Source organism: Seriola lalandi, unplaced genomic scaffold, assembly GCF_002814215.2.
Source record: "Seriola lalandi dorsalis isolate HSWRI2012SDOR001 ecotype SW California unplaced genomic scaffold, Sedor1 jcf7180002054688, whole genome shotgun sequence".
NCBI classification, from domain to species: Eukaryota; Metazoa; Chordata; class Actinopteri; order Carangiformes; family Carangidae; genus Seriola; species Seriola lalandi.
In genome coordinates this window covers 1814439-1949768 of record NW_019525241.1, presented here as the reverse complement: position 1 = coordinate 1949768, position 135330 = coordinate 1814439, and the positions used below count along the sequence as shown (strand labels likewise).

The 135330-nt window shown below is 40.9% G+C and overlaps 2 protein-coding genes across 2 annotated transcripts; one reads left to right on the top strand and one right to left on the bottom strand.

Annotated features, from left to right (window-relative positions):
• Positions 1-15492: 15492 nt before the first annotated feature.
• lrig3 (leucine-rich repeats and immunoglobulin-like domains 3) lies at positions 15493-37100 on the bottom strand. Its single transcript, XM_023423019.2, has 19 exons — positions 36635-37100; positions 32394-32465; positions 32221-32295; positions 25208-25342; positions 24859-25002; positions 24441-24584; positions 24212-24355; positions 22388-22531; positions 20384-20464; positions 20224-20295; positions 19616-19687; positions 18753-18916; positions 18084-18419; positions 17717-17998; positions 17128-17604; positions 16870-17028; positions 16635-16775; positions 16231-16485; positions 15493-16143 (listed from the first exon to the last, which is right to left on the bottom strand). Exons 1-19 carry the CDS (start codon positions 36829-36831, stop codon positions 15899-15901), a joined length of 3339 nt encoding a protein of 1112 aa, XP_023278787.1. The 5' UTR covers positions 36832-37100; the 3' UTR covers positions 15493-15898.
• An 18330-nt stretch (positions 37101-55430) lies between these two features.
• Positions 55431-80889, top strand: LOC111667277 (monocarboxylate transporter 2). The gene is made up of 5 exons (XM_023422927.2): positions 55431-55895; positions 64938-65183; positions 72799-72942; positions 73413-74216; positions 74988-80889. Exons 2-5 carry the CDS (start codon positions 64967-64969, stop codon positions 75260-75262), a joined length of 1440 nt encoding a protein of 479 aa, XP_023278695.1. The 5' UTR covers positions 55431-55895; positions 64938-64966; the 3' UTR covers positions 75263-80889.
• The last annotated feature ends 54441 nt before the right edge of the window (positions 80890-135330 follow it).

Sequence of the window (135330 nt, the reverse complement as noted above, 5' to 3'; positions counted from 1 at the left end):
ACCCTACACCCACCCCCAGGACGACGGGTGAAAAAAAACCCCCACATCTCCAGAAACCACTTCTAATGGAAAACGCAGCTGTTTGCAAGTTTGCTCGCTGAGAGAGCATGGAAACGGCTTGTAAGGCACGCTCCGACAGTACTGTAGGCCTCCTGGCAGACTAACACAAGGGCACAGAGCTGTGGTTTCACATGGTTCAACATGCTGCATGAGTCACTGACCAGAAACATGTCTCTCCCATACAGCATGGCGAGGCTCGATGACTTACACTGTGGTGGGCGAGGGCCAAAGACAATAATCCAGGGGGCTCCATAATAACATATGTGAATGATGCCCAGCAAAAGATGCATGTCAAATCCATGCGAATGCCAAGAAAAGCCCTTTAAAGACTGTCGTGAAAGATGAAAGCCCAGATAGTGAAAGTTGAAGTGACAGATCATTAAAATTTTTCCACTCTGTGTTTTAATCTGTCTGGAAGCTCTTTCCTGCCACCCAGGAAATGATGCATTTTACAATTTCAGGTAAACAAAGCAGAAATACCTTTTCTCTTACACAATCAAACAGCTGTAAAACTGAGAATACATTTTCCTGAGTGACATAAACAAAAACAAATGACTTTGTCAGAATGTGTCACAATTTCATCCATCAGTTTAAATCCAAATTAAAGCTGCTCTAATCAATTTTTTTTTTTTATTAGCAATGGATGAAATGACCATGTATATTGTGACAGGGGTCACAAACCTGTAGCGATTCATCACCCAACTCTACAGTTCCCATCAGATTTGTTTTAGTACGTCAAGCTGTTTTTGCGTTCAGCTAATTTTTCAGATTTTATGTCCTGCAACTTTGATGTTTTGGTTCACCCTCACCTCTCTCATTAACCTCATTACCAGATGCAGCATTAAAACATTTTCAGCAAAGAAGCTCTGATAAATCCACTGTTACCCAGCCAGCACCAAACGCATTAAGTTAACAACAAGCTTGTGAACACAGAGGAGCTTTTATCAGCTAAGGTGCCAGGTATTTCCTTCAGGGGTTGGTGGAGCCCAAAACAGAGCCAAAAGAAGAGTGAATATTGGAATTATATTTGGTAAGTAGACAGAAACACAACTCTGAATGAGTGCTAATATTGCTTGGTGTCTGCTGGATGCTTTGGTGACATATTTAACATGTCAACTGAAAAAAGGTAATAATATGTAAATTATGTTCACAGCCTGTTACATACATCTGTGATAGTTAGCATGAGTAGAGAATAGCATCCCAGAAACACAACCCTCATCAACAGAAGGCATCACAATACCACCCTCCATAGTTTGGTTGAAGGTGACTCAGGGGAAGTGTAGTACAATAACAACAAAATTTACAGATGACAAGTGCTTAATAAATTAAATTGTGGTGAAGACTACAGAACAGAGCTTCTCCCCTTTGTCATCAAGACTGTTTTTATGACATCAGGGCACATTTTTCAAATTCACAGCGGGGAAGAGCACTAAAACAATATCCATGTGAGTGTGTTTTCTTGTTTTGTAAAAAAAAACAAAAAAAACAATGGGAACTGGTGGCTGACACTGTGCTTTTTCTCTGAAAATTATAGTTTTTAATATCCCACTTTTCCATTTTCAAGAATTTAGCTCCCAGCTATTTTGTGGGTGTCAAAAACAATCACGGCAGGCATTGTAAGGTGATTAAAATCCGGTGTTACTATGTGATTGATGCAGTGTGCGCCACACATATGTGCTACTTTCACGCTGGTAATTGCAACACTTTCAAAAGATGTTGAATTCGCCTTTTGATGTATGATCGCCTGCGAGGACTTTAAAGAACTCAGCAAAGAGCCATCTGGGACTGAAAAGAGAGTCATTGGTGGGAAAAAACACAAACATTTCTGTCACAATAATATCTGAAAATGGAATGCAACATTTTCTTTGGCGAGATTCAGCTGTACTCTGTACTCCCCGCGTGTACCCACAACGCTAAGGTCAGTATCCATGTACTTTGAACATTTCCTGTAACTTCAATGGATTCTCACTGCAGGGTGTGTGATGACCTTCACAAACACTTTCACAACTTATCCTATAAAGAGTGAGTCATCCAATTTTTCTTAATATTGGGTTACTATGAACTGATGACAAAATTGCCAGTACACCCAAGTTCTTTGGTCTGTTTTAAGTTAAAAGAAAAAAAAATTAAAGTTATAAATATAAAAGTTAGTGACTAGCTGGTGAACACAGGGGTGCATTTAGCAACATGTTGCAACCTTATATGTGAACAATATAGCCTAAATTTCATTTATATATTCAAGTTCATTAAAACAATATAGATATAAAAAAATCTATACGCTTATATGTTTTTTTTCTATTAATTTGTCATTAATTCTAAACTATCTTCCCATTGTGGAAAAAAAAAAAATATATATATATATATATATATATATATGAGATGGAGACCACTGTGCTCTTCGGGACCTTCAATGCTGCAGACATTTTTTTGTACCCTTCCCCAGATCTGTGCCTCGATACAATCCTGTCTCGAAGGTCTACAGACAATTCCTTTGACCTCATGGCTTGGTTTCTGCTCTGACATGCACTGTCAACAGTGGGACCTTATATAGACATGTGTGTGCCTTTCCAAATCATGTCCAATCAATTGAATTTACTACAGGTGGACTCCAATCAAGTTGTAAAAACATCTCAAGGATGATCAGTGGAAACAGGATGCACCTGAGCTCACTTTTGAGTGTCATAGCAAAGGGTGTGAATACTTATGTACATGCGATATTTCAGTTTTTTATTTGAATAAATTTGCAAGAATTTCAAAAAAATCTTTTTCGCTTTGTCATTAAAGGATATTGTGTGTAGATTGATGAGGATAAAAAAGGAATTGAATCAATTTTGGAATAAGGTTATAACATAACAAAATGTGGGGGAAGTGAAGGGGTGTGAATACTTTCCGGATGCACTGTATATATATATATATATATATATACATACATATATATATAAATATATACATACATATATGTATGTAACATATGCCAACAATATAAGCATACAGGTGGTGAGGAAGTGCAGTTATGGGATGTCTGACTTACAACTCTTGCTCTTCTTATGTGTCAAGTGAGGCTGTCCTCATTTTCTCCTCCTACTGCTTGTTGCTGAAAGCAACAAGTCCAGACATGTTCCCTGGGGGGCAGTAGAATGGCACTCTGGGAAGTGTAGGAAGAGGAGTAGAAAGTGGAGAAGGCATGTTGAGGATATTAAATGATAACACTTTATTAGAAACATGGGGAATATTGACCAGACTCCTCTACTTTTCCCAGGAAATCAATAAACTTCTTCTTCTTTCCATTATTTGACTAATTGTTAGTTTAACGAGATATCATTTACTCATGGATTAAATAAAGAAATAATCCATCACATCCTCACATCAGCAAACTAATTTGTATCAATTCCTACAAGTCGTTGTCATGAAACCGCGTAGGAATCCCAGACTTAAAGCAACATCTGGCCTTCTTTTAAGAGTCATGGACAGTTTGCCGCAGGTGGTGGTGGGCGGGGTTCATATGGGTTATATGGACCGTGGAAGTTTAAAAGGGTCAATACAAGCAGATACAACACAACTCTGGCTCATGTGGAGCTGGAGAAAAGGGAAAATGGCAGAATGTCAGGAAACATGCATTCCTTCCATATTCCCTGAAATAAAAGATCTTTATTGAATTTGTAATAGATTTCATAACCATCCTAAGCAGGCTGTGGGGATATTATTATACTACAGAGCGTGAAATGATTTTGAGACTATTTAAATTATGTCTTTGTTTTCTTTTGTGCTTAAAAATGAGACCTTCTGATCTCACTTTGGTGGATAAAATAGCCACAATCGCCACTGGTTGGATTGAGGGAGAGTTATGTCCTGTTTGAGGCCTGGATGGTGGAAATGATTATGTTCCCCTCGCTATCGTGGAAAGTAATGCTCGGCAGCAATTTGCCCACCTGCACCTCTGAACAGCGGGCTTGGTAACAATTACTGGTCCAGGAAAGAAAACATTACAAAGTCATTACAATAATGATAGTAATTCAGGCCAGCATAGATGTAGCCTCTGCAGGCCTTCTCTCCACCCTCTCCTTCTTCTAGTTCTGTCTCTCTCTCCTTTCACCACCTATACCTTCACTTTCAATCTTTCATTTTATACAATTTTACCCTTTCCCTCCTTAAGCTCCTTTGAAATCATTATTCATTTCACTTCAAGTCTCTCGTTTATACTCTGTAATCATACACACATATCAGATGACCCTTTTCATTAATGCTTTGCTGTGATTTATGTTTACAGCCTCATATATCACATATATTACCCTGGAGATACACTTTAAGTCTGGGCAGGAATATCATCTGAATATTATGGCTCTATAACACTTGGAAAGCTAAGCAGCCAAAAAACTTTAAATGCTACATTAACATCAAAACATCCACCTATTTGCAGCAGACAAAAGCATGTGAATGTCCCCTGTCCCCACCAAGGGTGGCAGTACTAGACGACAAGGGAGGAGGCCTGCTGGAGCCCCCGCCTGCCAACAGCCTTATTTATGTTTCAGAAACTGAACTGACAGTGCCAAGACATTATCCAAGACACTGATGGAGTCGCCACACAGCGGCTGCTGCCATCCAGTCTGGAAAACATTTGAAAATCTTTGTTATGAAAAGAGCACAAAAAATGCCCGTCACTCTGGGGGAAAGATGGCTCCGTTTTCCATCTGGAGCTCACTGAGTCAGTGTGGGAGGACGTGTGTACGTTTTCAGCACAACACAGCGGATGATAAAATAGCTTATGAAAAAAGAAAAATGGCTGCAGCCACTCTTCTGGGTGGGCCCGCAAGCACATGACATATTAGGCCTGTGAGGGATTATTTTTGTATTTCTCAGCAGTTATTTTGTAGAATTAGACTGATATATGAGGCCATTAAATATCCGCCATGATATACTGCTTTGATACCAGGTTTCTCTCCGCCTAAAATTTTATTATTTCTTGCACTTACTTACTTAAACAGTTTTCAGTTAAGTGAATTTAAAAAGTGTAGTGAATCCCAGAGATCAACGACCGAAAAGGTTTGTGTTTATGTGTGTGCTATTCTGTTATCGTATTTTGTTGAAGACTTAGTTTTAGACTTACAAGAATATCCTAAATAGTTTTTTTGTAATTTGGAATTATTTAGATTGAATAGAAGTGAAGACTAAGTCCTCCGTTACTCACACTGCTTCTGGTCAAACCAGGATGTGGGCACAGTTCATCCACGTGTCCTAGCAAAATAGGTGGTGCAAAACAACTGGTGATCTTGTGACTGGCAGGGCAAGTTTGCGAACCACTGTAGCTGGCAAGCTAACTGCTAACAGCTGGGAACATACTAGTGCTAGTCAGTCACAACAGTTCTCTGAGTTAGATGTTAGCTAGTTTATAACTGTCAGTTAGCAAGCTGGTTAGCTTGGTTGCTAAAGGGACAATAAGTTCAAAATGTTTAACTGAGTAGTCTGTTGTGGAGCAGTTTATACTCTGGCAGTTTGAATAAAAGAGGACTGTTAAGCTAATCAGCAACTAGCTAGCTACCTGTGTGTTGGACTCTCAAGCTCCGAATGTACAGTCAAGATGGTTTACTGTAGGAGGTCAGTGGCGAAAATTTGTGTGAGTTCATGAAATTTAAACTGACACTGTGGTGATTCCATTGAAATGAATTTATTTAGCCAGTAAATTTTACGATTTGAAATGCTGGGGTGATACAGCCTTTAAATGAAACCTGAATGTGTTTGCTGTTAATCTGAAAATGGCTGGAGAATATTTATATATAAATCAGATTTAACACTATTTCACATCTTCTAGTCGAGGGATTTACCGTCCAGTGGTGGTCTTAAAGCTGTTTCAGAGGCTTAACCATTTGGACGAAAATAATAAGACTATGAGAATGAAACTTGTAACGCACAAAATATCAACTATGAGCTGCTCCAAACCAAAAACATCAGTATAACTTTCAAAAGCCGATATTAGTCAAACAAACTTTTCGTGACTGTTGAGATTCAAAGAGAAGCTTTCTATCAACACAGTGCGCAGTCTTTCAGACAGATCTGTACGTTGATCAGGTTCAGACAGAGCTGGTCTGAGGGGAGAGTGGGAAATCCCCCCCCACCCCCAACCCCCCTCGCTGAGCTGCTCCTATGCCGTCGACTGATGTCGTAATTTCTCACTGAAACCTTAAGCAAACAATAAATATTCGACAGCTCAGTCGTTCTAAAAAGCAGAGCTGTTTGCTCAGCACTGCCTGCCAGAACACGCTGCAGAGTTCAGTGTGTGACCGTATTATTGGGTTTCTTTTATTGTCAGACACCAGGTTGGAAATGCAGAAGCCTGAAGACCTCTTCTTACCTACAGACATAAAAAAAAATCTAGCTTTCTAGTGGCTAATAAACACTCTAATTCCTTCACTTTTGTACATGACCATCTTCATTTCTCTCTCTACTCTGTGTTGGAGTTTAAATCCTCTAAATCCTGGATCCATATGAGGAAAAAGCAGAAGCCATCAAGCCAAGATAGAATTCATCACATGTGGACGGACTGGCCATATTGTACTCATTAATGACTGGCACACATGAAGAAAGTATGAGTTAATTGCTTTGACATACCAGCCAACATATAAACTGTGGCAGTCCAAACGGTCCTTTCCAGAGAGGCTTGAAAATCCAATTGAGATGTTGGCCAATAATCAGCACAAGTAGAAACTTTTGTTTGGAAGTGTTACTCCCCTTAGCGAGACTCAATGTAGCACAGCAGGTTTCACAAACACTGTTTGGCAGCTCTGGGTCTCAGTAAATAGTGAAGAGGTTAACTTATAAAAACACTCACACCCTGTTATCAGATTAGGTCTCTACAAAGAGCTCTCAGCACCAACAAAGAAGAGGAGACATTTCTTCTTCTTAAAGAAATCTCTGTGTCGTGTTGGTCTTTCTCTCCCCCCCCCCACCCCGTCCTCATTCCTTCCTTTGCTTTCATTTGTTCGAGCTGTCGACAGTGGGCTTGCCCTGAAATTAAAAACCTTTAGTGTTTGTTTGCTCGTTGTCAGCGCAAGGCTTTTCCCATCATTCCCAGGGACAGCATCTGTCACGCCTTCTGAAAACTGCTTTTGGTGGGGTGGTTGGTGGGCAGGGGGGTGGCCCCATAAAGCAAAAACATATATATGAAAACCATATCTGTTCGTATGAACCCTTATGTGAAAACTACGAAGGGTTAAGAATAACATGTCAGGCTTTTTAATAAAAACAGATTTTGTACTTTAATTGTTACACATATAAAGAAACCTGCCTAAAAGTTTTACTGCCCCTTAAAGAATCTGATCAATCTAGTGGCCCATGATGGTTCAAACGCTTTTGAAGGCTTATTTCAACCTATTTTGGGAAAGATAAATAACATTACTTCACAATATTTGCTTATCATTTTTATTGTATCAATAATGGACTTGACAAAACATTTATTGGCTGTTGGGGGTTTAAAAAGACAAACCTGTGTGTATATGTGTGTGTGCGGGGTCAAGCACACACTCAGTGCCAGTGTGTTTGACCCAGGTGTGTCTGAAGTGTTGATTCTCTAAAAGGTCAAAGGTCATGTGGAGGCTGATGACTGAGGGGGTTTAATAGCTTTATTTAGACTGTGGTAGCTTTGAAAGGTAAATTTTGAAACAGGCTCATTTTATGGACACAATTTATTCCTCGTCACACTTTTTGTTTGTATGTATTCACTTATATTGAATACTTATATTTTCCAGTGTTGGTAATGTTGTTAGTCACATTTAGAGTCTGTTTCTGTATTTGCTATGAGTGGCTGTGGTTACGTTTTCTGTATGAAATCGCTCCAACTGTTTCCTTATCTAATACAGTCTGGTGTTTACATTTCATCCAAACAGCTGTGTGATATGGACACAAGTGATCATCATGCTGAATAATGCTTAAAATGTAAATGAAATGTACATTTAAAATCATCAAACAAATAAAATGAATATATTCTTGAAACATACAGTACATGTAATTCTTGGCTAAAAGTCCAGTCCCACCTTAACACAACACTAATATATACATCAATATTGTATATATATTAGGGTGTAATAAAAATATTGGTCTGATATTTAATTCTAATTTCTCTTATTTCTACCAAATTATCAAAGAAATGCTACTACATCTATTTTCAGTTTCAATTTTTGTTAAGTTTGGTTTAATGGTGGATTATTTTGGTGAAAATTTTAGTTTTAAACTAGATAAACCATGACAGCCAATCAGTGAGCAATACAGTGAGCGCTTTGCATGGAAAATGGATATATGGTTGAATAGAAGTGCAGTGGAAGCAAGAGCCCACATGTAAATTGCTAGATGTAGATTTGAGTCACAGTATAGGCTTTGGACGTGTTGAGACGCAACACTGTGAAAACGAATGAACGTGTGAGATGAGTTTGTTGTTCACGGATATTCACCTTTGGTTTATTTCGCCCCTTAAAGTTCTTACTGCGATCTGCACTTTTGTCTTACATGTCTTTCTGTTTTTGTGCAATATATTTTCACTTACCCATCCGGACATCTTTATCTTCATCTACTTTGACAGGGCTTTCCAGACACTCTGTCAAGAGGATCAAACAGGCTCAAACTAATTGAAAAGATAATTGCAGGCTGCCAGCAACAACAGCCACCAGCCACCATGTCACAGTTCTCTTTGCATACAGTGAAGGAATGCATCGAGGCTGGAGCGTCAGATAGTGTTGAAAGGAGAAACGGAAACCACCTGGAGCTTTAACCAAACTCACAAAGTCACCTTTCCTCATTTATCTCCTCCTGTGACTTGTAAAAAAAAAAAAAAAAAAAGGGGTCAACGCTTCACCAGCCTGGACTCATCCAGACGGAGTGTTTGACTTTTGCTAACACAGCCAACAATTACCTCGTTATTGGTAATTTGTTTGAGATTATTTCTGAGGTGTTTGTGCAGATATTTGTTACTTCATCAAATTTTCAATGAAATGTTTTGTGGTTCCGCACCTTGCCAATGCACCCAGGTCTGTAATCAAAATACATCATTTTGGAAACTTTACATTGAGGAAAATTGCCTTCAGAAAAATGCATGTGTTGGCTTGGTATGTAGAATACACTGTGTATCCTGGAAATAAGTCTTTGAGAGATAATATGTAAAGTTGTAAAAGTAAAACAAAGAGTGGTTAAGTGTCCCAGGTGCAGGGAGACAGCTCAGCCTCAGGCAGTGTGTTTCAGTGTCTCGCTCATAAATCTCCACTCTCATCACTAAGCAGTCACACCTTCGCCTTACCCTTCAAAATACACGCTACAAAATATACAAAATCTCAAAACATGGCTGTGGTTTTAGCGAAGATACGTAATGAGGTCAAACAGCGTGCATACACACTAATTCATTACACCTTTAAGATTGATTTGCTGAGAGTTAAAGGAGACTGATACCACCCATGTCTGTGTTAAGAATGTAGAGCCAAGAGACGATTAGCTCCCCTTAGCATGATAACTGAAAACTGGTGGAAACTAGCTAGCCTGGCTAAGAATGAGGTAGTGCTGATGATAACGCTAAAATGCTGATGTTTAGCAGGTGATGTTGACCCACCATCAATGGCTACGTCCACACTAATATGTTTTCATTTTAGAACAGCGTTTTTTTTTAAACAAAAATGATCTCTGTCCAAACGAGCATTTTAGCGCCGTATCAGAAACGATCCTCCATATTAACACACCTGAAAACGCATACATTATACATGCCAGTACACACATACAGCCAGTGTAAACAGGAAGCAGATTGTTTACTCTGCAGTTGATTAGTTGCACAACAGCTGCTAACAAGGACAAGAAGATCAGTAACAGTTGTAATTTGTAATCCATGTTGCTTTCATCACTGGTAGTCGAGGCTGACAAGACCCAATCAGAGAGCGACCATCGGTGTCGTTGTCTGCATCATTGTTTTCAAAAGTCTCAATTTTTGCCCATCCAGACTACAACACAACCCCAGAGTTTTCGTACGTAGTAGTGTGGACGTAACCTAAGCTAAACTGTCTGACTCCAGCTTCATACCTAACAGACCGACATAAGACTGGTACTGATCTTCTCCTTGAATTCTCTGCAAGAATAAGTGTTGGACTGTTCGAACCTCTAGATGCAAATATTTTGCTGTATGTAAAGACTCCAGATTTCATCATTTCAACTGTTCTATCAGATGTTGTCACCCATCCTTATTAATTAGTATGTACACATTAAAATAACAGAAAAAGAAAATTAGAAAGCAGGATGGGTGTGAAGATTCGAGCTGTGGCTACAGACAACATCTCTCTCCAGTACCTGGGAGACTGTGATTCACAGCCCGCTCGCCGTCTCAGCCATTATGGTTGTGTCTTTTACAGGCGCTGGGGTGTCGGTTACTGCTGTCCACAAACACACAGGCAGCCTGACTGATTTAGCTCTTTAGATTTGTGTGGAATTAGTCACAGTGGAGGGCTGGCCGGGACAGCGGGGAGTTTAAGACATTGTTGGGAAAGAGAAAGCCTGGAGTAGGCGGTCTTTTTTTTTTCTTTCTGGTTTTACGACCCCTCAGGTTTCCACCTGTGCTGACATGGCTGAGAGTTTACAATAGTCCTGAAAGAGTTACAAGCAGCCGGGTAAAAATTCCAGGCCTTTTTTTTTTTCTTCCTCTTTTACCCCTTCTCTTTTTTTTCCTTTTTACTGGAAGGGTGGGGTGGGGGCTGCAGTTATTGTGGAACATTTGTCAGGCTGCCAGTTGCAGAGGCAGGGCCAACTGGTGATTTATGGCAACATCTGCAAGATGCAAAGCCCTTGTGTATGCTTTTAATCATACAAAGAGCCGTGGCTGCATTGGAGATTGAAAAGAGATGGTCTGATGGGGTCTGATGGGGTTTTATGGAGTCCGTGCTGGGATTCACACTGATGGCAACTCGTGTGAACATGTTATATGACCGTGGGATTTTATGCAGTTCAGTGTTTCCAAGCTGAATTTGGCTTCAGCTCGTGTTTGCACTAAGCAAGTGCTGTTTCTGTGATGGTCAAAAGATTCTCCCCTTGAAGATAATCTGCGAAAGATTGAAATGTTTTGTTGCATAAGAGGAAGGAAGAGCAAAAAAACATGCGTGAATGCAACACAATAAATGTTGCTGGATCTGTCTGTCAACAGTCGGGAGGTCGGAGTCAGAGTGGGTGTGATCTCACATACCGAGAGCAGGGGTCACTTAATTTTTTCAATCTGCATTTTAGCACTAACAAAGCATATCTAATTTTGAAACAAACTCAGTGGTCGTAAAAGTCAGACACAGATCCCCCAGCAGATTTCCTTAGCTTCATAACAGAGGAATAATAATTTCTGCAAGCCGCCTGTAGCTATTCAATATAATAAACATCTGTCTTCATGTCACCACATCTGGCAACAATGACGGCAAATTAGCTACAAAATTCAGAGTGTCTGGCAATGAGATAAGGCCGCGGCATGCTAAATTCATTTTCTTGGGTCAGTCTCTTGGGGTGTGGAGAGCAGAGGTAGCCTGAGGAGCTGACCCCGGATCAGTGTCTGACTGTTAACGTGAACAAAGTGGGGTCAGAAAATGGGGATCAGACACTGATCTGAGAGCAGGGGGTTGCAGACTCCATCACTCGTCTGCCAGTCATTGGTGGTCTGAAGGAATAGTCAACTTCCTGTCTCATTTCGCTGGACGCAGAATCAAAGAGGGGAAATTATTCTGCAATCTGGCCGGTGTTTTCTTTTTTCCCCCCGGCTGGAAATGTGAAGGTTGTCGCTCGCTGCAGACTCGGCAGGAGACTCCTGCATCCACAGCGTCTTTTAAAAGTTGAAAACCTTTTCTGCCTCAGTCGCTTGTTAGGCCACAAATTGTTTTTTGGTTGCAGCGATTTCAGAGACTCTCCTAAAGGAGTAAATAAACCATTCTGAGGGGAATTACATCCACCCGCTTAATTGTAACACGCATAGTTTAGTGAAGTGTAAAACCTTGCCTACAAGAAGGGATCAAGAAGGTTTGAATCCACCAGACCAGCTGCTAAACTTTGAAAGGGGAAAAAACTTTCTTCCCACAGTGGCTGTTAAGTGACCCTGAGCAAAGCGGTTCAAGGAAAAAAACCCAGATCCTCTTACACTTAACAATCTTCAATTTTGATTTTTTTTTAACACAATCCAGGAGTAATTCCATCATGTAATGTAATGTAGCACCTTATCTGCTTTCCCTCAACCTGTCAGAGTTATTTGTTCTTCAGCCAGAGATTTCCTTCATGATGTCTTCTGACAGCTCTCCTTAAAACGGGTGTGAACTTGTTGTGTTCAGTGTGTACATGGCTGTAGATGTAGAGTAAAAGCGAATCATAGTGAGTCTTTATAAGAGCAGGAGTTACTGCTCACACTCAATCAACCTATCTTGCAGCAGTGTTGCATTCTGGTTTACCGTCTGGTGTAAAGGTAGAATTTAGTCTTCCTCTTCTAAAAATTCATTTTCCCACTAAAAGACACTTTTTGGTCTTTGATTGAGTCGCTCGTTGTGACGAACCAAAGACAATTTTCATTTGTCTCTGCAGTTCCTCTCAGCTTTATTGAGCGTTTAGTGTCTTTCACTTAATTACATAATCATTAACTTAATTTATAAATGCACCAGGCAGCTGTTTTTCAGCTCTGATGAACCACACACCTGCACCAGCACAAAACAGCAGATGCAGTTAGTGACATATCCTAGTTTCTGAGCAATGTTCAGATCATATTCCTCGTAGATAACTTTGTAACATCAACGGAGTATTTCTACTGTTTAACTTGCAATTGTTGTGATGGAAGATAAGATAACTTTCCAAAGTTGTTCCAGAGTATAATAAACTGTTGTGCAGGGATTGAGTGTCAGATAAACCTTCAAACTCATGGATCTGTAAAGTAATGCAGTACCTAGTGTAATTTGAACTTGAACGTTGTATCCTCCATGTTTAGCCAGTTATAAGCAGGAACAAGAGACAAGCTAAATGCATCCTGGTTTGTAAAGGATGATCAAAGCTGTTTTATAACGATGCTAAAACATGCTATAACACTCAGAAAAACCAAATCCTGCAATGTTGGATGGTGGTTCCAGGTGGGCGGGGCTTGTGGCATGGCTAAGAGCTTTAAGTTGCCTTTTTCCTGCAACCTTCCAATGGCTCCTATGGGGCCTGAAGACTACTGCTGTAGTTCTGAGAAGTAGACCTTTCTGTTCTGGTCTGACATCTGTTTATGTAGATCTCACATGCATCACCAGCTCTTCATACATCATTTTGACCACACAAAGGTTTGAAAATTTACTTCCAAACAATACAATGTGTCAGTCCTATAAATATCACCACATTGTGTTGGACGAGAAGTGCAATCAAAATCCACTGAGTTTATCATTCATCACTTGCAGGCCCCACTTATCCATCCTGGAGGGTCAGGTTTGTTGGACACAGTTTCTACTCTGACTCAACACGACTCCACACTGAGATAAGGTCATTAAGCAGAAGTGGACTGGGCCCTTGAATGTTGCCTCAGCAGCGGCAGCAGCAGCTGTTTCCCAGGTGTTTGGATGTGTGTGGCTCCACCATCTTGTCTTAATCGCAACCTCCTCAAAGAACTGGCAAGACTTCCAACAAACCCCCTCATTCCTTTACAGTGGGGTAAAGACATACAAACCAGCACAGCATAGCCAACAGCCAGGTGTACTTTAACATTAGTCAGCCAGACGGATGGGAGAGAAATAACACATCCTAGGAAAGCAAATCTCATCATCAGCATTTCCATACACAAACTGAGAGGAGTCAGATCCAAACACAGACCTTATGCTGTACATGCTTTATAACAAAACAAAGTCCATTTTACTGCTTTTCACTCCACTTCATTTCATGTTGCCAGATTGAATGCAAGACTGAAACAAACAGCCTTCAATAGGGGATCTGACTATATCCCCTCAACCCTGCAGGCACCACCATCGTGAATCTGCCATTTCATAAACACAGCTCCTCTGTGGCAGACAGCGAGCCGCAAGACGCTTTCCAAGTGCAAGTTTCAACAGCTAGCCCGGTGCACAAGCACACCTTTTTCCCTCATGTTGAAGAGGAGAGGCCTGAAACAACAAACCGCCAGGCGAGAAGGGCTGGGGGATCAGGGAGGGGGAGGGGGGTGAGTCATCCAGCAAACAGACAGTCTAGTTTGGACTAAGGAATATTGTACCAGACTATTCCAACAGGAAGTTTGTGTTTAACTAGGTTATAAGTATCATTTAATTATTAGCATCTACATCAATAGAATCATTATTAATGACAGTGGTTGCAGCCGTAACATAGGTCGTGGCTGCAGGAGTAACATTAGTATTATTATATGAGATAGTAGTACAGGAAACAGGAATACTAGTTGTATGTTAACTGCAATAATGTTAATAGTAACAGTATGTGTAGTGGCAATAATGAAAGGATAAGTTTGGGTGTTTTATTCTGTCTAAATGCAATACTTACATCTGTAAGTACACTGTGAGGGTTAGTGGGTGCTGTAGTTGTTCATCCTGTCAGTACTGGCCCTGATTCGGCCCCTAATGAGACTCCAACAAAAGAGAAAGGGGACAAAACCTGATGCTCTTCTCCTTTTGAGCAAAACTGCAGTATAATGCTGAGCAGAAGCTAATTTTAGGCTTTAGCTATCAGAGTTCACACGAATAGGGAATGTAGTTCTAAAAAAAAAAAAAACTCAGGCCGCTAACATGTCAAAAGGACTGTGGACCTTGTAGCACATCTCTTCCACACTTTGCACTAGTAGGGGATTTCACTGCCTGTACGAATAGGACGAATGTGAGCAATGACTCTTTCGACGTACCTATCTGCAGTATTGCATTTAAGACAGCCACTATACCTACTATTACTACTTCTACTGCCAATGATGCTAATATTACTACCACTATTCCTTCTACTACTAATCTCTCAGCTACTTTTACTTCTGCTAGTAGCTAGTTGCTAGTAGTTGTGGTAGCTCCAGATATAGCGAACTACTGCAGTGAGCTAACATTAGCAGTAACAGAGACAACTGTAGGAAAAGACAGATAGTAATTAGCTATAGTAGTAGTGTTGGCAATGGTAGTAGTAGTGATAATAGTTATAGTGTTAGAACTTGTTGATTCATTAGAAATAATTGAGTCTATTATCTTTCACATAGCTAGCATACGCGTATGCACCTTGCAAATCAGGTTAGCAAGCGTCGGTACAAGACGAAGGTCTTCCAAGTGATTTTTGAATACAGAAAGAGATTCTGCAGTTTAGTAACTCCTTCCACCACCAAGGGACCACACAGGAGAAGTGTTTGGCAGTCTGTGGTTCTGCTCTACAGACCAGTGTTTGATCCCCTCCACGAGCTCCAACACATCTCCTGCATGATAAAGACGGTAACATCACTGAAGACTCGTAGCACTGAAGTGAATGTAGCAGCACACATTAAGGTGTTTTTTTATTGTTAACATATGTGCAAAATGTTGCTTCATTCAAAGCTGGAATAACTGAATAGGCAGGGCGCAAAATACTCATACACAAAAGGTAAGCAAAAATAATGGAATCTGTTTATATACAATTTACAAAATATAATAAACTTTATATAAAAAAATGTATATATTCATCTATATTATTAAACTGAAGCCATGTCTTTAAAGAACAGCTAATATAAACAGTTAATATGCTCCTTGTCATTCCTGCAGGAACATCAAATTGTCCATTACATTCACTCGTTGCACATTTGAGGAGTCCTTTATTGCAGAAGTGTCCATTCAGTGAGGTAGAAGTTTTCATTTTTGGTTGTCCAAGAGCAAACAGGAGCTCAGTCACTCGACTAAGTGCTCGTTCTACGTTGTGGCAAAGGATCAGTCCTGCTGTTGTCGAACGGCTGTTCATAAACGCTGTTGCTCTGCTCCGATGCCGAGTCCTTTGCGAGATTATTCTCCTCCTGGTCTGAATCAATGTCCGGGGCAGTGTATGGGTTCTCATGCAGGGTTATTCCGTTATGCGTCACTGACGGTGGGCCAAAGCCTGTGTACAGGTCCTGCTGAGGCCTCCAGGGAGCTTTCCCGAATGTTCCTACGTGAGACAGATACGACAAGAATTCAGACCAAAGCATGGATAAAATCTGGAAACCTTCGGAAAACCGATTAACTTCAGACCTACCCATGAAGGTGTTGCAGGGAGAAAGGCACTCATGCGGTCGGCCGTAGTCGTTCACATCTCCCTCCTCCACAGATGGTCGGTGGTCGTTCTGCTGGTGTGAGGGGACGTGATGGAGATTGGCATTGGGGAGCTGCATCAGGACTGTGGAGGAGCATAGGTCAAAAGGCTCAGACAGGAAGTAGTCCCTCCTTTTGGAGCTTGTCAGACTGCCGCTGTAGGAGTCAATGCAGACGGGCCGTTGGTCGATGGAACAGCCTGAGAGTAAAAAATGGAAACTATTAGTTCTTTAGTGCAAAAGACAAATTCTAGAGATAACACATGTACCTTATGTGGCTTTGGGCATAAAGTTCTTTATCAACAACAGATTAATGATCAAAGGAGTTGACTAAACCAGCTGTACAGACCTGTGTAGACCTCTGATGGGTCAGTGGGGTACATGTTGTCTCGGCGAAGCAGCGAGCCTATTGGACCTTGATAATGGCAGAGCATAGGATCGATGGATGCCTCCATGTCTGTTTCACTTCCTGTGTCCAGCTGACAAAGACCTGTATGCGTGAATGAACAGCGTCATGTATAAATAATGTGATGCTGCAGAAGGGTTATAATTTATGACTACAAAAGAAAGGGCAGGTGTCTTACCGTTCATGTCTTTAGGTTGCAGGTAGAAGCCGCTAATTGACGATGGCATGTACTGGTGACTGCTGCCGCTCTCTGATGGGATGTAGCCGTCCTGGCGGTCTGCCAGGGTGCCCTGGGAGGACAGATAGCTGGGAATATCGGCAGGCAGGTTGGTCTCATCTGGAGCACAAGGACATCAAGTTATATCACGCACTTTCATTAGTATAGTTCCCAGATTCCCAAAGCGAAAAAGGTCAACTCCAACCATCATGACCTCACCTGTGTTGGTGACGCTGCAGTCCTCGTTCCGTCGTCGGGTGTGGTAGATGATGACCACCCAAACCAGTGAAGTGCCCACCACGCAGCACACCACCGCTATGATAACGATTCCCACTGTGGTCCACCCATCATCGTCCGATCCCGCCCCGCCTACCATGCCAACACCCACGCCTCCCTGCACGCCAGGGTCACAGTTGGGGTTGGATATGACTGCCAGTCGAACGTTGCCCCTCTCTGTTCCCAGCGCATTGGACATCTCACAGGTGTACTTCCCTGCGTCGGCCTCGGCTGCATCAACGATGATGAGGAGCTGGTTGGCGGCTGCGAAAAAGTGTCGCTCGGTCACAACCAGGGGGCTGTCGTCTTTGGTCCAGTTCAGCCTGGGGGGAGGGCTGCCGCCGGCAATGCACTGGAGGACAGCGGTTTCACCCTTGGCCACAGTGCGATCCATGAGGGGCCGCAGGAAGGAGGGTGTTTCTGTCAGAGGGAAGGAAGCCACAAAAAATTCATTATTGGTACGAAAAACGAGATAGTAGCAGTTTATATTATATTCCTTTTGACTTTCCACCATGGCAGCGCCATTTCTCACCTAGAACAGTTAGCGTAGCATTAGCAGAGATTGCTCCAGCTGTGTTCTGAGCTGTGCAGCTGTAAACACCGATGTCCTCAGTCTTGACATCCACTATGAAAAAGACGTCATCCTCCGGCATGACGTGCATGCGGCGTTCGCGGGCGGCAGGAAAATCTGTCCCTCCGTCTTTCTGCCATGCAATCTGTGGGGAAGGGTGACCCACGGCGGCACACTCCAGCCTGGCTGTTGCTCCAGCACGGATACTCAAGTCCATGGGCATCTTGGTGAAGGAAGGGAGCACTGGAAATGGGAAAGGTTTACTTTAAAGACCTCGTATATAAAGACAGATGCCAAACAGCTGTTTTTTTTCCCATCCCATACTTACTGTTGACAGTGAGCCTGGCCTTGGTTGAATAGGACGACCCAAAGTGGTTGGAGATGACACATTGGTACTTTCCCTCACTGGAGAACTCCACGTTGCGTAGCTGCAGGGTGGTCGTATACTCAGTCACCTCCGTCTCGCCTCCTGCCCCCCCTTGCACTCGCAGGTGGGCCTGGTTGTGGATCTCTGCGTCGTTCAGGGCCTCATTGTCTTTCTTCCAGGCGAAGGTCATGGGTGAGTCGCTGGAGCTCGCCGCAGAGCAGACGAACGTCACATTGGTGCCCTTGAGGGCCGACTGGGTCTCCGGCTGAACGGTGATCTGAGGCTTTGGGAAATCATCTAGGAAAAACAAGAGTGAATGTTTAGAATATAATCTACACTGAACTGAATTATTTTCTACTTAATTCTCTCACAGTAACCAGGAAAGCTGAAAACTTCATGTGGTAAATTTCCATAACTTTCCCTACATGAGACTCTTTAGTTCGTTCGGGAGTCATTGAGGAAAATACTGAACAATCTGGGTCACTTTGTAAATGGAAAACCTGCCTTGGATAAATTCTGGAGGCATTACGGTATATGGTTTTGTGTGTGTGTGTGTGTGTGTGTGTGTGTATGTGTGTGTGTATGTGTGTGTGTATAAAGGTGTTACACCAAGTTAAACGCATCGCTCACCACACACAAACTCATCCTGGTTGACGGCAAACACGCTCCTGCCCTTCAGCATCTGCGGGTGGGCGCAGCTGGCATTGACGCAGGGCAGGAAGGTTTGTTCTGCCACCCAGACGGGAAGCCACTTCAGCTGGCAGTCGCACAGCAGGCTGGAGGTGTTCAGACGCCTGCAAGGAGGGTGGGGGGGGGAGATATCAGACACACTGAGTCCACTCTGCAGTAAAATCATTTCAAATGGTTGGTTGTCCGATTCTGTTTTCCTCTAAGGCATTTAGATGATTTAGAGAATTATATTATCACATGAATCAGCTGTGGCTAATGCAGAAAATAGACAAACTGAAGGACAAACTATTCACTTTTATTGCTTTATACGCCCTGAGAAGACTGTCTGTGTAGTAAATATGAAGCTGGAGCCAGCAGCCAGTTAGTTAAGCAGAGCACAAGAAGTGGAAACAGGGGGAAACAAGGAGCCTCCATAAGTGTGAAACAATTTATGTTTTTTCTTTGCGGGGGAACTATTTCTTGATTTTCTGTTAGCAAGAAACTGGAAACGATATTTCCTGAACTATTCTCCCTGAAAACATTACTCCCATGTAAACTGTGCTTGAAAGAGTACACCAGCAATGTGTCTGTAATTTGTCTTACACACAATCCATTAAGTCATGTAACATGTAAGACTGACTTTTGATTGACTAACCTTCAGTTGAAGGAGACAAAGGAAAACTGTGAACCTGTTATTAACATTGAAGTAAGTGCTGTTTGGTGCTGACTTTCCCAGCAGACTGTAATGAGTTTCACCTGGTGCTCTGTCCCACATCAGCACTAATTCACTAACTTAAACTGTCCTTGAACATGAGCACACTTACAGCTCCTGCAGGTTCTTCATCTGGGAGAAGGCGTTCGCTTGGATGGACATGATGGCGTTGTTACTCAAATCTCTGCGGAGCGAGGAGAAAAGAAATTAGGACGGTTACGATCCGCGGAGAAAGACGCAGCTATTTTCCTGCCAACATCAGCCGTGTGGAGAGAAGGCTACGAAAAAAAAAAAAACTTCAATGGAGAGAAGAAAAAGAAGGTCTGGGCTCCAGAACAATAAAACTCTGGGCAGCAGTTTGCTGTGTTAATCATGAGAGGCCCAAGTCTGGGCTGCTATGAGCTCTGGCAGCGGCTGGGAAAAAACTCTAATTAGAATCAAATGCAGCTGTTGTGCACACACTCACTCTCACACACACACACACACACACACACACAATCCTTTCCACTTGCCCTGGTGATCGATACAGTCTGGCACACATGTAAAGATGCTAATGGCAGAGTTTTTTCTGGATTCCACATCAAAGCCGGGGAATGGGAGAAGACAGTTTGGGTGCATGGCTCTTAACAAACAAGCCCCTGTGTCTCAGTGTGATTCATCCTGCTTTAGTTTACAGCTCGCACTTTTGGAAACAATCAGTGAAACATGAGGCCGACTCACAGGTGCTGCAGCGCATCCAGGCCAGAGAAAGACTTCTTGGTCACCGAGCGGATCTGGTTCCCCTGCAGAAATCTGGGGAAATGACAAAGCGTCTGATCAGCTTCGGACATGACTTTATCTCATCGTTTTCAAACATGACCGATTGTGGACATGAACTCACAGTTTTTTCAGCTTGTCCAAAGCAGAGAAAGGTCCATTCATGTCCTCGATCGTCCAGGAGATTTCATTATTCTGGAGATCCCTTTAAGAGGAAACAAAGACAGACCGCATTGTAAAAAAAAAAAAAAAAATCCACACCCAGAAAACAACTGTGCTTGCGATGTTAATAAAACTTTATCCGGCTTTACATTTCATAAGGGGGGAGGGGTGTTTAAGACTTTAAAACTATATTCAAGGCGGCTCCATTCCTTACAGGAAGTTCCTTCCCGGCCTTTGTGGCACTTTTTAAAGTCTGCGATGGTTTTTCTGTGTTACATAGGGGGAAAAAAAGTTTTACAAGGAAGTGCTGCGATGTAACATGTGTGCTGCATTTGAAACTCAATGTGTGGTGACAAATATATATGTGAGTTACCCTCAAAAGGGAATGTTGCCTCTGATCCAAGGTTATTATCGTTAACTAAAACTAAAGAAAAACAACGCAGACTAGATGTTAAAAACCATTTTCGTTAACTGAAAAAAAAAGAAAGAAAAGAAAGACAAAACCAACTAAAACAAAACAAAATATATTTAGAAAATATGTTTAGTTTTCGTCCTTGTCAGTTTATTTCATACATATGTTGGGCATTTTGGTGCCTTCCCAGCTGATTGGCTCTCAGTGTACGACCAGTACATGTGCAAGTGTCCAAAACATTCACTGTATTAATGATGTCAAGTATTTTGTCGTTAATTAACTACAGTGATGAGCCATAGAGCTGTTGGACAGTTGAAGCTGCATCTAATTCTAACACTCAAACTAACTAAACTAGTAGACCTGCAATGAAGTAAAAATAAAAACTAATGAAAATTAAATACCATAAATCTTTGATGAATCTGAGATATTTCAGTTTTTTGGTCTTGAACTCCACTCAAACGACCTCATTCACTGCTTCTGCTTTAGCTGCTGATTTCCCAGAATGCCTTTCAGCTGACAGCTATTTTCTGGTATGAAAGCCTGTATATCTTAGAGCCTAGTTATAATGTGTTTACCGAACAGAGATTTACACATCATTAAAATGAAACTGGTTGCACCACACTAACTAGTAACAATACGGAGGCTCTACAAACAAATCCTCTTGCTCTTTGATTTTGAGGGAATGACACCAAGCCCTGATTATAACTGTTGATGTTCACTGAACATTTTTTTGCTATTAAACTGTGGCTGCTAGAGAAAACATGGAGACATTTATCCTGCTATCCACACGAGGGAAAATACACCAAACAACTAAATACACAGTGTTAGAATCAAAAAGCCAAGAATTTCCCAGAGAAATTGCCTCCTTTGATCCTTCGGCTGCTCTAATGCTTTCAAACTGTTATTTTCCTCCTCGGCATGCCTGGTTATGGCTGATTGAGATTGAGGAAGGGTGTGTGTATGTGTGTGTATGTGGGAGGGGGGTTGGGGGGGAGGGGTTCGAAGCCCTGAAGCAATCCATGTCCACCTAGCTGCACACCTGCCCTACGGTGACCTCAGCAGCACAGCTCACATTTGGTTCCAGTTAAAGTAACCAGGGGAAACGTTACAGAGCCTCTCTGTGGGAAAGGGGGAGGGAGGAAGGGGAGGGGTGGGGGGTTGTTGAGGTCGAGGTTGTGCATTTTTTTTATGTGTGTGGACAGACCTCAACACACTTAATCTATCTCACATCCCCAAAACAAATCAGGCAGGATATTTCCAGTCACCAACAGATTCGTAGGTACATTTGATGTTATTACACAAAGCATCTGAAACCTGAAGCTTCAAACGAGTCCAAGGAATCACTCATTTTCTAGTTTTCTCTGATCCTAATTTTCAACATTTTTTACAGAATTAAAGGGAGACTTTATTTTGATATGGTTTTGTTTGGTATTGTGGTCTTTTAACTTATTGTTGGGGTATGTAGTTTATGATAAGTCACGATAATGAGGATGTGTGACCAGTGCTCTAATGAATTAGATGCCACTTTGTGTTAAAAAGCTGAGTTTAACTTACAGCATCTGCAGGTTGGAGAGGCCACGGAAAGCTCCGTCTGCAATGAAGCTCACACGGTTGTTCCCGAGATGGAGCTCGTCCAGCAGGCTGAGGCCTACAAAGCTGGATTCCTCCAGTCTGGACAGGTGGTTGGAGGAGAGGTTACTGTAGGACAGATACAGAAAAAACAACAACATGAGAATAGGTGTCCAAGAAGCCTGGAAATCACACAAATTCAAATATACACAATAATCACCATCTCAAACCTCATCCAGTATCATGCTGTTTACATGTCACACAGTTTGTCACATTTCTCACCTCTATGCCTCCAGAACAATAAACTGGTTCCAAAGTCCCTTTTAAAGGTCCCATATTGTATAAAGGTAGATGTCCATGTGTTGTTTGATAATAAAGCAGGTCTATGTTCTATATTAATACTGTGAAAGTATCAAAGCGCTCAGTCCACAGAGAAATGCACACAGCCTGTATTCAGAAACTGAGCCTTAAAAAGAGCTGTCAGGACTTCTGTAACTTTGTGATGTTACAACTATACAGTCACCGCCCTCAGCTATGCTGAGTGTCTACCTGAAATCAGCTATATTTTTATTGGATCACTCAGAAAACAGTCAGCCAATCAGAAGAGAGGCTCAGAGCCTCTTCTCTTCTGATGAGCTGACTGACCTGTTGTTACTAGAGCTCCAGAGAGAAGCCTGAGAGAGGAGATGTAAAACTATATTGAGATGGTTTTGGGTTCTTCAAACCACAAATAAATCTTCACAAAAAAAAAAAAAAAACACTAGAAAAGTGTAAAATATGGGACCTTTAAAATTCACATATTTAATCTAAAAAGTTTATACAGATAGCTGTCTCTACAAATGAGGAGGGTCCGGTTGAGGACACACAGCTTTATGCAGTCTACAGTTGTTTTGTTTCATGTTTACACATTTATGAAATCACCAAACTTAAATGTCTGGAAATAGAAAAAAAATTCCTTGACTTATCTACAGTCTGTGACTGTGATTTCATTTCATGATAACCTCTATTCTAAGTGAGTCGGAGAAGATTTAGCAAAGAAACAGAAATCGTAAACCAAACAGTTGTGAACAACGAGCTTTTTAAGTAAACTCAGATGAGAACACATCAGATAGCAGGTCACGCTCCCAGCCGACACACGGCTTGTTTACTCTCAGGTTCATGTGATAAGAGCGAGAGAAACACGGGGGGAAAAGAACAACAACCTATCTGTGAAAAAAAAAAAACGCTGCAGACACTGCAAACACAGCACTGACCGCTGCTGTAAACAACAGCCACAACAAAGGAAATCCAATCTGCTTCCTGGAAACTGTGTTGATGAGCAATCGGGAAATCATGTCTGAAGTCTGAAGGGTTACGTCACATTTCAAGAGGAAACTGGAACTAATATTTTAATCTTCAGATTTTCTGAAAGGAAAAATAAGTTTGACTTCCGGAGGCTGATGTTTTGTCTCAAGTGACAGCAGAGCAGGAAAGAGGATAAGGGGGTGTGTAATATTTTGGCAGTGCTTTCATGTTGGCACTGACTGGCAGCGCATAAGAGACACTGCTTTGTCTGTGTGTGTGTGTGTGTGTGTGTGTGTGTGTGTGTGTGTGTGTGTGTGTGTGTGTGTGTACATGGGGTTTGGCGATGGGAGGAACTGGAGTGTGAGGAAGGGCAGGCGGGAGTGCCAGAGAGGAGGAGAGGGCAACACGGAAGTGTTGGGAGTTCAGAGTGTGAATGGAAAGTGAGGAGGGGATAACGAGGGGTGGGGGTGGGGGGGACAAGGGTGGAGAGGGAGGTGGAGGAGAAAAAAAAAAAAGCGGACTCACAGCTCACTGAGTTTCTGGCAGAACTCCCAGGCGTCAGGTCGGATCCTGCTGATGGCGTTGTGGCCGAGGTGGAGCTGCTGCAGAGTCAGCAGGCCGTACAGCCAGCCCTTACTCACCTCCGTCAGGTTGTTGTAGTCCAGCTGCCTGCAGGCCCACACACACAAAATCAGACTTTATACTACATCTGGAAGAAGCAAACTTGACGCGCATCGTTTGTAAAGTTCCTTACAGGACTTCCATGTTGCTGAGGCCCCAGAAGGCTCCGTCCATCAGGCGATTGAGGCCGTTTCTCTGTATCTTGAGGGAGCGAAGAGCGTGCAGACCGTGGAACGTTAGGCCCTCCACCCTGCGGACCCTGTTCCTGCTCAACTCTCTGAAACACGCACAGCACACGCAGCGTCAGAACATAAGCAAGGACAACTCAAAATGGAGGAAAGAGAAGTGAACTGTAGAGTTTGGACTTCAGGGCCTGTCTCTAAGTACGTGAAAAAAATATTAAAACTTGTTTAATAGACAAGTTAACTGAACTTTCATTTGGGTATATTACTCATCAGTTCCCTCCCATCATTTAGAAGTGAAGTGAAGATCATGGCATAAGATGCAAAATTATGATTTGAAATGCAAACGTGCGAATGCAGCAAACTCACAGATGCTGGAGGTTGGGCAGCTGGAAGATCTTGGCGGGGATGGTGGAGAGGCGGTTGCGGTTGAGCCGGAGAACCTGCAGACTGCTGGACAGGTTGGTGAAACAGCCCGTCTCCAGCGATGAGATCCGATTGTTGTTGAGGAACCTGAGACAGAGATTTTAAGGTTGGTTTTGACATGTGAAGTCAGATGAAAAATATAGGCAGTAAAAGGCATTTTTTCATGTCGTGATAAAAGCACTGGTTTGTTGTGGGCTCCTGCACATGATTAAAGCCACTAATACAGAAATATTCTCCTTCAGATGCTTAACTAACCAATTAAAAATGCACAAACAGAATGGTGGACACTCACAGGTTCTTGAGGGGCAGAGCAGGGAAGGAGTTGGCCTTTATATCCACGATGTTGTTGTTGCTAAGGTCGAGCGTTTCCAGGGCGAGGAAGGGCCCGAGCTGCTCCACAGAGATCCTGGTGATCCTGTTGTTTGCTCTGAAAACACAGACAGCATCGCTCCAATAAATGACAAAAATACTGTGTATTTGACTAGTGGCACACACCAATTTCACATTTCCACTTATGCAAACAGTCGAGTCCCTCAATTAACCTGAGGTATTAAATAATGACAAACTCTCACGCGCTTGTGAAGCTAAAACTTACCACCCAATGTGAAACTGTCATAGTTTTTTTTCTCCTGCTGATGCTGCACATCTCACAAATCGGTCAGTGTGATCAATGCGACTGCTCCTCGCACCGAGTCCAAACAACCTTTCGCTTCAGAGATGTGTTATTTTGTTTATAAGGTAATTACTAACAAGGTATTTAAAAAAGTAACCTGCCAATTACTTGGCTGATGAATACCATTCCCTCAGTGAAAGCATGCCTCGGCAGAGGCCAGCAATTTCCTGAGCTGCACGCCTCCTAAATTGCAGTGCAGGGACTGCTTAGTTATAAACAGAGTCTATACAGTGCCCTCTTTGTGTATGAGACTCGGCAGCAGAGAGAGAGAGTTGGGGTGGGGGGCGCACAAATTCCCTCCAATGCACCAGACTACAGACCTCGTTTTCAGTATTCATGCCGATGGTTACAGTCCCCCTCCAGCTACACCTTAGTGACCAGAGAGATGTTAGTTTTTCTGACTCTTTTTCCAACAGCGCTTGAAGAAAACACTGCGGACAGTTTTATAATATGGGTTTAATTTAGGATGTGGTTTCATTAATATTTGATTGTTTGAATCTGTCAGTCAACTGAGCCTCAGTGCAGACGGCGGTGGAGGCCATGAGTCAATCAGCAAGAATTCATCGTCAGCTATTTTGATTTTCACTGATTAATTGTTTGAACTAAACATTCCCGTGTTTCAGCCTCAGTTTAGACGATTTACATCATAAACTGATAATATTTGGGTTTGATTGTTGATGATTGGAGTAAACCAGTTAATTGAAGAAATCAACTTTTCAGGCATTTCTCACAATCTTTTGATATTTTATAAACGAAACTAGAAAACTCTCTCGGGCTCTGAGCCTCTCTTCTGATTGGCTGACTGTTTTCTGAGCGATCGAATACAAATATAGCAGATTTCGGGTAAACACGAAACCAAATCCTGTAAGGTTGGATGGTGGGTCCAGGTGGGCGGGCCTTGGAGCATGACTGAGAGCAGTGACATCACAAAGTTACAGAAGTCCTGACAGCTGGTTTTAAGGCTCAGTTTCTGAATACAGGCTGTGTGCATTTCTCTGTGGACTGAGGCTTTGACACTTTCACTACATTAATATAGAACTGAGACCTGGTGTTTTTAACACGATGCATATCAGGTATGATGACCTGTCTGTTTACACCCACCTTGGCTCTCACTGACTCTGCTGTTTAGTCTGATCTCAGATTTTGTTTTCCCTCTGTCTACCTGAGGGTGAGAGACAGCGTGGCACCACACCACTGTGAAATCGAGATGTCTCACCTATTCAAAAGACTGAGTGTGATAACACTGAGACAGCTCTCACCCACTTTACACGTGTTGACTGCTGGTGCATATATCGTACATAGACGTAGGGGTTCTCCATCTTTAAAGTACAGCACGTTTAGGCAAAACCTTCTGATCCAAACATACAGAAGATCAGATCCACCAGTCAAAACAGATCCAAAATGGCTGGCAGCCTGCAGAGTTTGGCAGGACTGTGGGGCAACGCTGGAATAAAACCGGCCAGCGCATGTCTCAGTGCTGAGGGCTTGAGTCAAACTTGGTGCTGTGCCAGGGACATACGGTGGGTTGGGGGGCTGGCAGAGTGGGGGTGGGGGCAGCAGCTACAATAAGTGTCAAGCTTTCCCCAAATTACAGGAATTTGAGATTTTATGATGCACTGAACCGGCTGAATGAATTTGAATACAATCGAATCATTGCAGGATTTGGTGAACACAGTCTTCAACTTCATTTGTTTCTGCATAACTTTTCCTCTCTTCTACATTCAGAAAATATGCTTAAAACGTCACAAATATACATTGGCTCATTGTCTGCAATGAAAATGGCACAGGCAGCTCTTTTGTTTGGAGATTTGCAGAGGGCTTTCCACGCACCACAGCCCCCAGGTCCCAAACAAAAGCACTGCACACCACCTGTATCTCAGTTTTCATGTTCCCCTGACTGGTCGCTGAGAGAAGGAGGGCCTCCCGGGGAGAGAGAACCAGTCTTTCCAGTTTTTCTTAGGGGGGAGAGTGGAGCCAAGGAGAGAGGCTGCTGTTAACTTCCTGCCTGAGAACGAGGAGATGGACCCTGAAGTTTGTCTTCCAGAAACCTGGCCAAGTAATTATTCCATTATCAGCCCTCTCAGATACATTCTGCAATGAAAAATATTTTCCACAGTGCACCTTAGAAACTTAACCATGAACTAACTGTATGTAACTGCATGGCCAGACAGCTCCCTCTAATCTCAACATCTGCACTCAGTGAGTACTCCTCACACACACAAACACTTCAACTCCACACTCTTCAAATTTGTTCATCCAGTTTGCAAGCAGATAACGTGATTATGGAGTCATTACGGCTGCGGTTGCGGAGCTTTGCTGCTGTTAGTGGAAGTCAATAGAAGGCCAAGCATGTGTCAATAACAGCCCGAGGCATTGATAAAATATGTAGTCCTTCTTAAACGGAGACAAGCAGCAGACAGGTACTTAATAAATGCTGCTGAGCCAGTGATCCCAACCACAGAGAGCATGTTACCGAAAGCTTCATCCAACGTAATAAGAGCGGATACAGCCTTTTCTTTTTTATTAGTACACTGATATGATGAGGGTTTCACACAAGCACATACCTGCCAGCAACAGACCACATTCACACACTCAACAGTTTTGTTGTTATGTAGAATCCTGTGATACAGCATGAGGTTGTTGTTGTTGTTGAGCTTTTAATGGGGGAAGTTCTTTAACTGGAAAGTTGCTTTTAATAAAACTGTCTTGCTCGTGTGTGTGTGTCTGTGTGTGTGTGTGTGTGTGTGTGTGTGTGTGGTATTTCCTACTGGAAAAAGAACAAGAGTTTTGAGGAGCCATCTGATGACTCCCCCTCTCTGCTGCGGCGCCTGTAATGAAAATCAGGGCTGGGACGCCATATTAAACCCTGCACATATCTCACTGTTGATCATCCTAACACGACGGTTCGCTGTCGGAGTGGAGAGAAGCACGGATCGTATTATATGTGAACTGAAGGACCTTTATGTGCAATGAGAGAGGAGCTGTAAAACACATCAGATTATGGTGGTTATTTAAAGTACAAAAATGTATTTACATTGGAATTTTTTTTTATTTTTCTTTGTTAGTACTGGGGTGTTTCTGCACTGCAGCTCTCAGAGATCACTTGTCAATCAAACGGTGTGGGTGGGACTTGTCGTCATTTAATTTTCTCTTAATGACTACCTACCTGGTTCTTTTTCTTCACAGAACAAAAACTAAAAGCTGTCATGAGCTTGAACCTAGTGCTGAAACAATTGATCGATTAATGGATCAACTGAAAATTAGGGTTAGTTTAAGTCAATACTTGTTGGCTCAAGGTTCTAAAATGTCAAGATTTGCTGATTTTCTTTGTTATATCACTGTAAACTGAAAAACTGTGGGTTTTATACTGTTGGTTGGAAAAAAATGTTTTAACAGATTTTTTAACAGACTAAAAAATAAATTGATCAATCAAAAATAACCAGAAAATAAAAACAATATTCATCAGTTGCAGCCCGAGTTAAATCACTACTGGACACATATTTGCTCTAAAAATGTCATGGATTATTACTATAATGGCTACTGTTTTGGTTTGTAATTCTCATCTTCAACAGGATACCCATTTCCTCAGACGAAGAGGTTCGCCTCCTTATATCAGACCTGGAATCTCCAGGTCATTTGTTGAACCCCCCCTGAACACAGGCAGAGGGATTTAGCAGCGGTGGGGTTTACCCCCTCCATAAATTCCTGTGAAATTGTTCAATTAATTAAGATGATCACGACTCAATTACTACCAGCTGCAGGGTTATTGCCGTTTGTTTTTACTCGGAGCTGCGAGGTCAAAGGAGTCGGCGAGAGCTGCCGCTATGTCTGACTGGCTGTTTGAATAAGTGGTATCCGATACCCCGAGGTCTTTTTTTTTCTTTACTACCCTCCCAGCTCGGAGAAACTGAAGGAGGGAGAGAAATTCTGGAAAAATGTTCCACTGGAGGGAAAAATCACACTACGCCACTTAATCTGAAGGAAAGAGGGCAGCAGCCAACACCAGCAGTGTGAGTGAGAGCAAGTGTGGATGTCAGTTTCTGCTTCTTCTTCCACTGCTTTCTACTCATTTGAAACACAGCATGCTCCTTGACTTCACCAGTTGACACGGTTTAAAGGCAAAAAAGATTTCTGTATTCACTTCACTTTAACAGGGATGAAAAAGGCTTTACAGGAAGTTTTTCCTGTTACTCAATTCAAAACTCCAGTTATTTCACGTTACCAAGTTTTTGAATAAACACAACTTTTGAATTGCTAAACTTTGAATGGCAAATGTGAAACTTAAAATCTAAATCTAAATGTCATTCACTTTCTTTTTCATAAATGACACTGATATCAGCGTTTTTTTTCAGGAGTAGCATGTTAACAAGCTTGTAGCTATTAGCAAGAACAGCTAGTTAACACTGTGTCTGAAATCATTCTCTTACTACTTACAGCCTTTTGAAGCTAGCAGTGGCTAATGTTTGCTAACGCTATCAAAGTTTAGGTAGACAAATCTTTTCTCCTTGTGCTTTTGTTAAACTGTACTTTTATATTTATCATCATCCTACAACTATCAACTGTGGTTCAGCAAAGGTTACGTCGCTTTACATATTGTTCAATGACACCAAGCAATTCAGGGAAATCAGGTAGCTAGCATAAATTAGCATTGGCTATCACACAAACTACACACTTCCTGTCTTACTCCCTGTCCCTTTGCTTAATACATGTTGTTCATTAGCTTTGTGTGTCGTGTTATTCTGTTCTGTACTTAGTAAAAATTCAATCTGGAGTGTGTTAAGGAAGAGTTCACAATTACGGCACAACTTTCAGTAAACCAAACTGAACAACATCCTCAAATCAAATCAAGAAATTATGGTTTGGAGAAAGTCTGGAATTTAAAAGCGAATCAATGCAGGAACTCTGCACTTTATTAAAGAGTTGTTCAAGGGCACTTGGACACCACAGATAGCAGTTGAAAATTATCAAGTGACCTCTTTCTAACCATTAGGGGAACAATGCAGCCATTCACGCCAGGTGTTTTTTTTGTACGTGGAACCAATAATGAAGAAAACAATACTTTTTACTTGGTTAAATCAGATATATCATGTGTTCCAAGGTCTACCTCAAATAATAACAGTCAAATATAACAGCTGAGGCATAAAAAGCTGCTTTAAATAAAACGACCATCTTGCGAATCTTCCTCTGCTGAAACTTATAGCTCGAGGTGACACTCATGCGCTAAACGTGCAAACAAATTGTTGATGGCTGCGAGCCCTGCGGCTGCCGCACAGCGTCGTGTCAGGGCTTGATGAGGAATACGCCACATCCAGCCAGACAACAGATACATTCTTCCACAATAACTTCATGTTGCTTGGTTTTGGAGAGGCACGCCACAGAAAACAAACAAAACTGTTGAGATTTCACACACTAATATCTGAAGTTGCTCTGAAAGCAGAGTCTTCTGGTTAAAGTCTGACTGGGATGAAACATGAAAATGGTTTCGGATGGTTTGTACTGAATTTTATCTGCAGGATAGTGATCCTGAGAGAACAACAGTCAAGGATGAAATGGCGCACGGAGCACCTAAGGGGACAGGGGGGAAAAAAAAAAAACTTGTGGGGAAAAAAACTTCTTTTGAGTTTCTGGTGTGCACGTGAAAGTTTTTCTGGTCATGTAAATTCCGGTTCCAGAGTTGTCAAAGGCTCATCTCGACAGAATGGCAGCATAGGTGAATTTACATGGAGCCCCAAAGGGGACATGGGGGAAAAAAATTGTGGGGAAAAAACAATCTGAGTTTCTGGTGCGCACCAGAAAGTTTTGCGTGCGCACGTGAAAGTTACGCTTGCTCACAAGAAAGTTCCGCATGCGCATGTTAAAGTAGGCTTATATATGGGAGGCCGATTAGGGTGAAACACCATGAACGTGTGCACATACACATCAAATTAATCACATACAAAATGAAAACTTTACATACACACCAAAAACATGCATTTACACACCCCAGCATCTTAACACAGCATGATATAGGCTGCTTGCGTGTGTTAATGTACTGACTTATGGATCCATAAGGGCTCATTGCGTTGGCACTGAGCTTTCTTGTGTGCACGCGAAAGTTTCTGGTGCCTAAAAAGTTTTTTTTCCCATGTCGCCTTAGGGCCTCCGTATCTTTAAGATAGACCAAGGTGTTAAGAGAAACTGCCTTATGTCCAGATTGACCAGCGTTCCCATAACAGAACCATGTAATGGTCCTTCCAACCTCAAACACACAAATCACCAAATTTGGATTTTTGTCATTTTACATGACAGGTTTTCTTTCCTTCCAGCGTCATGTCCCTGCCTCCAGGTTAAAAATACACCACCAGAAGCAAAAGCCACCAAAAAAAACCTTTCCATTTCTGTTGATGGCATTTGTCTTCGAACACGTGACCCGTCTGGGGCCGGCTGCCATGTCTCTGACTGGCCCGTCTGGGAACCGGCTCAGCCAAAAGGGTTGCTCTCTAAAGGGAATGAAGGGTGGTGGTGGGGGGGTTTGGACCACTTCTCAGCTCACGATTTTAACCAGCAGTGACAACCCTGGCGGAGGATTACAATCCAGACACTCAGGAGAGTCCGGAGAGGTGTTAATCAGAATAAAGAAGGTGTTTACTTACAGAATTAGTGTCGTGATGTTTGAAGCATAAGGGCCCAAGTCAGGTACTGCCTCCAGTTCATTGTTGTTCAGTTTTCTGTGTGCAACAACAGTGAAAAGAAAGGTTTGTAAGATGTAAGACAGTGATGGAAGCTCTTCTCTTAGATCCTCCATGAGAACACAGGGCAAACTTACATTTCACTTAGATGTTGCAGTTTGGAAAACAAAGTGCCGTCAAGCACCTGCAATTTGTTATGGCTCAGGTCCCTGTGAGAGAAAAAAAAAAGAAAAAAGTTAGGGAAAAGTATACACCATGGACCCTATTTTTCAACTGCTGCAGTCTTCCATCTGGGTCTACACACCAAACGTAATTACATACAAATTCTCTGTGTTATTGTGTCTCAACACTGTGAACGGAGGAAGTCGATCAAAGAAAGTCACTGTAATTAAACTGCAAGGTTCAGAGAAATGTTGCAAGATTGACGGTGATGAAATTAAAAGGAAAAAATAAGCTGAGATGAGATTTATTACTGACACAAAGTCAAACAGAGAAACCTGACACTGTCACCTGAAGTCCACTGTCATTGTCTTTTTTTTTTTTTTAACAAACTCTTTGACTGGGTGTGACTTTGGTTTCAAAGTGCATTAAACTTCAGGATAAACCTTGTCAAAGTACTCTTCTCTGAGGTCTTCATGAGAGACACCAGAGCCCGTCTCAGCCTGAACTGAGTAACATCAGAAAGCAACAGAAGAACTTCCAAAACAAACTGCTTTCACATTCAAGCCCAAAAAAGGTTATTATGGGGTTTTAAGTTAAAGGTCTAGTCTTGGCTTTCCACCCCTTCCTTATAACAGAGAAGTAGGACCATGCCAAAACAGCTCACTTCATATCCAGGCCTCTGCTGAGAAGCCAAAACAGACAAGCTGATAAGTTATTGAGGGGCGAGATTCTTTTGTGCTTAAAGGAGGGAAGTCATTAAAAGTGCTGGAGTTCAGGTTTCAGTTCTCAGTCCAGACCTCATTTCTGGTGTCTGGACTTTCCCCTTATAACTTTAATATATAAAAATCTTCAAACCAAATCTAACCGAATTATAACATGCACTTTTATTTATATTTGTATATGTTATATTCATTTTCTGCCTTGCACTTAATGCATTTTGAAGTATTTCATTGAAGCACAGGACCTCTAGCTATCGATGTATTGATTAGTCATTACTTGTGCATTGATTTTGAATGGTTTATATCAGAACTCCTTTAAGATTTTGCACATCTTTAGACCTCATCCTTTGTACATTTAGAGGGATGTGTATGTCGGTTGGTTGTTGCCTGTTATAGTCTTGCGTAGTACTTGATTAGCTCTGGTTTGTGTCTTGATTTTGTCTGATCCCCCCTTTGGATCTGTGCCTGACTCAAACTTGACTGAGTCTGGTCCTGGACTCGACTGAGGCAGTCTTGGCTGCAGCTCACTGGGGGTGAGAGTCTTGTTTTTGCTCCCTGTTTTGAAAAGGAGACTGAAAACCAGCTCAAGGAGTCTGGCAAGCGGAGCCTCGTGCGCCATAAAGTGGTGGAGTTATTGATGCTGCTGCGCACGATCAACGCTGTGGTGCCAGACACTTCTCTTTTTCTTTTTTTTTTTTTACACCCCACTCACCCCCTACCCCTCCTCCCTCTCCTTACCTCCCTCATCTGGAACCCATCAAGGAGCTCCGGGAGGAGGGGAAGAACCTAACAACTGGTAATGTATTCACAATGCCGGGAAAAGCGAGAGGGACGCCTTTCATACATCTGAAACACCCCTGTCGAATTTTCTGGGGCCTGTTTTTGTTCTTTGGTGGAAAGTTTCATGAACCACTCAACCAGAGTTTTACTTGCTCCGCTAAAGCCACCAACCCCCCCTCTTCCTTCTCCTTTTCTTTCCAAGCACGCAGCTGTGTGTTGTTGTTGTGATTCCAGCGCTGGGGGCCATATGGGAAAGGTGTCCTATCATACTCCCTAGATAAACCCTGAGTAGCCCTGACACTTCCACTTCCCTCACAAAGCAGCCTCTGAGCAGAGCCAGATAACATACAGAGCTGCGTACAGGCTTCAGCCTGTATCTGCTGCTCTGGTGACTTTCTTATCAGGGACTGAAAAGTGAATGAATGAGCTTCTCTTTAGGCTGAGAGCTGTCATTAATGCTTTGGATTATGATAACAATGGGCCAGAGCAGCAGATTTTCAAATGAAGGTCCATAAATGTTTTTCAGAGGCAGGAAGAAATCTAATTGGTTGAGTTACACCACCTTCCTGGATGGAGCCAAAGATTTTTTTTTTAAAACGGCATGTGAGCTAAACAGCAAAGAGCAAAGTTTGCCAAAAGCATAAATAGAAGTGTGTACATGTCTTTTTAATTAATGATGTTTGGAAGGGAGGAATGATAAACTGAAGCTTGCTGGCTTACAGCTACTAGCTACAGTAGCTAGTTAAATCGTCTGATGTAAATTAGCATTAGCTATAAAGAACTAGAATTCCTGGTCGAAATCTACCTCTTTTTGTACTTTCTTGTCGTTTTCATTTGGCATTAATGTTAGCTGGTCAAATAATTGAAGTTCTTTAACTTGGAAAAAAAAAGTTTGTTTGTAAAACTTCAATTCTCAAGGGACACAACTGTTTATGTTCCTATTTTGAAATAAGCAAACCCCTAAAATTCAAGGCTAACCTGGAATTTAACGGTACATTAGCATTGGCTAAGATTCCTAATATCGTCTACCTCCTCTGTTACTTCCTGCCTTCTTCACTGAGCATTGATGTTACAAAATACATGCAGTTCTTTAACTATAAAAACCATCAGATTTCTCTGATAAATGTTTGTAAAACTATCAAAGGAGTCAGTATACACCCTGCTGAAAGAAACTGTTGTTACAGGTATCTCTGCGTACTTATTTTAAAACTAAGTGGCGTAGTGTTTTGATGAACATATTGTTTTTAAGATGAAACTACTTCCATGTCTCTCTCTTAAACCGTAAAAAGTGAAAAAGCATTAAATCTTTAGCCTGTTTCCCTGATAGTCATGGCTTAATCCTTCCCCTTCGTGCTCCTCTTGTTTCTCTCCTTCCCCCTTTTCTTGCTGTGAGTTTGTTTCAAACTAATCCTACACGCTCCTCCTTAATCAGGACCATCGCTGGCTCTGGAGTTGCTAATTCAGCAGAAATAATGGGGTGCTGGAAAACAAAGGGTCGGGTGGTTTAAGGGGTTTAAGATGTGCTGGAGAGCCACTCGTAAATTAGCATGCCAGAGTGAAAAGAATTTTTCCCCCCATGTGGAACTTTTTTTTTTTTTTTTCATTTTCTTTGGAGGGCCGGCCTCGGTTATGAGGCTCAGGCTGGGTCTGTTTTCTCTGGCAACGTCAAGTTTCCAGAGCAGCACATTTTAGAAAGAGAAAAACTAAACTCAACAGCTTCAACCAGGCACTGAATCAAGCTCTATCGCCTAACACAGGACAATAAAAACCAAGCACTCCATCTTAACGCAGGGCAATAAAAATCCCGTAAGAATAATTATCTGTAAAGCAGAACACACTGAGGACCAAGCCATTAAGATTGTGTTTGGTATCTCAGCTCCAGCAGGCTTCAGGCCGAGCTCAGCCCCGTTTCATCTCATGGACATATTACTTTAGGAAACTGTCCAGTGCTGCATCTGATTTATGCTTTTATGGCTTCGAAGGCCTCCAGGTCTGTGAAGCTGAAATCTGAAGACTGAACCAACACTTGAAGGCACCAACTTCAATCACTGCAACTGTGGCTGCAACCACACTGTCAAAGCAATCGAGACGTTATGGGCGACTGTGAGTGAGGAAACCTGATAGGAAACTGGGTTTACAAACCACTAATAGCGTTGTTATTACCCCTACAATTACACATACTAGCACCATTACTACTGCTACAACCAACTACAGTGATTCACAGGGAAACCTCCTTCCAGCGGAGGACCTGCACTGGAGGCCACACTTGAATAAAGAGGTTTGGAGGAGCTGACAAAAGCACATTGATGTGTAAAAACACACATTGTGCTTCCCTGCTGGTCTTCAGAGGGACCAACACACCGAAGAGACACACAACTAGATTAATGACTGGGTGTTAAGGAGGAGGTGAGGCAAAGATAAGACTTTCCTGATGCTCCTCAACTTCACCCTGTAACTTCACGTGAAGCAGGAAAGTTTTTACTGACTGAACCAAATCAAAGCAACTTAGTCAATCAAGTGTTTTCCTTCTGCAACACCAGATCCCTTATGTGGTTTACAACCCGTCCCGTTTTCACCACGACGGGAATGTAAATCATCCCATCTGAAGGAAAACAGTAAACTAAACCTCCTCAAAGGGGAGAGGTGTGAAGGGTTCGTGAAATAAAGATGGTCAATGACAGTTATAAGATAAACAAAGTCTCTTTAACTGGACTCACAGTTGAACTGTCCATTCCGGGATCGTGTCTGGAATTTGGCCCCTTTTCATCCGACTGCAATCCACCAGCTCCCCAAAACACGCGCAGGGAGGGGGGCACGTCCCCGTGTTAGCACCAGATCCAGGCTGCAGAGTCAAAACCAGCAGAAAAACCACGACAAACCCCGCAGAGCTGCGAGGCTGCGTAGGGGAGCACATTTTTTTTTTCTTCCTCCTGACCACACGAAGAGAACACCCCTGTGTAGTTCAATCTTCAATCCAAAGTGAGAAATCACCAAAATAAAAAAGAAAAATCCCAAATCTGACGGTTTATCACCACAGTCGGTCCTTATATCCAGTCCCGTGTTGTTGTGCGGGTCGTAGGTGTGAGACAGAAAAGAAAAACGCTCTTCTGAAACTCGTCCATTCCTGTGGAGAAACTTTTAGTGCCGTGCGCCTCGCTGCTGCCGCTGCTGCTGTTGGGGCAACTGGTGCGGAGCAGGATCCCCACAGCGCAGCGTGAGCACACACCAGAGGTATGTGGAGGGCGGGACCACAGGGGTGACTGGGAAATGTAGTCCTCAATGTTGCCATATTGTTAATCCCTGCAGTTTCGGGATTAGATTTGCAAAGAGTGTGTTCTGTTTGTTGCACTTACATTACACATTTTTTTTTACTTCTTTTTCTCCTGTTTGTCTGACAGATTTAGATTTCACAATAAACACTGTTGTAATCTGGAAAACATCATTTTTCGCCAGAATGTGAAATGATGTAAAAGGTGTGAGAGTTTCCCTCAGCTGAAACAGTATGTTGTATTCAGAATAAGCTTTTACCAGCTACAGTAATACTGCTTACATTTTGATTTATCAATAATTGAAAATAAATGAAAAATATTATTCCTGTACATTAACGCCTTTAATATAAGATATTAATATTTAAAGAGACGGTCATTAAGATATTCATGAAATCAAACCCTGTTTTTGATGCTATTTATGGCCATTTTGTAACAACCTTTTGATATAGTGGTTCTCATTAGTAATTAGTGATGGATCCGTCTCCTCGCTGGAGTCATTCAAAACATAGGTTTGTTAGGTTGCACTGTAAACAGATACACCAGTTGGTCGTCTGTTGTATTTCTGACAGAGGAGCTGCTCCAGATGTGTTGGCTGTAGTATTATACCAAACTTTCTGTTACCATGGTAACTGCAAATCAACCAGGACTAAAACTTAAAGTAAAATTTGAACTTTAAAGAGAAAAATTAGAACTGAACTAAAAATTCATGAGAGATTAATCAGCCAGTCGTTTTCTTGATTAACTGACTAATCGTTTGCTCTATGAAATATCTGATAACAGTGGAAAATGCCCAAAGCTCAGACTGAAATATTTAAATTATGTGTTTTGTCTCACCAACACTGTAAAAAGACATTCTGGAACAAGTCAGTCTGTTATCAAAGACTCAAAAGAAAACTAGTAATATCCACATTTAGGAGCAGGAACTTGCACATTTTGCATTTTGACTTAGAAAACATTTTGTTTATTGATCGATTTCTGCTGATTACTTTTCTGCAGAGTATTTTCTGTAGTGGTCTTGTTAGTTTTACTTCAGTAAGTTTTAGCTTTGTTCGTCTGTACTGGTTGTTGTTACAGACTGACGTTGGTTAATTAAACCGTGACCTCTAACATTTGTGTCTCAAACTTTAATAAACCCACAAATTCTTTTGAAAACAGAAACATAGTTTTTAATTTTTTTATTTACATTTTATAAAAGAATAACAGGTTAATAGTTTTTTTGAAAGTAGCTTTAGTGATTTTCTAACACCAGTATTCAGTTGCAAAATAATTCATAAATATCGAGCTAATTAGAGGAAGGCTTTCAGCTTGTTGTAGGACACAAATCAACCTCATTCACCTTAAATGTAAAGTCACTAATAGAGGCTTTAATTGACATTCTGCCCCTGAAAGCCAAAAGATATTTTCTCATTTGCAATTTAAAAGGTGTGTGCTTTTTTCATTTCCACATTAAAGGCCCCTTCATGGGATATTCATGTCCTGACAGATGTGTCAGATTCCCCTCAGGCGAAGTGTTCAACAGTTTCCTGTTGACCAAGGTCATACTCTCACTGTCCGCTGGCGCTTCCTCCTCTCAGTGAGGACACAAGCTCATTAATGTGTTGACATGCAGATGAAAGTCAGACTGATCTTGATGGTAAGTGAATGAAATAACACATGTAAATGAGTCACTTTGTATGCTATGCTTGAAAGATGCAACACACACTCTGATAAGACATAGAGTGAGTGTCAAAAACAAAAAGGGCTCAACTTATCAATAGTCAACCCTGCTTAATTTATTTCATTTCTCAACATATAGACAGGTATGTTGAGGTGTGCAGGTTGAAATTAAAAAAATGCTATGACATTTTCAAACATTTAAGGAAACATTAATCACCAATTGGATTATCCCAGGTTTAAGTTTGTGTGTACAGTCTTTCCTACGTTCTTAGTAGCAACTTCAGGAATGTCTTAGTTAGAAGAAACTTTAGTAACATGTAAACTGGTTGTAACAGATGTTACAGTCCAGCTGCCCAGTCAACAAAAAGCTCACTGCAGCATTTAGAGCTAACAGAATCGTCTAAAATGCTGTATTAAACTTAGCGACACGCTCCTCTGTGAATGGCGGTCTCCCTTTGTTTAAAGCACACATGTAGAAATGTGTGCCAGTGTTTTTAGTATCCGAGATGTTATTCATATAGTGTAGAGTTAGTTGGAAATATCTGCTAACACTAGCTGCTAGGCTAATGCATTAAAGGTTGAGGTATTTTTTAAAAGAATAATTAAATAGCATTTTATTTGAACTTTTTTTTTTTACATTCTTTACATATTTAGCTACAATTAAACTCTGCAAGAATGAGTTTGAGTGGTCGAACACATAATTTAGTGACGTGTAACTAGGCTGAATTTGAACATATGAACAGCTGCTGCACCTGAACACTGAGGTGGTTTAAGTACATCTAACATCCTGTTGAAAAAAATAAGCATTCAGAGTGTATTTCATTTTGTGGAGCAGACATACGGTTCATTATGACTACACTGTTATTTCTTTATTAAGACCTTGGCTGCAGCGCTCTGATCACAGTTTAACTGGCTCCACCATATTAATGCACATGATCATTTGATGTAGCTGTGCTCAGAATACACATCTATATAATGCTCCATCCATCAGCAGACATCAGTTTAAAGCAAATACACATGCTGTGATGCAGGTTTTTTTTATTTTACAATGCAGGTGATTGGTGATAAGCGATGCTATTGTTTTCTGAAAGGTGTCTAGTGAGAGGTTTATTGCCTCTGTAACAGCTGCCCACAGGTGTGAGACTCGTCCTTTTGTCAGGTAGCGACTCATTTCTATTCAAATAGGGCAAATGGGGCAGCTACAACAAGGAAACCCACACATGCACATTGCACACACACACAACACATTCCTACTTAGTGATAAATGTTCTAACATTCAATCCTGTTGCTGCATCCGCTCCTGTCTTAACTCATCTGTAATTAACAGTTGTCAATAAATTGGATCGTGCCAGAAAAGAAATTGGGCCGCTGAGCAGCGTATCGATTCTACACTGATGAGCAGGGTTGAACAGGAAGGAGATCTGATGTAGTTTTCCTGAAAATGAATGAAAACTTTATTTCCATTTCCTGCTGTTACAGTTTGAAATGCCTCAATCTGATAAGAGCCGTGTGGTACGATTCCAGTTGGCTCGTCGGCTGTACACTGGCTGAAACATAATGAAATTTCATTCACTCTCAGCAGCTGAATAACTAACCACAGATGAACACCTCCCACTAGACTCAGCTGATCAACTCGGTGGATAACGACTAACTTTTCTTTAAAGAAGCTGCTGTTTTTGTTTTTTTTTTACAGTGTCTTGGTTTGCGGACTTCTCAGTGGGAAAAAAAAACACAAACTCTAGGGCAGGAATGGCATGTCGGGGTGTTTTGACTGCCTGGAGTGATTGATTGCGGTGGGGGGTGGGTCCCAACAGGCCCACTCATCGATGGGCTGATTGCTTCCTCATGGCCTCCTCTGCGAAGGCCTCATGCTGCAAACCAACACCAGACGGCAACAACACCTCCCTCCGAGAAGAGTCATGAGCCTGAAAACAATAGATTCTGATCATTTCAGTTTTTTCCAGTCAACTTGTTTATCATTTTTCTTTTCATCCTTGAAAGTCAAGGACAACCTGAGACATTTCATGAAAGGGCGTAGCTGGGAATTTAAGTCAAGAACCCCCGCACCCACCCCCCCAACCTAAAGGCTGTAAGCCCCGAGAATCATCCCCACAACTGATGGCGCTGATCCCATCCCATCTTTCTTGCAGTGCGTACAACAGCCTTTGCAGCGTGCCTCAGCACTCGCATTCCTCTCCTGGTGAAATCATATTTTCTAGCCGCCGCTGATTTGTTTGGTCACAGCGGCGCCTGCATGATAGATGTTTTTCTGGCTGTGAAACATCTCCCGTACCCCTCGCCGCACCCCCCCCTCCCTCACACAGTTTGGCGGGTAGTGTGGAGGTATGCGGAGCTGCACGTCGGCCCGTCAGCCGAGTTACAGTGCCAGAACCTCTGCAGTCTCCATGAAGCACGTACAGATGTTGGCAGCGAGCTCACCGAGCTGCTAATGCTTCGCGTGGCTGGCCGCCAAACATTATACTCAGAATAGCAACGGTGCTGAAAAATGCCTACCCAGCATGCTTAGCTCCAGGTACTCCTCTCTGCCAGTAACAACATACAGTAGAAGGCCAAAGTGGCAGGGAAGGTATATCTGTATACATGTATGTTTTCAAAGGGTAAAACTTATATAAAAGAGCAGAATGATGCACAATGAAAAAAATGTTATACATCAGATTAAAACTGTTGTTTCTCAGTTCGGAGATGTTGATTGTGACATGAAGCTTTGACCTCTACTGTCAATCAAATCGTGTGGACAGGGTTGATAAAGTATTCGTTTCTGTAGTGGCTTTCTTTTTTTTGTCAGTTGAGCCACTGCTGCTCATATTAAAGCTGCACTCATCAATTTGCTTATACCAACATTTGGATAAAATTACTGTAGAACATGGAAGGGGTCACTCATAGCAACAAACCCACAAAGAATCAACACTAATCATTCAACTATTTTCAATGGAAAGCAATTAAAGCTTGATTCAAAATCATCCTGTTCCCAGATGATGTCACACACTAATTTGCATATACATTACATAAATAATATAAACCTATAAAATTAACAGACTGTGTATTTTGAAATAATAAAACTTACATAGTCAAGCTAAATCGTTCCGAGTTAAACAAAAGGAGGAGTTCACCAGACAAACGGTGGGGATCACTGATTGGTCATTCATGTGTCTGTCTGGCTTATGATTGGCCGACTGAGGCTAGGTCCACACTAATATGTTTTAGTTTTAAAACACATTGCTTTTGCTACGTTTACGCCTGGCGTCCACACTACTACAGAGTTTTCAAGTGTCTAAAATGGAGACGTGGCTGTACCCATTTTAGTTTGAAAACTCTGGGGTAATGAGGTCTGGACGGGCAGAAACTGAGACTTTTGGAAACAATGATGAAGACACCCACGGTCGCTTCCTGATTGGGTCTCATCAGGCTCGACTACCAGTGGTGAATTCAACATGGAAAATGAATTACAAGCGTCACCGACCTTGTTGTCTTTGCCTTTAGCTGTTGAGGAGTTAAATTCTGTATTTTAACACTACAAGTGTCTTTGCTGTTACTCATCTGTTGTATTTTGTGCAACTAAACAACTGCAGAGTTGACAGTCTCCTTCCTGTTTACACCGGCTCACCCATGCCAAGTGTATGTGATTGATCATGCATGTATACGTCTTCATATGTGTTAGGGAGGGACAAAGATCATCTCTGATACGGAGCTAAAGCACTTTTCTGGATGCCGATGGAAACACTGTTTTAAAACGAAAGCGTATTAGTGTGGATCTAGCCTGAATGTGGTGCTGCCCTTCCCCCCTCACTGAACACAGTCAGTCAAATGAGCCACAGCCACCTCAGAGCACATTCACTGAGAAATATTGGTGACTATCCTCGAGGAGGGCCTGTTGGGGCTTTGAAAAAAAAAAAAAAAAAAAATATATATATATATATATATATACATAAAGGGGTCTTAAAAGTCACAAAATCTAGTAAGAAAGTTGCTAAATTAGTGGCATTTTATGGTCTCTCTCTGCTTTCAGGAGCATTTTAGTGTCTTTTAGCTCATTGTTTCGGTTTTACCAAACCAATTTCATGTACACAGACCATTTAATGAGAAGGACTTTTGACTATCAATTAAAAAAAACTACAAACATAAAACTCATTACTTTCTGCACTTTCTCCACTGGACACTGATCAGCTTTCATGAACTTGAGAAGACTGAATATCAGTGTTACATTACAGCAGTCTATCATTTATTTGCATGAAAACATTATGGGTTATTATTTTAAGTCCATCATGCATCATGTCTGAAGGGTCCAGGTGTCGAGCCGTATTCAGGTTCTCACCGCCCAACACAGGAGCATTTAAACGTCAGAACAGTGTGTATGTTGTCCAGGCCGTGCCTGTGTGAGGTTGATGTTGACGGGTGGCTGAGAGGCTCCAAAGTGGCCAGTGTTAAGGTCTGCGTTGTGTGGCCGCCGCCAATTACAAGTCTCATAGCCCGAAACAAAATGTGTGCTGTGTGAACCGGTCAGTGGGGATAAACGAGGCAGTGTGTGGAGCTCAGCGAGGATGCCTGCCTCTTATAATTAATGGGACGACTGACTTGGTGTGGAGTGTGGTGGCCCAGACTGATGGCCATATGCTCCACTTCTCTGCTCAACAGTTTTGCCTTTGAGCAGGTTCCTGATCCAGGACGAGCTCGCTCTTGACACCAGTGTGAAGGGAAATTTCACTCCTAATATGGAAATCATTACTGATATCAATATCAGTTATCTAAATGTGAGAAACACCAGCAAACACAGCACAGATTCATTCAACTTGGGTTCAAGGTCAGAGTATATAGGACTTTAGCCTGAGGTTTAAGTATTGATTGTAATTATCCTTCACCCTGAGGTGGAATTGCTTCTCATTTGTAACCCAATCATCCTCTATTTGTTTGCTCTTATTAGACTTGTGTGTTTTTTATCCAATAATAACTGTGCTGCACACGGACACACCAGCCAACATGCATACAAGTTTGTTCAATATCCAATTTAACTTCCCAATCAACCTTTGGCACTTTCCCTCACTGACATTTACTTCACAACATACTCCAGTTCTTGGCTTAATTAGTGTGTATCTATGCGTGTTTTACATGTAGATACATGCACAGTGCAGCAGACAACCACAAGCAGATGGAGACGGGACACGATGAACACACTTCCATCTCTTTATTAGACCACACAATCAATCAAGAAAATATCAGGCAGATTAATCTATAACTGCAATAATCAATCATTGCGGCCCTACTTTTCTTTGTAGAGTAATAAAACACGCAGATGGCACAATGACTAGACTGTTTCTTTGACTTAGCTGCACACTTTGCCTCGAAGGAAATGTTTTTTGAATGCAGGTGTATGTGCTTTAACGGAAGTGGATCAGAGAAATATGAGAATGTTTCATTACAACGGTGAAACTCAAAATCGAGTGTTTAACCTTGTTAATATTCATATGATGTGTTGTTATATAATACAGACATATCATGAGTGAAATACTGACTGAGTGTTTCCACCTTGAACTGCAGTGAACCAATTACAGTCTCACAAAAACAGATTCAGGGTTTCATATGTCACAAACCTAAGGAACCAATCATGTCAACTTGAAGGGGCAGGGGGTGGGGCTTAATAAACCCAACATTGTCAGTACAGAGAGATAGTTAGAGTTAACAAAACCACTAACTGTGTCAGCCACTGTCAGTTTCAAGCTAACACACAACATTAACAAATAAAAGATGCTAACTACGCTAACTGTTCTAATACGTCTGCTTGTCTCTGATTCTGTGTGTGTGTGTGTGTGTGTGTGTGTGTTGTGACTCTCAAACAAGGCAGTAGTCACACCACACCAGTCCTCCTTCCTGCTGGGAGCCTCCAACTCCGGGACCCCCCACCTTCACATACTCACTTCACTTACCCCTCCCACCAGGAAGAATCCGCGGTGGGTCCACTGCAGTGATAAAGAAAGCCCAGCTGTTCAAACAGTTGGGAGCAACACAGTGGGGGTGGCTGGAGGGATACATCAGCATATTTAGTTTACATCAAGCTCCATTGTCAACAGACCAGAAAAGTAACCAAATGAATGAAGCTTTCACCTCTGTACTTGAAGGGTATATATATTCAAGTGATCTTCATTTATTGTGTATGTGTGGGTTGTTAGATTTGCATTTCAAAGAACACTCGTTAGATTAAACCATGCAGCGGTCAGCTCAGTGACTGGTTAAAGGGTCATTGCTGAAAACAATGCCCTGTTAACAGGTTAGTCATTTCGAACAGCGCAGAGGAAGTGAACACATCTTATGGGAGATGAGTGGGAGAACTCTCCCACCAGGCTGCTTATTATTTAATTTCAGGAAGGTGATGGTAGTGTTTCTAATTTTCGTAAACGTGTGTTTGAACGTCCGATTATTTATCTTCACTTTTAAAGGCTTTAATTTGGTATCTGCTGCACAGAAACATGAAGCTTTGCGTCATTTTAACTTTGAAACTTTAAAACCACAAACAATTGGTTCGGGTGATCGACCCCCCCCCCCACCTCACCCCCAACCCCCTCTCTCCCCAGGACTCAGCCCAGCCCCCTACCCAACTTTTATCCCCCACAAACCTCCTGCTGCTCCTGTCCCAAGTGGATGCCCTCCTCCTCCTCTCACCTCCTCCATCCTGGCCTATTGTTTGGTGACTGACGATGCATGGTATTCAGGCATTGTGTCTCCGGAAAGGGAGGAGATACCTGGCCAACCACCTGAAAAAACAAGAAAAAAAAAGGTCATGATGTTTTTTTTCTTTGATATTAAATATTACAATTAACTTTGAAGGCAAAGGCACATAATGGAAAGAAGGGATCCTCCTCCATAGGGCAACACAGCCCATCACTAGTCTGATCACTAACCTACAGTCTTATATATATAGCACTTCAAATATTGCCCATGTTTGTTTCTGCAGCATGTATGAACACAACCTGGCAGAATACACCAAACAAAATCAGATTTAACATGTGCACGGAGACAAACTGGAGGGACTTCAACCAACATGAAGCAATGGATTTGGCTTCAAACTCTAAAGTACAAACTTACCTCAACAAACATGTTGAAATTTTCACATGGCCTCTTTTATAGTGACTCTCAGGGACTGCGCCTAGAACTGGTTCAGCAAATAATGTCCCACATAAAACCACATGTCATTTTTACACTTTGGTTTTTGTACAAAAGAGATTTAATGTGTAAATTAATGAGCTGTAGAAGTGCTGGTAGGCAGTTTTTGTTCCCTTTGGACAGAGCCAAGCTAGCTGTTTCCCCCCATTTCCAGTCTTTATGCTAAGCTAAGCTAACCAGCTGCCCGTGGTAGCTTCATATTAATCGTACAAACATAAAAGTGGTATGGGGCTTCTTGTGTAAATAATAATAAACTAACTATTCCTTTAATTTGGATTGCTAGATGTCTCAATAAAGATAAGCTTCACACATAGGGACTTGAAGTACAGACTTATTCTACACGATAATACAATCGAAACAGCTACTGAATGGACCTTGTGGTAAGATGTTTTGTCAGCAACTGTTTACAAGGTTCAGAGTGAACTTTAAAACTTGATCTTAATCTAACATGGAAGAGAAATCCTTAATCCTGCCATAACTCTATTTTTGGTCACTTGGGGGCATCTGAAACAAGCTTTAAACACAGCTCGCACATTGTTAGCTGGTGTTAGCAGATGTTAGCAGTCAGGGATTAGTAAGTACACATCCGGCAGATAAAGAGGAACATTTCTCTTTCATTTAGAGTCACATACTGAATACAAGTTTTAATTTCACTCTGCTTTTAGCTCTGACTTTGGTCTCCACCACCTCCCAGGGGGAAATATCTGGCTCTATAGCAGCTAAATGCTCCATTATCTTTATTAGCTAGTTGCTAACATTGTTAGCCTGGTTTTCGGTGCTGGGCAGGTAGCATAGAGTTGTTTTTTAAAATTTTTTTTACATTTTTTTCCCCCAAAACGTCTGGAAACAATGGTAGCGAGTGCATCAAGACTTGCCCAAAACATTAAAGCTACAGGTCGTCAAGTCAAAACAATGAGCTGAAAGATGCTAAAAAGCTGCATAGAGCTGAAGGTAACTGCAGTCGCATCATATTCATTATTGAAATACATATAGAAGCTAGATAATTATAGCAGCTTAAAATCTGGAAAAAAAAAAGAAATTTCAGTCTTTTTCAGTTTTTTTTTTACATAAAAAACAACAATTTTAGGACCAGACCACAATGGGGCAGCAGGTGGAAGACGTCTTTGGATACAGCTATTGGATATATCTTTACCCCTCCACCCTGCCCCCACCCCAGAGGGAGGTGTTGAGGTGAGAATGCAGCCCTCCCTGCAGCTGCAGTCTCTTCCTGACCCAAACAGTCACAGTCCTTGTTGCCTTTGTGGAAACAAGCTGACAGGAAAGGTAAACATCAAGGTGTAGACAGAGCCTCTCCCTTCGTTGGTGTCATCAGTCACACTGCTTCAAACATGTGAACATGAGCCGGCAGAGAGGAGGAATAGATGGTGCGAGAGGTGATGTGGTGATGTGAGAGCACAGAGCTGCTCTTCTCCTATTGTGTGGAGGAGATTTCTGGTATATAGTGACCTCTAGGGGTCAAGATAGTGTAGAGGAATCAGCTGCCGGTCTTTATTGACTCAGAGCTTCAAATGTCTTCCATGATTCATCTGCTTCTTTTGATCTAAATCTCCTTTTTTGTTTGACCTGAGCTTATGTCATTATGGAGAGAGGCAGTTCCTCGTGAAATAAATAAATTCACAGTACAACTACTTTACTACTACTTTACTTGAGTATTTTTTTTTTTTTGGAAACTTTTGACTTTTACTCCACTATACTTAAAAGACATTTCTTTTACTTTTGACTCCACTACATTTCTATGAAGTACTCGTTACTTTTTTTTTCATTAGTGGAATTAATTTGCTTTTATTTTGAAAAATGCAATAGGCCAATCAAAGCCAATTTATACGCTGTCAGTCATGTTGTTCAAGCTCTTTATTCTCCAGGTTCTACAGTCAGTCCGTTCATCCAGTAGATTGTTTCAGAGTTATTAGGTTCTGTAAATGTGATGAAAAAAAAGTACTTTTGAATACTTTTTTAAATCAAGTACTCAAGTACTATAATATAAAGTATAAATAAAATATGAAATAAAGGAAAGCGCTTGAACTCCCTTTTCCCACTTTAAGCTACTTCAATGACATTTTTCTAAACCGCTTTACAACACCATGCATTTTTTTTATACCTGCGTGTTTCAGCACTTTGAATATACAGTGTTCTACATGTTGTAGTTTTAACAGAACATTATATTGAAAAAAAAAAGATGTTTCATGCATCTTTTATACATCTATTCTTGGTGTGTTCATCACATGTCCGTCATCCTTGAAAGAGTTTGGATCTCAAGTGGAATTTAAAACCCTGTGTTTGTTTGAACACAGAATGCACTGTAAATGTGATGTACAAATATGAACTGTGGGTCCTGGACTATCACCTGCCATGTGTATCTACTGTATGAACTTACACCCATTTAATATATCATGTATTATAGAGTTGCTGCTTAAAGCCACGTTTTTTTTATTTATTTGCCACATCAGTGCTCATAAAAGCTCGTAATATTTATGTTTGTATTTGGTGCACCTTGATTTCCCTCAGCGTCTTTTTAACTGTGAAACCCTGACAGCCTAACCCTGAGTCTGATATCCATGTTTCATCTTCAGGGGAGGAGTCCACACTGCTCGGTTGAATTAATCTCCAAACCCACTGGATAAACCTAAAGACACACGGTGGTCCAGCTGAAAAAACACCACTTGAGACAGCTGAGACATGATGAATAAATAGAAATGCTTTTAAATATAGCATTTAATGACACGTCCTCAAGCAGAATGGACGGTGAAGATGAAGGTTGCTGGATGAAGATGGACCTGAATAAATCCTCCACTCCTCACACTCCTCACCGCCTGTTCATGTGTGACCTCGTGGAGTAATTGACCACACCGCCCTCTGCTGGTGGGATATGTATGTCCACTAGTTGCTCCTTATCCATGTGTTGGAGTCTTAGCTTAGCTCCTCTGGAGTAAAGGAAAAGATATTGATGAGTTTACAGCTCTGAGAAATATAACTGACTAAGTAACTAATAACTTCATCTAAGTAGGATGAGTCTTTGTCTCTTCAGTCTTTGTCCCTTCACACTGTGTCTTCAGTCTCTGTCTCTTCACACTGTGTCTCTTCAGTCTCTGTCTCTTCACACTGTGTCTCTTCAGTCTCTGTCTCTTCACACTGTGTCTCTTCAGTCTCTGTCTCTTCACACTGTGTCTCTTCAGTCTCTGTCTCTTCACACTGTGTCTCTTCAGTCTCTGTCTCTTCACACTGTGTCTTCAGTCTCTGTCTCTTCAGTCTTTGTCTCTTCAGTCTTTGTCTCTTCAGTCTCTATCTCTTCAGTCTTTGTTTCTTCAGTCTTTGTCTCTTCAGTCTCTGTCTCTTCACGCTTTCTCTTCACGCTGTGTCTCTTCAGTCTTTGTCACACTGCATTTTTTTCTAGATTTGTTGACGTATTGTTTGTAACTGAAGGTGGTTTCCAGACTTAATTACACAGTCGTCTATGAAAATGTCTCAAACCCCTTCAGATAAAGTGAAATACGCAGAGCTTCACTTCTTTCACACATCATATTCTCCTTCCTGTTTAATCATTTATGACATCACAAACTTTCTTCCGTCTTTCATGTGTCTGATTTAGACCTGTGCAGTCTGCCGTCCTCCTCTGAGACTGCCAGAGAAGGATGACTGTGACACGCTGGTTTGGATAGAGCTTGGAGTCCGGTCAAAGTGAAGAAGAGGATGAGACGGGGATGTGATGTTTTAAGAATTTGTCTGGACAGTTTCTCTTGAAATCGGAGCTGTGGAGGACTGTGAACCTCGTGCTCCACGGGGAGACTGGTCAGGTTTTTTACCATGAACAGTTGAAGCAGCGGAGCTTGACCAGAGGTTGGTTGGTGGAGCGTGACATCCTCGCCTTCCCTGACACAGAGGGAGCGGGTGATGGAGTCTGTAGGAGAGAGACGAGGCTGCTTTGTGATGTGTTTGTTGCGTCCCCTGTATATTTTTTGGACAACACCCACTCTACACATCTGGCACTAAGAAGTCCTGAACATGACACCTGACTCTCTCTCTGTCCTCATGGCTCCCTTTGACCGTGCAGGACAAGGCACGGCTGGTGAAACTGTCTGAGTCCATCCACAGCTGTGGCATCTTGCACTGAGACTTTAAACCTAGCAAGTGAGTCCTCAACCTTACAGCAATATTTCGGATGACATCTGTCTGAGAGTCACATTCTCATCGGTTACTGTGAGGCACGTTAATTTCTTCAGATTGTGATAGTGAAGATATAAACACTGTTTAAAGCTTTCTTTTTCTTTCTTTTTAACGTGTTCGCTCTTATTTATTTATTTTTGATTTGGGAAATTAAAAGCTTGACAGTCCTGCCTAGTTATGTCTGCTAAGCTATGATTGGGGGCTTGGGGTATGGCTGAGAGCAAAGAAATAAAGGTAACAAAGTTACAGAAGTCCTGACGGCTCATGGCTTTCTAATTAAAAAACACAGAGGTGGTCAACCATAAGCATCTTCTTCAATTCATTATCTTTCTATGCATTTATCTTTCTAGCACTTGAATATTCTCCTACTATATGATTTAATTCTCCATAAAAGCTTTCACTTCTCCATTCTTTTAGATTTCGGATGTTAAATCTTTACACTCTGTTAATAATGTTTCCTCTAAAGGAATTCTGCCATTCCCCTCTGCTTGTTTTCCAGAGAGGCTTCTCTGGCCACAGGGGGGAGGTGCTGTGCCAGCTGATGTCCAGGACCTCATCACCTTTCTCCTGAAGAAGAACAGTGAGAAGCACCTGGGTACAGGTAAGTGGCAGCTTTACTAAATGATGGACACAGAGAAATAGGCCCCTTGAACTCCAGGTAGATTCCACACATGCTGCATCTGAGAGCCCTGATTTAATGCCACCACTGTGACTGTGTGTGGGCTGAGATTTGAGCCTCTTGATTGTCTACCACAACACAGGCCTGCGCTTGTAACAGAGAGGGCTTGAATACCAGGGGCACAGCATGAATCTGCCCCCTGAGGTCCCAAGATATCCAGTGTCAAAAAATACAACTTTATTCTGTCCTGGTGACCAGAGAAACAGACATTCAGTTGGCCTCAACTCTACTAGATCAGTCAGTAACAAACCTGCCTACTTAATCAAAGCACGTGTTTGTCACAGCTAGATGTCAGTGAAAAGTAAAACATGACTATAGGTCGTAATATGCTGCTTGCACAAACGACTTATGGGGTTGCTTTTTAATGGCAGGACCGACTCATTATAAAACATCCATTATTGGGGCTCTAGCTAGTTTGACTGCACTAATTGCACTTTGTCACATTTTGATTTCAAGATTTTCAAATGAGATTTTTTTTATGCTCAAATTGGAAATGCACAGAAAACATACTCATATGTAGGTTAATTTTTAATTTTGGTTAATTTATTAACCTATTATGTATGTCTGTGTGTGTAAATAAATAAATAAATACACTCCTTTGTACTGAACTGAATGAATTACTCGTTTTCCTTCTTTAACTTTCTTGTTCAGGTTCTTTCCTGCGTGACCAGTGAAACCAGTCTGCCCCTGTCTGATCCAGTGCAGCAACTGACTGGGTAATGCCTTGCTCGATGCAGAGACCCTGAACGCATCACTCTGAAAGCTCTTCTTGTTAATTTTCCACACCACCACCACCACTGTGTTTCAAACCTGTGACTCTTCTCAGTGTTCGGAGCTATGAGGGAACTGAATAAGGCTCAACCAACCAGCTGCTGATAGTTGGATATTTAAAACCAGAGAAATAATGAGATTTAATTAGAAACACAACAGGTGTTCTATCTGCATCAGAGCTGACAGCATCAAACCAACATTCAGTGATGAAATATGCAGCTGATCTTTATTTATCAGTTTTAATAATATCTACAGGTTATTCTGATTGTCCCCTCAGAGACAGAAAAACTGTGGCAAAAGTAACATGAATGTTCCTAAAACAATAGCAACATTTAGACTGCTCTCTTTTCTTGGCTTTATCTCGTGGATCATGTTCACCCTAAAGGTTCCCAGCTTTGGTCTAAGTTACACAAAAAACACCTTTTTGTCTCGGCTTCCCCTGCGGGCCTCACCTCCATCTCCACAGTGCGAGCTTGTCTGAAGTTTCTGTTTGGATTCTGGGAGCGCCATACTTCATAATCTGAGCTCCCATGTTTGTGTTTTTATCTACAACCTGAAAGCCTATTGTTTACAGTGTCACACAGTGAGGATCATGTGAATTTTCACACACTACAGCACATGATGTTGTTGAGATTAAAGTACCAACTGGAATGCAGTGCTATATAGTCCCATAATGTCTGCTCTTAATACAGAAACTCATCGCTACATCAGCTCATTCAGGCTGTGATGATCCTAAAGTTGTATTTTACTCCAGTTTGGAGTACTATTCAGTAAATTCACCTTTAATTGGATTAGAATAAAGATCCTGGAACAGGTAAATCTTCTCTGATTCCCTGTTCAAACTGTGAATTCGTATTTCAGGTAGGCTAAAACAAAATGTAACAGCCAATACTCCTGACAGTAGGAAAGAAGAGACAGCATCACCATCCGAGTTATATCCAGCATATTCAGCAACTTCACTGTTGATGCAATTTAGGAATAAAACTTTAATGATGAACTCTCGGGGAAGCTAACAGCCAGCATCTCCTGAGCTCAGACAACTGCAGTTTCCTCCTTTAGTTTGGTCCATATGAAAATGATGCAATTCGCCAAATAACAGCACACAGACCCCCAAAAGACCCAAAACGCATAGGCAATAAAGAGAGAGATGCAGTTCGAACACAAAGAGGCCAAACAGAATAAAAATGGTTTGAACTCAGCAGTTTTTATCTATTTGTCTGTAACTTGCAGAGTTCAGACACGTCCCTACTAAAGTTGCAGAAAGCAGAATACGATTAATTCTGAGTAGAAGCTGCTGAACCGAAATAAACCAATTTTAAAAATTGAGCAACATAAGAGGCGACAGATTATTCAGGATTTTTTTTCTGCTACTTTACAGTTTTTGTTCTTGACACATACAGTCGACTAACGCATTAAAACGACGACTCACACAGGGAACTGAGGAAATGACTCAGCAGCTTTGAGTGATTATCTTGCAAATCCTCCTGAAAAATGAATTAACATTGTTATCATTAACATGAGTCAGTCACCCATCAGAACCAGAATCAGTTTGACCCGCAGACAGATGACCGTGTTAGCAGCGGTGAGAAAAAAAATCCTTTAACAAGTTCAAAAAAAGCTGCACTAATCAATATTTTTACATTAAAAATGAATCAAATGATTACATTTAATATGAAAGAGGTCACTCATAGAGAATATCACCCAACTCTGCAGTTCCTCCACAGCTCTACAAAGCACTATACTGTCTTTCAGTTCATTGTTTTAGTTTTACAACCTGAAACTTTCGAACACGTCCACACTCATATGTTTTCATTTTAAAACTAAAACTATTTCTGTCTGTATCACGTGACCATTCACATGCACTTGGCATGCTCGTGCCGTTGTGAACAGGAAACAGATTATCTAATCTAAGGTTGGTTACAGAAAAAACTACCAACGAGGAACAGAAAACAGAAGTTGTAGCGTTAAAATGCAGAAATTAACTGCACAAAGGCTGCTAGCAGAGACAACAAGGTCACTAACGCTTACTTTACGCTACAACAAAAATAAAATCAGCAAAAAGCATCTGTACATGACCTGCCCAGCACCAAACAGCTGTTCATGTGTGAGTGCTGGATAGGCAACTGTTAGCTAACACCTTCAGAATATAAATAACTTGATAAGGTGATAATATGTCTGTGTTGTGTTTATAGTTTGTTGCATTTCCAAATAGTCAAATGAATACTATTCTCTATTTCTCTGTACTCTATTTAAAATCACTATAATATGGCTTCATATAGTCAACAACAGATACAGTGCCCATATTTTCACATTGAAAAGTGACAGCTGTATTTTGTAACACTACAGTTGGAGAATAATTTGTGTTTACAGCAGGAACGTGGGGAGTTAAAGTTGAAACAGCTTCAGTATAAGGCTGTGGTATTGTTAGTCTACTATTGATTTCCCATAACAGAGATACACTCTACTCTGCTTTCACCTCCTTAATTAGACTCCATCAGTTGACTAATTATTTTTCATATTATTACTTTATCTAACTCCCACTGTTGGTGTCTTTTGTTCTGACATTTCCTCTTTACATTCGCTAAGTCTCTGTCACCATATGCACAGGCTCCACTGTGACCCTTTTAAATTAATCCCATGGATTGAGCTCAAATGACCCAGATTGAGTTTGTGTGATGCCAGCAGCTTTGTGCACACAAACATTTAGGAGAACGACTCCGTCTGAATCCAGATGTATCAGATGTAGTCTCTCAGAAAAAAAATCAATCTTCAAATATTGTCATCTACATTTCAACCGCTTTCAAGTCAGTGTTTTTATGTAGCCCAACATCTGAAATCACAAAGCGTTCGTCTTTTACCATTTAAATGATAATATCAACAGCGTTTACGGTTTAAACATCAACTTACATTTCAACTGCTTTCAGCACTTTCACTTCTTTTTTTTTTTTTTTGTTAATCGCTGCTATTTGAAATAACTTAACAGCAAAATTTCAGCAGCAAGTACATGGGAATTTTCTTCTGAAAATGTTGCAAATAGAGTTGAAACTTAGTCAATTAACAGAAAAAAAACAACAATTTTAACCACCACTTCAACTGCTTATATATTTTACACTTAAACTGACATTTAACCACTTTAATTTCTCACACTTTAAGTAACAGTTCAGCTACTTTCGGTGGTGACACATCCACTAACATTTCAGCTGTGTTCAGTACTTTGGTTTTCATCCTCTTCAGCGCTGCAGTTACAATGGAAATTCACCTTCTTTCAGCTCTGTCATTTCAACACACAAAAATAATGATATTTTATTTCCTCTTCTGAGAATCACATCTTGAGTTTTTAGAGCTGAAACGGTTGATTTCTAGTAGACAGAAGATTTTTCTTTAATTATTTTAACCAACAATTGTTTTCATATCTTACACTTCAACTGCTTTCATCTTTCACTCTTTAAATAACAATGTATCTGCTTTCAGGCTTAAAGTTGAACTGAATCATCTTCGTGTTAGTAGTAGCAGTATTCAGAATAGTATGATTAATACTTTTTCTTTCTTCCTCTGTGTAAAAAACAGTTTGAGTTTCAGATCCTACTTCAGTTGACATTTGAAACCCTTTCATTTCTCTTTCCTCTTAAAATAACATTTCAACTCCGTTCAGTGCTTCCAGTTCAACTGATCGTTACTAGTGTCAGTACTAGGATTCATTCAAATGAAAATATTTCCAGCTTCTTAATTTTGATCATTTGTTGCTTTTGTCTTGTGTGATTATTTATTAAATATTTTTTGCGTTCTACCAAATTGTGATGTTCAGCTTTGCAATTTTCTGAAGATTTAAATACCAAAGGAAAAGCTGAGTGAGATCACTGGTTGGTTTTCAGTCCTCGTGTTTCCTGCTGCTGTAACAGCATTATCAGATGAATGGCAACGGTTTCATTGCCTGCGTGGGACACGCTGTGGAGGGGAAGTACTACAGTACCCAGCAGCAGGGTGGAGGATCAGGGATGTAACGAGTAACGTCGACTGGAGGACTGGGTAAATCCTCCGGAGCCGCTCGGGGTCTAAAATAGAAACGGAGGCAGCGCCGCCCTCTGCAGCCGAAGCAGCTCCACGTCAGGCAGCGGCTCGCTCAGGAAATTTAAACACAGCCGGCCACGACACGGACACACACGGGCATCTCTCTGCTCCAAGGTCACCGAGCCCGGCAGCCTGCACCGGACACACACACACACGCACACACACCTTCATCCCGCAAAGGTAAAGTAACATTTACTGCCTGTTTATCGGTGATCGGCAGGATTACCCCGAGCTTTCGGCGTGCAGAGATGAGCGTGTGCTGCATGAATGAGAAACATGTCAGGAGCGAGGCTGAGGGAGGATGTTTGAATTCATTTCATGAGGCGTTCAGGAGCCTGTGGGCAGAGGTGGAAATCCCTGCCCTGTGCTGCCATGCGGCCAGTTCGTGGAGGAAAGTCAGTTGGATAAAATCTATAATGTTAAAAACAAACTCTTCTGACTGTGAGCGGCCAGTTTAGCTCATGTAGGCCCTGGGCATTAAGACTGGCTTCATCCGGTCGCTGTCCTTACATCAGCAGCATCATATGATTAGGCTGCAGTGCTGAGGAATCACTCTGCTGTTGCATCACCCTTTCAGCTCTAGTTTTCCTAATGTAGGTCCAAGTTTTAAAGGTTTTCTCAGACTGGCACGTCACATTGAGTCTATTATTACCCAAGTGTTGTGATGAGGACTTTTTTTTCCTAAGCAGACTTGGCACAAGCTGAAGATATCTGACTCCTGGTCAGCTGGTGAGCTGTAAAAATAACTTCACATGGCACATTATGCTGGTTTCCTCTGGGAAGAGTAACACTGCTGTTGTCCGCTGAACAATTAGACACCAGTCATACCTGTTATCACGCTGTCAACCAGATACTGAAAGTGAAGTAAACCATGAGTTTACATTGGCATGCCCAACTGGTTTGCTGCAGTATGGCATCACAAAACTTAATTAATTTTCACTTCAGAGCGCCCACTGTGGCCAAAAGCAACAACAACAAGATAATATTAAATATAAAATTAGAAGGCTTTATTTCTCCTCTGACAGTCCGGTACAAGAAGTGGGATAAAAGCTTATCTTTGCTATGTTTAGCTTAGCATGAGACTGGAATCTGGGAAACAGCTAGCCTTGTGTCTAAAGGTAACACTTTCACCTGCCAGCACCTCACAAATTGAAACTCAAATAAAACTCTCAAATTAACATGTTATATCTCCTTTGTTTAATCTGTACACAAACTGAAGTGTAAAATTGACACATAGTGGTTTTATGTGTCAGAATATGGCTTGGCCCGATGAGGTCAAGTCCTGGAGCTAAGCTAACAGGCTGCTGCTAGTTTTATTATTTACAGCGATGAGGGTTGAATCAATTTTTTTTGTCTAACTCAAAAAAAAAAAAAAAAAAAAATTGGCATATTTCCCAGTGGCAGACTTGATACTACAGGATGAAAGAGTGCATCCTTGTTGTTGAGGACCCTCTTTGAAACTACAGGAAAAACAGGAAGAGCAGTGACCTGTGGCTGTTTGAACGGTTGAACTGTGATGCATTCTGGTCAAACTCACGCTGCTCATTTTGACCTCCAGTCTTTCAGTTCGTGCCTCTTGGGGAGGTGGTCTGCATTTGTTCCTGTTTTGTTTTAATCTTGTATTTCTTGTTTCACGCTGTAGGTTATCTGACCATGTCCACACTGCTTATTTCACTTCAGAGCAACCACATCCTTCAGATCCTTCAAACACACTTGTCTCATACTGGTGTGAATGGTTCACACTTTTGCTATGATATGATTTATTGTCGTTAAGGTTGCTCTCAGACACATGTATGACTCTGTTGTGCTCCAGTCTACCTTGTGGATACATGTCAGAGGGTGTTTCTTCAGGTTTGGATCAGATTTCATGACCAGGACCTCTTTCCATGTTCCATCAGGGAAGTTTGTTGTGGACACAAGTCTGCTGTGTGCAAACAACACCGCCTGATACAGGACAGGGATCCACACGGAGGACACGTTACTATCACACACACATCCAAATCACTTGTTATTCCTCATTTTAATTACCATAATGAATGGAGTCCAAGCTTGAAAACTTTGTGCTCTGTTTTTCTGGAAGAATAGTGCCCTCGTCCTGTTGTGTAAATATGTTTGCAACAGATCTCCCTCCAAATTTGACCTCATGTCTAACAAGATGAATAGATATGATAATTATATACTGAGGCTGATAGAAGCTGACATCCATGAGAACATTCATAAATCTGTCAAGCTATAAATCGTAATTTTAAGAATCAAAGTCAAATGTCATTCATTTGTCATTCATGCACTGTTTTTATAACCTATAGCTGGATTTGTGCCACTTTTTTTTTGGCATTCAGCACAATCTGAATACCCTCTCCAGTGCTGGATGTTTATTTAATTATGAAGCACATACCTATGGTTTCGCCTGAAGTCATAACAGCCACAGAGTCAACATGCACAAACACAAGATGTAAAAAGATCCCGCGTCTTTGACCTTCACGATGTGTTCGGAGGCGTGTAGCATAGCTTGAGCTTCGGATTGGGTGTTGAATGTGGTTGTTGGCCCCACATGGAAAAGTTGAAGTGGATGTGTCCACACAGGTGTGTAGCTGTGTGTAAATGACGGGTTGATTTATCCTTTCATTTCATGCTGTAATGATCCAAATGAACACAACTGATCCAGAGAACACAGTCAGGAGAAGTATATCGTGGAGGTTTTCCACCCAGTTCCAGTGGTCAGAGGTGTGTTGATGGAAATTTATGGGACCACTAATAGGTTTTTTAATCAAGGCTCATTCCCAGGAATTCCCAGCTCAAAGACTTCAATCTATATGGGCTGACAATTGAGTAGAAAGGGTATTAGAGTCCTGGGACATTTTATGGGAAGACCCCCTGCTCGGTGGCCCTTTTGATCAGAAAGCAGCTCATAGAGGGAGCCATTGTTCCTGTCGTATTTCACTCAAGACCAAGAGCAGGAGTGTTTGCAGGATCGCTGTGGTGAGATTAGATGTCCTGTTGATAAAGATTGTCTGATTGAGTTAATGATGAACTATTTCTAAAACAAAGTGAGTTGTGTTACTTAGAGGTTACCTTAGCGATAATCTTGCGTTGCCATAACCTCCCAAAGTCCCATGAGACCAAGGTGGGGTAGGGTTAGGGGGGGGCTGACTATAGAGGTCAAGTTTCCTTTTGTAGAGCTTGACAGGGCTAAACAGCACAACTTTATTTGATTGACATTTAACTGGCACTATTGAATATTTCTGCTGTTCAAGGTCTCAATAGATAGCTCCGTCAGGCTCTTGGCGCGAGGTTCCAGGACATGAGACGTAAACAAAAGCAACTGAATATGCTTGCTGTTTACTGTGAAGGCAGCTGGTGTGCTCGACAAACGTTGAAATCATTGAGTTGTAAACCAACCATTAGCTCAAAGCTACGTTCAACAATCTCGATGCATTAACTGACTCTTGTACAAAATCTGACTGACTGACTCAAACCTGAAGAGAAAGAGAAGCAGATCCAGCCGTCACATTGGAGAGGTTAATGTGAAATATCTGTTCAATAATTTAGTATGGCCCCTGAAGAATGGCCCTTGATGTGAAAAAGGTTCCTCACCCCTGCTTTAATCAGTGGGGAGTAATTCTTCTTCTTTGTCTGAGTGTAACCGTTGCTGTTCTTTTCTTCCTGCTGTAATGGGCTGACTCCATAATACAAAACTGTTCATCCTTCCATTAAAGGAATTTATAATGAAACATCATCTAAAAATAATGCTTGAATTAAACAGATATGAAGGCTTAAAGCTGCACCAGTCAATATTTTCACATTAAAGTGGACCAGATGACTGTGTAATGTAGTAATGGGTCGATTGTAGTGATGAACCCTCAGAGAATCTGCAGTTCATGGTGCATTTTAACATTTTACAGCGAATCGTTTTGATTTTGAGCCACAACTTTTACTGTTTTGGTTGAGTCTCACGGCTCTCATTAGCTTTGGTTCCAGATGCGGGCAGCTGTTTTTAAACCCACTCTACACTTTCTCACCCAAAAGACAGAGTTGGTGACTAGCTGGTGAATGTAGTGTAGCGTTTAGCTGCACTGCGAGATCCAAATATTTCCCTCAGGAGGTGAAGAACAAACGGAGCTAAACGGAAAGTAATATAAAATATTGGACTCACAGCTCTGAATCAATGCTAATGTTGCTCCGTGTAAATAGACAAGTGCTTGCTAACAAGTTTGCCAATGTCAATAATACAGGATGATATGTCAGTGTTGTGTTCAGAGCTTGTTGTGCTACCCTCAAGTAGGTCAATAGGCCACATTACATATCACACGAGAAATAATAAAATGACAGTGGCTGGATTGTGTCAATTCAGGAGATTTGATGCAGGGGGATAACATAAAAGCCAATCCTGATGACATAACACACATCTTTTTGAGTTGACACTGTTAGTGTGTGGGCCTACAAGGAAAACAGATTTGGTGGTGCTGCTGGTGTGTGGTGGTCTTTAGTCGCTGCTTGTCCCTCCTCCAGGCTCCAGGACCTGCCAACATGGTCTCAAAGTCAAATCCAAGCTTCCAATCCAATGTGTTTTGCCTCTAGCCTCTCACCTTGAGAGCCTCACCCTTCTACACATGCTTCACTGAAGTTCACCTGAAACCCAACACTGGGGTCTCAACTTGGTCCCTTTTTGAATTAAACCTGAGACCCTCTGTCTGTCCATGCTACAAAGAATGCAGTCTTTTAGGCTTCCTGCCAAGCTACAAAGTGATGTCCTTGGAGGACACACACACACACACACACACACACACACACACATACTCTGAGTTGCTCTCTGAGAGTCAAGTCCTGAGTAACTTAGTCTGATGAGCTTTTGCCAGTTGGATGATGTTATTTTTTGTGTTCTTGTTCTCTTGTCCTCCTCTTGCTGCTCACTCACTCTGCTCTGTTGTCGGGATAGATTCACCAAGGTGACGGCAACCGGTCATTTCAAGTACATGCAGAGGACACTGGACCAAAACAAAGTGTTCCCAGCCCAACAACACACAAGGATGTGTGTGTGTGTGTGTGCGTGTTTGTGTCTGTGTCTGTGTGAGCGTGCGTGTGTCCATGGTTCATGTATTTTTAACTGTGGTTCTTGTGTACCTTCACAGTTTTCCCAGCCTCCTAACTGTGAGGATACTTTGCTGTGCTTCATTTAGCAAAAACTTTGTTGGTTTAGAATTTGGAGCTTGACTTTGTATTCTGGTGACTTGTGGGTTCTGGTCATTGTTTTTGACACTTTAAATGAGCTATATGTAAGTTTTAGCTATTGCTACATATCTGTTAGCGTTTACTTGCAGAAAAAAAGTGAGCATCAAACTAGATGGGAGAGACAAGACAGGAACTGTCTCCAGTGGTGGAAAGGAACCCTCTTCTTTTGCTTCTACTCCTTTCTTTTTCTACTCAAGTTAGCGTGCTAACCAGCTAACCCCGGTCTGGCCGGCCTGCTTCATCACTTTCTGAAAGCGAGTCACTGTAGCCTCCAGTAAGGCTGCTCAGAGGCTCGGATTATAACCTCTTGTCTTGTAAATGCAACAACGGCTGAAGTTCTTGGCGAACAGTGATCACCACCGCCCGCTCCCGGAAAGAAACCCTGTTCGGTGGTAGAGAAAACTTGCATATAGCACCTTTTTATTTTGAATTGATCAAATAAATTAGTGGCAAAGTGATATGGCGCTATGGATGGGAGTGTTTGTTCATTTAATCCACCTCTTTGGTTCAGACTGAAATATCTGTAGAACTATAGAACTTTAGAAACCAGAACTTCCCGTTTCCATTTACCTATACTGAAGCTGCTGCTGCTGCTCTGCTATTGTGCTGCTTTCACTATACAGATGCTATACAGAGATAAGATGGAAAAACAGAGTCAAGGCGTAACATCTTTAATGATAATGGTAAGTAGGCCCTTAGTAATCATGGTAGGAAGTGATGCAGAGATACCCACCAGGGCTGCTGGTATTTCCAGGCACCTTGGTGTCTCCATAGTTCAGTTGACTTGGTTCTTAACTAGGTTTTTATAAACCTGCCGACCGTGAATGCAGCCTGTCAGTCATTAGTCTATCAGCTGTTCTTAGTGGCGTCAGGTGAAGGACACAGCAGAGGTGGCACATGATGAGGATGTCGGCTTTGAATCCAAGTGTTGACATTGTAGTGACTGAGTGGTGACTTTGCTTTGCTTTGACGTCTTATGTACTTATATTGGTTGATCATAAATTTGTCACACTTGTCTGAATTTTTCCCTCCACCCCACAGCTGCTCTTTTTATGGTCAGTCTTTTTGGAGCTTCCTATTCCAACCCATCAATTTAAGCTGCTTATGAGTTCCGAGGCTCCTTCGTGTATTGTCGTCACGTTCAATCAATCAAAATCAGTATCTCCATCGAGTGCTGCTGCGGACAGCCTGTAATCTGATTAGCATAGATTAGACCCACTGTATGGAACTCTGGAAAAAAAAAAAGGCATAATCTCTAACTTTGATTAAAGGGGCAACGCATGGGTGATACACAGAGGATTATATTTCCACTCAGCGGGCTGGTTTTAGCAATTAGATATGTTTTGTTCAATCCAGCTCAGTGTTCCAAAGCTGCAGTATTATAATGTATAGGTCACCACCATTACAAGATAGACCCGAGACCCAAACAAATGCATGTTCCTCTTGCTGTTATTATTCCAAAAAAATCAACTTTAGTCAGTCATATTTTATTCATCATTGTGTGTACTGTTTCAAATGTTTGTCTCATTTTGAAAAAAGACATTTTTGTAATGTGAAAGGGGTCACACAGAATTATCCCCCACCTCTGCAGTCAGCCAGATATTTCCTTCAGAAATTGGTGGGGACTAAAACAGACTTACATTTACACTTACATTTGTCAGGCAGCCTCAAACATAAATGAATGCTATGTTGCTTTGTGTTTGCTAAATGTATAAATAGACAATTGTTTGCTAACAATTATGCCATAATAACTTTACAAGATGATGCCATGTCAGTGTTGTGTTTACAGCTTGTTCTTCTTTCCCCAAGTGGCCAAAGAATAAATCAGCACTGGTTTAAATAGTCAAGTCAAAACCAACTTCAGTAGAATATTCATATGTAATTTCATTCATTTAAAATAAAAATAATCTATGGTATACTATTTAGGCAATAGAACACCGATTGCTTTGTAAGTTTAAAGACGACTCTAAGCAACATAGAAATATATAGAACACTATATAAAACTATTAAAAAGCAATCAGAATCATAAATGGAAATATGATATTTAATCATCTGAATGCAAATATGTGATGAATTATTTTTTATAGTAATCGTTTGTAATTATTTTGGCACTCTCGGGCCTCCGCTCAGGCCGTTTCCTCTACTGCTATAAAACTTCAAAACACATTTATTTATGTTTTTAACTAATAATTTCCTGTTGGCACTTGTGAGACTCATGTGTGACTCTCTACAACACATTGCAACATGATCTTGAGAGGGCGGTAACAAGAAAAGAGAACTTCATCATTTATTCAATATTGGTCGCTGATGTTCACGGGTCATTGACGGACAATCTGCGGACTGAAGTGTGCTCTCCACTTGGGAACGCCCTGTTTATCTTACATTAGGCCTGCAGCTGTAAAATGTAGCTTTTACACCAGATTCCATTCCACTGGAAATAGAGTCGCTATAATACATTGGTAAATAAACCTAAACTATTAATAGGGATGTTTGCCTCGGAGATAAAGCCCAGGGTGATTAGTGTTTAAGTATAAATCAATGATATTATGAATTTTTGGGGGGATTTATTTATTTTATCATTTATTTTTTAGGTTTGGGTAGGGGTGTTGTTTGTGTATTTCATTGGTGGGATAATGTTGTAGACAAGGCTGACCAGAGACTTGTTGGAACAGATGAATGGCAAAGGGGTGAGGTATGTATGTCTGCAGGTGATAGTGCCTAGAAAATAGTCTGGTGTGAGCATTTAACTGCCATGGAGAAGATGTTATCAGTGGGAGTGGTACCTACCAGAAGAGTAAAAGAAGTTAATATTTACCAGTGGGGAACAAGAAACTCCCTCCACAGCAGACATCATACTGTATTTATTGTATAATCATGAGGAGTAAACTGACCTTGATGTGAAAATGAGCTGCTGCAATCACTGGTGTCAATTATTTCAAACCCACATCGAGTGAACCACGTCTAGCTTTGTTAATCACAAATAATTGCTCACTTTGTGATGCAGCACAACAAACACGAGGAGACATGTTGATTCTTCCATAGGCTGTTCATTTATGTGAAACCGTCATCTCAGTGTGAACTATCAGATAATTATACAGCTGTAAATTGTTCATGGTTGATTTTAGAGGTGAAGCTAATGAGGTTAGACGGAGCTAAAACATAACAGCTGCCCTTTTTGCTCTATGATGTGTCCATGAATATGTGTGTCTGTGTGTGTGTGTCTGTGTGTGTGTGTGTGTGTGTGTGTGTGTGTGTGTGTCAGTCACAGTGAGGTGTGGCTGTGGACAATTGCCACTGTTGGTTTGTCACAGGTAATTAGGGTGTGTTTGCTATATACACAGCAGCACCTGATTCTGAACTGCCTCTATGTTTCTATCAGTTGACGCCTTGTTTCCATTACTACCTGAGGGCTTTGCGGGGGGTGGGGGTGGTGGTGGGGGGGTGTTGCTCAAGGTGAATACTGGGCGGTTCAGGTGTAGTCTTGAGTGAGTGCACGCCCTCTGGAACAGATGATTACTACTGCGTGTGCGAGTGAGTGAGTGTTTGCACACGTCATCTCCAGGATACAGACCTCTGGTATGTCCTTCTCCCTCTCATGTCACGTTACTGGCAGTTTTTTCATGTAAACGTCATATGAAGGACAAAGCTTCTGACCTCCTTTGTAATCCAACAGCCATCTGTATACTGTCAATATGAACTGCTGCTACTGGTCGTCTGATTTATCTCTATATTGTAAGTAATGATCTGTGACATTTCCCTGTAAGCAACTGGTCAGGTTCAGGTTCATTTATTTCTAACCCTTAAGTCCCTAAAGACTTTAGAGAATTGAGAAAGCCTCTGCCTAGATCTGACTAATCGATAATCAATCACAGAACAAAATGAAGTCATGCATTATGTAAGAAATAAAACACAAGGAGGGAAAAAAGCAGTTTTAAGTTTTCCATGCTGCAATTTTTAATGTCCTCTCTGTCCTTTTCTTGTCTGTCGTTGCAGTGAGTAGTTTGCGTTGAGCTGGGCCAGTGATGCCGCCCCCAGGCACAGGTGCCCCCACTGTGCCCCCACCGGACGGCGGTTGGGGTTGGGCTGTGGTGTTGGCATCTTTCATCTCCATAGGATTCTCGTACGCCTTCCCCAAGGCCATCACGGTTTTCTTCAAAGACATCCAGATCATCTTCGATGCCTCTTACAGTCAGATCGCATGGATCTCCTCCATCATGCTCGCGGTCATGTATGCTGCAGGTGAGTCATCGGTCAAGGTCAAAATTTTTCCATTAGGCTATGAACTATAATAATTTGGTTTTTAAATATTCTCCCATTTTATAAAGAACACAAGCATGTTTGGACATATTTGTGAAAACAGTGTCTCACACCTTCAAGCCTATGTCAGCAGATGACTGACATGGGAGAGCTAGCAATGCTAGTAGATGTGCTGTCAACTTCTGTGGTGCGCTGCTGACTGAACCATATGAAAATGTAGTTTATCACCATTCACACAATGTATTTTTTTCCTTTTGCAACAAGCCAACGTAGCATTTTAGCCATCAGTGACTGAAGCTATCGGTCCCTTCACATTCAACATTGAACTAGCAAGCTAGGCTAACTAGCTTCCAGTCTTTGACAAAGTGGGACCTAATTAGCCTAGCTTGCTAGCCTAAAAATGGATTCCCACTGGATATTAGCCTATTTTTTGTTCATTAAATTTGAACACAAAAGTGTTAAAGTGACAATCTCCTTTACACTCATTGTGTAACACAGCAAAGAAGGGTGGCTAGCTAGCTGTTAGCTGTCTCTCTTTCATGGCTCCAGTTATAGTGATGGCAAATGACCACACTGCCAAAACACAGAGTAATGAGCGTTGTAGCCTCAGCACTTAGATTCCACTACATATTGAGTCACCGGGTAACGTGCAGAGAGTTTAAATCACAGACGGGGCTGTTGGCAACAGCTAACAGTGTATATGCCCCAGCTGGTCAACTGCCTGTGGGCCTGTTGCAATTTAAGTGATACTGTAAACTAATTTTTCACATAACCTGTAGCAACACTGTCAGCTAGTTGCCCCTGGAGAACACTAAAAGATATATAGATATACTATACAGCAGAAAAGAAATCCAAATCTCAGTTTTTACCAAACAAGCTTCTGGTTTTTATTTCAGTCCACTCCTCAAACAGGAAGTGACTCATAAAAATTCAACCAGTTTCCTCAGAAGTATGAGGTTAGCTTATGGAGCATTTATTATAATAACAGTTATGATATTACTAACCTCAATATGGCTAAGGAAATGAATTCATGTCCTCTGTTTTAACGATCACCTTCCAAATCACAGTGTTAGGCTGTTTTTAAAGGAATCTCTTTAAGATTTCATTTATTACCCGTCGTCGTTGTTAAGGATTACATTTGTTTTAGGGGGGGAGATGTGTTCTTTCCTGGGAATGTTTTTTTGGTGCCTTTTAAGATACAGAGGCCAATAACAGCACAGAGATAGAAGTAGGTTGTGTCCTAAGATCATGACCTGAATCTGAAACCACAGTGTCACAGGATGCAGGCACAGTGTCACATGCTGGGCCTCCAGGAAACCAGAACCACACGAACAAATGACAATTCATTTGACTATGAAGGCTTCATTGACAGGCATATGATATAGATGTTGATTTTGGATAATAATTTACTAGGAGCCTGTGGATTTTTCAACGATAACAGGTGGTGTGACACAGGGCTTTAGTTCAGCATCTATTATAAAAATATTCAGCATGCAAACTAACAGAAAATGTGTATATCACATGTTTCTAAGGAGATTGAAGCTGAATTTTCCACACATTAAAAATCGAGCTGAGTCACTAATCACATTCAGACCAAAGGCAAATATTTTCTCATGTGAAATACTGACTCAGCTGGTCCTTAGTTTCTTGAATAAGGAACCTTTGGAAGGGTCAGAATTTGTTTTCAGCAGGTCGTGTTCTCCACCATATTGCTCAAGTCACCTGCTGTGTTCCTCACTTTGGCTTGGGCCCTGTACCCTTCTGCTTGGCAGTGCCACGGCCGCCATCTGTCCACGCTGTAATCCTCCTGTCACTCGATCTACTGCTGCTGTCACCATCTGCACTGCTCGTCAGCCGGCCTGGAGAGCTCCTCTCCTCCTTTGTATATCAGAGAGTCCACCAAGAATTTAGAATTTAAATGCCTTTTTTCTTCTAACTATAAATACTCAAGAATTGAATAGAGACATGTGGCACAAGCTGAGGTAAAACGCTGACTCATATTCTAAAGAATTATAATTATGTTTTGAGATGAGGGCAGTCAGAAATAATTGGAATTTCTATATCAAGTGCTGGTAAATTAAGTTAATTTACCACTTTCTGAGACTCATCTGAGACTCAGAGACATCCTCTGTTGCACCTGACACTGTTCCATCACCTGTACTAGAGTTTTGCAGGTTATCGACAAGTCATTTCAGCTCTAGTCTCTGCTGTTTTATGGTTCACTGTACCTGCTTTTATACAGTAAAACACCACTGAAAAGGGAAATGATTTTCCCTGAATATTAGTTTGACAAACATGATGTATATTCTGTTTGTGGGGGAGAAAATCTGTCTCTGCCTCATCAGAGGACTTGACCAGCTGCCGCTGTAGCTTTACAGTGACTGTGTCATTATCATGTGGTGATGGTGACGGTGTGTGCAGTTGTTAGTCATTCATTCATATTGATCGCACTCATCAGCCATTCATTCAACACCTGCTCTCTTTTTCTGTCTCTTATGCTGATGAAGAAATCACTATCTGAATGTTTAGTACCTTACTAATTCTAAGTGTGTGTGTGTGTGTGTGTGTGTGTGTGTGTGTGTGTGTGTGTGTGTGTGTGTGTGTGTGTGTGTGTTTACACAGCTCTGTCATTACTGCCTGATAACGAGCAATGGCTTCAGACAGATAGGAAAATAATAACCCAGTCAATCCAAATTACACAAATCCTTTTTAACTTTCCAACATCATCCATCTCAAACCCTGCAGTCTGCAACCTGCCGACCAGCTTCTCATGAGCCAGAAGTTAAGGAGTGTGTCATCCCCCAGTTTAAGAGATGACATAAAAAATTATCTAAAACAGAGACGCAACTCAAATCACGCAAATCAGATTCCAGGCTGAACGATCAATAATCATTTTAGTGCTTCATCAAGTAGTAAAAGTGCCACACCTGTGCTTGTTAGAGCCTCATTAATGTACAGTGTATTCTAGCAGCATGGCTGTAGTGATGGGAGTGTTGAAGCACCACTTTGGTGCAGACTTAAATATCCTGGTATAAAGTTTTGTTCAGTTATTGATTTTTGTCACTTTGTCCCACAATTTAGTTCAAGGTCTGCGAAATCAATGACAGCTGTACTTTGTCTTTGGTGCTGATACGTTTACAGTAGAGTTTTCTTTGCTGATATGTGCAATATATCATAAATAATCAGTTCATAAAAATATGGATAGATGAATCAATAATGAACTGCTAATCTGTTGTGTTTGTTTAATTTGTGCCTTGAGCCAACACAGCTGCTCAGTTTTGATATAGGACCATAAGAGGCAATGTTCTGTGAGTCCTTATCAGCTTCACCTTATCAACAGTATAATATAGTGTTTTCACAGCCTGTGAGATCTGTGAGACTGTAACTGAACTAACCAACCAGACTCCAAAACTAATGTAAAACGACATCACTCACTGTACATTTATGTCTGACTTCCTGTTGGAGAACAATGTTATCTGCAAACCTGCGCATGTTCCCACCAATGAGAGATGACAACCTTATCCCCTCTGAAGATTTACATAGTCAGGTGACTCAGCAGCCATGCAAATCAGCTGGCTAACAACGTGCTTTCCAACAAACATCCTTTTTAGGGATAAAGAGAAGAAGAAATGTTTAAAATCCATGCTAAGCGTATTTCTTTATTATATAGCCTAATATATTTTAAAGCACAATTAGTATTGTAATAAGCAAGTGCCCTGTTTGTCTGAATGAGGTATAAACTTAGAGGCATGTGTGGTTCAAAGCTGTAAATAAATTAAGTTAGTTACCATCTTTCCTATGAAAATCAAACAGGACTGAGCATGTCTCAATCTTTCATAGCATTACATCAGACAGCTGTGAAGCAAGCGTCTGCCATCCCCTCAAAACAGCGACTCTGTGACGTCAGGATCACTCAGTGCTTTAAGCCATTTCACCAGAGCTTGTCCCCGAAGAACGTCTTCTTCAACAGCACCTTAAGGTTCCCTTGATTTTGCTGCATATAAAACTGACTGAGCATTTATTCTCTGTAGTCTTTTAGTGTCAGCTGTTACAGACATGTTGTTAAGATTCTTAATTTAACCTTTTAAACACAATTTAATACAATTCAGTGTGTTTTTGTCTGTTTTATGAACAGTTGAAATGTAAGTAAACAACCAAAATCCACAGCTAGGTTTGTTTAGTCACCATCAGGTGCATTGCCACCACCTCTCCGGACTAGACTGGTGCTGATCTGCATCTAACCAGAAAAAACCAAGACAGACAGGAATCAGATATGAGATCTGGCCAACAGACACCTGGGTGTGGCCAAGTGTAAATAAGTCTTAGTATTATACTTTTTTTTTTTTTTAACTAACCCTTTTAAACACACCCTTTCAACCAGCTGTGTGTGTCATATACTACAATGCAATGTTAAGCTAGTGTATCTTAAGTGTGTAAATTCCTCATAGTACAAATAACATCTTAATTTAAAGGCCTTTTTTTCTTACCTTTCATACAACATGAGATAGATGCAGAATTATCAAGATGGAGGCCGTTTTCTACTCTTTAAAAATCTTTAATTTTTCTATTTGCATTGGATCAAAGAGGTTCTTCAGTATCTCAGTCCTGAGAAGAGAAGATATTCTCCCTCCAACCCTCTGCTCTGAAGGCTCTGCTCTCACTCAGCAAACATTGCTGACATTTGTAGAAGAAATGGAAGCCGAGAACATAACCCCACAATATTTCAGTTTCTCCTCTTTGGTAGTCGTCGACAATGACTGACTTTGATTCAGGCAGGTGGGCTGGGCTGATATTTGATACTAGATTGGATACAACTTACTGTGAAAATACTCAATTGATAGACCTTGATCAAAAACAATCTTTGTTCATACAGGGATGTTGAGAGCTCTGTCATTCAGGAACAACTTGCTCAGTTATACTCGTTCACATGTGGAAGCCGCCCAGCACAACCACAGGCTTATCTGCCGGCCTCTGAGCAGCTGCACGAGAGCAGCGGTGGTGGGAACCGTCCCCACCCGGATTTATCTTGTCAAACTGGCAACCTTCCTGTCAAGACCCTGTTTCTTAAATCCTGAGGCCACCATGTAAACATCATCCAGTTTGCTACGCAGCTCTAAACTTTACCTCAAAGCCTCATGTCAAGCCCAGAAATATGGATAAACTCTTATCAAATGAATGAAGTAGGTGTAGGCTGGTTTTACTGATCTCTTTTAAAAGCTTTTAAAAGTTTCTTTACCCTATTTGAAGTGTGATGGTTGGTCAGCATCCTCACAACATGAGCTGTACCAGCCTCTATGCTGCAGCTCACATTAAAGGGTTGTGGAAAAAACTGTTAGACACATTTCTATATGTGTCATTCCCTTTTGGGATATAGGTGGTTATATTTAGTTTGGGGTTTTGTCCACTGTGTAATGAAGTCCACGCTGTGTCTGGCCAGGGGACGATAAGCCTTTTTGCAGGGGAGGTAATGTGCAGGCTCAGGGGCTTCCTCATCTCAACCGATTCGGGTCCCACCGAGCCCCTGAGAATACTGATCACTGCTGTGGATGCAAATGAGGGGAACTTTCCTCAAGGTCGAAAAAGATTCATGCAGAGCAAATTAAGTCAGATGACTCCTTGCCCGTAGTGACTTTTTAAATTGCACAGGGCCTGGCAGAAATATGATATATCTTCTGGCTGGTAATGAGAGCATTATTTTTTTTTTTTTTTAAAGAATACATCTTTCATTACTTTTCTCTCTCCCTATTTGATTTACATCTCCTGTTCTTAAAATTCAGGGATAGGAGATAGTGTCAGTTATGAGATGCATAGATTCCTCAAAAGTTTAAAGCAGCCATATTCTTCATAGTTATGTACAAAAATGTATTCAAAACTGATCAAATCTTCTCATATAAATGTAAACAATAGAATATAAAGCAGCAATGTAATGTAAAATGCAATGACTCCACCATTTTACTTAAGTGAACAAAGTCATAATTCAGAAACTTATTTAAAACATATTGAGTATCCAAGTATAAAAAACACCTCAGTCACATATTGGCTTAACCAAAGTTACATTTATGATTTATCATGTTAAAAGATTGTAACATGGAACATTTACTTAGATGAAAACTGAGAATCCAGATTTTAAATCTTTATTATTGACGAAATGAATGCTCAGAATATCATATATTCTGTGACTGATTTTAATGTGTGCAACTTTAATCAAACAAGTCCTGTAATTGTCATCCCTGCCAGTCTAATGATAAGATTTTAAAACTGCGCTAATTAATATTTTATATTAACTTTGGGTCAAATTACTATATATAAAGTGCAAGAAGTCATTAGTAGTGACAAAATTAGCAAAGAATTATCACCTGTCTCTGCGGACAGCTTAACTGTGCGATTGAGCATCTTTAATTTCACTGTTTTGGATTTCCAGCCTGCAGCTTCAATATTCTGGTTCACTGTTACTTGTCTCATCCACCTCAGCTCCAACAAAAGCTCTAAAATATAACCTACTCTAAGTTACCTGCCCTGGACCAAACAGCAGACTGACAGAACTAGCGGTTAGCTGCTGAGCACTTAGCTGCTAAAGAGCCAGATATTTTGCGCTCAGAGTTTGGTGGAAACGGAGCGAAAAGAAGAGTGGCTATTGGACTTAAATTTGTCAGATGGCCAGAAACATGAGTCCAAATAAATGCTAACGTTGCTCTATCTGCTGGGTGTGTAAATGGGCTTTGCTAACACTATTGCCATAAAACATTATAAGATAACATTATCAGCATTGTGTTCTTACCTTTATGCACCATTTGGGATTTCACCATCATCTGAACCAAATTTTTTTGAAGTTTAAAATGAAGGTGAATGGATGCACCTTTTAATGTCCATTACAATTCATGGCATATATTTCAATAATGACAGTTCATAGCATAGTAAAAGTGTGTACACAACAGGAAGTGACAGTGCTTGGCCTAATAGACAATTACTATGGAAGGTCAGGGTAATAATATTAAGATTGACCCTTGTTTTCACTTCTAATTAAATCATTTAGATAATATGGCTAAACTGGGATTTGGTTACAACCTAATTAACCTGATGTAAGGCAGAAACATCTCTGACATGACGTTGCAGTTGCCTGAATATAAACCTCACATGTTTACACCAGGTGATTCTTAATTAAGTGACAGGGAGAAAAAAATTGCTTTGTTATTTGCTATTCTGAGTTTGTGAATGAAATGTATTTTGATGCAAGCTGCACATTGAACACAGACTGGAGGATTTATAGTATCTTGATGCACCATAACATATACACTGTACTGTATGTTGCATATTATGCACAATACATATTATATACAACAGGAAATTGTATTCTTATATGCAGATCTTTTCTAATTTGTTACATTGTCACTTAATTCTCTTAAATTGTCGTGACAGAGGATGGCAGGAGTGCTGTGTTTAAAAAATTTAAACGGCCATATTGCTGCTATAAATAGAGGCGAGGCTCCCGCTGGCGTGCAGCACTAACCAGATTAAATCATTATGAACTCACTTTCAGTGATCCTGTACTGTAAACATGCCACACATGGGTTCATTTTCTGTTTTCCATTTGTTCCAGGTCCCATCAGCAGCATACTCGTCAACAAGTACGGCTGCAGGCCCATCGTCATGATGGGGGGCTGCCTGTGTTCCACTGGCATGATCTTAGCTTCCTTCTGCGTCAGCGTGGTGCAGCTTTATATCTGCATAGGAGTTATCGGTGGTAAGTCCTTCTGAATCCACTTAAGTCCAGTTTCAGTTAATTTGATTAGCCTCTGCTTCTAAATAGCAGGTTATAAATAAAACTGTCTCAGCAGGAAGAGCGTTTGTTTTGTTTATTCAGTCTATTTCGGTTTTTGCCTTAAATAAAAAATAAAAAAATACAGCATAATAAAAAATTATGTGCCAATTTGCAACTTACAGTGGGGGTTGGTAAACATCATCTTAAATCTTAAAAATTACCTGGTGCCCTCATCAAAGATGAAATTTCCATAATTGGGATTCATGTATTCTTATTCTAATATTTCACTCTACTGCCAATACAGTGCAACAAAGCATTCCATAACCTATGAGAGCAAACATAATACTGTTTTCACTTGGTTTCTGCCTCTAAGTGTTCTTTTTGTTATTACATTAATAGTTGTAACATGACTAGCATGAAGTTTTATTTCCCTCTGCCATCTGTCCTCATAGGACTTGGACTAGCCTTCAACCTGCAGCCAGCGCTGACTATGATAGGCAGGTACTTCTTAAAGAAACGTCCCATTGCTAATGGGCTGGCAATGGCTGGGAGTCCAGTGTTCCTCAGCACCCTGGCTCCTCTCAACCAATACCTCTTCAACCAGTTTGGCTGGAGAGGCAGTTTCCTCATCCTTGGAGGTTTGCTGTTGAACTGCTGTGTGGCTGGTTCCCTCATGAGGCCTCTGGAACCTCCACCCAGCAAGGTCAAGAAGGATGAAGAGTTGGCTGCCGTCGCCACTACAACGAAAGAGAAACGCACTGCCTGGGAAACAGTCAACAAGTACCTAGACTTGACGCTCTTCAAACATCGTGGCTTCCTCATCTACCTATCAGGCAATGTCATCATGTTCCTGGGCTTCTTTGCACCTATTGTATTCCTTGCAGCCTACGCCAAGGACATGGGTGTGGATGAGTACTCTGCTGCTTTCCTGCTCTCAATCCTGGCTTTTGTCGACATGTTTGCCAGGCCGTCCATGGGACTACTGGCCAACTCGCGCTGGATTCGGCCCAAGATCCAGTACTTCTTCAGCTTTGCTGTGTTGTACAATGGGGTGTGCCACATCCTCTGCCCGCTGGTGGAAAGTTACACCGGTTTGGTGGTGTATGCGATCTTCTTCGGCTTTGCCTTTGGCATGGTAAGCTCAGTGTTGTTTGAAACACTGATGGACCTCGTTGGGCCTCAGAGGTTCTCCAGTGCTGTGGGACTCACCACCATTGTGGAGTGCTGCCCGGTGCTCTTTGGTCCACCACTAGCAGGTACGATCTTTCTGTCTAAGAATTTCATTCACTTACATCTATGATTTTAACTGTCTTCACTTTCAAGTGTTCCTGGTTTTGTTGTACATTAATGATGTTTATTCTTATGTAACCATGTGGCACATATCTTTGTTGCCATTTTGGCTAGGTCTAATTTTGAAAGATATAATGCATCTCAAGAGAATTATTCTTTAAATAAAAATGAAATTTAATTAAACTTAAAACATTATCAAGGCCTGGTCACAACAGAAAGGTACAGTGCTTTTAAAGAAGAGTAATCGCAGTAGTTAGATGACCAGTAGTTGTAGCTGCTGAGCTAACCACTAAACCTAAACATTCCCACATTTTGTTCAAGAATCTCATTTATATCATTGTCTTTTCTCATATCTGTCTGAAAACCAGGCCTCTTTTACTCTGGCAGAGGAGGGTAAATGAAAGTGGAGAATTGCAATATAGCTAATAAGTTACAATAGAGCCTCCTGTTTGGGTTCTGTAGCGTTCTGTAGCTGAACTTGATGTAAAAGATTGCTACGATTTACTTCCTTCCATGAAATCAAATGATTGTGGCAATTTCTACTGAAGTGAATAGATCTCACAACAAGATTTTGCCCTTTTTAAATGTGGATATGACCAGGCCTTTACTCACATATTAATAATTGTCAATAGTTGGAATTGAGAAATGTTTTCTGTAAAATACTGTATATCTCAATTCTATGTAGCACATTCAACACGCAGATACTTTAACATTTTTAAATTTGTGCTGTCTTACAGGGAAACTGGTCGATGTCACAAAAAATTACAAGTACATGTATTTTTGCTGTGGAGCTATTGTGATTGTAGCAAGTATTTGGCTCTTCATTGGAAACTTCATTAACTACAGACTCTTGGAGCGTGAGCGCAAACACGCTGAAATGTACAAACGGACTCAGACAGAAGATCCAGACCAAGTTCAGGATCAGAAGGGGTCTGATGGGGAAGCCCAGGCCTCTGAGGAGCTGGTAAACAGGAAAAATGAGGAACCTATGCAGCGGGAAACCAACATCTAGATCCCTCTGTTCTGCCAACAGCTCACCTTCACCTCCAGAGCAAACCTTGCAACACTTTCAACCATGATCAAACTGAGCTCCCAGCCAAGAGGTGCCTCTGGGTGTTCAACCAGGCTCAACCTGGGGTCCTCTGCACTTCTGTAAAACTAACTGCCAAAGCAACACTTGTGTTGTAGCTGTGAGCAGTAATATCTGTTTGTCAAAGAGCATCCGCTGTGACTATAAAGGAAATATTAACCTGAGAGAAAAGTGTAAGATACTGTATGCATGTGAAGAGGCTAAAAGTCAGAAAATGTTTATGGAAAACAGTGTCGTACTAACTAACATTTTCTTTCTTGCCACGTTCACCTCATATCGGATTTACTGTCAATACAAGACTGCAACTGAGGGACTAATACCTTCACGACTGATACCTAGTTGTAGTTAGAGACAGGATATGGGATTATCGTTTCTCTAGGAACTCCAAAATTGTGTCAACTAAGAGCAAACAAAGTAGCAAATCCATAGATGTTGGCAAATAATTAGGAAATCGGTCACTCTAAGACAATCAACTCTGCTTAAGAAAAGTATTATCTGTGTTTAGTCATTTCTGTCCCAACAAGTTAAAATATTCCAAGTAGCAACAAGCGTCATTCTGTCTTTCCTCCGGTGTCTTCCGATATGACGTGAATGCAGCATCAGCGTGTTGCCAATGTTCCAACAGCACCAGCAAACTGAGTTCACAGGTTCAAAATGAGATCTCTCCACAACACACGGAAGTCTTGGTAAAGAAAAATGGTTCAATTAAGAAGAGGACACAGTGAAAGATTTCTTGATGGTAAGAAAGACCTTTCTGTGACTGAAAGGTAACTGGGTAAGAGCCAGTTTTGTACAGCATCGGTGCGTTCACACCACAAGCAACATGGTTTACGTGTTGCATTTTTGATGAGTTGACAGAGTGTGGCAAGTTAGAGGCTCTGAATGTACCAACTGTACACTCAGATCAGAGCTAATGCTAGCTATTGCTAATTCGTTAGCATAGAAAATGAACAGATACAGAGATTCAGAGATTAAGCATCAAACTTTAAGATGTCTCGTAGTCAAAGACCACAACTTTAAAGCTTTCAGTGGTTGGTCATCTGCTCCTATTTTAGTCTAATGTTCCTGAAATCACATCGATACGAAACAGTGGAGGAGCTTGTGATCTGGCTTCGATGCTGGCAGCTGTTGAGAAACTTTAGTTGAGTTTCCCTGGTTGCTCAGCTCTGTAGGAAGCAAAAAACTTCTTATGACTTGTTTCATGTGTTGCTTGCACTGTGAATACAGCGTTAGCAATGTCAGTGCACTGGAAATGGTTGATCCATGCGGCGATACGTGTGGAGCAAGAATGCAAAATCCTAATTGCAGTGTTTCATATGGCAGTCAAGTGTGCTAATATTCCCACTTCCATAAATAAAAAACAGATGTGTTCACAGCTGGTGACGCTGGTGCCCACGTATTATGCTGCCCGCCTGAGCACTGTAACATTGTGTAGTAAAAAGCTGCACCAATGTACCACTTTAATACTTTCTATCAAGTCATTAAATGGAAGTTGTCACATGCTCCATATTGCACTCATATACAGTATGCTGCATTAAAAGAGAAATGGCCATACTTCTCCCCAAACATCTTTGTAAAACTGCTGCAATTCAATACATTTAATTATGGTTGAATGTAATTTCCTCTGTGGGCCTTAATAAGGTATTAATGACCAAAAGCCATCTGCATAATAGTGGTTTTACTACACAAACAGCCCCATGAGCAACATACTCTCTCATATTTAAATGCAGATATACAGGGAAATGTATTTCTTGTGGTGAGTTTAACAGTCCCTTCTATTATACATTGCCTTAAATGTGATGTAATGTGGCGACAGTTGTACAGTGAATACTTGATAGTATTATATGAAGCTGATACACCTTTGTGTTAAATGTGACCCACTTCTTTTGCTGTTAACTTAACAAGAAATCAATGTAATCTGCTCCATTTGTCTCCTAACATGTACTGAAACATTAAAACAATGAGATGCTGTTGTTCTATGTACTCTCTCCATTAACTAACATCTGAAGGAATAGTACTGATACTAATGAATGCTAATCAAGTCCACTTGTATTGTCGTATTGTGCGCATTTACATGTAATGGGTGAACATATCATGTAACAGTTTAACTGTCTGTCACTATAAATGTCAATATCGTTCAATATTCTGTCCATTCCACGTTAATTTTTGTATATGTCACCCTACTATAACCTGAAGCTAAGCGCTGACCAAATGGTGTCCTGTCTCAGATGCAACAAAGCCTGACACATTTTAATAACAAATGCTGTTTTGTTTTGTTTTCTTCAAACCAATCATGAATGAAAAGAAAATGTTGTCTATTTTTCATCCTGCATTCAATGGTTGAATGTGTATTCAGACTCATGAAAATAGATTTCCAGCTGTGCAGCAGTGGCTCTCAACAATGTACCATCTTTACCCAAGACACCAAGTCACAGAGGAAATGCTGTAAATGAGATCAATCAGATTTATCCTCTGAGGGTATCGGTGGACCACTATTGAGAGCAACTGCTCTGCTATTTACTGTTAATGAGATCACTTTGAAAGATTTTCACAGTATTGTGTTCTTAATTTTCTGAAACACTTGATCTGAGCTTGCTTTTGGACCTGGACTAGGTCTCAAATATATTTCCATATGGAGATGAGCCAGTCTGTTTTGAAGCAGCCCCAACAACATATAAACAAACCCAGGTTGTCATTACTTTATTAGGCCTTATTTGTTGAGGATACCGCTCATTAGACACTGACTTAATCTGTTCATGTAGCTACGTAAGCTCCCAAGATGCACTTTGGTCACCAGCATTTCATGCTGATATTAGTATTTTCATGTATTACCATGTCTGTACCTTCCTAATGAATAGCATTAATACCTTATGAATGTTGACTTATCCTGCTTGCACTTAATTAGTGGAAAGAGGGACTACTTTAATTCACTATGCTCACTGTGCATGATGACTCTCAATGAGGGAAACAGACTGCTGTACAATCACTTTCTACCAAATAACGCTGCCCCCTGCTGGTGTAAAAGCCACCTAGACCAAAAGGTAAAGCCAAGCTTACCTTTCAATACACTAGTTTTCATAGATTATTTTTTGTCAAGCCCATATAAGGTTTCAGTTTCATGGGTAATGTAAATGCATCTGTGCTTTATTTTTTATTTTATTTTATTTTATTTTTTTGGTGGGGGTATTGTCAGTATGAATATACTTTCTTGGTATTTATATGTTAAAGTACACAAGTATAACAAACCACAACCCTGTAATGCTTTGATGGAACTAAGGGGAATATCACTGAATTTGAGCATTTGTTTTTCAAGCCATGCAGTTTTGTTTTTCTCTATAATCAGTAATAAGAACAGAGTAAAAAGAGTGGGTTATTCCTTTTGCAGATAAGAGTAGAAATAACAGCAGTGGTCCAGGGAGCATATAGTCCAACATCTGCAATGGTTCAAAGCAGCGGTTCCCAACCTGGGTGTCAGAACCCCAAAACGGGTGGCTGGATAAACCTAAGGGGTCATGAGATAATTAACACAATGGGAGAGAATCACGAACAGGCTGTTTTTTTCTGTAATTGCTATTTTCTTTTGAAATACTGGATAGTTTATCTCCTGAGGCCTCTAAAAAAATTTGCATTTCAGAATCTGTATACCATATAAAATTTGTGGGTCATAAGTAAATTTGTTTTATTTTGAAGGGACATAAATCAAAAGTTTGGGAACTGCTACTTTAGAGGTCCCCAACATCCCCCATGTCATTTGTTGTGTCTATATGGGACATCACATGACATACACTAAATTTTGTGGTATTCTCCTTATTATACATCGTACTGTAAAACCATGAAGTGTTTGTCCAAATCTAAGCAATACATTTGTATGTATTTTGGTACAAAATGTTTATTGTAAGAAGAAAAGGAAATGTCTTATAATAATTGAATCCAAATAGAGATAATTAAGAATGGATTTAACATGCACCAATAGCCTTATTAATTCTATTGCTTAGGATCGCATATATTTTGTGTTTCTTCTCTTTTTATAGAGATAACTGTATTCAGAAAGTTTTTGATTTTGATGATGGCTTAAGACCAAATTTAGCGGAGAGGTTAAAATTAATTAATTTATTTACTATTAATGTTTCTGTGAACACACATAACTTTTATTTAAAAAGGAAATGTATGTTCACTGGCTGAAAATTGTTATATTAATTGATATATAGCTTGACTGTTTTTTTGTTGTTGTTTGTTTATTTTATGATGTGTGGAACCGATACACAGAACGTTAAAGGATTTAAAGTTTGTAAGGGCCTGAAAGAGATTGTAAGAGATGTTCATTTTGGATACATGCTAAATGTTAAGTGAAAACGTGGCATAGTGCCACCATTTCTGTTTTTCAGGGTTGTCTTGAAAAGCACTTAGCAGCTAACACTCTCAGCGTCTGACTGAGTTTAGCTGATAGAAATGACAGATTGGAGTTTCAAACATTCATACAGTTTCAGTCATGAAGGAGACATCGTGATTGGTTGAGTTTATCATTGAAGAAAAAAGCTAAGAAAACACAGTTCTTGTAAACTCAATGGAAAAAAGTGATGTGTCTTAGAGACATTAATTTAAATTATGCTCTGATTTTCAGCTTGTTTGAATTATGTGTTGTTTTTAAAATCTCTCCCCGCTGAGTCAATGCGATAATTTCTGCCTGTAAAGTGTTTGAACTCAAGTTAAGTAGAACGAAATTCCAGTCTGCAGGATGAAATCCTCCAGCATATACGAGACTTTCATTTCTTCTCGTCCATGTGGTGAGAGGATCAGTGTTGGTGTTGACTGTATACAAGGTGTTTTGCTACTGGAAGGCTGTAGGACTGTCAATAACACCTCTGGCTGTTAAGCTAACTGTGCCTTACTGTGCTACACTGACCATTATAAAAAGCTCTTTGAGAACACAGGAAACTTGATATTGTGTTGCTCCAACATATAAGCTCATTAGTTTGTCCTTGCTCCTACTCATCTGTATGTTTACAAATCACTGCACTCTCTCATTTTATGTAAATAATCATTGTGTAGCTACCAATCCAGAATCCACTTGTGTCTGCGTCTTCACACATTAACACATAAGAACAAATAAGCTGCAAGAATGTGTAACACCATATGTAGTCTAATTATTACTAAATTGTTATGTCTATGGTGCATTTACTGTATATTGTGTTCATCGGACTTTGTACACATAGTTAAGGATGCAAATATTTCTGTGTGAACACATTTGAGGATGGTCGTGTTCACATGTTTGGACCTCTTTACTGTAGTTTGTCTCAGAAGTGAACTCAGTCCATTATGTCCTTCCAGTAGCAGACGTACTGTGTGCTTTCTCATCAGGGCAACTCTACTGTATGGCATTAAAGCAATTTTTCAGATTGTGTCAGTCTTTCCACTACCTCTGCAGCCGTCATGTCAGAACGAGGAAAAGTACCACACGGGTATAGAAAACTGATATGTTTTTTTTGTAATTGTAATATGAAAATATCACCTATCACAGTAGCAAATAAATAAAGTATATATCCAAACAAGCCTTTGTCACATGACTGTTTATAAATGTATGGTTTGACTGGTGTTTTATGTCTTAAATTTGAACCAAGCTAACGTCTTGTCCCCATGCTCAGTATATAAAACATGACTTCATCATGTTTCATCTGAGTTGTACTGTCGAGGGGAATATTATACACATTATACACATATTAGTGTGATTATAAGAATAAATGGAAAATTAAACAAGTAAAATACCCAAAGAAAAATATTCAATATGGTTTTTCTTGAAATGTCTACTAAACTGACCATGTTCAGTCAATTGCTTTCAACAGTTGCTTATAAACACATATACACCAACATTACCATTCATTAGGACTTTGTGTTTTTGGGCATCTGAATATTTATATAATTTGCATTATTTAAATTATTTATTTATACAATATCTACTCTACTTTTTGCTCTGTTTTTGTCTCCACCAACCCCTGACAAAAAGAAAGGCTACCACTAGCCAGTGCAGCGGAGCTAGCTAGTTGCAAACTGTATCTGTGTGTTGTGTAGTGCTGGGCTTTTCATGTACAGTGGGTTTATTGGTGCGTTTTTACTGAAAACAGCTGCCTACTGCGTCTGGAAATGACTTTAACGAGAGCGGTGAGATTGACTCAAAACAGTAGTTGTTGTGGCCCATAAACCAACACAATGAGCTTACAGACGCTAAAACTCTCATTAGAGCTGAGCAGTGATGCAGAAGTGGGTTAGGGGTGATAATGCTTTCTGGGTTTATGTGGACACTTTAACATTACACATAATCATTACAGCCATTGTAGATAGAGATATATTGATTTGTGCATGTTTTAATAGAAATGTAGAATTTGTGTTTTATTGTTACCGTTGTGTGTTTGTGGTTGATTCTACCACAGGGGGAAGCCAAAGTTGGACATTTTCAAATTCTAGTGGTGGCTTTAATTAAGATTGGTTACAGTGAGGATTTTAAAATCCCACAGAGGTACTTTATGGCTACACAGACAACAACCCAGAGAGCCCGATCCAAACACACTGTATACATCTCTACTCAAGCAAATAATTACAGTGATACACTATAGACCATTGTGGCACACCACAGAATAAATCTGGCCAATCTGCCCACAGAATTTCAAGCCTCACAGGTTTTTTGAAATAGCTGGCTGACGGAGAGGCAAACAAACAAACCACCAAATAAAAACAGAAGTTCCATGGTGCAGATAATGATCTTTTAGCAAGTCAGCACAAAGCATGATCATTATCTCTGTGTGTGTTTCCATTAACAGTCAGCACACGAGATCACCTGGATGGGACCAGCAGCTCTCATTACACTCAAAGTGCAACTCCTCCTGCTCTCTTCCTACATCAAACCCACTAATAATTAAGCACCAGTCTGTCATTAATTCTGCCTGGCGTTCAATCCCAGCCCATATTTTAAAGATGCAAAGCAGACCACCACCACCCCTCCCCTGTTTCTCATTAGTATGCAGTGCTTTGGCGGAGCTGTGCGTGCCGATGATTGCTGGAGACCCTCAGGCAGAGTTTGAGGCTTGATTTTAATGGGACGGTGAGGGTCAACAGAGAGGAGAGAACAATGAGCTTCTCCAGTTCCCTGTGATCGGCGTTTCAGCAGGACCGGGCACCCTGTGGGGGGTGGGGGGTGGGGGACCTGTTGGGGTTTGAATGCAGAAGAAGTTGACCTTCAAAACAGTGTCAAACTCTATTCCCTGTAAAGCTGCTGAGTTTCATGGCGGCTGCCTTTGATTCCTGGCAGTTGGCAGTGGTCTGTTGCATTGGCATCCAGGCCGACCACACTTCACTAACAATGTTGTGATGGTAGGTTAAATACTAAAGGGACGCCGGCGGCTCAGTGGAGATGTTCAAATTCTTTTGATGTGGCAGTGAGCTGGTAAAAACATTACAATTACCTGCTTCCAATAGCTTTTATTCCTCTGATTTCCTGTCACATGTGCTGCCTGAACATGAAAACAGAACTATATCTTTTTTTTTTTATATACTGGAGGTGTAGCATCTTAAGATTTCTCTTGCTTTTTCTAACTACTCAGATTAAAACAGGCTAAAACTGTGAGTAGGGCTTGTAAAGGGCGTGTTTTGTCTGACAGCATCTGAAACCACCTTCCTTCATAACGCTCTGAAATGTGATTCTTCCAGGACTGATGAGAGCAATAACCCTGAAACTGTTCTTGTTGAAGAGAGGAAGAAGGCATACAGTAAACAATAACAGCAACACTTGGAATGACAGCATGCAGCAAAACCTAGAAGCAGGAGAGACACCACTGGAGCTAAGAAGGGAGAAACTTGCACTTGCCTATTTGGTCAGGTTAAAGGGAAGTGGGAAAGAAAATCCTGCTAAAGAAACAGAGTTCACCAGGTGTTCCCTAGTCATTAACATTCCCCCATGGTTTTACCCAGAGGTAACGATAAACATAAGTATTCTAGAAAAGAAAAAAGAATGGGGACTGAACGGAGTGGGAGTTGAAACAAACATTTACCTGAGGAATAATTAGTAAAACTACCCCAAGATATACAAGGATCCAAGAACAAGCAAGAATGTATAGGAATTGGTGTGCATGTCTAAGAATTTAATATAGCCATCTCTGTGCATAGACTCAATAGACGTTCTGGAAAGCATACAATCGATAACATCTGTTAGAGAAGATCTGATCATTGAACTTTATCATAGTTTGCTAAGACTTCACAGTGGTGGTATTGATGTTCAGTTCTGTTGGGTGCCAGCACATGAAGGGGTGAAAGGGAATGAGTGAGCAGATCAATTGGTAAAAAAAAAAAAGCATCGCTAATGGAAATAGCAGTGCCAGTTCCACTTGGAAAAAGAGAGGAAAAAGCTGTGATTAAGAAGAAAAGAAATGGAGGTATGGCAGAAAAGGTGGGAGGAAGACCAGGGGCTTATCACAAAATTCAAAAGTCATAACAAAGAACTATAAAGAAAGGAACAGAAGGGAGGAAATCATTATAACAAGACTCAGATTAGATCACACTGGATTAAATGGCACTGTATTTGTTTTGGGTCAAAGGAACACGGACGAGTGTGGGGATTGCGGTGGTAAACAAAACGATGAGCACATTATAATGCACTGTACAAAATATGACACAGAGAGGGAAATATTACATTATGAAGTGGGATAGGCGGGACAGGAGTGTAATTTGGCAGGACAGGAAGAGGGGGTGAGAGACACCAGATAGACACTCTTTACTTTCTTAAATAATACTAGATTGGTGGGTAGAATTTAAGAGCTGATATGATGTTGCACACTCTTGTACAGTAGGTGGCGGTATGCACCTTAAAGTTGTTTGCATCCGGTAGTAAACTCAGAGAAGTAGAAGAAGAAGAAGTAGAAGAAGAAGATGGCAGGAAATGCAGGTGCAGCAACAGGTCGGCGGCGACTTGTGGATAAAAAAAACACACCATGGCAGGTGTATGTATGTACGGTGTAGATATTTTGTATTTGACACGGAGAAGTTATAGACAACGAAAAGCCAGTATGCAAACGGTGCCGCGGGAGGAAACCCCTCAAACTTCTCTAAGCAGCTCAAAGCGGGACATCTGCATCTGTACACAGAATTCAGGGTGAGTGAGTTTCAGTTGTTAATTTTATATTAACAACATGTCCTCAAATGTTACTGTTTGTTTGTGAATTGCGACAGTTGACATCTGTTGTAGCAATTTTCCACACACACAATGGCTTTACAATAGCTATCTATCTTGTTTAGGCTAACGTTAGCTTGTTTAGGCTATCATTATCTTGTTTAGGCTAATTTTAGCTTGTTTAGGCTAACATAGCAACAGCTCATAACATGAGCTGCATGCTCACAATAGCAGACTACGGTCCACACTGTTCAGTCTGTTAAAATATGACGCTGACTTTATAAATTAACATTTTCACACCATGGGTCTGTCACCTTTTTAGTCCGTGTAAACTACTGCTTGCACACTGACTATATGGAGGTGTGTGCGTGTGTGTTAGCACACCGTGGGCAGCAGCCTCTGTTGTTTTCTGTTTTTTGCTGTGGTATTGATAACGACAACTAAAATTCAGGTGTCATGACATCCCTAGTCACTACAGTGAATTAGTTCATTTCAAACATTTCCTGGCCTTTTAATATTGCTGTTTTGGATGCATTTGTCACATCTAATCGTTGTTTCAACCTCATTTCATAGCGTATTTTTGACATGATACGCAAGGACATAGCCTACTATCTAAAAACTGAGCTAAATTGTACCTTTAACGTCTCAACTTGTTTTCTTGCTGAGAGGGGATGAGCAGATTAATACTGCTCACACCTGTCTGTTAAATCTGAGGCTGCAGCCAGCAGCAGTTAGCTTTGCTTATCATTAGGACTGGACACAGGGAAACCTGTAAGTTGACTGTCTGAACTATTTCCTGGCCAGGTGCAGTGAATGTCTGCTTTCTCATTAATCTGCAAATCAGTTTTCACTATTTCTGTAAGGCAAGAATACTTGACATGCTGCAAAAGTGCAGGTTCCAGCCTGTTTCTGTGTATCAGCGCTCATTGAAGGGCTCCCTTCATATCAGAGGTGGATATCCAACATGTACAAAGCCAAAACTGTCTGCTTCTAGTATTACAGAATATGTACTGAAGGTATAGCAGGGGATTATTTGACCTAGTAGAAAGCTGCTCTCCAAGCATCATTTTGAAACCCTGTTATCGCTCTGCACACAGTGAATGTCCAAATGAAACCAATAAACGGCGGCCCGAGGCGTTCTGACCCAAACTGGACCTCAAAACCGTCATGCCCAAAAGCTACAAGCTGCTCTAGTGTCTCAACAAGACACACATTAACCTTTCCTGCGTTATTTTTCTGTGGAGATCTCCCACTTTGAAGTGCTTCCATTTAACCTTCATTTAACTTTTGTGTCATGCACTCCCAGGCGCCCCATTTTGACAGCGGAAGCCTTTAGAAGTCAGAAAAGGCCTGCGGCTATAGATGGCATATCAGCACATCTGTCTGCTCCGGCGCCAGGTTGTGGAGTGAAGAACTGGCTGTTCATTCTGCCGCTCACTGACTGGATCTCAGTGAAGCTCAGTGTCAAGAAGACGCTTTAAAAAGGCATAATCCTGATCTTACAGGGGCAGTTTTTTACTGGAAATTCTATAAACCCTCCAACCCACCAAAAAATATGAGCTATAGCATGAAAAAAAAAAAACCCTTTCAGACAATCTCATTTTAATCTGCGTAATTGTTTTTTCCTACTTGGATGCATCTGAACAAACTGAACAATTATCACCTTAAAGTTGTTTCATTTCTGGTGAACTAACAAATGTAAATACAGTATTCACTCTGCTTTTAGCTCTCTTTTTTGTTTCCAATAAACACTGATTGAAATATCTGGCTAGCTGCTAAATCCTACACTATGTTTACCAGCTAGTTGCTAATTTTGTCTGTTTAGTGCTGGGCAGGTAGATTTCTTTTATTTCCTATAGGTGACTGTTCACTTGCCAGATATCAGTCAGGTTGAGAAAAGTTAGTATCACTCTTTTAATCGAGGAAGATCCTAACAATTTCTGTTCATACTGGCTCTCCAAAAACTTTAAAAAATAATTCTTATTATGACTTTGAAAACATTTGGCCTTCACTATGTTATTAATAGTTTTTAAGTATTTTTCCTACACTCCATCCTATGTAGTTGCTTCAGATACTGTTCTATCCTACCTACTCTAACATATGCTCATACCTGAGTGTTTGTTGATACAGCTGTTCCCTTATTTATAATTTTATTTATTATGACTGTTAATTCGTTTAGCATATCGGTATGAGTCACTGCAGGTGACAGACCCTGTCTTTGCTTAATCTGATTGGAGAGAATCCGGTTGGATTGTGACACTGGCTCCAGATTTCTGCAGTTTTAATGGCTCTGTAATATACTTATTATCTAAACAAGTATTCACATGGAGAGCTTTGATTCGGGTTACACAGCCGTGACGTGTGTGTGTGTGTGTGTGTGCGTGTGCACGTGTGTGCGTGTGTAGCATCATCCGGCACTGGAGGGAATAATGAGTCCGGAAGGAAAATGGTTTTTGAGCATCTGAGGTTGTGACAGGGTTTCGCGGGCTTGAGCAGAGATAAAGTCAGACAGTGAAGATCTGCTTTACTGCTTTGATCTGGCCTGCCTTCCCACTTAACTTCTGATGACACTGCACTTCGAGGGGGCACCCGGAACGTGAAGCGTTTCCTCTGACTTTTACCTGAGACGCTCTTGATTTTGAGCCTATCTGGAAATGCACGGCGTCTCAGCTGCTTAAGAGGCAGGAATGAGGGAGAAACAACTTACTGATACAAATGTGAGCCAACTCATCCTGTGTTGCTGCTCAGTATCTGTGAGACATGCCTGATTCTGTACATTCAGTGTATGAGCTTCTTTTTTTTTTTTGCATGACTGTGTGCCACATTACAGACACAGAGCGACAGCCTGCACGTAGAGGGCACTCTTAGCTCGGTTTTCTCTGCACTCCCTCCATGTAATGCCACTGGGAAGTTATTTATAGAGGCTGGCTTCAAAGGAAGGGAGAGCAAGTTTTATTGAGGTGATTTTGCTTTTGTGTGAGATAGAAAAGATGGCCCGGTGTCTTTCGTCTTCAACTTTACAGACTGCCTTTACATTTCTTGATCTCTATCATTTAGGAAAAGAAAATTATACAGGTTTCCCACACGTCCTGGAAAACCTGGAAAACAGTTGACCAGTTTCCATCATGGAAAACACATAAAAATAAGAGAAAATGTCCTGGAAAATATTGTCTATAATATCCTCTTGTTTTTGGGCAATGTTATGTTCAGGATCGTGTTGACGATCAAAAGGTAGGCTAGTTTATTGACAGCAGTAATTTGAATAGGCTGCTATCTGTCTTGGCAATGCTGTAAACGCACCCCACATCACATGTGCGCAGGTTGGATGACTGCACAGTTTATTTTAAATCAGAGTTCCACATATAGGAACATTTTGGTGCATGGCGTGATTCCTGTCTGTCATATAAACTACATCATGTAGAGTGGGAACCCTGTTATAGAATGCTAAATGCTGAATATGATAACTCTATAAAGTCTGAAATGTCAGCATACATTTACTCTGAAAGGGGGTTCGTGTTTGATTTTAGACAGTTGAGTTTAAAAGAACAGACTCCCATCATCACACAGACTTTCTCTGGCTTTATTGATAGTGAGTGGGAGGCCAAATGTGTGGACTCTTGTCAGTGCTGAGGGTGATTTTTTTTTTTTTTTTTTTCTTTTTAAAGTTTATGGGCAGATTTTGTGCTGCAGAACTCTCAGTGTGACTTTGAAATAAGCCTTGGGTTAAAAAAGCTCAAAAACAGTAAGTAAGCTCTTTTGAATCAATCATCGTCAGCTTTCATGTCACTGTCTGCAACAAGCCCCTACAGACATTGGTTATAATGGTTATCAGGTTGATCAGGTGTATTGATTTCAGAAAGAGTCAGCTCTCCAAAGTTCCTGATGAAATGTCCAAGCTTAGACATCATCACAAAACCACACACAAACAAAGCCATAGACAAGAAGACTGGCAGCTTCAACGGTTGAAATGCCAGAATTTATGTTCATAGGTTTCAAAAATATCTCTCCCTGGCAGCGTGTCCTTGTTTTGTTCTTGAGTTGGTTTTTTGCTTCACAGGGAAATTACAGTTTAATAACTAACGAGCAGATTTTACATCAGAGTCTGACACATTTCCCTTAAAGTCACTAGTTTGTCATGTTGTGAGAAATTAGGATTATAAATGACTTCGATCTCTGCTAATTTTACAGAAACAAGCCAGTTACTTTCATTTCTTTATCAGTTGAAATGCTTTTCATATGTTTGTTCAACATGTTCAAAGAGCTGTTTTCTACTCAACTCATTAATGTTCCACAGATTTTAGCCAGTGATGGAAATAACTGTGTACAGTTGCTCAAGTATTTTACTGTAATTTTGATTTACACGTACCTACTTTTTCTACTGCACTTGTTTCAGAATTAACTCCACCTCATTGATTTCACTTATGATGGAGTAGCTTTGTAATGTAGCATTGTTGCTGTATTCAACAACAAGCTATGAACATGACAGTGACACCTTTTTAAGTTGAACTTAACACATCCAGCAGAAATATCAGGCTCTTAAGCTGCTGGATTCATCAGTTAGTCACTCAATTTGTCTGTCTGCTGGACTGGACTATTTGGTGCTGAGCAGGATGTGTACAGTTGGTATAGTGTCTATACCAGCTCCATTACTGTCATTCCTGCAGCCGGTCCCAGAGGATAAGTCCAAGTATGAATTTTTTCCCCAGTCTGACTGTGCAGCCTTACTAGCTGCTAAAAGGCTTCAGCTTGACTCAGAACTGTTTTGTCTTCTCCTCCATGTGTAACTAACTTGATGACTACATAATGTTACATGTCTGTTTTCATTACTGAGGGTATAGTAGAAATGATAAGGTTAGCTTACTTGCTGTTACCATACTATGAATGTCTTTGACAAAATGTTGCTATCGCTTCGCTAGCTGGTTTACTGCCAGCACCCCTGTGGAGCTAATCACAGCAATGCTAGTCTGGGATAATGGTTGTGGCCGGTTCGTTTGTTGTTGGCTCTCGTGCACGCAGGGTAACTTTATTTAGTTATGCTGGTGTGATTTGTGGTCAATTTCACTGGGCTTCATAACACCTCGCTAACTGAGAACATGAGGGGAGGTGTAGGTTAGGAAGTCTTTGTTTTGCTCTGAGGTGCTGTTGGTGTAGTGCGACATCTGGTGGCAGTAAATATATAACCTGAAAACACTTATTTTAGCTTGTTACCTTGCATCTTTAATAAAGAGCAAATAAATATAAGCTTCCTATTAACAACAGAAAACCAAGCAGCTGAGTTCATCGGAATTGTCAAAAATGTCTAATTATGTATGTGTTATGAATTGTTATTTGCAATAATGGCACAGTAACAGTTAAAATCTCTCTCAAAAAAAAAACCAGGGCGACGAGACAAGGATACTCAACAATATAATAAAACAATCATAATATTGAAGGAGACGGTAAAGTAGGACAGGCAGGAGCTGGCGGGACAAACCAGGAGCTGAAGAGAGCAAACAGCATAACAAATAAGACCAGAAACAAATAGGACGAACACACCATTAAACATAAAGCTACAGTATCTGCTGACATCAGAACATCAGAAAACAGAACAACGTCTGCAGACATGGCAGTGGAAACTCATTTTGAATTGACACTGCATCACAGGGTAGTGTTTGTATAACCTTTATTTAACCTGGTTTGTAGACGATGACAGCTGGACAGGAGGAAAAAGCAAAGAAAGCAAAGTTGGGAAAAATTAATAAAGTAATGATAACTAATTTTTCAGTTTGTGTTACTGCAGCATTTCACCATCTGAGCCACACAGACCACAGAGGTCGACTGGCTGCTGGACATTGCTCTGCTATCTCTAAAACCCCATGCCTGGAATTAATTTTAGACCATCACACACAACTCGAAGATAAATCACACCTAAAACAGAGGGAGGGAAAAATCAACAGACAAACAAAAACAACAGATGACAAAGTCTTTTGTCTGCGTTTCACATGCTGATGTCATTAATCATGTCCTTCAACCCGACTGTACGCAGATAATTTACTCAGCTGCCAAAGTTGGGCCTAAAGTAGGGCACCAGTTTTGGTATTTAATTACAATCAAACTGCTGACGTCCAAACGAATATGCTGCAACTCACAGCAGTTTCTCTGACGCTTGTCTCACCAGCAGCCCTGCAAAGACACCTCGCACTGCCTGTTTCTGCTATAATTTACTCCTCGACTATTTCACATAACCACAAAAAGACACTGTGATCCTGAAAAACCTTGACTCACAATGTGGCTTATGCATGTGAATTAACATAATTATTCGAGTAATTAACTGGTAGCAGATGTACAAATATTGAGGACTGAAGCAAGCACAGATCTTGGCTGAATTCTGATCTGTCTCTCATATAATTATAGTCGTCCGCCCTGCAGGAGCATCACTGCAGGAAGTTCGAATCCGCAGGAAGAGTTCACTTCAGGCTCAGGTGCCAGCACGTCTCCAGCCCCTTTCCATATCGCTTCTTTCCACCTCTCAGCTTGCTAAAGCCCATCCAGCTTCACTTAACGTCACTTCACATCATCATATAGTGATTTCTGACCGTGCACTCTTTGCATGAATTCCGGAAGATTTGAACTGATGTTTCCCACGTGTTCCTGAAATGCAAACACAGGTTTAAGCAGGACACGAGGATGCTTTAATCACAGAGTGATCTTTTTTGATGAGCAGGCCGCCTCCTGACCTATCACACTGCAGGCAGCTATACTTAGGCATGTCCTGTCTACGGGGCAAGGTTACCCAGAATTCATACAGCAGCAGGTTGCATCTTTCATGCCATGACGTGAGGTAAGAAGGTCACCTGTCTGGGCACCCAGTCAGACTGTGGACGAACAAACACCAGGTTTTCTCTTGGAAACGAAACTTCAGCAGATACTCATAGACCTCTGAGGTTGTAATTCATCACACGCCTGATATTCTGTCTTTTTTTTTTCTTTTTTGTGCAAGGTAGCTGTATAGTACGGCTGTGCTTCTTCATAGATACAGTTTTCTTACAATAGTATTGCACGTCCTAAAGCACCTGAAAGCTTTGTGTTGTCTATTTCTCTATAACTTCAAATATTTACAATAAGATATCCAACAATAATAATAAGGTAAACTTTCGTATTTTTGCTACTAATCAAATAAAAGTATAGGCATGGCCATTGGCGAATTGTCACAGTTGTACCATTTTTATACATTTACGGACACAGGATTGGACATAACCAAGAAGAAAACAAAATAGCAGTGGACGGAAACAAATTAGGTTTTATTTGAAACAATGAAATTTTAAATTAGTCATGCATTTTCACAGAAACTGAGACAATTTGTGTCCCAGGAAGGAATATTAATTTCCAGAGACAGTCGCTCAAAAAAGACAACAATCCCGGGAAAACCAGGGCAGGTGGCAACTCCAGTTATCACATGAAAAACCAATCTACTCACCAGTCCACCTTTACAGCCGCACTCCGTTTACATTAGTTCTTGTAGTGGCACTGAACATTGGTAGCTGACATACAATTTGAGGTGTGAAATAGTTCAATATGACACCAGCAGAGCTAAAGCTTTAGGGAGGGCAGTTTAGCTTAGCCTCTGGGAAAAATGACATCAACGACAAATGTTACCACGGGACTCATATTGAAGAGAGCAGCACCATCACTTCCTTTCTCAAAGAGAATTGAATTTGCAATTTCAGCATATCTTTTTGCTAATCGTCTTCCCCTAATTGGCAGAAGTGGAAGCCATTTCACTGTAATGAACACTTCTCTGCTCATTATGTGAAGAACAATAGAGCATAAAAATGAATCACTTTCAGTGTGTTCCCCAAATTACCTCACAGATAGAGCACTTTCCCTGCTGGCGCACTGAATCCCCCCAGCTCCGGCAGCAACATGCTTCTTAATGGCGGAGCGTGCAAGCTGCTTTAGGTTAGGTAGCATCGATGACTCACCCTCCTCGAGTTTACTCCACAGGAAGAGGAGGACCAACTCTTTCCTTCAGCCTCTTTGCCTTTTGTGGATCTGATGTTCCTCACCCATTAGCTTGCCTGACGGTAACACTGCCTCCCTGCAGACCCGCTCCCACTCAGCTCGGCTCAGAGAGGCCAACTGTGGAGTTGCAGCAGGACCTATGTCAGAACGTGTGTTAGACAACGCCCACACAACATTTAAAAATAGTTTGAACAATAAGCATTGAAGGAATATCTTATTAAAGTTTAAAGGAAGGCCGTCCAGACCTGCTCAACAAAGAGAAGTGGAGCAAGTCAGGAAATAACATTATTATAAGCACAAAGACCAAATATAAATGTATGAACATACTGAAATGCAGATAATACAGGTAATGAAAGTGATATTTGGTGATGTATCTGCTAATTTTAAGTTTAAAACAGCTGTGGCACTGCATGTATTACGCGTCACTCTTCATCTGAAAGTCAAAACTTCCACAGCAGTTCAGGTTTTAAACATTTAAAGACCCAGTTAAATAAGTTGTTATTGTCCCTGCATTAATTTAAATATCATTAACAAATATATATCAAACAAATCATTTGAGTATTTATATGTCACATTTTCTCTTTCCCCTTCCTGTGAAATGTTTAAATATATATTTTTGTCCAGTCAAATGCGATTTGGGTGACGAGCGAACCCCTCCATACTCGACCAGTGGTTGTGTTGTAGTAGCCACCAGAGTTACGCCATGGTCTGAGGTTTTTGTTTAAATATCATACTTGGCAAACACTTTGTGGAATTGTGGAATTTGTAAAGTGGTCGGTACAGCTTTCATGCAAGCTAATTTGTTTATTCATTTTTCGAGCCATTATTACACTGTGGTCTTACAGACCTCACTGGTTTGGGTTTGGCAGTGTTGCTTTATAAGTTTTTATTTAAAACTAAAGTTACAATGAAGGAATTTCATAGGAATTGATTGAATGTTATGTAGAGGTGAATGATCTGGCCAAAAGATCATATGACAAATTTTTGGGTAGAATTGTAATCCATGATCTTAATCACGATCTATATCTTGTTTCTGCTCTGATTTTATTGTGAAAGTCCTCTGTCCTTGTGATTCGTATCTTTCCTCCATTTTGGCGTGTCTTTCAGATGTTTGCGCGCCACTACTCTGCTGTCTTGTGTTTACATGTTGTGTCATAACCAATCACACTTTTTGCTTAGTTCATGTGGAGTATTCGTTTGGACAGCACTGTTATTCATTTATTCATGAGGTGCAATATGGAAGTACTACTTAACAGCTAACAATGGGCTAGTTAGCAGCAACTTAACTTTAAAAAAAAAAATCTAAATATAGCACTTTTTAATGACACGATCATAGTAGATCATATACCAAAGTAGGATCGTCCACGATACAATTATGGGTTGTTGTTATTTTACTCCAGTGGCATTGAGCTGTACTGCTCTTTCAAAGCTAATTCATCTGACAGAATAAAGAAATGCAGCAGGTTTAATCCGCTTTGTTATTGTGAGTGTAATTTTTTATTTCATTTTTTTACTAAAGACAGTGTTGTGTGCTACTTCACTGATTATGTCAGTAGTACAAGAAGACAAGCGTGCAGTTTAATTTTGCGAGCGGAAATGGTTCAAAACATCACAAGATACCAGAAAAAAAGTTGTTACTACTTTGCTGTATCAAAAAAGCAAAAAGCAACAAAAAACAGTGGAAACAGACTGGAAACAGGCATACGTGAATCATGTGACTTTAACGTCCAGTGAAGCTTAGATCTGCCAACTGGTGCCTGACTGAAAAATTACCACCACTGACTGTTTAACCCAACTCCTAATATTCGTGTAATGGTAGCTGATGAGATGCAGAATGAAAACCAGCTTGTGTCTGTCTTTCCCTGCAGGTAGCAGACCCTCAAGACTCTCAGTTTTATTAGGACTTTAGAGGCCACTGCAGGGTGTGTTAATAATAGCTTATTCATCAGACACAGGAAATCTGAGTTTGACCAACTGGTAGATCTCAAATTAAAATCAAAATTAAAATGTCACTCAATTGGTCCAACAAGAAGAACAGTAAGACCTTGAGAGAAGGTGATAATTGGAATATTTATGGTTCTGACAGGAACAACACATTCACTGTTAAATTATTTGAATTGGCACAATAAGCTGGTGAGTTTTAGTTGAGACTGAATTGTTGACATTGAATTCCTGTATTTGATGTATCTTTCTCTTCTGATAAAACTCCACACAGCCTTGTTTGTGACTACAGTTGTTTCCAAACTATCTGCTGTACATTTCAGTGGACACACAAAGTTCGAGCAGCTGCTATTGTAACCAGTGTATTTACACTGTAGCTGCAGTGGCAGTGAGGTAAGTGACCAGAGATCATAGCTTGGGGGCCTTGTTAGCGCCGTAACCTGTGGTCATGAGACAAACTCAAAGGACAGGCTACACAGACAGTGAAAGCTCCTCCACCCCTCCAATGAGTCTCATTTTGTCATGGCAGAACTTGACGTGTCCACGGGCCAGAAAAACCTTTATGCTGCAAACAGGTTCCGTGAAGCCTCCCTCCCTGAGGCCTCGCTATTCCTCAGAAAACCTTCCTCCGCTCTGAAAGACAGCTCTGCATTGAAACATGGAAATATGGAAACGTACTTCCCTTGCTCCTTCCCCTCGCCAATTTCCATCTCACTGAAAGACTTTCACTCTGTACAATAGAGTTCCCTCTTCTCAGTCCTGTTCTCATCAACAAACACTCTATAGCAACTATCCTCTTATTATATCTCATGAATAATTTAGAGGGCAACTGTTTTGTTTCCAACACACAACTGTTGTTGTGCAGCAGTGCAATAATTCATCTTTCAGAGCTGATTCATGCTAATGTTATGCTGCTGTTGTTCAGGCAGGATTTGTTTCTGGACAAACTTTTTAAGTCTGATCTGATGGATGGATCTGAATTAGATTAATGTTTTATTTTACCTTTATTTTACCAGGCAAGACATTAAGAACTATTTCTTGTTCCCAAAGACGACACTTTGAGGAGCAAGAAGGGGAAACATAAAACAAACAAAAACAGAGAAGAATGAGAAGAATTGATCAAATCGAGCAGAAGTAAAACATTTACGTATTTAAGCATCAACATAAGATTAAATGTCTTTTTCATGGTTTTTCATGTGACTGAAGGCTGATTAGACTTTCTTTGGCTGGATTGCAACAGCAGGGCCGACCCTAAACCTGAATGTTGCTGACTGACTGAGTGATAAAGTTACACCATTGATTGCTGCTTTCAAAATGATTTAGCACAAACAACCAGTGTTTCCAACTTAGCACTTTTGTCGCTAGAATTTCCAACTTTTCAGACCCTTTTACTGGCTTTTTTTTCATGAAAACACTCAGTGATGAATCATTGGAAAAACCTTTGCTACTTTCTGTAGAAGAGAGTCGACTCTGCAGACACACCTCTCTATCACACTTCACTGGTGATTTTATCAGATGACATCATGGTTCTAAAATCATGAGCAGAAAAACATGTAAATGAGAGGCTTCATTGTGAATTGAGCTGCATTAAAATACTGTATATGTGATCACAGAGAGGAGGAGACGCAAACAGATGAAGGGCTGAAACCAGCTGACACTAGCCTGAATGATAACATATACAGGTTTTGACCTGGCCTTGTTTTATTAAAAAAAAGTACTTGTGCGTTATTTGACGTTGTGCGTACATTAGTATGTTATCATAGCATGATGAGGGCAGTTTCGGCTGGAGGGACGGACTAGATGAAAAGATCACAGGATTATGAACTACATTAGTCATTAGGATACAGTGTTTGGAAACAATGAATGTCTGTACAAAACAGTAGACAGATGGAGAGAGAGATATTTCAGTACAACTGACGTTGCCGTCCCTGTAGCCACACCTCTATCTTGGCTACATATATAGTCTTATTAGCTTTAAAGGGAAACTGGTTTATTATGACTTTGTTTTTATTTTGATAGTTTTTGCCATTGGTCTATTGGTCTATGATAAAACTGTACAATCTGAAGTATTTGTTGAAATGGGGCAACATACAGGTTGTAAACAAGCTAGCAGGTTCAAACAGTTTCCGTGGAGATTTCCTCTCAGTTTCCGTGATTACGTGAAGCTACCAGGACAAGTTTAGAGCTACATAATGAGTTGAGACAAGATGCTCTTCTATGAGTAGATTTATTCTGACACAGTACTCTTAAGTTCCTGCAGGATCTCTGTTCATGAAATGATATTGAACAGCAAATGTAACAGATGCAATGCCAAGATCATTATAACTGAACATGTCAGACAGTGCAGGTATGCTCTAATACAATCACACACAGAGACATAATTTAATATCATTACCTGTCGCAGAACTTCATTTTGCCTTTTGCTTTGTCTGCTCCACTCTACATTTTTCATGCAGCATTAGCTGCTTCACTGCTGATCACTAAACCAGACATCAATCAATGCAATGTAATGGGTGCTGAAGCACAGACAGAAACTCTCTTAATTAAGGGATTCAATTTAAACCATGAAAATTGATTTTAGTGAAGGGCCTACACAGCAATCAGATAAACAAGGTGACATATTCACGTAATCACTGTAATTACTTTTGTTCTGAGCATTTGTAATAAAATTTTACCTCATGGAAAATACTTCATCCCAGCCATCATGGTATTGTTTCACAGATAGAAAGTTTACATCATTTTACAGCTGGTGCAGGATCCTCTGCATTTATAAGGCACAGTTACATTTATGTTGCTGCTAATGTTTGTAATTGTGAGCCGAGCAAAGTATAAGAAGGTGTGTTGTGTGTTGGAATTGTGTGGCAGCCGGCTGTGATGCCCTTCACAAGCTTCAGGTGACAGATTTCCTCACAACTGGAACAGGGCACTGGGGGCAACAGTATCATGGGGGGTGAACACCTGACGTTCAGGGACAGCTGGTAATAACACTAAATGCATATATTTGCCATGTGGGTACTGTCAGTCCTGGCAGCAGTTAGGAATAGACAAAAAAAAACCTGCTAGATTTAATGTGTAATTCGTTCTGTGATTATCTGAGGCAAACACTGATTCATCAGCTCCACCTCTTTGGAGTTCAGTGACTTCTTAACACAGTCACATTGTGAAGACTCACCCACCATGTGGGGACAAAAACCAGGTCAGGAAACCATTGAATTTCTTGGTAAAGATTTGGACTTCATTTATACCTGGTGTTATCATGGGCTCTGTGTCTGGTGTCAAAACGTGTTGTTAATGGATCCCAGCCAGGTTTGAATGCAGTCTTTCTGTGTGACCACATGCATACAGTCAAGACCAGCAGCAAAGCTTTGAGGGACACTCAGTGGATCGTGACAACATGCAAAGAGAGCTAAGCTAGTTTTACTGCTAGCAAGATTCTCCACTGACACAGTTTTGCTCTATGAATATCATTAGCCTAGTTAGCAAGGCTGCAGAAAAGTAGCCGATGTATGCATTCGGCTGTCTGCCTGAGTCTGCATTTCATGGCGGTCCATCGACAGGATTTTCCTTAACCAGGTCCTCAACACACCAGGAGCTGGTCCGATCAGAGGATCAGAAGTTGATCCACACAAATGTTCTGTATAGAGTTCAGAACTGAAGAAGCTTATTAGCTGTGTTGCGCCATTCACTGTTATTTAACCTCCTGTGTGTCGGAGTAAAACCTGCTCCACAGCAGAACAGTGCTCTTTGTAGAAAGTTGTGAGACCAGGGTCATGTGGCAACTTGTCCCATTAATGACCAAACTAAAGAGCTAATGGGTTTGTTAAATGACTATTAGCTATCAGCTTTTTTTTTTTATCAATTAACTTTAAATTATCTTTATATATGTTATATTTCATTTTTTAAACAATGTTTTAATTGTGCCTAACAACAAAGACAAAGACGAACAAAAAAAGACAAAATAGATAAATAAATAAAATCAGCATATCAGGGGTGAGATCAACTGATGTGTGACTGAAATCTTACAATGACTCTGTCAATATTTCACTGCGTGATGGACATCGGCAAGGTCACAGACTTGTGTCGGTAACTGGATCCGGTTCGGCCTCCAGTGCAGAGAGACAGACGCCCAGCTCGTCCATTAACGGTGCTTCGTAATCTGATCGAGTCACAGCTTAACATGTCAAGACAAATTGGCGTCTCACTCTGTATGATGTACAGGTAGCTCTGTCACAGATATGTGAGAAGCTAATGAGAAGAAACGAGGGCCGCTTTGATTTCCTGAGCGGCCCAGTTTATCTTCATGTTTTTTTCATCCTGATTCACTTTCGTTTGTGTAGCTGGTGTTTTGGTTTGAGTCCGTGGCTCTTTTGATGTAAGAAGTTTTAGCCTCTTGGAATTTTTCTCACACATCTGTTGGGTTTTTTTGAAGAGCAGACCTCTGTTTAAATGGAACGAGTTTTTCATTTTGCTCTGATCACAAAGTAAAAAACAAAACAAAACAATGAGACAATAAAACACCTTAGATTTTTATACTGCTGAATAAAAAGCCAAACTCTGCTTCAGGAGTTCTTGGAGGTTAAGCTGTTTAAGAGTCTGGGTTGCAGCTTCCGTGATGATTTAGTTCTGTTTTTGTAATCACCTCATGGATTAGCATCTGAACACAAGTGGGACATGTTATACAGGTACGTTCTCCTCTGAGACAACCAGCTGGTTCACCTCAGGCATGTCCACATGTCAAAGTGTCCAAGACACTGAACCTGAAACTGCTGCCAATGGCCAGGCTAGCACCCTGCATGGTAGCCGGCTGACACTGTAGTGAATAATCCTGTTTTAGAATAAAAGGAACATCCAGCTCGTGCTCTGAATGTTGTGAATTATTTGAGCCAGATGTTGCAGGCTCCAGTTTCTGACTTCCCGTCAACTTCATTCTTTATTCTCCACATGGTAAATACATAATAAGTAAATGAAGTAATTTGAATTCCACATCATCTTCCTCTGTCACCTCATTTTAATAATGCTAAAGGGATGTTCTGCATCTTGATCCAAGCACAGCATAGAGTTTTCTCATTTTCTGAGTGAGGCAGTGCTTTAATGATGTTTTCTGGGAAATTCTGTTTTCTCAAAAGCTCTGCCATGTCCTTCATCCTCAGTTGACCTTGAGAGAAAGTCTCCAGTGTGACCATTTCCCTTGCATAATACACCATGTGGACACTTGGCGTCTGTAGTGTGTCCTGGGTAGTTGCTGAAAGTTAGTAAAAGCTAGCCTGACAAATAAATCTGTGGTGTTAGAAAATATTGTGGCCCCCTTGGCATGATGTCATTGAAGGTCCAGAGGATGCTTTGGCTGGTCCAGAAAACTTGTGAGTACAGACCTGTGGGTTCTTCAGGGTGTGTGATGATTGTATCCCACTGGAACCTTGTGGCCAAAAAGGGGGGAAATGTTCAACTATCCTGTCTCACAAGAATGGACACAACAGGCCCCTGACCACAGTCATGTAAAAGGCCCCCCGCCCCTCACATATAGGAGACACAGACTGAAAGAGACACAAAATGACCACCAGACACATAGCCATGGGATTTGTGTCATTTTGAATCTCTTTGTACTTGTTTTGCATCTTTGTAGTAGTTGTTTGTCTTTGTAGTAGTTGTGTGTCTCTTTGTGGTAGTTTTGTGTATCTCTCTTGGATATTTGCAGGTGAGAACCAGTGGCCCCCCTCAGCCCTCAGAGTTTATGTATTCCTTTGGACTAGACTAGTGGTTCCAGACCAAGGAACCTATGGGACGGAGTTATGAGCCACTGTAGGGAGAAAAATCAATTCATTCATTTGGAGACCAAAGATTCAGGTTTGGAAGATTTTTCAGACAAAGAAATAGTGGTGTTCCTTAACACATTGTGTCATAATTCTGTCTAGCTTGCTCTTGAATTCAGAAACAGAAACCAATGAAAAACTTGCTTGAAGAGAAACATGCAGTTCATGTTCTTAATGATTACAGTACAATTGAAACTTGGCTCCTTTTATTGTGTCCATAGCACAAACAGAAAGCTTGAGGATACAGCCTGGATCACTGTCAGTCATACAACATATAGAACAAATGCATTGATATGAAAATGCCAATGTTCTAAAAGATAAAAGCAGCACAGGTTCTCACTGTAATATTACTTATTACTACTGATGTCAGAGAGGAAGAAGTTGTGACCACGTTGCCAAGTAATCCTCCATCCTCCCCCAGTATCTGCTGTCCACTTCAGACCTCTGTGGGGGGGGGGGGTAGATCTTCATTATTTCTGTGTCACATTAAAGCTCATACACCGGAGCCTTTCAAGGGCCCCTGGGGTGACCTGGGCTGTGTGGCTTCACTCTTCACACATGTATGAAACACACATGGGCACAGATGCACAAAAACCACCCCGATGTAGACACACAACATAAATGGACTTTGTTTATGCGAATACACACATTCAGATAAAGAAATACACACACACACACACACTTAAACCCGGCAAACATGAAGTAACATAAATTGCACACCGTTGTGATGTTACCCATCCTGTTTGTCCTCTCTCATTTTTCCTTTTCACATACTGTACTATCACTCTCTCTCTGTCACACACACACACACACACACACACACACACACACACACACACACACACACACACATTCACACAAAAGCAGTGCACCACTCTCCCCAGCCCTGACAAGATACATGATGAACGCATCCACAGTGATTTATAATAACTCACTTCAGAGCAATGCCATTGCAGAGGAGGAAATTGAACAAACAGGCCATGTTATCTGTCACCAGATGACCCAGTTCAAGTTCAAGAAGCTGCCTGTCAAGTACAATTGACTGCACAGCTGATATATTAGACCTTAATGGCAGCAGAAAAAAGAAGCTCTTAACGATTGCCTTTGCTGGGCATGTGAAGGTCCCATAGAGGGGTGGATTGCAAAAAGGAAACAAATGATTTCCTGAAGCCGCTTCTTCCATCCAAAAAAAATCCATCTGATACAGATGCTGGTATACGGCACAGTGAGAGGAGTGGGTAGACAGTGAGTTAGCCTTCAGTGGATTAAAGCGTATCTCCTGATGACAGGAAGAGGTGAGAAATGGTTTCGTGTCACTGTAGGAAAGGTCTTAAATGATGCTGTGTTTCATTCAGAGTAAAGCTCTTCAAGCTAAAAAATAAGTAATTACAACGGGAGACTGCCCTCTTGTAAATAATAAGGAAACAAAAGATAAAACAACCCCATAGGTCGTCTGTGCAGCAGCTCGTCGCGAACCCATATTTACATTTTGTTTTCAGGCGACCTCTAGTGGCCATAAGTTACAAAGCAAGAGTTGGGGTGGATGGATGGGTCGAAAAAACACAGGACTTTCACACAACCTTTATTGCGTGTTTATTATTGTAACCATGATGATGAAGGTGCAGTACGCCTGCTGCTAGTACTTTCCTATAGGTCGTATCTGAGGGTAGTTACCTATATGACCAAAATGATCGCTTAGGTTTGAGGTACCGTGTGTGTACATTTCGTGTTTTATTTCAGATCCCACTGCTCTTCACAAAATAAAAGACCAGATTTGAATCTGTCAATTCAGATGTGCAGGTGTTCACAAAAGACAGTGCAGTTTTCCCGGAAAAAAAATACTCAAGGTTTTTTATGTAATCAGTCCAGTAAGAGGAATGATTCAGCTTCACGTTATGCAACACACTTGTCATGGACAGTTTCTCTTGTACTGAGGATAAAGGGCTGGCGGATAAGATGACAGAAACAAAACAAAACACGATGTATTGGTGTTATCATGAAGCTTGGGAAACATATGTTGCAGCATATGGCTCAGAGAGGAGATGGGGAATCTGATTTGGTGTCAGACAGTAAAAAGTTTGAAAAATTTTCCAGTACACGGCTGCTTGTGGAAAACACATTAACCTTTTCGCAGAGTGAGAGGGAGGTGAAGGCACAGCTGTGAGGGGGAAGAGAAGTAGTAGAGGTGCATTCAGATTCGCAGCGTTGCCCCCGAGTCCACCGCTGATGTGACTCCAATAGGCCTGGTCCTGTTTTTAAAATTTCTATTCGTCGCAGTGAACATAATCATACACAAGCATATCCACAGTGGGGGCCATCTGCAGTCGCCTACAATTGCAGGGGGAGGTAAAATTGCAGTCAATTGACATAGCAGGCGATCCCCAGTTTACAGTCTCATTAGAGGAACAGCAGAAAAGCTTCACAGAGACCTGGTGGACTCACCACTAAATTATCTCCTGTTTATCTGACAAAACATACAATGGACCGTCACCTGTAGGAATGAGCTTCAAACACTGAGACACCCTGACAGGAAAATTTATGTTTGACCAACTTAGTTTCAACAGTGAACCACGTCAATGAGCATCACATAGAATCTGAGCTTTTAAGTGCATCCAATGGTCTTCATCATTAACTAAACTTAGTTCAGTTGTCATCATGTGACCTAATAACTGAATTCTGGTCACTTGAAAACGACTCCAACTCTGTGACCATGAATTAACTTCAATTAGCTGAGGAAGACCCTGAGATATTATCACATGCATTCACATTATACTTTATTGTTATTATTAAATTATATTTTTGGGCATTTTTGCCTTTATTTTTGATAGGACAGTGAAAGATACACAGGAAAGTAAGAGAGAGAGAGAGGGGATGACATGCAGCAAAGGACCGTGGGTCAGACTTGAACCCATGGCCACTGCGGTCAGGACTAAGTCAAAGTGGTAAAAGTTCTCTAAGTGAGCCACCGAGGCGCCCCAAATTTAACATATTTTTTGTAAACATATAGAAACTAACTGAATATTAAAAAGAATATTAATTCACCAAAAGTTGCACGTTTCAACTCTAAAGCCTGATGGGCTTTAAAACTGCATTAACTGATGCACAATATTGACATTTCATCACGTTACAAGTTGATGCGGTTAATCTGTTAGCAAACAGTTTCTTAATTAAACATCCAGCAGAAATGGAGCAACAATAACATTGCTACTAAATGCTCCTCTGCGTTCTCCGGCTGGTCTCTAACTTTGTCTGTTTACTGTTCAGTGACAATTAGGTCGTCTACAGTGGGTTCATGAGCATCTTCACTAAAACAACCTGCTACCTTAGATGGAAATAAGGTTGGTGAGAGCGGTGAGAGTGAATCTGAAAAGTAAAGTTGTAGGCTGTAGAACCAAAACAACGAGCTGAAGGAAGCTAAAACAGCAGATTCAGGTGATAAGTCTAGTGGCGACAGTTAGTGCCTGTAGTAATTATGACAGGAGCAAAGGGAAAAGTGCAGTGACGTAGTATAAAGAAGGACAAACTCTGTGTTAGAAGGAGGTTGGTTTGGATGGATGGGTCAACAAAACAAAAAGAAAACACAGGAGAGAAGTGTTCGATGTGAAAGTAGCAGTTTATATTGTGTCTTATGACCATTACCGTTCAGCAAAGTTAATCATGTTGTTATCGTAACCACGACAACAATGATCGTCAAGTGTTCACAAGTACTTATTTTAATCCAAACCACGATCTTATCCTAAGCCTAACCAAGCCGTGATCATTTATTATTGTAACCATGGCGACAAAGATCTGGTACGTTGCTCCTATGGGTCGTATCAGAGGGTTGAAAAAAGGACTTCCTGTAGATTAGCATTATTACAATAGCTCAAAAATCTGAATTTGTAGCAGCTGCCAGACTTGAGTCAAGCAACTGATAAAAATGAATGTAAAACAGAAATCAGTGTTGTGGATACATGCTGGACAGATCTGTGTTTACACATTGGGTAAATCGAGCAGTGGGTCAAAGCAAGTCCTTTAACTGAACTGTACATGAGTCATTGGACGCCACATGTCTTTCTTGTAGTGATGATGGTTTTCACAGATGGTTTTCAGATCACGAACACCTCACTTGTCAATGTGCAACTGAATAATTAAGGATGGAAATTTAACATTATAAATGTAAAGTAATTAAGGAAAAAAAGGGTATAATTAATAATGAGTGCACCACGTAAAGATGTGACTCAGGGTTAATGAAGCCATTTGAGGATGTGTGAACACAGCCTCATTTCTACACTTCTGACGAGATAAAAATAAAGATGCAACATGAAGCCTTTTTTTTTTTTTTTTCAAAGCTTTCCAAAGTGGGATCAATAATACGCCTAAAAATGAGTCAAGCTCTCTGCAGTCAGCTCTCATCTCGTCTGTCGCACATTACTCAGAAAATAAATACACAAGACTGATGCTGCTGTCTGTCAGGGATGCTGGAAACACAAGCTATAGGCAGTGATATCCCTCTTACATTATTTTACTGTAACGCTGCCATTATTGCAGTCATTAGTCTAAATTATTGACTCATAACACAGCATTTGTGTGCACCCATAGCTGGGTTTAGAGTTTAATTTATATGTAAATGCATTTGTACCCTGTGTATTATGTGTCAGCACATCATTTGTTGAAATGAGATGTGGGATGTTTGGTTTGGAGGGATGTTGATTACAGCTAAGATTGTTGAACTCCAGAGAATAAGTCCCATTTCTTTAAGTTGGAACAAAAAATGAAGATTTCGCAGCTGACATGAAGAAGAATGGGTTTCTATTTATCCTCACGGTTTTAACCTGTAGACATCCTGAAAATATGAAAGCGCCTCGACTTTTCTCAGGAAACGATGTAAAAGCTACTGAACAAACCAGTTGTAAGAGTGAGACAAGAATATTTATTGAGAGTTTCAATACTCAATCATATACCTAATTAAGCAATTTGGTTTGGCATTGTTCCTGCAACAAAAAGAGTCCCAAGAGATTGTGATTACTCTGAGGGAATCATTAGTCATCTGAAATCTAACTTTGACAGCCCGGTGGCTGTAAGCAATTAAACATTTTGAGAGAAAGTTAGTCTTTAGATGTCGGTGCAGAGGTGTAGAACTCAAAACAAAGAAAACAAAGCTGTCAAAGCAGCAACAGCTCAATAAAAGATGAAAAACAAATGAGGGTCGTGTGCAGCGATGTCTTCATCTTAAAACCTCCCACAATGAAGCTAAAATCATGTGTGAAAATATAAAGTCTGATGGACTCTGATTAGAGTACACAGGGGTGATTATAATGCTCTGTGTTATATTCATCATATTGTTGGGATTTTTTATGCGTTTGTGCCAGTAACACCTTGAGGGAACTTCTTCAAATTTGGCACAAACATTCATTTGGACTCAAGGATGAACTGATTAGATTTTGGTGGTCAAAGGTCAAGGTCAGTGTGACAAACAAAACACTTTTTAGCCATAACTCAAGACCTTTCACAGCAATTCAGATAAAATTTCCCACAAATGGTTAATGGACTCTGGATAAACAGGGATGTAATCTGAAACTAGTCTGAGTGGCGGAGGCAGACAACCATGGGGTGGCAATTCTATTCTGTCTTTTGGGGTCAAACAGGATTAAAAGACAATTCACCCATATTTTCTACCAATGGCATCTTTTTACTGACATATATTACCTCTGCTAAAAAATGAATTTGATTTTTTCCCTTGTCGGCTTGGTTCAAGCCCAAACGGCATTTTTCATAATGTGAGACGATAAAAGAAAGAAGTTCTATAAAATAAAAAAATGCTCCATCCATTTTTAAACAGGATACAGTACAAGGTCTTGTATAAATATTTTGCAGCGAGAGTAGTGGTGTCTGCTTTTGTGTGAACAAGTGTTTGTCCCTGACTCCGAGCCTGGTGTTAATAGTGAAAAGCAGAATGAATGTGGCTTATTATTGAGCTTGTGTGAGGGACCACGATGACTGGAATAAAAGCATAGCAGGCCGGTGGAGATAAAACTGAAACAGCAACACATCAGTGTCTTTCAGGCAGGCTTGGTAACATTTCTGTAACCAGGCATTGGTGTATTACTACTACTAACTACTACAAATACTAACACAGCAGTAATGTGTTACAGAAGTGACATCTTTTCTCAGCAACAGTAGAATACGACATTATAAGACATGACAGTTAATAATCCCAGTGACGCTCCTTCATTTTGACAGTCTGGACATCAGCTTGTCTCACTGGACATTTCATGGAGGGTTGGTATAAAGAGACATGTTAGCTTGGCGCGGCTAGGGGCTGGAAGTGTCAGGGCGCTTGCCTCCACCAATAGAGGAGAAGTTGTCTCATACTTAGCTGGCCACAGGAAAGCCTACATACAGTAATCACTTGGTTTTGTTGAGAGTCAGAGGGGGTGTGAACCCTGTGGAAGTGGTGCGTGCAGGTAGCGGGGCTAAGCTAACATTAGCTAGTTGATGGCCAATAAAAATACCTCAAAATGTGATTTACTTTTACTGTGGAGTAATGCACACGAATACGTACTTGTGACTTGTCCAGCACTGATTGATTGTCTAACAGTATGTGATAGACAGCATGTCATGGTGGCACTATTTCAATGGACCGTTTGGACTTTTTATGTTTGGACTTTAGTTGATTTTCTTTCGTTTTACTATGAAATTGTGTGTCTCCTGTTTGTCCCTTGTTTCACTTCCTGTCTTTGTCCAGGTTCCCTCTGTTGTGATTGCCTGCCCCTCCCTAATGTGTTTCACCTGTGTCCAATCATCCTGCCTCCCTTGTGTATTTAAGTCTCTGTTTCCCCTCGGTCCTTTTCAGTTTGTCTGTTTAGCTCCTCTTAGTTCCCCCAGTGTTTTCCTCGTGTTTCTGTTCATGTTCCGACGCCTGTTCTACGAGGCAGAATTTGAGGTTAGCGAGGTAAATCACCATGGTAACTTATGCTGAACTCCTAACCTGCTCCAGGGCAGGTTAACTTCAGAGAAGCAGGTCAAACCTGTCAACAGCCAAACTACTGACCAATCAAATCACTGGAAAAACTGAGTCATCATTCCTACAGGATCCCGACCTGTATAGATCAAACCTGTCAACAGACTTTACAATAAAGTGATTAATAATAACTACCAGCAGACATTTTTTAAATCGTTTTGCTGAAAATACAGAGGAGAGTTTATCACACTAAAGAACTACATAATAACTATTATAGCTTTGTTTGAACTGAATACATCTGACAGGATTCCTGACAGTGTCAATGCTTTTACTCTCTTCATCACCGCAGCTCAGAATAACACAAGGAGACTCTGTGACCACAACTGGAAATAAAAGCTAAACCTCTGATGTCTTTGATTAGAACAATGATCCACACCCTGTTAAATATTTGTCATGATTATAAATGAACATTTCAGTCAGTCTGACTCATCAGACATCAACTACTTCTGTTTCTTTCTCTCCTATCAGCAGCAGAAAGTCTGAAAATGATTTTAGCTTTTTTATTTTTGTCTGCATCACATGTTCATAATAATTCATTCATCATCAGACAAAAGAGCAAAAATACCCAGTAAAAACTTTAGAAACTTTATTTCTAGTGTTTCTTTTATTCTAGTCATGTGATCATATTGTTTACATTTCACCTTGTTGAACGTCCCTTTTGAATGTCACTATAATCAAAATTACCGGCTGTCATCAGTGTTTCTTCCCATATCATATAAAATACTTCATTCATGGTACTGATGATGTTGCTTATAATTAAAAACTTCGCCTCTTTCACTCGAATGCACTCGTAGCTGGACAGGAAACCCCAGTGTTAACTGAGTCAGCTGCCAGATAATTCAATGTTATCCTGGATCTGATGAACTTGTTTCATATAGGCCTCTGGAGTATTTGCCTTTGTTTTGTGGACTTTGGTTTTGTTTGCACCAGTTGGGACTTTGATTCTCCCCAAGAGTAAGACTTAGTTTTTTTTCTCTTTCTTTTTCTTGTGTTTAATAAATCTGAGAACTTCACCAGCACTGCCCAGAAATCCTAAACCTGTGACATATTATTCCCATTTTAATCTCTCTTTGTAGTTCACAGCAGAAGTCAATGCTGCGGCAGATGTGGAGTGAAGGTGTTCACATGGAGTAACTGAAGGGATACATGCAGAATTCTCATGGGTGTGATTATTGACATGGACTGTCAGTGACGGTGAGCCAAACTCTCTGCAAAGCTACTAATGCTAAAGGTGTGGCTGTCGTGTGCACGGTAGAGTCATATTTCAAACTGATTTTAAATATAATTATCCATTATAGTGCCATCCTAATGACACACACACACACACACACACACACAGATGTAAAAGAACTTCAGTATCCTTTAAATAAAGGATGCAAATCAAATCAAGACCACGAACAAACTGATGCTGGAAATAAAAAGCAATAAAAAAAAAAACTTACCTCATTAAATTAAATAAATCAAGAGGATAATGAAAAAAAGAAAAAAAATGCTGTTTTTTCTTTTTTATATAAGTTTAAGATAATTTCAGTGGAAAGTTTTACAGTAAGAAGCATCTACAGATAATCTGAGCCTTTGAACTGTATAACAGAAATAATCATTGGACACTGAAACTTTACATTTGGACAAAATGGAATTATTTTACTTTAAGCAGTTTGAGCCCACCAAGCCTATTTAATAACTATAACTAAATACATAATTAATTGATGATGAAGATGTCCAGCCTGTTTCTCTGTAGCTGTAAATGGGAATCTTCTAAATCAGTAATATTATGCAGACACACACATTATATTTTCTGAGATTCTGTGTGGGAGCAACTGGGCAGTAAGAGGTATGACATTCTCACCCAGACAAGTAAATATGAAGTGATGTGTTACTCACCTGCAGGCTTCCTTCCTTCCTTCCTCCAGCTTTGTGTCCGTAGGCTCAATATTCAGCTCTCAGACGTGACCTTTCAGCAGTCAGTAAATGCTGAGGGCGTAACATGGCCGAACCAGGACAGAGAACAGAGAGACCGATGAAAGTTGTGAGTTGCTGTATGTTCTGTCAGCTGCTGCACCAATAACCCACACGACTTAATGAACCTTTAGCGACACATACAGCCCTGAAGCCCACCGGTCACTATAAACCAGCTCCTAACCCCATAAAGCAACGTATACGATTAGCTGAACTTATAAAGGTTGAAGGGGCTTTGAAAATCAATTCCTTATTGTTTCCTTCCTGACATAAAATCGATGGATGGCCGATCATGAAAGCTGTGCTACTGTAAATTCGGGGACATCCAGAACATTCGATTACCTGCGACCAGGTGAAGGACCTTCAAGATGCCTCCTGAAGGATGGAGGTGTTCTGAAATGAAAGCATCCCGTCGTCTGAAAGGATGAGTGAGCAGCTCAGAGTATGGAGCATGGAGTAAGGCTATGTTCACTTTCAGCAGGGAGCTGAAAGGTTTGTGTTTTCTTTTTACTAGAGGTTGTATTTCAGGGCCAAGCTGTACAAGGCAACTAAAGAAATTGAATTCCTCAGGAAAAAGGGAAATAATTGTTTCAGTGAACACTGGAGATGATACACATATCATTTAAAATCAGGTGAGAAAAATGCATTTTAAATTCTGTTGGTAGCAAATAACAAGACTGAGAATAAGTTTTGGATTTGTGTTTAGATATACTTACTTCTGTGATTTCTGCATCCTCCCCAGCACAATGGAAGTTACTCACTTGTGCTCACAGCACTGACATTTCTATTTTTTTATACACTTCTGCATCTATGTGCACCCCATGTGAAAAAAGGTTGTTTTATTTTCTGCCTTGTCGAGGACAGCACAAATTGTTTGAATGTGCCATTCATTAAGCACTTATAAAACTCTTCAGCGGAAACTCTTTAGTCAGGCGAGAGAGTATAAAGAGCTGAGTGTGTGTCTCCTGTGGTATTTACCTATTTTTTAAATTTACTTATCTTGTTTTTTCTTAAATTATAACATGGGTAAACCTGCTAATAAAAACCGATTGACTCCTTTTTCACTGCCAGTCGTCTTTGCCTTTCTGTTCAGGCTGAGGACACACAACTGCAGTAAGGAGCGATGTCATCACATGCACTTACACACAGACGCAGTGGAGACAGAATGAGCTGCTAGCCACCGAGCAAACTGTCACCGGGTTGGTGCTCCTGTAAAGATGTCGGAGCCTCTGTATGAGACGCTTCGATTGTGTGTTTTTAAAACTTCCTTTGGGGCTGCAGCTCACTCTTTCAACCCCGAGTGAAGTGCAGCGCAGGTGACGGGTGTGTTTACAGTGTCTGTGCTCTGAGAGACGTAATGGAAAAGGGACGACAATTAGTGTGTTCACCCGGGTGTTGTGTTTACATCACTGCCGTGGGAGCCAATAAAGACCTGTGTGTACTGCAGAGTCATTTGACCAGGGTGTGAGTGCAGATTATTCCCTTTTCCATTGCAGACAAAAGCCCGATGTTAGCAGGTCTTAATGGGTTTTGTTGACCAGTGGAAAAGGGGCTAAAGTCAACCATTCCACACTTAAGTTCCCCCGGAAGTGTGACTGCACCCTAACTTGCTCTTCCCACACCAGCCACCAGCCCAGTTTATCTCCTCAACAATCAACTCATGGAGTTTGAGCTTGATAGGTTCAGCTCCACTCTGTTCAGCCTGGTTTGAGTTCACTCAGCCATGTACAGGAATAAACAAACAGCTTCTAACAGCTTCTGTCCATCCTCAGTGGTTGCTCTCTGCCACACAGTCCCTGACTGTCCCTGACCTGCACGAGGCTCTTGTCACATCTCTCTTTCAGCCCAGAGAAATGGAGTTTGACTCGGGCTGTTCTTGCTATGAATCCTCCGGGGGCTGTATTAAAAAGGCATCGCAGCAATGTTGACAGGAATACATTTATCGGGATTGTGTCTCCTTTCAAGAGGCGGCTGGGGGTGGCGCTGGCTGCTACAGGTCGCTGTGGCTGGCTGGTAGGCCATTTGATCTCCATATCACCTGCACCGGCTCATACCGCACCGGGCTGGCACTTCAGACGGAGCCTCATGTTGTGGAGTATAAAGAGATCAGATGGATGCTGCTTTTTTTTTTTCTTCTCATTTTTGGCAAATAAATCTGTGAGCAGCAGTTACCGTTTCTCTTCTCCTGCCTCTCATCAGGTTTTGCAGTAATTGCCCGGCAGTTGGAATATGAATGTACAGTAGAAGTTAATGACATCAGTAGCTTCATACCTCCGGCACTTGAGATGCTGCGCTTTGTTTTAAAGCAGTGATAATCTGCCTGCGATGCCACTGTAGCTCTCTGCATCAATTCAGATCAGTCAGCAGCGGGACATTTCACTCCTCTGTATTTCTGCACCAGCAAACTCTGTCATGGTTTACAGCTCCTGTAAAACCTCTTAAAATGTAAGAACCCTTATTGTGACAGTGAAACTATCAATCCCTGTTTTTACTGCAAATGAATACCTTTACAATCCACATGTATCCAACATGCGGATTAGAAGGAGATATGAATCATGTAAATGTGTTTTTTCAAATTGTGACGTTATCTTAATTTCCTGTTTCCTGTTTATGATATTTTACTCTCATAATATCAGTAGAATAGTGTGTGTTCACGGTAAACATTTTGGATGAGAATTCCTTGATCTAGATTCATACTGATCTGGACGTCTTGAAGTTGGATAAACTTGCTTTGCGGTGAACAAACTATATAATGGGATTTAATTGTCTTAAATACATATCTTTAAATATCCCCAAGGGTCACAAGATACATCTGAGGGGTCACAAGATGATTAATGCGGGAGGAGATTTGTGGATAATTTCACCTCTTTGAGTCTCAAACTGTTTTTGTAAAAAAAAAACAAAAAAAAAAACGGGCCCATAGGTCGACTGTGCAGCAGGTTATCATGACCCATAGTTACGCTTTGTTGTTAGGCGACATCTAGTGGCCAGAGTAATTATGACAGGTGCAAACGTGTGTAGAATAAAGAGCGACAAAGTCCACGTCAGGGGGAGGTTATGGTGGATGGATGTGTCAAAAGACAGTAATATGACACAGGTGTTAGTTCACCACATTGTTAAGATTGAAACCAGGACTGACAACTACGATCGTCTAATGTTGAAGAAGTACTTATTTTAACCCAAATCACGATCTTTTCCCAAACATAACCAAGTAGTTTTAGTGACTTAACCTAACCAAGCCAATAACCACTGTTATTAAAGTAACCAAGGCGACGAAGGTAGGTACATGTATTTATTGCTGTAACCATGACAACCAAGATCTGGTACACTATGGGTCGTATCAGAGGGTTGAAAACAAAAGACCTATAAGGTTGTTCAGGTTGGAGGACTTGTCTTCTTTAGTGGAACTGCTGACAGTTCATTGACATTTGAAGCCTGTGACATGGGGCCTCAAGTTAATACTGCTTTGTAATGTAGTGTTTAATATCCTCTCTCTCCCTGACTTACTGGTCGGACTCCAACTGTTACTTTGTGCCAAAAACTGTAAATTGTGAACTTTTTTAACAGGGTTTAGGTTGAAATCAACACGATCTCAAATAAATCTTTCTCAACGTGTGAAATAAAAACTTTTCTCAACAATATGCAGGAATAAAACGTATTAAAGGCCAGTCTGTGAAACTCTGCCTCCTTTGCAGTTGTATCATTGATCAGTAAAGAAAAAGAGAATGGAGGAGTGAGCCTCGAGACTGTGTGGAGTACAGTGGAGACACAACCTGTTTGTACAACAGATAAATCCTTGTTGCTGCCACTGGAGATTTAATGTCATCTGGTCATGTCCACGCAAACACAACTGAACAAAGAAGCACAGCAGGAATCAAGTGAGCAGCGTAGAACCGGTTGGCTGTGAATGCACCATGAATGATGTGATTTTACGTTGAATTTTAGAAGCATCATGCCAACAAGGTTAGGATGAAATCTGACTCTGACAGCACAGTCATTACGAGGAGATTATGAATCAAACACTTAGTCCACAGTCAGGTTTATGAGATGAACTGCTCAGGGCTCCTGGGCTCTTTTGCATTTAAATAACCTCTAGTGGCCCACTCAAACACTCCGCTTTATTAATGCTCACCCAGACTAATGATGTAGCACGCCCTATTAATTGCCGAAAATGTCGGCCTCGCATCCCCGTATTGCTCTTCCTTCCAACTTTTGACTTTTGCGAGCCAGAGATATATGTGTTGACATGGTGATCAAAGCCAAGCACCGATGGCACGACTTCAGTGTGTGCCGACGTGGAAGGTTCAGCTCAGAAGGATCAAGGGTCTTTATCACAGAGGAAGCTGCTGAATTCAAAACGATGAAGGCGCTGCAACCCAAGCTTCTAATCTCTGGTTCCGCTCAGTGTTTGGTTTTGAATCAAATATCCAAACACAACATGAGATCCTATAAAAATGTATTGATCCCTGTGGGGGAATTGGGCTGCTGCAGGGGCAGGAGTGACGGTATTCAGTATGAAGAGAAACACCACGAGGACACAAGCACAAAAATAACACTTAAATACACAAGCACTTGTTTGGTTGTACAGCGTCGTAGGGATGATGTATTTTTGTAGACTAACCCTGAAGTTAGCATCATCCTGTTTCCCTCAGCAAAAAGTCAAAGGGATTTTTCCATAGGCTTTTATATTATTGCAGAAAATAAACTCTGTGACAAACAAGTTTATGATACTGACATGTTTTGTTCAGCAGGATAATCTTATAAACACCGCTTTCTGATCCTTGAAGCTTAAATACAATCAGCAGAAGTAAAAAGATAATGTTAGGCTGTAAACCAACTACGCCCTGGTCACATGACTTCATCATCACCACGACTAAACTTCTAACTTGTAGTTTGATTTTGCTCCGACCTTTTCTACGAAAAACTTTCCTCTTACAAAGTCAGTAATAGTTTGTGAAAGCGTGAGTATAAACACAAAGAAGCTGTAAAGGACTGGTGAGTATGTCGGTTCTCATGTTTGGCATGATGACGTTAAACATCCATGACAACCGCTGTAGTCTCACTTAGCCTCTTGTTAGTCACCGCCTTTTTTCAGAGACGAACAGACGACTGGAGTATTTACTGATTTATGTCTATTGTATATCTTGAGCTTGTGTTAACCACAGACCTTATTTCAGCCATCTATAATCTCAAAAAACCCAGAGGGAGTAACTTATTTCTGTTTTAGGACTCAGTCCTGCTGCACTCTATAAAGGAATAAATAGTTTTTCCACCTCACAGTAATTTCTTTTCTCCTTAAAAACAACTCATAATGAAGCCTCAAAGTGCTCAGTATTAAATAAATGAATAAATAAGACATGATGAACTCAATATCTCTGAATAAAGTGTGTGTAAAATATAAATAACTCAGTTATTTACTGTAATTAAAGAAACTATTAAAACTAATCTCACTGATAAAATGTTATCTCATTCATATCACATTAAGTTTTTCTTTTTCATAATATTCAGTATTTTTAAATAAAAATGAACACAAACATATATATGTTGCTGATACATACAAACCTGTATGTGTATAGAAATAAATACGGTAGGCTATACATATATATGTTAACATATATATTTTATACACTTACCCTCTTAATCTTATTTATAAAATGAATATATGTCTTATTTATATTTTGGTATTGACGCTTTTGGGGCTCCATACAACTAAAGTATAAACTGCTCAAATCCAAATCAGATAGTATTTGAAGCTGTGACCTGGTCGAATATTTGAAATTAATCTGAAGGAGAAAATGTTACCGCGGTGCTGTATGATCTCGTTCTGCATCCTGATCAATATTACATCCTCGTTAGCGAGACAAATTATCCCGGTCTCAGTGTTCGGCCCACCCCTCGTCCCGCTGCTGGAGCGCTCTGCCTCTCTTCTTAGCCCAGCTTGTTTCTAATCACACCTAAAAGGGGAACTTTGATCGAGATTAATTGCATCCCTTGAAACCCTGGCTCCCACCTGCCAGTTTGGGCCCTTGCCACCCCACCTGCCCCTGAGAGTATCAGTTTAACCCGGGTAAAGCACCGCGATGGCTGCCAGGGATGAGACAGGCAGCTCTGGATCTGAGCACAGACTGGTGTAACAGTAATGCAGGATGGGGAGTAATGCTGATGGATTTTGGGAATTTGAGTGAATGTGTGTGTATGTGTGTGCGCGCGTGCGTGCGTGCGCGTGTGTGTGTTTTGCCCTTTTCCCCCGCTACTTCATATACTACGCTTGAGTGGCTGCCAGATCTGACAGGCCAGCTCCCCAGAATTCCCGTGTGGCAGACCTCTCCAGGTTGGAGGGTCTTGTTGCCATGTGAACTGCTACAAAGCAGGATGCACCGCACCAGGAGCCATTTCCCATCTAAGCATCGAGGGTGAAGTCTCACCTGCTGTTCATTCCCTTCAGTCCAGACCAGCAGAAAAGTTCACTTTGGTGTATCTCTGCTTTTTCTTTCGTTGGTTTTGACTTCGGTCAGTTACTCGCCAAGAAACTTGTCAGAAAACTGACTCATGTACTGGACAGTTTCAGTCACAGATGGACTCTACTTGAATCAAATGGTGTGCAATTTTAGTACGAGGACTCTTCACTACTGATCAGATTTCTGATTCAGATATTTTATAGCTTTCTTTTGGCCCCTGCAGAGTGATGATAACCTGCCAAGACACAGATCCTGATGGTGGGAGAGCTAATTAACTCCTCAAGTGAAAGAATGTGTCATTGTGGTTTTTTTTTTACATTTCTCTCTTCTTTCACTTTGATTACATAATTTATTTCATAACTAATGTTTGTGTCCTTTTTTTTTTTTTTTTCTCTGTGTCTTTGTTTCAAACCGGAATATCACATGTCACCATTTGAAAAAGTGTTTTTCCTGGTTTAACCCACTCATGTTGTGCTGGAGGATCTGATCACAGGCCCCCTGATACCTCCCCTTTTTTCCAGAGCGACGACTCCAACCCACGGTGTGTCTCTGGGCCCTGCGGATTGATGAATCTGTAGCAAATTAAAAATGCAAATGATGTCTTCTGTGCCGAAAACTCATTTACGCAGCAGCACATAATCAGAGCAATACATTCCTCTGCAAGAGTCCATGTGTCCAATTACACTAAAGTGGATCCTTTCCAGGTAGTATTCTGATAGGTTGTGTTGCTCTGTTTGTTGTCTCTTGTTTAGTTGTAATGTTTCTCAGTTGTCAGCGGTTTCCCTGGTAGCTCAGTCAGCTTTCAACTGCTGATCTGTGTTGTTCTCCTCTGCTTCCTTTTCATCTCTATTGACCTATCAGACAAAAGCTAAAAGGCCTTAAAATTCCCCCTCATATGCACTAACATCCAGCGTGTGTGTGTGTGTGTGTCCTGAGTTGGACGGACATGTTAGCATGTTACCTGTTTGCACGACCAGCAGACATGAAGCAACAGTAGCGTTTATTCGGAGCCATGTTTTTGATGACAGGATGAATCTGAGTCCAATATTCACTCTCCTTTTAACCCTGGTTCTGTCCTCCGCCAGCCCCTCAGGAAATGATCAGGTGTTTTCGCTGCTAAATGTTCCACCATGTTCACCGGCTAGTCGCCAACTTTACTGGCTGTTTGGTGTCAGGCTGGTAGATTAGAATTAGACAGCCTTTATTGTCGTTGTAGGCTCTGAATATATCTTGTGCAGTTAAATTCTGCATTTTAACACTACAGCTGTCTTTGCTGTTCCTCGTTATTATGTGCAACGAATCAACTGCAGAGTAGACAATCCGCTTCCTGTTTACACCGGCTTGAGCATGCCCAGTGTACTGACTGGTCATGCATGAATGAGTTTTCAGGTGTGATAGTATGGACAGAGATTGTTTCTGGGACAGAGCTAAAACACTCGTCTGGACGGATCAGTGTGGACGAAGCCTCATAAGTAACTTTGGATTAAAGCGCCTGCCAAATGAGTAAATAAAGATGCGAATAGTTCTATATGAATTTGTTGCTACAAGCAACCCCTTACACATTACATAATCATTTAATCCTTTGTTTATTAATATTGATTACTGCAGCTTTAAAGTATTTCCAAATTTACGCGCAAGACAGCTGCACAGACAAAGGCAGGTTTCTGTTTCTTCATCCTCACAGTGTCTGTCATCATGCTAACCCTCCCAAGATCGGTTTAATGTGAGGTTTTCTTTTGAAGAATGAAAAGAAAGTCTGGACCCGGTGTATGATGGATTGTATAAAGAAATGTCATGTGAGAAACCTGTTTTCTCACCTGTACCGTGGAAACAAATCATGTCACACCTTCCTCCGTGTAGTGCTTTGTATTTTGGGGTCATTTCAGGCGGTTTGGATTACACCTCCACTCTAATGAACTTCTCCACAGTTCTCTTCTCAGAGGAACCTTCATTTTCGTGGCCCCTTGTTGTCATTTGTGTGCAGCTTTCCCAGTCGGACAAAGTAAAGCAGGAGACACTGCAGAGTTCAGACATGATCCTGGCTGTGAACACAGCTGAAGAGAGCTGCTAAAACCAAACACGCACACGAACACACACACACACACACACACACACACACACACACAACCAAAATAGACTCGCTCAACCCTGAATGACGCTTACAAATGTGTTCTCCCACAGGAATGAGATAAAGGGACGCGGCGGGAAACTAATATGAGATATATCCCCGCTCAGATTGTTGTTCATGTCTCAGTTACTTGTCACAGTCTTTGTAACCTCTGACCGGCATAATCTTTTAATATCTGAAGATGTGTCTGCCGTGCTGAAGCTGGGGGTCGGTTCCACTGCAATGGGAAAATGTGAGACAGCCGAGACACTATTCCTCCTCGCAGTCTTATCACCGGCCTCATTTCACCCTCGGAAAATGAAAACCGCAGTACAAGCAAGTAAGGCAGCACACACACACAGCCATAGTTTAAATGGTGCAAAAATCACCCAGCAGTCCAGCTAAAAAAAAACAAACATATTTCTTAATTCTGCTGTTTTCTTTCATTATACTATTAAGTGCTCCTCAAAGTATGAAGTCATTTGCATGTTAAGTGTCTTGACTTCCAAACCCCCACTGGCTTTTTTATTTTGGCTGCAGGGTAAGCAGACAATATCTCTCTCCGCCTCTCACACTGAGATGAATGAAGTTGCCCATCCAGAAATCCAGACTGTCTCTTAGAATTTGCACATGTTTCTGTCAAACCTCCAGAGTGCGACAGTGAGGACAGAGCCAGGCGTATCTGAGCTGATTGCTACTTTCTCTCAGCCCTCATTCATACAGTGTCTGCTCATACAGCGTCTATTCTGGGAGGAAACCAGTATGCCAGTATGAACCGAGAGAGATTCACATGCGTAATCACAGCAAAATGTGTCAAAATCCGATTTATACATGTTATTATCACATGATGGTTCCAGCTTTTTGAAATTTGTATTTTATTGGTTTGGCTTTCATTTCATTTCAGTGAGATATTGCGAATAGTTTTATATAATAGTTTGTAAATAAGCCAAAGAATTAGTCAGAATAACTGTGGAGATAAAATTGTAGCCTGTGTGTACAACTATGGCAGAAGATCAAATTTGAACAAGGAAATTGCTGAGATTGACTACATCGATCAGGCTAGACCATCATGCATTGCGGCCTGTCTTAGGAGTGCTGCAGAAGAAGTTGTCTTGCTAACAGGCTAGATGCTAATGTTAGCTGCTAGCTACTGGGATTTTGTTAACCAGTGAAGGTGTCTGACATCAGACGTCTCGATTGTTCAGTGGCCCGTCTCCTATTTAAAAATGATCATTAACGCGCCTGTCAGGACGATATCTGAAAACAACACAACCTGACAGTAAGAACTGACAAAAACAGAGTCAATATTGCTCTGTGGACACGAAATAAAACATAAATAATACAGGAAATATGAGTGAAAATTGCATGTCTTGTAAGATAGAATGTATTTTAATGTATTTTGCCTAATGTGTGGTGCAGATATCCGCCGCATGATTATGTAGCAATTTAACATCCAAGTATAGTGTCCGACATCTACTAGGTGCTGTCTGCACTTATCCTGTAGTGAGTCTTCTATGCAAACACTGAGTGAGTGAACAAGTGGACAATCTGAACACAGCCTGAATCAAAAAGTGAAGTTACAGAACAATGAGTTGATGTCAGATGATAGTTCTGTGTGGGTTTGTCCCAATGACCAACACCTTTCAAATTACACACAGTCTTTTGATCCATCCTCAATATTATATATATATTATATTATAGTTATTTCTACACTGCTACAGTTCAATTCAGGTTCCTCTCGTTCAGTATCACGGCTCAGGGTGAGAGCAGCTATAAGCTGTGTGGAATCCAGAGTTCATGTATGTGCTGCTAATTTATCGCAGGACCTGGAGGATGCCGAGGTGCGCCACCAGCATCTCAGTATTTGCACTGTCCTATTGGAATACGTCAGCGTTGCCATGACAATAAGTAAATCTTACGCAATTCACCTGAGACAGAGGTGGCAGCGATGCCATTTCCCTCTCTTTCTCTCCTGCACCATCATCTGCTGATGCAGTCGTTACAGAAAATGTATTCAAGGAGCAGAGGCCCACAGCAGTGAGGATTTCAGCCCAGCCAGTCGGAGGAACATTTCTCACTTTTCAGCACCCAGAATGCATCAGTCTGGTGTTGTACTGCATGAACGTAAAGCACAGAAGGGTTTTTGTGATGCGCTGTCGTCCAGGTTGTCTTTGGAGGACAGAATAAGTAGGTTTTTCATCACTCGCTGTCAATGTCTTTAATGAAGACAGATCAAATCCAAATCCATGCCCATGTCACTGACAGTACCACAACAAATCTTCTACATTCCCGAGCTGCGGATAAAGTCCGAGGCCCGAGGTCCTGTCGACTGAGATGGAAATTTGTTCAAAACAAGCGTGACGCTGTCCCGTTGAACTCGCTGAAAATTGTTATGAAGACAATATTCACACTTCTGGGACGGAGAGAAAGCCCCCCTCCCCTCCGTCAGTTATTTAGATTTACGGCTCCCTTGTGCTCTCTCTCCACCTCGCATGGCTCACCATGGCATCAGCAGAAAAGCACATTTACATCAGTAGCACGCTCTGCCAGGAAATCATTCACCTATATAATTACCAATCGACAAAAGGCAATTTGTACAGTATCTGATTGCAGGTGAAAGGAATCAATAGCCGTTATCCATCTGTTCTCGTGGAATTAAGGTCTTTGGGGTGTGCTTTGTCCCGCCTCACACACGCATATGTTCCTATCTTTTCACCCCTCACACTTTTTTCTTTTTTTTTTTTCATTTTATATTTGGTTATATTTTGTCCTGTTTTCAATTTGTGCTTGTTCATCTGATTCTAACTCTGCCTCCACCCCTGTATTTCATTCCCCCCAACCCAACCAATCACGTTTCCCAGCCACAGAGTTGAAGATTGCAATTTAGCAGTGAAGGAACTCTGGTCGATTATCATTTAAATATGGCAGTGTTATGAGCTCTTTTTTTTATCCCTGATGTATAATCAGAGCGTGCAGCAGCTCGATCATCATTCTCATTGTTCCCATCTCGCTTCTGCTTTTGTTGTTTCACCTGCGAGTTCATTTGATGATGTGAAGTCTCAAGGAAACACACCCGGGTAAAATGTGACACTGTCATTGGCTGTTTCTCCCGCTGTGAAGACGAAACGTGGCATTGCATCTGAAATTATTTCTACATTGTGTCACACCTTGTTCTGTGTGTGTGTTCACTTCCACAGGGCGGAGCAGAATATTGCTGACCTTCACAGCCTTGTACACAGTGTGTGTGAGATTGTGTGTTTTGTATTTTGTGCAGCAGCAAGCTAAGTCCCCAAGGCCTCTGTACCCACCAGTAAGTCAACAAAATACAACTAGTACTACTATTACTACTACAGAACTACTGTTTGAGGTGACGCATTATCGCTTTGCATCGTCAGCGCAAAGCACGGCTCCGATCACCTAGCAACCTTGACAACGTGTAATTTTTTTTCACAAAATATGAAGAAACAAATTTGTACTGTTAGCTGTTCAACTGAGCTGAAACCCAATACTTGCATTTAAAAGTGTTATCCTCAGGCGCTCTGTTGCTGCCATATTATTTTCATTACCAGCGTGCAATGAATCTTGGGAAAGGTCGGGCCACCAAGGCCCCACGTGTTGGAGCCTTTGTTGCCCCGCATTTGCAGGAGCCTTCAATGCTACCGTGTTGGAGCTTCAGAAAGACGCAGCTCCTTGCACTAAACACACCCGCACGTAAGTATTTTTACCGCACAGCTTGTGAACGGGAGCCGAGTGTGTGTGTGAATGCACAGACTCGTCTATAAAACTAAGCTAAAAACATACAAATTCAGCACACATGTTTACAAAACTACAGTTACAGATACGAAACCCTGTTTTCAGCTTTTTTTAATGATATGATATTCCATACCTGGAGTTACATCCTACTTATGATAATTACTTCTCATTCATGTAAGGCACCAGTTACAGAGAGTTTTGGAAGAAGGGAGGCGGAACATTTTAAATAAATAGATTATAAGAAATAAACTACCTCTCTCTATGTACAGTTTACATTCCCTCAAGCAGTTTGCAGAATATGCAATTAGATTTCAAAGCTTGGTTGAAATTACTTGCTTTTATGTGGGTGTCAGGTGATTGATACCAGAGAGTAACATTATGCAGCTCTGATATGAAAACACAGAACATGGCTCAGTGAAATCAGGATAAAACAAACTCTCTGCTTGTTTACGATGATGGATTATCTCACTCGGTAGAAGCTGTTTCTCATGCTGAACAACAGTGGGAACAGCAGCAAATGGCTTCTTGTGAAGGAGGAAAACAGGCGCTCATACAGAAAGTTGTACAATATCTCCAACTGCACTGACTGAGCACAGAAACATGGATCTGTTCTCTCTTAAAACCTCATGGCTGATAAAAGTTTTGCTGTATTTATCTGATCTGATCCCGCAATCCAAGGACTGTAACTGAAGTGTCGCAGCCAATCACAGAGGAGATGTTATCCTCAACACAAAAGCATGTCAACACTCTGGATATTCACCTTCCTTCTCATGGTTTCACTTGTTTGCATTCTCACTTTTGCAGGTTTAGTAAAGATGTTGTTTAGCTAATTCACTGTAAGAAAATGTGTCTGCAGCTGCTGCTAAACGCTCACTCGTGTGTCATGGTGAAACAGCAAATGGAGAAAACAATGGCAGCAGTTTGTCTGCCACAGTTTCATATAGTGCTCAGAAGCAAAGATTAAAGACTCTGCAGGAGGAGCACACCGTCAGCTGCACTGCTTAACACAATGAAGAGCTGAACATAAAGTTCAGTGGAATTTGACTATAACACACTCAAGGACTTTTCTCATCTGAAGTTCAATCTGAAACCGCTTCTGTTCACAGAAAATAAAGTGACAGTTGTCTGTTTTATTTTTGACATTACATGTGTGTAAATCGCAGGAAACAGAGCAGCTATTTCTACAAACATTCATGATTTATCTGTAATAAAAAGTTAAAGTGATCTGTGCTGCAGACGTTTAAAGGAACCGTTTAACAATTCAGGAAATGCTTGTTTACTTTTTTTTCTCCTGTTCTTCTGAGCGTTAGATACCTCTCTCATGTCTGTGTGCTAAGAAGGTTTAGTAGAGTTAGGAGATGATGATGTGATTATCTTAGCTTAGCTTATAGCTTATTTTAGCATAAGGACTGGGAAGAGGGGAAAACTGACTTTCTGGAGTCTCCAACCCTCAGTTTGTGGGGACGACAAGACTCCAGAGAGCTGATGTGAAACCAGAACTCATTCAAAATCCCACTGATATTTATAACTAACACTAATAACTCAAAACCCAGAGAACCGAGCTCTACGGTATCTCATATTCATATCTTCAAACATGTCTGTAATAACAGAGAGAGAAGACTGAATGCTGTGTATGTGTTTAAAAAGGAACAGTGTCCTTGTTACCCTTGTTCATGAAAAGTCCTCAGTATGAATAGTCCTCTCTGTCAGGTGACAGAATGTGACGTAGTCTGTGGATAACATACAGGGTTGGAGGCAGGAATCTGAAAACCTGGGTGAATAAAACCAGTATATACATCGAACCACTGAAGCTGAGAGAGAAAATCTGTTGTTTTGTTAAAGGGGTGACCCAACTGTTATATTAATATGAAATATGTGTAATTTCAAATCTGGCAAATGGGAATATCACATGATGCAGTCGCCAAATTTGTTTGTAGTCAGTATTAATTAGTTTGTTAACACTGTACTTTCAGCCTCCTACACACAGCCACAGTAACTTCACATTCCTGTTGCACTGCGGATAATTTACTTGCGAGTATGTACATGTGTGTAACAGGGTTCAGCCTACCCCTGAATATCTATATATATATATATATATACAGTCTACAATAACCCGTTAAATCTCTTCTACAACACTGAAAATGATGACGGTTACAGTCTCTGCGTTGTGTAGAAGACTGTGTTGAGCTAACGGCTGGCAGTTGACTCCAGCGAAGAGACAGACAACGCTCCGATGCCGATTCATTGACTTTTTTTTATTGCTTGGACACAAACTATTCAGTCTAAGGGAAAACCATACTCAAAGGAAACTTAATATACTAATGGATAAACTGCCAAGCCAAGTTCACAAGCCATTAACTAATGTCTAACTCTAATCTGGAGCAACGATTTCTATTATGAATTATATATAGAGTGATAAAGATGAATTAATGCACATAATCATTTTGTAAGTCGCTATAGTTACATTCTCTCTCAGATACATTAATATCAGATTTTAATTGAAGTCACACACTCACCTGGGGGATACAAGCCTGGTCTGAATTCTTCCCCTGGTAAGGCACTTTATATAGCTGCATCGTTACCTTGGATACTGTGTAACCTAGCACTAAATATGAAATATAAAATAATATCTGAAAAATATTAAAGTAACACAAATATGTACACTTTACAACAAAAAAATAATGAAATTACTGACAAAATTTAATTTAGTAAAGTAGCAATTTTAAAAAATATACTTATATATAGTAATAGTCACCATTCAATGTTTTTAATATAACATGCTAGAGTCCTCTCAGTATATCGATTATAAATCCAGTATAAATATATGAATATTTGTATTGGGCTGTGTCTGTGGCTGATGATGAGACTGTGGCCTCCTGCCACGGCTCAGCGCCGACTTCTGCAGGGATGAAGGTGACTGAGGATGACGAGCAGCCAAACGCCTTCTCACCTGCAGCTGATTTCTGAACGCAAACTGCCGGCCTTAGACAAATGGGAGCGGGACGCTGCAATTACGCTGCGACTGACCTTCAGCTGGAGCTCGGTGATTGAGCTGTCACACACTTCATGCTTGGCCCCATTTACCTTTTCACAGTCACAGTTTCGTCCGAGGGCCAAATATTTGGTTTGGTTCTAAGTGGAAAGATTCAGAGGCTTCCTCGTTTCCTTTTCAGGGCGGCAACTTCATGACCCTCTCTGCCTGATGATTTCTCAATTTTGTTCATCTATTATGGAGAGACAGGCTCTTCATCACTTTGAGCTTCCTGGAAAAATTACTGGGAAAGTTTCCTGGACAGACAAGGGGAAATGCAGCTAATAAATTCTGCATGTCATGATTAAATTTAAATACAGAGGTCAAGAGCCCTCATTATTTGCACTAAAATATTAAAATACTGTTAATATTTTATGCAGCCAAATATGCGGCACTGAATTAATTTCAAAAGAAAAATGTTTGCACAGAATAAAGTGCTTCTGGGGCCGAGCATGTAAGTGAGAAACTTTTATCCCCCAGCTGAATTTCTGATTTGTCCTCGCAGAGCCGTGTTGTGTTCAGGGTTGTTCCCACATGACTCAATGTCAGTGTGACTCGGAAACAAGTATTACTGCATTATTCTCACCTGAAAACCACAACATAGACCAATTATCGTACGATACACTGAGTTCAGATCGAGCCTTGTGGTAGCACTCAAAACACGCTGCAGGTAGAAATAAATGTCGTCACAGTTTTCATGTGTTCATCTCATCTCTTTGTCAGTATGAAAATTTATCTTAATTACATGTCCAGCAAGATTAAAGGAGTCGCACGTTTCTCCTCCAGTGCACCATGTAAATTAAACAAACTCGGTTCAGCCCTGCACGTGCAGGTGAAAGAACACAAGTATAAGAGAGGTGATTTCACACAACACAAAGGGTTTTTCTTTTTTGCTAATGTTTCCATTTGGAAAATGATATGTAGGAAAAACATAAGGAGAACTCAAACAAAGTTCTGTAATATTTCCTTAACACCTCGACTTCCTGCTGGTTCGAGGTCCCAGGGCAAAAACAATCGCATTAATTGCACTTTAAATATTTTTATCCTTACTTCTGACCTCATTAAAAACCCAGAATTTGGTGACCCTTCCCTTTGCCTCAAACTGATAATGATGAGTCTAAAAATGAGCTCAAATGCTATTACACAAAATAAGATAAAGACTCACTCCTTGCTGTTCTCCTCCTCTAATGACCAAACTGTTCAAACTGCAGCAAGAAAACTTCCCTGTTATGTAAAAAGTGCCAGTATCATAGATATAGAGTTTATGAATTTCCATTTCATTAAATGTGTTTGACAGCTTTAATAACAAAGACAAGGATAATAACATGAGGGGAGTAAAATTATGCTTTTTCAAATCACTGTGGAAAAATAAATCGGTTTCATTGTGGTTAAGATTTGGTTAGGTTTAGGTACATGCGCGCGACCTGGTTAGGTTTTAAGAAATACAGTAAGTGCTTAGTTGAGGTTAGTTTGGGTTAAAATGGCTTCTTCATTAAGGTAAGGGGAGCTTCGTTGTCATGATTACAAAAATGATGTCACTGAGGAACAGTCGTGGTCATGCTGATGATGTTGACTGTTGGTGGAGACAGCGCTCTCCTGCAGCTCAGTCTCATTTTTGGCTGAGACCTCCTCCCTACATTGACGTCGTCACTCTGTAATAACATCAGCTGACGTCCTCGTTTAGTCTCCAGAGGAATTTGTTGCTCACACGTCAACATGTTGTGATAGAGAGAGAGAGAGAGAGAGAGAGAGAGAGTGTTAATGTTGTTATGTGTACTTGGTATTCATAGTGATCTATGACTGATATATAAGAGAACCAGAAACCACTTCAGCCAGAAATGTGTGGTGAATAAAGCGTTCTGAACTGAGCTTTTATTTTGGCGGGCTCACACTGCCTCCTGCCTTGTCAAAGTGAGGAACCTAAACTTCATTAACATAAAATCAAAGGAAGAAATCCAGACTGTTGCTGTGTCTCCCTCACATCAGAAACACGACTGTCTGACAGTCAGGATCTGACAGACTAATATCTGTGTCTAAACCTGTTAATTACAATATCATTACCTCTTGACACACTCAATCACTCATGCTGATCAATTACACAGTCGACAGATGAACTGCACGTATCTCTAACGGCTTCCCATCAGCACACCGGAGAGATCCTGGAAATAAAATCCATTCTGCTGCACTTCTGTTCGCCTCTTGCATACATTGGTAAGACAAATCACACATGGATAGCAGTGGGGCCAAGTCTCTTCTCCGGCCTGATTAGTTCTGCTCCAGAAATGTGGAGAGTGACGAGCTAATCGCAAGACGTGGCAGGCGGAGAGGGAAGGCCTCTGAAGGACTGCAGGGACAGATCGATGATCCATTGGCCCAGCGACAGCAGGAGATGTACGGCTTCATCCAATAAGATGTCAGCACGACGCATGCGAGGAGGACTGGGAGGACAGGTTGTCTCAACCCGCTTCTATATTCAGTGGCTTGATTAAGATGTAACTATTATTACTTTTACAAGCACAACCCTCTGCTTTTGTTGTGATATGACTTCCGTCTCTACAGCTCAGGGCTCTCCAGGTCTTACTTCATACGGAACATGCCATGAAAAGGTCAGACCTCTATTTTGTGCCAGTGGTCCACAGAGACCCCCACACAGATCATGCTCCAAATGTATCAGTGTATGTGGAAAACCCACAGTTGTGTAAATTCATCGGAGCCCCCTGAGGTGTTCGAGTGGATACACTCTTGACTCCGTGGACGTTTGTTTTTCACACTTTCATGGTTTTTCTGTCTCCGGCAGAGTACGAATTATATAATGACAATCAGGGGGGGCAACTTTTTGCCCAGGGGGAAAGGGAGTCAGCACGGAGCAGGTGCATGCTTCAGTCAACTGAAGTGTGACAGTCCTTACAGTATCTCACTTTTTAAAGTAAAGTTGTCAAATAATGTAATGGAATAGAAGGTACAATATTTCCTCTCACGTAGCATTTGGCTGACCAGTGGTGGAAATATGATCACTCAGTCAGTCAGACAGTGACATTTGCCATCATAGGGCTGGCCCCCGCTGTTGTGTCATGTCATGTTTTATGTATATGTAAAAAAGAAAACTTTTATTCATTTTAAACTCGACATGACAAACCAACCTCATTCTAAAGCCTGATGCAGAGAATTTACACTGGGGAAAAGAAAACTGCTTCTATTACTGTCATTCTTATTGTTATATATTAAATATAAAATCTTATATCAAGATGGAATTTAAGGACAGTTGTGTTTTGGTCTTGATTCCTGTCAGTCCTATTTTATTAAACAGCTTCACTGCTGAGATCAGACGACAGCAACAACTCTACTTGTAGCTTAATTACAATTTCAAAAGGCTCAGAGTTTTATTTTCTAAAATGATCATAGAAACGAGTGCACATGAGAAAGATGTGAGACACTGTAAACATCCAAGGAACATGTGAAGCACATGGACATGTGAACTGGTGTAGACTGCAGCAATAATGTAATCAGCCTATATAGCATCAATACAGCTAGTGTTTGTGGAATGCAAAATATTAAAGAAATGTTAAGATTTAATAATGTTCTTCTTCGTCACATTACAGACTCATCTTATTTACAGTGGTGGAAGAAATATTTAATAAAAGTTTACATATTTTACACTTTTCCTGTGTTTTATTTTAAGTGTTGATCCATAAGAAGCAAGGTTGGATGGTGGGTCCAGTTGGGCGGGGCTTGGGGTGTCACTGAGTGTGGTGACTGCTTTGTTGTGACATCACAAAGTAACACAAGTCCTGACGGCTGGTTTTAAGGCTTTGTTTCTGAATACAGGCTGTGTGTATTTCTCTGTGGACTGAGCACTGAGCACTTTAATAGTATTAATATAGACCTGCTTTATAATCAAACAACACATGGACATTTACCTTTATACAGTATGGGATCTTTAAGTCAAAGTAGCAGCACCACAATTTGAAAATGCAAGTTAAGGTCATGCAGTCAAAATGTCAAAGTACTATAAACAAAACATACTTAAAGTTTAAAAGTAAAAGTGTCACTATACAGCCAGCATGTAAGCAGGGTTTTGACATTGCTGCTGCCTATGTTAGTTGTATGTTGTGCAATTATCATTTACTGTATAACAACACATTGTATTTCATATGCTAATTACACCTTTTTCAAATTTTCATCTGCAAAGTAACTTGTAACTGTAGCTGTCAGTAGTGGTGTGGAAGTATTAAAGTAACACAGAGTTACAGTTCTTTAGTGTAACCGTACTCAACTGCAGGACGTATATATTCAAATACTAAATAATGGTGTTTTTCCTTGGTTTTCATTTGATTTCAGGTTCAAATGAGTGAAACAGCGCCCCCTCTGGGTTGCAGTGGCCAGTAAAGGTTAGTGTGTGTGTGTTTGTATGTGTGTGCATGTGCGCGTGTGTGTGTGTAGTCTGACATGTGACCCAGTAGAGAGACCAGGTGAAGCTGATTAGAAATCAACTAGAAGTGTCTCACTCACTGTGATGTCTGTGAAACTGAATGAACTGGACTCTGAGATGAACTGAGAAGCAAATTATCATTTGACCTCACAAGTGGCAGCAGAAGCTTCACTACAGTGTTCTTTAAGAAACCACTGGCAGAGCTAGCTTGTTTTCCAGGATTGCTAATAGCAGCTACTGTGCCTCTGTCAGGCTAGCTAGCTAGCAGCAGTTAGCAGGAGTTTTGTCAACAAACAAACAAGAGTGCAGTGGGATATTGGAGTTTATGGATATGGACCACATATGGACATGGACCACAAAGAAGAAAGGGCTTCAGCTTCAGATGAGGTGAGTCAAACACACACTCTGTCTCTTTGTTAGCTGGTGTCTTTCCTCATGGCTAAATGTCTCTTCATGACTGTCTGAGTGTTTAATCGCTCCTCACTGTACAGCTGTTGGTGCTGTAGAGGTTTTATCATACACTGTGCTTGGTGTGGCTCTAAACTGCTTGAGTAAATAATGTGTAATTTCTCTGGTTTGTCCTGGTTGTTGATTGTGAATGAGTTTGTCTGTTAGTCTGGCAGTAGCCTGTGAGAATATGGACAGTCCCGATTGGTTTGGAGGTTGTGCTGTATAAGTCATTATTTTAATAAAACCCTGTAAGCCATGTATTTGATACATGCATTGATACCTGAACATGAATTTTTAAGTCTGTGGATGCTTCATCATTAGTCTGTTCCTCTATATTACCTTTGTAGTGCTGTGTATATTTTTATATGCTTAGAAAATACATGCGAACACATAAGTAAGTCATGTATCTATCATATATGTGCATTTTGATATATGCCATCTTAGAGTTTGGTGTATTCCACAAAAGTACAAATCTGGATTTGTTAACTTTGTTAAATGACATGTTGGTGATATGTTTTATACTTTCATTTCCTACAACAACCTGACCTTTAATCTAAATGAGTGCTTAGTTTTAGAGTTAATTTAACTGGTCTCTCTAAATCAAATGGTCCTGGTCTGGCCCCTGTAACGGAGAACATTTTATTTATAGTCACTCTTTACCCGTGAGTTTAGAGTCTGTACATCTAGTGTTGGGATGTTTATGTTGTTTCAGGATACCCTGGTTCCACACCTCCTAAATATATCACACTTCATATTCTTTTTGGTTTTCCAGTTATTAGGCGTGGAGCATATTTTTTTGTACCACAGGAGGCAGGACAGCTGGCAGGATACAGTGGGGCTGAGTGGGAGTAAAGTTCTGCTTCATTATCCATGTAAAACATGAAGTTGATAAACAGGTAGTTGTGTTTTACTTTTCTTACTCTCAGAATTGATTCTACGTCTCTATTGCTTTTCTTGTAAATAATCAAAAATCTACCAACATGTGTTTTTACTTTATCATGACAGCAGCAGAGATAAGGGTTGGGGTTGATTACATCAATAACTAAAACTTAGGTTGACTTGGTATTCAAGACTTGAGACAGATGACTCAAATGGACTTTTATTTTGAATTAGATGCATAGATGCATTTTTCTAGATTTGAGATGTGACATTTTATTTCTGAGCCATGATTAGTTGATTTCCAGCACGATGCCCACAAACCTGGCAACCTACTAGGATGCAGAAGACCAGCAGACGCCCACAACAAACCAGCTCTCATGTTAGAGGGGCTAAGTCCCAAAATACTCAAATTTGCATTGCAGGAGGAAAGAGAAAATGGCACAATACGGTTTCCACATAGAGATGTATAGTAGCAGTAATAACTAGAGGGGCATATCAGTCTAGTCCATACCTCCACCACAGGAGGCCAAGCAATCCTACAACTTAAAGAAACTAATAAAAAAAACATTCCTGCATCCGCGCCTTTAACCAGATCTGCACCGAAATTTAGTGTGTTCCTCCCTGGACAGTTCAGCAGTGTTTGTGTAATCCTGCTGAAAAATGAACAAGACACAGGTAAAAAGCTGCAACAGATTTCATTAATGTTGAGAGTAAAACTAAACTTTTCATGACCTCAGTTTTTAACTGATTTACACATGGAAACTAAAGATCATCAGAATTTCACTTGCCTTGGTTTGATTCTCACCTCAGGAACTTGAAACTCGAAGGTTAAGACTTGAACCTGTGTGACTGACTCCCACCTCTGATAAAACGCTAACGAGCTCTCCAGGTATTTTAGCTATTAAAGGATTAATTTGAAATTTTGTGAAATACACTGACTGTCTTACAGAGAGTTACATTAGACAACTGATACCACTCATACTGTATCTGTCTGTTCAATATGAAGCTAGAGCTTTTTACCTGTGTCTTGTTCATTTTTCAGCAGGATTACACAAACACTGCTGAACTGTCCAGGGAGGAACACACTAAATTTTGGTGCAGATCTGGTTAAAGGCGCGGATGCAGGAATGTTTTTTTTATTAGTTTCTTTAATTTGTAGGATTGCTTGGCCTCCTGTGGTGGAGGTATGGACTCGACTGAGAGCCTCTCTAGTTATTACTGCTACTATACATCTCTATGTGGAACCCGCATTGTGCCATTTTCTCTTTCCTCCTGCAATGCAAATTTGAGTATTTTGGGACTTAGCTCCTCTAACATGAGAGCTGGTTTGTTGTGGGCGTCTGCTGGTCTTCTGCGTCCTAGTAGCAACCATGGTTAGCTTAGCTTAGCATAAGGAATGAGTTAGCCTGGCTCTGTCCAAAGGTTAAAAAAAATCTACCAGCTCCTCTTAGCTCAGTAGTTAACAGATAGATTTAACTTGCTTGTTTAATCTGTAATAAGTGTAAAAAAAACATTGTTGTGATTTTATGGGGGTTTATGTGTCGGAACCATCAACTTCCTGGAGTTTCTGCTGATTGCCTGGCAACTGGTCTCGGCAAAAACATTTAGATGACTGGCAGTTAGTTTGGTAATAAGTTGAGTAGGAAGGAGCAGGTGAGAGCCTTTTGGAGTTGAAGTTGCTACTGACCAAACTGGAGAAGGTCAGTCCCAATGGCTCACCTGGTAGAGCGTGTACCATGAATGCTCAGTCCTAACCGCAGCGGCCCCGGGTTCAAATCCAATATGGCGTCAGCTCGTGGCTCGTCTGTGACTGAGGACACACTGATGAGAAGGTGCTGCAGGACTCGTCCTCTCACAGACGTGAGTCCTGGTCCACGGCAGAGCCAGGTGTATGCGAGGTGTTACCATGTCCTTCAGCCGCCCGTCCTGCTTCAGATGAGTTTACACGCTCAGAGTGATTTCCACACTAAACACTTTCTCGTCTCTTGTCGGGACGGATTGAGACAATGTTCCTCTACAACATTAAATTCTCTCTAATCGTCTTTCCTCACCTGTCCTTGTATTACCTGTGCCTGCCCATCCCTCCCTCTCTCCCCCCTCCCTCTCTCTCTCTCTCTCGACTGACTGACTTGCTGAGATGGACGTAATGAGACAGGTCCATGCAGGGAGGGAGATGGAGGCAGGGCCACGAAGGAGTGCAGCCGTAAACAAGGTGAAAAATAATCAGGTGACGGCGGCCGCCTGCAGCTCTCTGAGGGCCCGCTGCAGCCACGGGCCCCGCAGCCGGCACAGCCATGCACCACTACATCACCCTCTCCTTTTAGAAATTACTTTTCTACCTTCAGTCAGCTCTCGTTAGCTCCCTCACAGCTCAGCTCTTTTCTTTATTTGTTTTTATGCCGGTCTTGATTTAGCATTGACTCGCTTTATTCCTTGTTTGCTCTCAGCTTATTTGATTATTTCAATAAATCATTTCTTACATCTCGAGTCTGTGACCTCTGCAAGTGACAGTGTAAATTTCAGGTTCAATGTTTAAGCTCTTTCCAGACGTTTTTTTTACTCTTTCTTTTGCTTCTGTATGGTGCGTAAAATACTTTAAATTAAATGTAGGGATGTCAGTGATTGATAATAATTCAATAAGTTAATAATTTAATCAATTGAAAACATATTAAACACCAATGAAGAAGATGAGGACGTGTGGCGTAACTGTCAGAAAATGTGCTGCAGTTTACCGAAATGCTCAGCAGCACTTACAGGTGGCGAGGTGCTACACGTGTTGGCTGTCCACCCGTAAAACAAACGCACCTTCTCACCATCCAAGGAAGGAACAGTGCTGCCTGAAGTTGGTGTAGTCGTGTAGTGCAGCGAGCTGTCTGAGACTGGGGGGGGGGGGTCAGACAGCTGAGAGCACCGCTGGAGCTGTAGCGCTAACATCCAGGACAGGCAGCGCTCTAATTAAACTCACTTCAGACGTAATCAACACAGAAGTGATGACCGGTGTAACGACCCCCACCCACCCCACTCTTGCTTTGAGTGTAGATGGTTGCTTCAAATGTTGATTTCCTGGACTAATGAAGACATGTGTCCCGGCTGAGCAGATGTTTCCAGCTGCTGTTCTGAAGTTAGCTACAGTGAACAAATCAAGTGTGTGTGTGATGTCGTTTAAAAGCAGGAAAGCTGCTTGAACCTGTTTGGTGTTTCTTCAGTGACATTACAGGCTATTTACTGTTGAAGGCCGCAGCCTTCTGAAGGGATAATGGGTCGGACATTGTTTTCATTAACAGATTTGTTCATCAGGTTTAATGTTTGTTCTCCAGTGGAGCCTGAGAGCTGAGCAGTATTATTCATTATATTTTATAGTTGGGATTGTGTCTGGCCAGTCGTTGAATAGCAGCAGACAGGAGTGGGAGCTCAGCGGTTTTAAATTAAGTCTTTATATTGTGTTGTTTGATTTTTAATTCAAGCAAATTGGTGTTTATTTAATCTGTTTTTTAAATAATTTACTCTGGTTTTAAAAGACAATTTTATCATGAAAAACAAAAAACTCTTATCTGACAATTGATTGTTAATGAGGCAAACTCATTTATGTCCCCAATTAAATAAGGCAGATGGATTTAACTATATCTGTAAACGTTTATTTCTTCTTTGGCCCAGTCTGATCTGTTAGTGATAAACAATCAAATTAATTCAGTAATCAAAGGGTTTAGAGTCTGTTGGAGCCTCTGTACACATCTCCTACCTTCAGTCTGCACAGTGTGGAGGGAACAGCTGCTCACCAGCCAGCTGTTTTATTTTCACTGTAGAAAAATGAAAGAATGCCCTCCAACGATTTCTTGACAATAAAAGTAAAAATATTCACTGTTTTAAAAAGGACAAAAAATCAATAAAACAAGCAGCTCCCCCACCAACACTCCCACCAATTAAATGTCTCATGCTTAGTAAATTTAGCAGGTATGAGCACCAGAGATGAAGATGAAGAAAAATCCAATTCCAGGTGTGACTGTGTGAGTCTCATAAACAGGAAGTTTGTCGCTTCCTGTCTCTCTCATGCTGGAAGGCAGAGTCGGTCTCACCGGGGCTCACGGTCGAAAAGTCACAATAATCTCCTTTCCGAACCACTTCTCCTCGACCTCGATGGAAAACGTTGTGACGTCGAGGAAAAACTTAGTTTAAACTAACTGAACAAAGAAAACAGGATTGAAATGCCGAAATAAGATGACATGAAAGGAACATACATAGAGGCAGTAGATGATGACGACTCCTGACTGGATTTGAAAGATGATAAATCTATAATTATGGAATTGGACTTCAGTCAATCAGACAAGGATTTCCATCAGTTCTGGATCATGTGACAAACATAAAACAGTTTCCTCTTGTTTCTACGTTTATGTGGGTCTGCCATAGTGAAACTACGATAGCGCGTCACTTTAAATGTTGCTGCGGTGAGGAATTGTTGGACAGCATTAACTCCTTTCCTTTCGTAAAGAAGGGTCCAGTGTTTCCTATGCTAAAGGAGATAAGAGAGGAAGCATTGAATCTCCTTTCCTTATCATTAGAGAATTCGAGCAGCTCTGATCGTGGCTGCCGCTCAGATACTTCCAGATCATTTCACTCAGTTAGGAACCTTCCTAAGCAAAAAAAAAAAAACTTTTGGACCACAGCCCAGGTCTGTGGTTCAGCTGGGACACAGTGACAGATGACCTGCCCTGTAACGGTCTTCAGAGCTGGCCGGTTCAGCTGTTCCCTCCACACTGACTGAGGCAGAGTGTGAAGGTGGGAGCTGTGTACAGAGGCTGAAGCAGCCTCTGAGCCGTGAACATGTTTAACTGCAGACTTTTTGTTCTCTAAGAAATGATCATAGTTTTTATTCAAGTTAGCTGAACAAAGATCCAGAGGAGTTTAATATGTAAAACTCACGGGAGCAAAGTTTCATAACACACTCAAACTATGTTGTTAGACCTGCCCATTAGACTGTGGTAAATGAGACCTAAGTGCCTCTCTCTCTCCCCCCCCCCCCC

What these genes read in the sequence shown, in the direction of transcription:
- lrig3 (XM_023423019.2), bottom strand. Translation starts at nt 36,831, where the DNA reads ATGTGCTCCCCTACGCAGCCTCGCAGCTCTGCGGGGTTTGTCGTGGTT. An exon ending in TTGGACAAGCTGAAAAAACT is followed by an intron (nt 20,296 to 20,383) that starts GTGAGTTCATGT and finishes TCATTTCCCCAG; the next exon opens with ATTTCTGCAGGGGAACCAGA. An exon ending in CTGCAGCGTCACCAACACAG is followed by an intron (nt 17,029 to 17,127) that starts GTGAGGTCATGA and finishes CTTGTGCTCCAG; the next exon opens with ATGAGACCAACCTGCCTGCC.
- LOC111667277 (XM_023422927.2), top strand. Translation starts at nt 64,967, where the DNA reads ATGCCGCCCCCAGGCACAGGTGCCCCCACTGTGCCCCCACCGGACGGC. An exon ending in CTGCATAGGAGTTATCGGTG is followed by an intron (nt 72,943 to 73,412) that starts GTAAGTCCTTCT and finishes CTGTCCTCATAG; the next exon opens with GACTTGGACTAGCCTTCAAC. An exon ending in CTTTGGTCCACCACTAGCAG is followed by an intron (nt 74,217 to 74,987) that starts GTACGATCTTTC and finishes GCTGTCTTACAG; the next exon opens with GGAAACTGGTCGATGTCACA.